This window comes from Megalobrama amblycephala, linkage group LG5, assembly GCF_018812025.1.
Source record: "Megalobrama amblycephala isolate DHTTF-2021 linkage group LG5, ASM1881202v1, whole genome shotgun sequence".
NCBI lineage: Eukaryota > Metazoa > Chordata > Actinopteri > Cypriniformes > Xenocyprididae > Megalobrama > Megalobrama amblycephala.
Genome location: NC_063048.1, coordinates 33,841,642 through 33,963,537, shown reverse-complemented (window position 1 = coordinate 33,963,537; position 121,896 = coordinate 33,841,642). Strand labels below are relative to the sequence as shown.

The following is a 121,896-nucleotide window of genomic DNA, read 5'->3' as shown; positions in this document are numbered from 1 at the left end:
TTTAATTCTAGGGCACCTTTAAAATTATGTGTAGAAGTCGTTGCTTTGTTATGAGAAAGAATATCCGGAAAAATGAATTTCATTGATGTCATTCGGAATAACCAATATAAAGGGACCATTTTGGATCAAGTCATGTGTTCAACGTCATGTGACATCATTCAGACACCTGCAAAGGACCACACTGTTGTGAAGCAAAGTAACTAACTCTCTCTTAATTATTTGAAAAATTCATATTTTCACTTGCTCATACGCATGTCCCGAAACATCAGGTCATTTGGTACAACTGCTATAAAACATGGAAAATGTTGTAATATTTTAAAAACTTGTACTAAATATAAAATGTTTGATTGTCCTTTTGTTAGCTAGCTAGATATCAACCTGTTTGCATTGAAATGATTTGAAATTGTTTGAAAATATCGTCATTCGGTATAACCAAAAGTGTCATTCGGTAAAACCGAAATTTTTGTTAAACTGAATGACTTTTTCAGTGACAAATTTTGTCTATCTTGTAAAAAACGACAAAAGCATTATAAAAACCACATAATCTTATTGTTAACACTTAATAAAACTTAAAAATTAATTATATCTCCATTATGTTTTATATTTATTATGTATATATATGTTGAGGCACGCCTCATGTTTGCCCAAGACCACCTGGATGATCTATGCTTGTGGGGAAAAGTTCTGTGGACAGTTAAGACAAAACTTTTTGGCTACAATGAAACACTTAGTTTAAAGGAAAAAAGGATACTGAAAACCAACACCATAACCTTTCTCAGCTGTGAAGCACGGTGGAGGGAGTTTATCGCTGCTTTGCTGCCTCAAGCGCCTGGACAGTTTAAAATCTTTTAAGTAAGAATAAATTCAAAAGTTTATCAAGACATTTTACAGGAGAATGTCAGGATATCAGCTTTAGAGGATGTGTAACATTGGGGTGTAACACCGGTGGACACATATTACTTCGTGCTGCGGTCAGTGATTATGCTTAGGCAAGGGTGTAACTTTGGTTTGCAAAGGGGGGGGGGACACACACCCTCTAGGGGGGTCCGGGGGCATGCCCCCCCGTAAGAAAATTTTGTACATTTTAAAGATAAATTCATTAATCTGGTGAACTTTGAGAGTTCAAAATAAAGAGCTCCCACCCATGTTCAGTATCCAAATTGAGCAAAGAAAAAGTCTGTGCATTGGGTTTTACCTGAATCCACTGTTAAAAATAAATAATCCATCCGCCAAACACGGATGAAAGATAGTTCATAAGTAGTCAAACATGTAGAGTACACATTTAAACCATTAAAAATATGTAGCAAAAGAGGTTACCTTTGTTGAATTAATTTATTAGCAGGAGGGGCCTGTATCTATACATGCATCTGTATTTGTGCAACTAATGGTCACTCTTTGACAATCCAGAAAACAACAAATGAATACAAATATATAAGCTGACCAATAAATAAATAAATAAACTAGGCGAGTATATAATTCAGCAGCAAACTTTGCACAGTAATTTTATAAAATCCAAATGTTAACAAAAAGTTTAAAATTACTATTTGTATTCTTATAAAATGAAGAAAAAAATAGATTAGATTTATATTTATATGTATAGAATTATATGTATTTATATTAATGTAGGATTAAAATACATTTATTTTTAAATGTATTGTGCAGCTTTTTAATGGGGCAACAAGATATGATTAGATACGACAGAACAAAATATGCTATTAATAATCTTTCAGTGTGCAAAACCATAATAATACGAAACGCTTCAAAACAGCAATAAACTCCAGCAAGATCAAGTTAGTTTATGCCAATCCACAGCCCTTTATCTACATATCAAGTATTATAATGGGAATATATCATATTGGAGAGTTTTACCGTGCTGACTGTCGTTACCGAAAGCGACGCGCTGTTTGAGTGCTGAACAGAGAATGATTGACAGCTGAAGCGGAGGGAAGACGAGTTTACGTGAACTTAAGTTAACGATGTACATATTCTTCTGTCCCTCACATGAAGCTATGGAATGGCTTCAGATGACTTTGAATGCACGAAAACTTAATTGGTGCTAGTCTACCTCTTTAGCTCAATCACTCACAATTTTGCTGTATAAAAGAGCGCAATTATCTGACGTTATTTAAATATCACGACAAGCCTAATTTGCGTTTCATTTTGAGACTGTGGCGGGACAAATTAGAATGTGGCGGGCCGCCACAGTCTATAGTTAATGTAGGTAGCCTATCACAATGGTGTATGTTAACGTTAGCTCAGTCAAGGTTAACATCAACAGGTGTAGACAGAAAATATGATTATCCTGACCTGAGCTAATTTACTGAATCAACCAACTCACATCTCCTTTCTTTAATTTCATGAAGTCATCTGTTGCCGTTTCTGGCGTTTTATCGCTGACTGTGCCGCAACGGCCATACCTGCTCATTCAGAACCTTCACTGAGCTATTTTTAGAGTGTGCACGCAACGTTCTAGGACGCGAACGCGCGCATCTCAGGCTCTCTGTGTTCTGCTCCTCCATGACGGTGTGCGGTTAAAAAATCATAAACTAATTTGAAAGTGGGGGGGACACAAACGGGATTTTGAAAAGTGGGGGGGACATGTCCCCCCTGTCCCCAGTGGAAATTACGCCCTTGTGCTTAGCACTCACCAACCCTGGAGGAGGATGCTCGGCACTTCGTCTTGTGTGTTTGTGTGTGCGTGCGCGCGCGCGTGTGTGCAACGCTCTTTCTGCTCCGCCCCTTTAACTCTATTATTACTAAACACACAGCGCCATCTGTCGCTACAGAGAGAATGTGCAGGTGCATCAAGTTTCAACAGCAAAAGTGTTTACATTTGAAAGGCTAAATAGTCAAATTGAAATTTGTAATGCAAGTTTATTTTAATGCAAGACAAAATAATAAATCACACGTAGTAGAAAATTAAAGAAATTAAATAAATATAAAGCAGATATACTCAGTGTACTCATTTTAAAAAAAGCTTAGATTTTTAAAAATATATTTTAAAAAAATGTAAATATTCATATACAAATGAAGGGGTTTTGAATATGAAACAGGGAATATTTTTAATTTATTGAATATTGAAAATATTGTCAAATTATGTAATCACACTGCAGGACTGTTTTCTACTTATACAGTAAAATGTAACCTAAAATGATCATGATGTTAATAACAAACAAAAAAATGTTTTTAGACAACTACCCATGTGATTTTTCTTTAGTAGGCTGTCCAAGCACACTCATTACTTGCATTTGATACTTTGACAAAATTGAATGTTTTCTCACAGCCAGTGAAAGTTTAAACTAAGAAAAAATAAATTGTATACAAGTATATGTGGTATATAAACAGTAAATTAGAAATAATGTAAGCAACATTACTTAATTAATAACCTGTTGCTTACATTAAACATTTAATGTAAGCAACAGGTTATAGCAAAAGAGGGATCAACCATTCATGAACTGTGTTTACTAGAACATGGCATGTAATGTGCTTATTTTGTGTCTGTCTGATCATTTCAATTTACAGAATATCAGCACATCCTGAATCTTCAGTGTTTATTTACAGTCAATTCAAGTGATGCATTACATATTTTAGTTGGGAAGAGATTGATTTCCTTACTGATTTTTTCTCAGGCTCACATCTTCAGTGTGTTATAATGTTATACATAATAAAATGTCATCAGAAAATATTTACATCTTAAAAGAACTGACACCCATCACTATTTTACTGAAATTTGCTTCTATTTTTCACTTGTTGATGTTGTAGCTATATGTAAACCTGCATTACAAAAATATAAATCTCCTTCAGGTTGAGAAACCATCACTGAGATGAATGGGAATGCAAAAGTTAAGATGGTCAAACTATTTAAATGCATTTGTTAATATGATACACAGCATTTGTAATCATCTTTCAGTTTTTAAATCCTGTACATTTAGGTTAGTGCGAGCTCTGGTGGTTACTAAAGTCACGAGCCACAAGATCTCCTTTTGTGTTCCACTGAAGTCAGTCGTTTGATGATGTAATTACACGTTTTAGGAATCTGTTCCTTTAAATGAGATTTTGATGCATTATTATATATAGAGAGAGTCATATATGCATCTAATACCTTGAAAGGATCATCATCACTGAAATCCAGGGAAATTTTGAGGTCAATGTCTTTTTCTTTTCTCAACACTGAGAAGTAGGAGATGAGCAACGGTCTGGTATCTATCTATATAGTCTCTCGCCACACTTTTCAGCACTGATTTATTTATTGGATCACAGCCTGAAATGAGTCCATATATTATTCACACTGAATTGACAGAGAAACAACAGGTTCTCACCTTTCATCTTGTGGAGAAAGCCATCTTTTCTGCCCCAGATTCATTGAGCAATGCTCCTACAAATGCGCATCAAAACATCTGTAACCAAGTTCTTTAGTTCATGGCCTCAGTAAATGGTTCTTTGGTTCTTGTCAAGAACATGGTTCTTGTACATGGTTCTCTGCATAATAGAATTATTAAGGAAATATTCTTTCCTTCACGGCCTTGTTTTCATAGCAGATATGGTCTCTACCCCCGCTGTGATGAACAAACTCCTTTTCCTTGACATGTTTAATAACTTTTTTATTTGTGTCTTAGAAATTAACTTTAAAAAATGAACCAACCCTGAGAAATATTTACTAGAACAACTTCATGGGATCATAACTTCAAAATGGTACAGTAAAAATGTCTGACAATTGGCATGGTGATGATGATAGACAAGAACACCTTTAACGCGCACTCAAAGACAGCTGAGATATAGCGCCTCCGAATGGGCCGGCAAAGCAATTGCTCAAACTGTAGCCTACTGTCATATGTCAAATTCATGGGACCGTAACTTCAAAATGGCACAGTATAAACGTCTGAATATTTACATGGTGATAACCAATGACACGAAAGCCGAAGACAGCCGAAATATACACTCTAAAACAAGAAGAAAAGAAAAGAAACCGCATAGGCGACTCTGTGTGTATTATTGACCCATATAAAACGTTCAATATTAAAAAATAAATAGGCCTAAATAAATAACAGAAACGTTACATTTAAACGAGCCAAAAATTATTTTTCCACAAGATCAATACGCCCTTACTTGTGGCAGAGAAATGCAATATTTCTTCATTCATTTCTAACAGCGTTAATTGCGAGCAGCGCCACAGCGTGCTTAAGGAAGCGTCACGTCAATTAAAGGGGAGGCTCACGCGTCAATAAGCAACAAACGAATAAGTAGCTGGATTCAGCATCGTCGCATACGACTCATTGTGTAATAATAAGACAAGTTCAACGGTTCATAAAAATAAATAGTGCAGTAAAAAGTGCTGAAGATTTGGATTTCGGCCGAGAAACTGCACAGCGAAATGGGCTGATGGCCAAGTAGCTACTCGGTATAGTCCCATATTTGTTAAACCCATTCTTCGTATTTAACGCACACTTGAATGTGAAATGCAATATTTCTTCATTAATTTCTAACAGCGCTTATTGCGAGAAACGCCACACAGTGCTTAAGGAAGCGTCGCGTCATTTAAAGGGAAGGCTCACGCGTCAATAAGCAATAGAGACGTTCGAATCATTTCCGCGAATAGGTTCTTTCCAACAGTTCATTCGAACCGGTTCAAAAGTTCAGTGGTTCTTTTTGCGTCATGGCGTCCTACATAATATATCGGCGTGTAGTATTATATGCTCTAAAACGTTCCAGAAAAGCGATAGGTAGCACGGTTGTTAATTGTGGTTCTCAGTTCAATTAGTCAGTCCAGTTCGTGAATGAATCGATCAAACACCGGTTGTATGAACTGGCTCAACAGATTCACTGAAAGGATACGACTCAAAAGAACGCTAGGTTAACGAATCGGACGTCACTAAACAGAACAGGCGCATCGTGTGATTCTTTCGTATTTAATTTCTTGAACGGTACTTTCTTTTTCACGGGATGACTGTCAGAGAAGAGTCAAATTTGGAGTAGAATTATTTCTAACAGAACTGCATATCAAACCGGCTGTCTTTTGTTTGGTAAGTCTTGTTCTCTTGAACTGTGTAACGTAGTACTACAGTGCGTCAAGTGATGATATGTTGGAGTTGCAGGTTTTAAACTCTGCATATGTCGATATCTTGCAACTTTATACACAAGAATATATACTGTATCGACTCGTATTATTTTCACAACGTTGTGGTCAGTGCATATCATGTACACGTTCTCGTGGGGAGTTTGCATGAATGATTTTGTGGTTACACAATAGTACACATTGTTTCACCGGCTGTGTAAAAGTGCGTGAATCGATTCCGACGAATCTCATTTGAGAAGGAAAATGCATACAGACTGAAATAATGTGTAATTGCATACAATTCCCTTGGGTTAGTCTAGACTGATTATCTAGAGACCAGTGGTTCCCAAACTGGTGTACGCATATACCCCTTGGGGGTACGTGAGGTGACAGAGGGGGTACGCGAACAAAAATAGTTCTGCCGTTCGTTTAATTGTACCCCGCTTTAAAATAACATTACAACCGAGCATGTATTTCTAACAGGCAAAATGCCGTAGAAGGTCAAATACATGGCATCCAATCAAATTACCTCATCTTTTGCGGTAAAAACCTAACTGCATCCACACAAGCGGCGTGCATGATAGGTTGCGTGCAGAGATAGCTGCCTATGACGTTCACGATAATGTACCTTTGAAAAAAATGGAGATTTAGCACTTACTAGCATGAAGAACAATAAGACTGTGCAGAGAGATCGATTTAAGACTCAAACTCTCTTTGATACAAAAACATACTCTTTGAGTTCTTGTTTTTAATGTTGATAATATGTTTGTTATACGAGCAAGAATGCAATTTTCCCAAATATCCACATTCACAAATGTGACATTGATTTTATACAACAGTTCAACAAATAAAAGGGTAATATAAGGTGATGTACATTTTAATCACAGTATTGTCAGCATTGTTTGCTCTATTTTGCAACGAGATAATGGTTCCAACGAAAGCAACAGCATGTTTCAACACACAGTGATGTTTTCGTGAGTTTTCATGAGAGTCATTAGCTGTGTCTCAATTAAAGTCCCCCTGAAATCAAAATGTAAGTTTTTTTTAGCTTTTAGTATGGATATGTTAGCCTTAATGTTATGAATAAGCTGGTGTGTTCTAAAACAATGACAAAATTTGCATTTAGGAGATATAAGCATTCAAAACTTAGTCTGTCACTTCCGCTAAAATGGATCACACATTTTCATGACATCACGTCGCACTTCAGTTTCTCATCAAATCTTCTGTCCAATCAAATGCTCTCTAGAATCTGAAGTGCCGCCTCCTCCTACACTATCAACAGACATTGAAGCTGTGACTGAAATCGGTCATTTGTTCACACATTTACTAGTTTCTACATGGTGAATGGCACATTTTGCACTATATAGAGAATAGGGAACGATTCAGATAGTCTAAATATGCTTTCCATTGACGCGATTTAAGTCTGTTTTTGCGTTAGTATAAAGTGAACCGCCACAGCGCGAGCACAGTCTGCTCTGGCCCAGGGACACGAGAGCAGAGAGCGGATCATATATGCACGAGTCGGCTCAGACCATGAAAGGTATCGGACTACAGAATGCCATATTTTAATGTGATATAGAAGAGATTAGGAGGATAAATGGTTAGATATTAAAAGGAAACCGGTTTTACCCAGTTTAACGGCTCTGGCTGAGCTGTGATATAAACAAAACGCTATTGGCTATTTTTAATAAGGGGCGGGGCTGTTCGATATATCGCCCTGTCTTTCTGTTTCAGTTGAAATTGCATCAACACACTGAATAATGCTGCGCATTCCAAGACACTTCAGCGGGCCTTTAAAGTCGTCATGAAATCAAAATTGACCCTATATACTTTGTTAGTGCATATTACTAGTCTTGTGTTGAAAAATTAATCCGTGCAAGTTTATACACAGAAAAAAAATTGTTTGTTGTGGTAATCTTTAATCAAAATCTGAAAAGTTACTTCCGGTCTGGAATGGCGTTCCTTCTCTGATGACGTCAGTTTGATGGCTTGGGTTGAAAATGCGTAAACCACTCCCCTCCAACTGTTAGTCTGCTATGAGTGAGAGATGGAGAGGAGGAGCGCTAAGGTAAAATCCTGCCCTCTATTCAATATTCCGTTTCACTTGGAAATGCGTCACAACACTGGAGAAAAGTCGTTTGCAACTTACGGTTCATGGGGACTTTAAAGGCTGCATACGTCATCGAGTCAATCTCATTTAAGAAAAGTAACCATAATAAAATTGACTTTTATTCCTCGTGAGGTGTAAAATACTGTAATTTCTTTATTACTTCGTAATCTAACGGTTACTTTTCTTAAAGGGATAGTACACCCAAAAATAGAAATTATCCAATGATTTACTCACCCTCAAGCCATCCTAGGTTTATATGACTACCTTCTTTAAGACAAACACAATCGGAGATATATTTAAAAATATCCTTAGTCATCCAAGGTTTATAATGGTTGTGAATGGGAACACAAAAAAATGCATCCATCCATAATCAAAGTAATCCATACAGCTCCAAAGGGTTAATATAGGCCTTCTGAAGCGAATCAATGTGTTTTTGTAAGAAAAAAATAATATTTAAAAACTTTATAATTTCAAATAACTACCCTCCGGCGGATGACCGTACACATACTGCGCACATCGATTTGGGCGGAAGAGCAACCTTTGACCCCACGCAATGACGCAATGACGAATGCAGAGGCGCAGAGGAGAGAGCAATACAAAACACCGGTCATGAATTAGAAGTCTAAAATGAGAAATTTTAAAGAGAAATATTGGAGGATTTCGATATAAGAGAAGAAGAGCTGGAGTTTGTTGCACAGCCCTATTTGTTTGAACAGTGAGAGGCGTCTAAGCTCCTACATCCTGCGTCATACATCACTTCGGGTTACTCAAGTCAACTTGCACTTTCTGCATACAGTCATCCACTAGAAGCTAGTTATTTGAATTTATAAAGTTTTAAATATGGATATTTTTCTTGCATAAATGCATCGATTCGCTTCAGAAGGCCTTTATTAACCCTCTGGAGCCATATGGATTACTATGATTATGGATGGATGCATTTTTTTTTTAATTTGGGTTCCCATTCTCAACCATTATAAACCTTGAATGACTAAGGATATTTTTAAATATATCTCTGATTGTGTTTGTCTGAAAGAAGATGGTCATATACACCTAAGATGGCTTGAGAGTGAGTAAATCATGGGATAATTTCATTTTTGGGTGAACTTCCACTGACTTCCATAGTATGGAAAAAAAATACTATGGAAGTCCGTGGGGCCTATTATCTGTTTGGTTACCGACATTCTTCAAAATATCTTCTTTGTGTGAACCATCTCTTAAATGGAAAAGGTGTGACTGCAATCACTGAGGGTCCACAGATGTCATGATCATACATGATGTCATCATATTTTAGTTTTCAGTATTTTCTGTGAAAAGGTAATGCAATATTTAAATAAATATTTTGCATGCCCAGTCAAGAATTGTGAGGATCTGACAGTTGAGTTGCATTGTAATTTGGAGCCTGTTCATGACCGTGATGCTGATGGTGCACTTAACTTTTTGCAGGAAGGACGTTTCTCATCATGGCTGAGCATTTATCCCAGAGTGAACTGGACTACCCTTTCAAGCTCTTGGAATATCTCAATGGATTCCGGATCTCAAAGGTCTGTGGTTTTTGCTGTATCTCTCTAAAACACATTATTTTAATGAGTACTTCTGTGCTCCTTCTTACAGGTACAGGAATCACCTCAAACATCATAAGCAGATCATTTTAATAATGTGTTTACCACACGTGACATTTATTATTGGATTATGAGTAAATGTTTTATGTGAGAGCATCTATTATTTGTAGCAGTCCCCTGTTGTCTCATTTTCCACTTTGGCAGTCAGGGATGATTTTGCCTCTAGCAAGACTTTATTGTACCATCAGATTCTGTAAGATTGTTAAATCCCAGAAAGGATGCTACTTGGAAAGTTGTTAATTATTTTACAATTATTATGTATATAGAATAATCTAAAGAAATTGTAACCAGCTTTATCATCTAAAATATATGAAATATTTCCCTTATGTTTCCTTATAAATAGGATGTAAATTTTGTAAAATTGATAATTATAAGCATGTTTCTTGATCAGAATATTACAATGATATCTGTAATAATTTCTGTGGCTGAAAATTAATTACATTTAACAATATATAAAAATAGACAACAGTTTTTTATATATATATATATATATATATATATATATATATATATATATATATATATATATATATATATATGTAATAATATTTCACAATATTACTTAAAGTACTTAAAATCAAACTGCAAAAGCCATATTCCATCATAGTATATCAATAATCAAAATTTTGGCTTGTTTTTTAGTAAAAATATCTAAACTTTCTTAAAACAGGAAATGTTCATTATTATTATTGTGGAATATAATGGCTTATGCATACATATTTATTTAATTAGAAGATGAAGATTGTGTGCATTTTTTTTTTTTTTTTTTTTTGCATGCATTGCCATATCTTTATAAAGACATGGAAAATGCATAAATACATGAGTAGATCTCACTGCAGTTTTTATTTAATCATCCTGAATCCATTTTCTCATCCAGGCGATATTCTCAGCTTGTGAGTTAGGGGTGTTCGACCTTCTCCTCCAGTCCCAAAAGCCGCTGAGTGCAGCTGAATTGGCACAGAAGCTCAGCACCAGTGAAGATGGTATAGAGAGGTTACTGGATGTGCTGGTCGCCATTGAGATTGTGGATGTGGAAGTGGTACAGAGAACAGGTAAGCTGCTGAATTTTTATTAGTATTCCTCCACAAGTAGATGGAAATAACCTGACTCCTCTATAATGTAAAGGTGATAAATATCAGAACAGGATCTGTTTGCTCATAAAATCATCCATCCATTGTATCTATATTCTGATTTGCCCAGTCTCTAAACCTTTACTCTTGTCTTCTCTCATAGCTTATTACAGCAGTACAGATGTTGCTAATCTATACCTGGCCAAGACCAGCCCCAAATCTCTACATGATTTGATCATGTATTACTCTCAGACCATCTACCCACTCTGGAACAATCTGGTAGATGCTGTTAGGTAGGCATTGCCGTTTTCATCACTGTTTGGAAAAACACTTGTTCCCTGTCTACTTTAAAATCCTTTTTTCATGATACAGTAAATGTGATGATTGGACACATTATATTTGATAATATTTGAATAATCAGAATATCTGAAAACCTCTCAGGGATGGAAAGAACCAGAATGAGAAAACCTTTGGCCTCCCATCTGAAGAGATCTTCTCTGCCATATACAGGTTTGTGTGATCTTTATATATATATATATATATATATATATATATATATATATATATATATATATATATATATATGTTAGCAGTACCATATGGGTAAATGTTTTTTGTTGTCCTTTAGATGTCACTAGATTAAAAGTCCTTTTTCTGACTGCATTGAGGCAGACTTAAGCGATTAGCCGCTGGTGCTGTGTAATTCTAGGTCATGGACTTTAAACTCATTCAAATTTGAGGCTTTATGACAGGCCGTTCCAATGTCTGGAGGGGTAGTGTGTATGTGTGTGTGCAATAGTGTGTATGTGATGCTGAAAGAATGACTTGTGTTATTGTATGTGTAACTGTGTGTTTTGAAATTGTTTGGTTTTTTGTGAGGCTGTGAGTGTGCATGAAGGCATCTCCCAGCCTAGTAATTTGGGTGCATGGGACTGTATATGGAGATATAAATTCATCAACACATATTTTGGTAACACTTTACAATAAGGATCAATTTATTAACAATAGTTAACTACATTAGTTAACTTCAGTTAATAAAAGTTAATTTCAACATTTACGAATACAATTTTAAAATCAAAACTTGTATTTATTGTAACATGAATAAACAGTGAACGACTGTATTTTTATTAAAGGCACACTAACAAAACTGCATGCATTTTGTGGAAGAACATTGTTTTGGTTGTGCTTCGGCTCTGCATGACTGTGTGGATGAATATGGTTATCCTGCTGCTCATAAAACATTCACTGCTAGACTTAAGAGATATAACCAGTTTAGATGGAAAGGATCTCAAACTGTCTAACTGAAGACGTTACTGTAGCTATACCCATTAATAAACATTTGAAAATAAATTCCAGCACAGCGCTACACAACCATAATGAAACCCTTCACAATAGATAATGCTTTACAATGAACTCTGTTAGAGAGATACATATGGCACTTTACCTATTCAATAAAATACCTTACTCACCTGTTGAGTAATAAAAATGCCATCTTCATGTCGCTTTTACAATACATTTTAAATCCCTCAGTTCTCGCCATCTTCGAAAAGCCAAGACAATGTTGATTCTGGTTTTATTAAGGGCTCTGTCGCATTCTCTTTTTGCCAGCAGACTCTCCTCTGTTCAGCTTTTCTTTCTTTTTCCTTTTTTTTTTTTAAATGATTCCTTGGAGATTCGAGATTTAGCGTGCTTCATGTCAGACTTTCTAGTTCGTTGCAACAACAATAATAGGCTTACCATAGTAAATCAGGGTAAGACAAAAACACGTTTTGGAAGAAGGATTTATGATGTTTTGACTCATTATTATTGAAAGTTTGTTAATTTTGAACAAAAAAGGGTTACATAGTGTGTACCTTTAACTAACACTGACAAAAATGTATAAATGTTGTATGTTGGTCATTGTTAGTTTGTTAGCTAATGCATTAACTAATGTTAACAAATGTGATCTTATTGTAAATTGTTACCCATATTTCTGTTTAAAAAATATTACAAGGTGTTGTTTTTGCTTTATTAACTTTACCGATAATTGCATGAAATGCATACCTTTTTTTTTTTTTTTTTTTGGTGCATCTCTTTAAAGTCAGCGTACATGTTGTCTAACAGATGGTATAAGTGTCAATATTAGGGTTTGTTTGTCCTACTTTTCATGTGAATCCATCTGGAAAAGATCCATCTGTTGACACCGGTGTGCTGTTTTGTTTCAGGTCAGAAGAGGAGATGTTGAAGTTCATGGGACTGATGAACTCTACGTGGGTCATTGACGGCCATGACATAGTGACAGCGTTCGATCTTTCTAGCTTCAAGTCCATCATAGATCTAGGAGGTGAGTGTGAATGTATTTTTAGCTTAAGCTCTTTTTCGAGCTAAAAATAATTTTATGAAAAATGCAAGAGGCAGTAGCATTGCAAGTTGTCATTTTGAGACACTTTGCAGGTTGCTCTGGTGCATTAGCACGGGAACTGGCAAAAGAGTATCCTTCCTCCACTGTCACGGTTCTGGATCTCCCAGCTGTGGTCCAGACTGCCCAGCGGCATTTCACCCAGCAAGATGACACCATCTGTTTTCAAGAGGGTGCGTCACGATGCAATTTAACATTGTTAATGGTTGGCTTTTAAAGGATTAGTTCACTTCAGAATTAAAATGTTATGATAATTTATTCTTCCCAATGCCATCCAAGATGTTCATGTCTTTCTTTCTTCAGTCGTAAAGAAATTAAGGATTTTGAGGAAAAGATTCCAGGATTTTTCTCCATTAAGTGGACTTTGGTGGGGAGCAAAGGTTTGAAGGTCCAAACTGCAATTTCATTGCAGCTTCAAATGGCTCTGTATGATCCCAGCCGAAAAATAAGGGTCTAATCTAGTGAAACGTTCAGTCATTTTCTAAAAAAAAAAAAAAAATGTATTTACTTTTTAACCACAAATGCTCATCTTGCGCCAGCTCTGTGATGTGCATTAGACAAGCATTTGTGGTGAAAAAGTATATACATTTTTTATTTTTATTTTTTTTTTTTTAGAAAATGACCGATCAATTCGCTAGATTATACCCTTATTTCTCAGCTGGGATCATGTAGAGCCCTTTGAAGCTGCATTTTTGGTCTTTCAACCTGTTGGTAAGTCCAAGAAAAATCCTGGAATGTTTTCCTTAAAAACCTTAAAGGTGCCCAAGAATGCTTTTTCACAAGATGTAATATAAGTCTAAGGTGTCCCCTGAATGTGTCTGTGAAGTTTCAGCTCAAAATACCCCATAGATTTTTTTTAATTAATTTTTTTAACTGCCTATTTTGGGGCATCATTAACTATGCACTGATTTTTTTCAGTGCGCCGCCCCTTTAATTCACGTGCTCCCTGCCACACGAGCTCTCGATTATATTACAGCACATTTACAAAGTTCACACAGCTAATATAACCCTCAAATGGATCTTTACAAGATGTTCGTCATGCATGCTGTATGCATGCTTCGAATTATGTGAGTAAAGTATTTATTTAGATGTTTATATTTGATTCTCTATGAGTTTGAGGCTGTGCTCCGTGGCTAACGGCTAATGCTACACTGTTGGAGAGATTTATAAAGAATGAAGTTGTGTTTATGAATTATACAGACTGCAAGTGTTTAAAAATGAAAATAGCGACGGCTCTTGTCTCCGTGAATTCAGTAAGAAACGATGGTAACTTTAACCTCATTTAACAGTACATTAGCAACATGCTAACGGAACATTTAGATAGACAATTTACAAATATCACTAAAAATATCAAGATATCATGGATCATGTCAGTTATTATTACTCCGTCTGCCATTTTCGCTGTTGTTCTTGCTTACCTAGTCTGTTGATTCACCTGTGCAGATCCAGACGTTACTGGCTGCCCTTGTCTAATGCCTTTCATAATGGTGGGAACATGGGCTGGCATATGCAAATATTGGGGCGTACACCCCGACTGTTACGTAACAGTCGGTGTTATGTTGAGATCCGCGTGTTTTCCGGAAGTCTTTTAAACAAATGAGATTTACATAAGAAAGAGAAAGCAATGGAGTTTGAAACTCAATGTATGTCTTTTCCATGTACTGAACTCTTGTTATTCAACTATGCCGAGATAAATTCAAATTTTGAATCTAGGGCACCTTTAATTTCTTTTCGACTGACGAAAGAAAGACATGAACATCTTGGATGACATGGGGTGAGTAAATTATCAGGAAATTTGAATTCTGAAGTGAATTAATCCTTTCTAAACCAATTCTCTGTCCTTCTGAACTTCAGCAAGCAGTCTAGTGGCTGTCCTGACAAAATAACTTTTTAAAAGTTTGTTGTGTTATTATAGTCAATGAAAACTAAAATAAAACCCTTTTTCTGAACCAAAAAAAAATAAATAACTAAAAATAGGGAAAAACTGAAGCTAAAAAACAATTGCATGACTCCAAAACTAACTCAAACAAAATGGTCTCAAATTCATCATAAAATCATAAAACTGCCTGCATTAAACATAAAAATGTCACTTGATAGCAGAAACACTGTGCTGTTGAATTTAAGCATTTTAAAATGATACCAGTTATTATTAGTGATCAACCGATGTATCGGTTTACCGATATTTTTCCCGATATTTAAGCATTTTTCCATAATCGGGTATCGGTTTTGTAATATCGGATTCGCCGATTTACGGCGCCATCTTGTGGCCGTTTTGAGATTTCCGCCATTGCAGCCCGGGCGTCTGAGGAGATCAGTCAACAACAACTCAGTGCACAGGTAAAGTATATGTTCTACTTGGTTTGCTTTAATTAATCAACTTTATTTAACATAACAGACATGCACAAATGAGATCTGAGACATTAATTCCTGATATAGTTAATTTATGCAGCTTGTTTCTAAACAATTGAGACGAACTCATTGAGTCACATAGTGTAATTCGTCATGTCCTGCCCCAATAAAGACGTAACTTTACATGAATTAAATAAAACAGACATGAATGAGTGCATGTTGAAAATAAAAGCGCTGAATTTAATTCTCTATCTGTTGTATTTGCTCACCATTAGTCTAGAAGAAAAAGTTCGTTCATATTGCTTAGCAACTGACGGATGATCACGGCCGCTGAATGAAACTTTTGACAAGATTATCTTGTTCAAACACCCTAGATTATATTATCATTTACTACATAACAATTATTTCGCTAATACACATATAAATATAGCCTACCGCTTTGTGGAAATTAATTATTTATTATCTCCATGCGCGATCGCGGTTGATTAAGTTATAGTCAAACAGCACTTTGTCAGTTGGCATTTCATGATTTAACGTTAGATTAAATTTAGATCATAAAATGCCAACTGACAAGTAAGGAGGGAGTGATTTGTTATAAATAAAATGGTTTGTTCAGCTCATTTGTGTTGTAATAATTGTCAAAAACAGAAGTATAACAGTAAATAAATATCGGTTCTGCATATCGGTTATCGGGTAAATAAACATGCAAATAATCGGTATCGGTTATAAAAAATCAATATCGGTCGATCACTAGTTATTATCCCATTAACTAAGAACTAAATCAACTGAAACTAGAAAACCCTTTAAAACAAACAAACAAAACAAAAACTACAGTACCATTTAAATGTTTGGGATCAGTAAGATTTTTTTAAAAAGAAATTAATACTTTTATCCAGCAAGGAATGCGTTAAATTGATCAAAAGCGACAGTAAAGACTTTACATAATTACAAAATATTTTTAACTTTCTATTCATTAAAGAATCATGAAAAAAAAATCATGCAAAATATTATGCAGCACAACTGTTTTCAACATAATAAGAAATGTTTTTTAAGACCAAATCTGCATAGGACACTGAAGCTGAAAATTCAGCCATCACAAGAATAAAGTCAATTTTAAAATATATTTATTTAAAAGTTATTTTATAAATAACTATTATATAAAATTATATAATATTTTATAAAAGTTATTTTAAATTGTAATAATATTTCACAAAATTGCTTTTTTAATCAAATAAATGCAGCCTTGATGAGCATAAGAGACATTTAAAAAAACATTAAAAATCTAACTAACCCCAAATATTAAAAATAAATAAATAAATGATGAAAACAAAATAAAAAATTTGTATTATAACTCTAGTATGACATTTCACATATTTGTTGTTGTGTGCTTGTAGGAGATTTCTTTGAAGGAGAAATCCCTCCTGCAGATTTGTACATTCTGGCCAGGATAATTCATGACTGGAAAGAGGAAAAAAATCTCACACTACTGAGGAAGATTCATACAGCGTGTCATCCAGGTGAGAAAGCATGTTATTAATAGGTCAGTAAATAGTGGCCCTAAAATGATTCTTTTCAGAGCATCTGACTTGCTTTTTATGTATCTAGGTGGAGGCGTTCTGATCGCAGAGGCACTGCTGTTTGAGAACCGCCGGGGGCCAACTACGGTTCAGATGTTTTCTCTGAACATGCTGGTCCAGACAGAAGGGAAGGAGCATCCACCCTCTCATTACACACGTCTACTCACGGATGCAGGATTCAGGGATGTGCAGGTCTGTCGAACTGGAAAATCATATGATGCTATTCTGGCACTCAAATGAATATACACCAAAGCATCGTCTGTAATAATCAGACCCCTTCTGCCTAATCTGCAGACCTGTTGTGATCAGACACGTCAGTAATCATGTTCATGCACATGTCAGACATCTGTCGTTCCACCTTGGCCTCGTTTTGGGTCTCCTGCCTAGTTATAAAGCAGTATTTTCTCCAACACAGAGTGTGAGCCCACTCCTGATCCTTACATTTCCTTCAAAAGACTGTTTTAGTAGCGATTAGATTTAGCTATTTGTGAACCTTTCTCCTGAGGCCTACAGAAGTGGTCTAAGAGGGGGTGGGATGAGGAGCTGTTTTTGATTGGCTACTGATGTGTCAAAAATAAGCTCCTCCCTTCATCCTGTCTAGTGTATCTATGCACTGCCATCTTGACACAAGCTTAAGTGTGACCCCTAGTGGTAATTTTTTTGCATTGACACAATAAAAAAAAATCTTCTAAAAATGTACACACACACATCCAAACAAATAGCATAAGTTGATTTTTATTCCTGACCTCACACAGTTTTGTGTCAAATATTCCAAGACAATTCATTTATCCATCCTTCTACAGGACAAAAAAAAAAAGTGACTTGTTTTGTGAATTGTTTTTAAATCTATTGTTTTTCTAATGAAAACATGCACCACCCTTGATCTTTTGCCACACATTTATATTTCCCAACAGGAAAAAGTCAAATAAAGGAAAATGATGAAAGAAGCTTGTTGTGAAGTGTTTTCATGTGATTTCCAGCTTTTGTATTTTGTACTTTTCCATGTTCATCATGATGCATCTTACCTACTTAAAGGATTAGTCCACTTTTAAATAAAATTTTCCTGATAATTTACTCACCCCCATGTCATCCAAGATGTTCATGTCTTTCTTTCTTCAGTCAAAAAGAAATTAAGGTTTTTGATGAAAACATTCCAGGATTATTCTTCTTACAGTGGACTTCAATGGCCTCCAGACAGTTGAAGGTCAAAATTACAGTTTCAGTGCAGCTTCAAAGGGCTTTAAACGATACCAGATGAGGAATAAGAGTCTTATCTAGCGAAATGATCGGTCATTTTCTGAAAAAAATGCAACTGTATATGCTTTATAAAAACAAATGATTGCCTTGCACGTGCTTCTGCTTTCCGTATTCTTCAAAAAGCTTATGCTGAATGTCCTACGCCTTCCCTATTCTACTTATGGGAAAAACTAAACTGGCGCCGCATTCGTTTCAGTAAATTGAAAACGATTTGAAGAATACGGAAAGCGGAAGCACGTGCAAGGTGATCATTTGTGTTTATAAAGCATATACATTTATATTTTTTTGAAAATGACCGATCGTTCCACTAGATAAGACCCTTATTCCTCATCTGGTATCGTTTAAAGCCTTTTGAAGCTGCACTGAAACTGTAATTTTGACCTTCAACCGTTTGGGCTCCATTGAAGTCCACTATAAGGAGAATAATCCTGGAATGTTTTCATCAGAAACCTTCATTTCTTTTTGACTGAAGAAAGAAGGACATGAGCATCTTGGATGACATGGGGGTGAGTAAATTATCAGGAAAATTTTATTTAAAAGTGAACTAATCCTTGAATAAATTCATAGTTTTGTAATTGTGATTAATTAGATTTGACCGATATTTAAAAAGTATTACATTATTAGACCAACTTTTTTGAATTTTTGAATGACAAAATATTAAATCTTTATTTATTGACACAGGTTTCCTATGGATTCATATTAAATTGTGAATAGTGTTTTTTAACCTGAGCTTTACAAAAATCCCTTCATTGTCTCCAAACAAAACAGATTTGGTTATTATGAAACAGCTGAAATGGAAGTCATGATGATAATCGTGTGTGTGTGTGTGTGTGTGTGTGTGTGTGTGTGTGCGCGCGCGCGCGCGAGTGTGCACCAGCTCCCCCTGCAGGAGCTTGAGGAATACAGCAGTAGAAACGCGCATACGTAACCTGCATGTGTTTGTGTGTGTGGGGTGGAGGAGAGGCGACTACACAAACTCTGAACAAGCGCCACATAGAAACGCCAGCGCAGGATCAAGAATATCTTATTTTGTAGGTACACTACATTTTTTTGGGCTGTGATGTAGTATATATGTTTTACAGGGAGGGACGCGCAAATGTTCTCCAGGATTTCAGCGAGCTCTTCATGCAGATGGTCCGGTGCAAATGTAGCACGTAATTAAAATGGCGCCAAAAGATTAAGTTGAGGTGCAGCAGACGATGCCCTAAATAAATGTTTACATGCATTTGGCCTCCTGATTAATTTCTATAAGTTAATGGTGTGGTTTTCTTTGATATTTGGCAGTTACTTGGAATCGCGTAGCTGCTGGCCGTGCGCGCGCATGTATGTGTGTGTGTCCAAACGTCATATCGTAAGTTAGGCGCGCGCGTCCTGGCCTGACTGTGCGGCTTGTTATTTAGCCTAAAAGTTTTGGTATTGAACCAGCAAATAGCATCAAACGCATGCCCATGTCTTGCAGTTTTAGTTTATAAATGAATTATGAGTAAGTTTCAGAGGGATGTTTGATATTTATCCCGCATGCAACGGTCTGGGTTGGTCCGGATTCATCTCTGCCATGATGTTGGGAAAATAACGGTAGAAAATATTCAACTTTTCTGTAGAATTAGCGTAAGAAGTTAAATCAGCCAAATTTATCTGGTTGTGCAATAAAACTTGGTTTTCTGATCGATCGAATTCAGCGACACATTTGTTTGTTGTTGATACCATAGGTTGGGGTTTAAAGATACCAGCGTTGATCATAAGATCGTATGTGTATTAAACAATGTAAAACTAATTTGTATTCAGTGGAAAAACATAAATAATAATAGTTTTGTTTTCCATTTCTCACTGGCATTAAAACGAACAGCTATGTGACGTCAAGAGGCGTGGCCTGTCAGCAGCGTCACATGGAGCGTTTGCACTGCGTGAACTCAACTGCTGTTTATATGGAGTGAGAGACGTTCTGCCGTATGCAGTTTGGTTAAATTCATGTAAACGCAAGTTTGGCAGATCTAAACCATTTTCAATGTTTTTATAAATGAGTTAGCCGCATGAATATATTCATACGTTAAAACACCATTTCATTTGTTGTTTATGTAGGTTTATGAAAAGTAACTGTGTTGGCTGGTTAGATGTTCAGTCTGTGTCTAAAGTTGGAAAGTGCATGAATATGAAAGGATTTAGTTTATTGGTCAGTGAAACTGGGCTGTTGGTCTGCTGTTGTTGTTTATGACGTTCAGACGTGTGCATTGCACAGAAACGTGACAGACGGTGCATCGGATAGTTTAAAAAAAGGATTGGCTTTTAATTGAATATATAGATAAAGCTGATATAAGTCTAATAGGTCCGTTTTTTTTTTATTTTCGAGTTGCTGTTAGATGTGATTTGACCTCTCTATGCGACATTTGACAAATTACATTTGTTTATTATGTTTTAAACCGATATCTAACGTCATATCAGAGCAGAATAACCTAAATTTTAAGGTGAAGTGTGTAAAATTTAATGTATGCACCCCAGTTTGCCAATTGCAATTGGTCGGTTCAACAGATAGTCCCGCCCTCAGACCCACGGTATTGGTTGAACCGATCATGTTGTTGTCATGTCAAGATGCTCAACCAAAAACAGCAACGGTTGTATAGCGCCACACTGTTAACACTTTATAAAGGAATAAGCTTAAGCACAATAGGCTGAGATGGAGTTACATAAAGTGTGTTTTAACAGCCTTTAATTTGAGTTATGTTTGTTGAGTCTCATTCAACTCTGAATCTGCCTGTCTCTGCTGGCTTCAGTGTGCCAAGTTGTGGCTGGCTGGGGGAAGCACACTCAGCAGTGATCTCTGCAGGATCAGTTTTCAGGAATGTTCTGCTAATGTTTGATCAACCTCTGCAGATTTCTGCATCACTTGAAGGCCACGGCAGCTGATAATGAAGCGAAGCCGTGTCCCAAGCACCAGTGAGGACTCGGACAATGGAAGTAAGTAGTATATTCTAGTACCAACTTGCCTAGAGAAACCTTGGGTGATTTTAATTTCTTATTTTGTGCATCCTCTTTTCCTTTCCTCGCATCTCACACCCTCCCCCACTGGGATGCGAGGGAAGGGTGCAAGAAAAGAAAATGAGGATGGAAGAATTGAAGGAATTCTTATTTGTGTATTGGAATATTCTTTTCAAAGCATCATCAGCTGCACTCAAGGGATCTGCACTTATGTTTTTGAACTATTGTTACTAAAAAATATATAATAAATATTGATTAATAATGCCCTGTTGAAATATGTGAGATTGCAAGGTAAAACATAAAATTATTGTGACAGATGTGAAGGAGGGGTGGGGTATTTATACGTGTGTCAGGTTTTTCATAAGAAACACTTTTGCATAGGATACACCTGTGTACACTCTCAGCTCCTCTAGAAGCTTCCTCACTCCTCGCCTCATGATAGCTTTGATTGGTTTACTTTTTTTGCAGTGTTTATTTTAAATAATTTATCCGTGCTGATCGTTATTTTTCTTTATAATTGATGTGCCCTTGTAATCTTACCAAAACGTCCCCTCCATCTCAACATCGTTTCTCTTATGATGTGTGCGCTGGACAATAGCAACCTGTCAGATGTGACATTGAAGTAATTAGCAAACAACGATGGTCCAATCAATTGCAGATGGACAAAATCAAGTCTACTCTTTTTTTTCTTGTTTAAGAAGCTGTTTCACTTGGAGATATGTCACAATAGAAGAGATATTTTACCATTTAGCCCTTTAGCTATAGCCCCAGCATAATCCCTCTCCTTATGTAAAACTAATACTGCCAGTTGCTGAAATTAAAATGATCATTATTCATAGTTTTCAGTCAAGTGACTGGCATGGAGACCAGGCGGGCAAAACATCCAGAGAAATGCATTACAGGCCTGCCAATTTTCCATCTCAAAAGAAGAAAAACAAAAAGATGTAAATAAAATTCAAGTTATGGGCACCAGTGATCCAAGTGCCTTAATGTACTAAAACAGTGATATTAAAAGTCCAAATACAGTATACACCTTAATGATGATGAATACTATATACATTTTGAACGCAATGTGTTAAATGGTTAAGGGTTTTCTGTGGACAACGCTTAATGAGAATCTGTGTGTTCTGTTTATATTCTGGGTTCTTCTTGTGCTTGCCTGTACATAGTATGTATCATCAATAAGGTGTTTATTGAATTTGGTCTTTTTTAAGGGTTAGTTCACCCCAGAATTAAAACTTCTGTCATTAAAGGGATAGCTCACCCAAAAATGAAAATTATCCCATGATTTACTCACCCTCAATCCATCCTAGGTGTACATGACTATCTTCTTTCAGATGAACACATTCCGAGATGCATTTAAAAATATCCTGGCTCTTCCAAGCTTTGTAATGGTAGTGAACGGGGGGCCTGTTTTGAATCCCAAAATACATCCATCTATCATAAATGTAATCCATAAGGCTCTGGGGGTTAATAAAGGCTTTCTGAAGCAAAACGATGGGTTTTTGTGAGGAAAAATATCCATATTTAAAACTTTACAAATTAAAATAACTAGCCAGATGAGCGTACGCATACTCCTCTCTCTTATACCGAAATCCTCTGACATTTCTCTTTAAAGTTTCTTGTTTTAGACTTCTCTGTACTCTGAGATTCCACGTTTGTCATCCGTCGGGTTAGGGGCTAGTCGATGCAAATCGATGCATATGGCTGCCTGCTGGAAACTGGTTATTATGTTTAATAAAGTTTTAAATATGGATATTTTTTCTTACAAAAACCCATTTCTTCACTTCAGAAGGCCTTTATTAACCCCCCTGGAGCCGTATAGATTATATTTATGATGGATGGATGCTTTTTTTTTTTTTTTTTTTTTTTTTTTTTTGAGCCTTCAAAACAGGCACCCCATTCAATACCATTATTATAAAGCTGGTCGACCCAGAATATTTCTAAATATATCTCTGATTGTGTTAGTCTAAAAGAAGATAGACATATACACCTTCATGTAGGATGGCTTGAGGGTGAGAAAATCATGGGATAATTTTCATTTTTGGTTGAACTATCTCTTTAAGTACTCTCCCTCATGTCGTTCCAAACCCTTAAGACTTTCGTTCATCTTCGAAACACATGAAGATCTTTTTGATGAAATCTGACAGCATTCTGTCCTTCCATAGACTGCCTTTGCAACTTGATCTTTGATTCTTCAAAAAGTTCATAAAGAGATTGTAAAACGAATCCATATGAATTGAGCGGTTTAGTCTAAATTTTCTCAAGTGACTCGATTGCTTTTCATGATGAACAGATTTAATTTGGGCTTTTACTGACATATAAACGTTGATCAGTGAACACAACAGAAGCTCGACCAAACATGAATGATGCACGAGAACAAACCTCTTCCGGAAGCTCAAATGTGCTGCATAACCAATGAGGTTCATTCTGTCTCTTTCAGGTATCTCCACGTCCTGGTCTCAGCACTCCAATTCCAAGCACAGGAAACAGAATGGAAAGAGACCCTCAGAGGTATGCAGGACTGTCTCGCACTCAAATACTGCCTCATAAACGACCCTAACAGATAAAGAGGAGAATGTTGTAGAGATTTGTTGCTCAGTCACAACACAAATCTTTTCATGCAACACCTCTTTTCTCTCTCCTCCAGGTGTTCAGGACAGACCTGATCACCGCTATGAAACTGCACGATTCTTACCAGCTGAATCCAGAGGATTATTATGAGCTGGCTGATCCCTGGCGACAGGAATGGGAGAAAGGGGTTCAAGTCCCCGTCAGTCCTGAGTCCATACCGCAGTGTTCAGTGCGGTATGAGGTTTTTTTTTTTCTTTTCTTTTACCTGTCAAACTATTCTTATTTAGTTGTTGCCATTAAGTCTAAATCTATTAATTAAAAAAAAATGAAATCTAATTATGTGTGTAATGTTTTTCTTTTTTTTAACCACAGCACTGTAGCTGAGAAAAGCCCTGCTCCTCTATTCATCAGGCCGAAGAAGCTGATTCGCTCATCTGAGTCATCGATGCTGGGGTACGTGGGTATTCAGACGCTAGCTGATGGCATGTGTCGTTATGACTTGAATGAGGAGGATGTAGCTTGGCTGCAGATCGCTAATGAGGAGTTCAGTAAGATGGGTGAGCATATCCAGTCTGGAGTTTTCATTTTACCCATTATGCACTCAAATTTCTTGCACGCCGTGGAAACAAATGTCAAGTCAGGCTAACTGATTTGCCTGTAGGCATGCAACTCCTGGATGAGCTGACAATGGAGCGTGTCATGGAGGAGTTTGAGCGCCGTTGTTATGACAACATGAACCACGCCATGGAAACAGAGGAGGGGCTTGGCATCGAGTATGATGAGGACGTGGTGTGTGACGTCTGTCAGTCCCCTGATGGCGAGGACGGCAACGAAATGGTGTTCTGTGACAAGTGCAACATCTGTGTTCATCAGGTGTGTGTGTTTGTGCACCTGAGTGTTTGAAAGCATGTGCAAGCACATATGAATTACATAACAATGTTCCTCCCCACAGGCGTGTTACGGGATACTGAAAGTTCCCGAGGGCAGCTGGCTTTGCCGTACCTGTGCGCTGGGCATCTTTCCAAAATGCCATCTCTGTCCTAAAAAAGGCGGAGCGATGAAACCCACCCGCAGTGGGACCAAGTGGGTCCACGTCAGCTGTGCTCTCTGGATACCAGAAGTAAGGACATGCACAAATTAAGATTTAAAGTGCTTGTGTTAATGACCCAGAAGAGTAGAATGTGAGCTCAGACTTGACTTTGTTGTGTGCTCTTTATCTGTAGGTAAGCATTGGTAACCCTGAGAAGATGGAGCCTATCACTAATGTGTCTCAAATACCCAGCAACAGATGGGCTCTAATATGTTGTCTGTGTAAAGAGAAAACAGGAGCTTGTATTCAGGTACAGAGTGCTGATTTTATCTCTTTTTATGCTATTCATGCAGATGTTCAGAACCTGCCAGAAGGTCCAAAGTGCATTTTAAACCTGAATATCTTCTCACCAAAATCTTAATTTGAGTGCTGGAAAATTAAAATATCATTTGATAACATCAATAATTGAAAGTTAAAGCGCTAAGTAATTTTTATTTTAATAAAAAGTTTACACAGGATTATTTATGTATTGTTAATTTTATTTTTATATTTTGAATTTTCATTTTAGTTTTAGTAATTTTGTAATGCTTTTGTCATTTTCGTGCTTTTTATATTTCTATTGAGCTTTAATTTTATTTTATTTCAGTTTTAGCTTTAGTTTATTTTAGTATTTCAACTTAATTTATTTCAGCATTTCTAATTTATCTATCAATTAATAACATCAATAATTGAAAGTTAAAGCGCTAAGTAATTTTTATTTTAATAAAAAGTTTACACATAAAAAAATTAATTGTACTTTTGTTAAATCTTTGAAATTATGTACATTCATGTGAGATGTGGTTATATCAGTATCCTAATAAAAGCTGTTTAATTTAACATGGAGTGAGTCACCTGATAGGGGCCGAAATGTTGAGATCACATGACCAGATGAATATTACTCAGTTGTTGGACACTTTCACTTGCAGAATAAATTAATAATGGTTGACTGCAGTGTTATTTTAGGATTATTTATGTATTTATAGTATTTGGTATTGTTCATTTTATTTTTATATTTTGAATTTTCATTTTAGTTTTAGTAATTTTGTAATGCTTTTGTCATTTTCATACTTTTTATATTTCTATTGAGCTTTAATTTTATTTTATTTCAGTTTTAGCTTTAGTTATTTTTGTATTTCAACTTAATTTATTTCAGCATTTCTAATGTATCTATTTAAGCTCATCATCGAATATTTATATTTTATTACAGCTTTATTTCAGTTAACAAAAACAATAACTGGTCAATATCACATTCTGCAGTGGCTTTGGTGACTTAAAAAATTTTATTTTTACAAGATGTTATATCCTTGCAACTAGATGTCATTTTCAATTTACTATGACTGCCATGTTGGCCAGCACAACATGAACAAAAAATACTGAACATGGCTTTAAATGTAGAATTTTGTTAAGTTATCAGAAATCTTTTCTTCTGCTTCACATTCCTCCCAACTTCTGCGGTTTAATCCTGACATCTTCTCTTTCCAAATCCCCCTAGTGTTCTGCCAAAAGTTGCCGTGTGGCGTTCCATGTGACCTGCGGTCTGCATTGTGGGTTGAAGATGAACACGATCCTCACGGAGGCAGATGAAGTCAAGTTCAAATCCTTTTGTCCCAAGCACTCAGGCATGGACTGGAATGAGGAAGAGGGGGATGATGACAGACCAGTGAAGGTCCAGACCAGCGAAGAAAGAGGGAGAAATAGGGGAGCAGACATCTCGTCCTCTTCACAGCCCAGACTCGCTCAAAACCCTGAAGAGACCAGACTCAGTGAGCGTAAGCTTCGAGTCCAACAGCTCGAGGACGAATTCTATCGCTTTGTTGCCGCTGATGAAGTTGCCGAGCACCTGCAGTTACCCCTGGAGATGGTGGACTTCTTGTTCCAATACTGGAAGTTGAAAAGGAAGGTGAACTTTAACCAGCCGCTTATTATGCCGAAGAAAGAGGAAGAAGATAGCCTTGCCCGGCGCGAACAGGAAGTGCTTTTGCGGAGACTTCGCCTCTTCACGCATTTACGGCAGGATCTAGAGAGGGTACGTTTTGCAGAGCCACATTACCACCTCCAAAATGGGCTTAGATCAGTATGAGGGAAGACAGCAGCAGCCAGGACAGTTAGGCTGCATTTACACTGCAAATCTTAATGCACAGATCCAATCTTTTGACCATATCCGATTTTGGCCATATCCATGGCCAATTTTTTTTGGCCAGTGTGTTTACATTCACTTTAGACGCGACTGGTATCCGATATCTGTGTTTACGTTAATTCCCGCCCAAAATGATTGTCATTCATAGCTTAATTATGCACATGTTAGACCCTCAGGTTTGAATGGCCGTGCTATTAAAATTATTTATATATTTCACGTCCGAGTGGCCATGATTACCTGCCAGAATGGATAAGTTAACAGCTGTCAGTGTCATGGATGTTTTGCAGCGCGAAATCTAACTGAACGGATATAGACCTGAAAATAAAGGTAATTTGTGTTTGTTATTTTATCTACGATCGTTATATCTATAATTCTGAAGTGAAATAAAGTAGCAGGTACGGTTATATTTATATGAATGATAAAGAGAGAGCGAGGTAGGGAGGGAAAGAGAGCGTGCGCGAGAGTAGCATACCCAGTGAAGCTTTTAGTTCATTAAGAAAAACAAACAAAAAACAACACGGTGGGCTCTTTTAAATTAACCGGGCAGAGGTTGAAATTCAGCTGCTGTGTGTGTGTGCGCCCAGCGGGTGCAATTTCTTTCTAGAAAAAATATAGACATAAAATTCCCACCTCAATAATGAAGCTGCAGATTTTTAGTGTGACTGCATACAGGCACGTCTGCTTCATAATACAACATGAAAGTTACCTTTTAGTAAGCAAACGTGTCGCCCTCGCCGTGTGGTGGCTTGGAGTTCCAAGGGGAATCGGATATGCGTGTTTAGACGTAGGTCGCATGTCCATAGATTTAAAACCACATTTGGAAGTGGCTCATATCGGATTTTTGTGTTTACACGTGTGCAGCTAATTCCGATCTGTGTCAGATGTGAGCAAAAAGTCTGTGCCAGTGTAAACGCAGCCTTAGACAGCAGGATCTGATCTCTGCCCTTCCTTGATGATTTCAATTACAGTTAGTGAGTTGCAGATATTTCAGTGTAGTTCATATTTTATCAAGTTATTAAATTAGTTTTATCACTAACATTTTACATTATTTCTGTCCTTGTTTCATTCTGTCACACCACAGTCATTATCACACCTGTATCTTTACCTTTAGACAATAAAAATAGTATACGCAAATGGAGAAATTACACAATAACCCCTATTTTTAAATGGATGGGGTAAAACAACAGTAGAAGTGGAAGCATTTTAATTATTTGTCTGAAAGTAAGATACCAGAAGGAAATGTGCAATAACTGTGAACTCCAACCACAAGAACTATTCCCGGAAGAAAGATTTAGACAAATAATAAACCATTTTTACAGAGCAGTTGATGTCAGTGCTTTTGAGCACATGCTTCACCATTTTGCTTTGAAACCCTCTGAAATGTTGGCCGCTTGTTGTTGTTTTTTCAACTATAAATGTTTTCGATAGAGCTTACCTTCAACTCAGAACATTCTTTAATGTGGCATTTACCCATAAGCCTCTGGTTTCTTATGAGGAGAGCATGTCTTCCATGTAAGGAAACTGACTCCTCACACCCTCATGTCTTTGCAAACCCATTCATGTAAATTTCTCATCATTTTTGTCCATCCACTGATGTCCATGCTTTAATGCATTAAAAAGTTACATCATAAAAGTAATCCAAATGAATCAAGTGGTTTAACACAAGAGATGCAGTTGCTTTACATGATGAACAGATTTCATTTAGGCTTTTGTTCATAATGTAAATAAATATAGATCAAAGCAGTGGTTCCCAACCACTTTCCTGGAGGCCCCCCAACACTGCATATTTTGTATCTCCTTTGGTCTTGGAGTCTCTACTAATAAGCTGATGATCTGAATCAGGTGTGTTTGATTTGATTAAGGAGACATGGAAAACGTGCAGTGTTGGGGGGCCTCCAGGAATGTGGTTGGGAACCCCTGGATCAAAGCACATACATAAGCCACTTTTCCACTGGAACTTTTCCCCCTAGACCTGTTGCTGTCTGCGTTTCTATTACGGGCTATAGTACCTTGAAGATTAAGAATGATGACGTAGAACTGTGTGCAAATTTCCAGTTCCCGCTGGATTTCATCCACCGCATACATAATCTTAATAAAGACTGAACCTTGTTGTCGGTACATCGGTCGACCTAGCAGAATAGCAGACAACTCTTACTGCACGCACCGCAATAGACTTTTAAAAATGGTGGTTGAAATAAAATGCTGTGTGAACTCAACCAGTCAGCATGTTCAGCACCCAAGTCTCATCCCCGAAAGTTACGGAACTTTGAAAAAGTACTACCTCGTGAGCAGGGACTTTCTGAGGGGGAAATTTTTACCCGTAATTTCATTTAGACCCTGGTCCCTGCGGTCGAAACACACCAAGTGCCACCCCAAAGTCCTTAGTTCCCGGGGAAGGTTCCTGTGGTGAAAATGCATGTATAGAGCACATCGAATATGGAAGCTCATCTATGCTTGCTTGACACGTGAGAAAAAAACCTCATAGGTTCTCTCGTGTCAAGAAGAAAATCAGAAATATCTTTATTTGTGCTTTTAAGATGAATGAAAAATTAATGGATTTGGAATGAAATGGTGGGCAAATGATGACAATTTAAATTTTTGGGTGAACTGTCCCTTTTAAAAAACTTTTTAGGTTTTTTTTTTAGTTTTTTTTTTTTTTTGTAGATTTCATATGTCTTATGTATATATATGTGTTCAGGTGCGTAATTTGACGTACATGGTCAGCCGTCGGGAGAGGATTAAACGGACCTTATGCCGAGTGCAGGAACAGATCTTTCATCACCACGTCAGGCTGCTTGAGCAGGGACGGATCGCAGGTTAGTATGATGCTTACTGCACTCACTTGAGGAGGATCCGTCATATTGTTTTTTTTCTCCTTTTTAACCATTACCTCTTCCTTTTTCTCTCCTGGTCAGGTATATCCTCTACTAGACGTTTGGAGGAGGCCATGTTTTACTTTCGAACAGCGCCACCCGTGCCTGCGTCCCCCCAACCTCTAAAGGGTCACTGTGGGCAGAACAGCACCCTGGGCTCCACTGAGAAGGGGAGCAACCCTTATAGAGTCTCAAGGCATATCGAAGCAGACAAGCCTGCTAAGATGCCCAGACTGAACAGCCTGGTCAGTTCTGGGGTCATTGATTCAGGCTCTGGAGCTTGTAAAATTCAGAGAAATGAGACGGCGGAGTCGGCTACAGCGAAACGTTCGGAGGGCAGGCCGAGAGGTGGTGAATCTCATAGAAGAGATGAGGAGGGCGAGTGCCCCCTGGAGGACAGGAGGAGGAACAAGCTGTGGGAACAGGTGTCCATCAAAGACAAACTGAGACAGTCGAAGCCTATTGAGGACACGCTGAAGAATAAGACTGAGCACGACAACATGGATGAAAGATTGTTGCTGTCTCACAGCAAAACCACTTCTAGTTCTGTAGTCACTGCTCCGACCACGTATAACGGATCACCGAGGAAGGCGAACGCAAGCCAACATCAGGGAAAATTAGTGCCAAATGGAACAACTAAGCGGCATCTGAAAAACTGGGGCAGTTTCAGAATCCCCAAACGGAGTGAGAGAACATCAGCAGGGAAAGATGTGCAGGACAGAAACGACACGGTGGACCAAAATTCTTCCTTAAAAGCTTTTAATACAAGTCCCGCCGCCGCCGCCTCCTCCTCCCCTCAAATTAGGACCCGGCTGCGGACAGGAAGTGAGAATCGAAGCCACGTGGAAGAGTCTGATCTTGGCCAGTCAGAGCAGGGCAAGAGGTGTCACACCCATAGACTTCGAAGCCCTATAACTAGACGTTACGGTTCGGACGTGATCCAACGTGGAGTACTCGCATCATAAAATGTGTCCAAAAATATTATTTTTGTCCTCTTCATTTGCTTTTCAATGAAAGGTGAACAGGTGGAATATTTATTTTTCTATTCTGTAATTTTCTGATGTTGCTGAAACTATTTTTTGTGTGTATGTTAAAAAACAAATGCGGAGAGTTTTCAAAGACCAAACGATTGGCTGATGAAGAAGAAAAATATCTTTGTAATAATGAATTAAACAAATCAGGTGAAATTAACTGGCACAATTCATAGATGAGTTATGAGCACTTGTGAGGATGGTACCAGCGCGAAACTAAGCCAGTACAGCCCAACTGTCTTAAGTCCCACAGAATTACTGCACTTAACTGAGCACTTAACTGTTTAAAAAAAATAACTGACCACAACAGTCTAACCAGTGTCCAAAATTTAGGAAAGACTTTATAATTTATTTCTCAGTATTTAGCTAACTTAAAAGGCCATCATGTTGTGTATGTGATATGTGCCATACTTAACCTGTGGCACCTTTTCCTTCTCAGGTAAAATCTGCTTATATTTGTACTTAATTTATAGTGTTATGTCTTTCTTTTTTCAGACAAACTGAGTGTGTAACAGGTCAATGCCTTATATGTACTCTTCTTTCCAGAAAAATACAAATAAAAAAACAACTCTTTCTGTTAACCATATTCTTCAGCAATAGATGGACACTGTAGATCCAGACAGACAGATCCACAATCAGTATGATGAAATTGACACGTATAATGTATGCTATTGACAGCTCTGTTCAGGAAGGCTTTTAACAGTCATTTACTTCCAGTATCCATTACTTTGAATTTACTTTTGCACTTGATATTAAACAATAACACAAGACACTATCATAGTTCTAATGAAGACACTTGTGTTGAAAGAACTGATCTTCTTGACATGGTTGCCTTGGAGCAGTACTCAAAGTATGTGTTCTTGCATCTTTTCTTTATAGCTGTAAATGTCTCTTCTCATGCAAAATGTGAGTTGATCTCCTTGAGAAAAGGTTTATTTGTGCCTGAGTGTTTTCGTTAAGATGTTGCACTAGAACATTAGCCAGAGAGCTTGATATAACTGTGTTCACAGAAAAAAAAAAGTTTCTACATGTTTATATAATCGAGCGCTGCTGTATTTTTCTTTGTTTTTCTTTTATTCTTATGCAATACTTTAGTTTTGTTGCAGATTGTGAATAAATTTTCTTGAGGTTACTTCTGGAAATGTCTAGATCTGAAGTTTTCTGCATTCCTGTACTTCAGGGCTCCAGACTAAGGAAAAATGACCTCTTAGACATTGTGACCCCAGCAATTAAACCTATTAAAGAATCGATAAAGATAGTTGCTCAGCAGTGGTTTAGTTTAGTTCCCTTTTAATGCTGTCATTGTAGTGATTCTATATTTGCTATAGGGGGCAGTTGTAGCCTAATGGTTAGAGAGTCAGACTGATAACCTGAAGGTTGCGGGTTCTATTCTCAAATAGGTTTGCAGTGTGTGTGTTCACTACTCACTGCTCCTAATTTTTGTGCACTATATTCATATGGTTCCTGGCTCATTTCAAATCTGTTATAATAAATGATTAATTTTTCAGTGATGTAATCAGTTGCAAACTCCATAATGATTCTAAATGATCCACTGATTCTGATTCAAACAGCTAACTCACAAACATGTTTGAATCTTTTCAACTGACTCCTTGAAAAGAATAAGCCAATAAATTATTGACAAATCAATCATCACAGCTGTTTAATGCGGGAAACACTGGCATTTTTAAAGATGTAATTACCACCAGCATACAAGATAATGCTCTAATGCCTTCTGGTCTTGAACCCTAAAATAGCACTAGTACTATCAAGGTGATGGGTTCAAGCTTCACAGATTGTGTGAACACAAAATATATAGGAGACCGGGGGCAATTGTAACGGGTCAATTGACCCTTCGCAAAGACTAAAATAAGACAAGACGTGTCACTCGTATTGTTTTGAATGGGAGGAAGTGTAACGCGCAAAATGGCGGAATAAGTCCCGCCTTCTAAATAAGAGCCAATCACCGACTGGTAAAGTCATCGCGTCACACAGCGGCCGTTAGAATCACCGCGCATTTAGGTCTGCGCATGCGCATTAGCTTGATCCAGCCTGAAAAATACAGTTTTTTTGTCATGATTTGAGCGTTTAGAAACTAAATTTATGAGCCGGTTGTTGTTAGATTTCATTGGTGATTTCAAATATGAAATTTAATCGTAAGGTTGGCGAACAGTTTTGGAGAATTTGATTTTTCCCCCCATTCAAAGAGGTTGCATGATGCCCAGGATGCCCGAGAGGAAATGACTTGTCTTAAAGGGACTTTGCCCTTCGCCGGGAGTTTGATTGACAAGCGAGCTAACCAATCATAACGCCGAATCCGCCATTTTGTCCGACAAAGCAGTCAGGAGTTAGAAGATTGGACTTCCACATTTGAAACAACATTCCTTCTGATGTTCATTCATAGTAGGCTATGAAGAAATGATCGGTTCATGAGCCGCTTGAGCTGAGGCACTACAGCAATCTGTCACGACACATTAAAGAGCCACAAAATAGTTTTTATTGTTCGAATTTCTTAAAAAAATACTCAATTTGAAAGCTGGGGCTTTAATATCATAAGTAACCTGCTCTGTCTTGTCTGTCGACTTGTTGTCAGTGTCCTCTTTGCTCCGCTATTTTTCACTCTGTGTGGCATGACAAAGCAACAGTAACTAAGGGGGGCGGGTCTTTGCGAAGGGTCAATTATAACAGCTCAAATTACACCAATCAGAAATGAGACAGAACCATGAAACTCATTTTGCATGTGCTCTGTGGAGATCCCTCTCTGCATGCCAAAGGACAAGCTTCTAAAACATACTTAGTAAAGTTTTTCTGCAAAGACTCATTTTTAAGGTATAAAAGTATTTTTTTTTTTTCATCTACAGTATTTTCCTCATACTGTCTCAACCATTAATGCATATGAATTTAAATCTGTCTTGTTTTGATGACCATTCTGTTGTCTAACATTTGATATCTTTGTCAAACATAAGCTTCGTTGTTTCTAGCTAGCAGGGTAGCTTGTCACGGGGTGGTACAGTCGGGGGCAATTGTGTTACAATTGTGTTACAAATCACGAAAAGTGTTTTTGCCTCTCAATCTGGGGATCCATTTTACTGAGTAGGCCCTGTACACTCTCTGTTTACAGCATGCCTAGGTTCAGACCAATGAAAACAGCAAGGGGAGTTAATTAATTGTTCTGGATAATATGGATGTAATGGATATTAAATAGTCTTAACTATATCCATATTCTTTGGAGTTTATTATGGTCATTGGTATTTATATGAAGGTATTACGTGTTGTTACAATTGCCCCCATATGCTGTTACAATCGCAATCATGTGGGGGCAAATGTAACATTTGACTTCTAATGTTTCAATCAATATTGTGACAACAATTGTGACTGTTAACAAGTAGAACACAGATACAAGTTACTGACATAAAAATTATATCCAAATATTTCAAAAGGTTTTTGAGTAATGACGACATTTGCCCCCGGTCTACCTTGAATGCAATCTAAACAGCTTTGGATCAGCGTCTGCAAAGTGCATAAATGTAAGGTTTGAATATTACAGCATAGTAAAATAGTATAATGTTTGAACAATCTTATATCAGAGACTTTACTATTAGAGTGCAAATGTCCTGGTAATACATTGATGTAGCATCCTTAACATCTCTAACTGGCTCCCACAATTTCATTTTTAATGAAAACCGTTTTAGCTCAAGGCAGAAACCTACATTGTTTTAACCTACATTTCATTGCCAAATCCAGTGCTAAAAATAAAAAGTATAATCACATCACATCAGACACTTGTCTGTAGTTTTCTTCAAGTTCTTCATTATCATATATACAGGCTCTTTTCAATCTTTAAGGTCCTCAAAGTTTCATAAGATCCTAAACGGGCAGTGAATGGTGTGTGCTCAGATATGACCAGGCCTCTTCCATTGGTTCTTTGTTCATTTTGGTATGTTAATATCTTTGCACATGTAAGTCCAGAGATTTCCGCTATGTGTTATCTACTGATGGCATGTCATGTACTGTCACAATTGTTGAGCCACTGTTGGTGCTGAAATGCTCTCCATTACTCCTCTCCATGTTTCCCACTTCGACCCGAGGAATGCGGAACCCATTCTCTGAGGACGTGTTGGACTGCACAAAGCTTCCAGAGACTGAGCTCCCAGCCACGTTGCTCATGGCCAGGTTTGTATTTGTAGTAGTTGAGGACGCTTTCTTTCGTGGTTTGCTGGAGCCTCCTGCCAGCATCCTGTTTGCATGAGTCCTCCTGTCAGAGAAATTATTATAAAAATGGATTGATACATAGAAGTATGTTTTTCAAAAAGAATAAAATTTGATGAGTAAAATGTAAGGATGGGTACCATATTGGTATTGGTCGAAATTGGAGTTTTTTTTATTATTATTTATCAATATTTCAAAACGCAAATAACTTAAAGGATTAGTCCACTTTTAAATACACTTTTCCTGATAAATTTACTCACCCCCATGTCATCCAAGATGTTCATGTCTTTCTTTCGTCAGTCGAAAAGAAATGAAGGTTTTTGAGGAAAACATTCCAGGATTATTCTCCTTACAGTGGATTTCAATGGCTACCAACAGGTTGAAGGTCAAAATTACAGTTTCAGTGCAGCTTCAAGGGCTTTAAACGATACCAGATGAGTAATAAGGGTCTTATCTAGCGAATCGATCGGTCATTTTCGAAAAAAATACAACCGTTTATGCTTTATAAACAAAATATCACCTTGAACGTACTTTCCGCTTCCGCATTCTTCATAACGCTTACGCTGAATGTCCTACGCCTTCCCTATTCAAGTTACGAAAAAAATCAAAACTGGTGCCGCGTTCGTTCCGTAAGTAGAATAGGGAAGACGTAGAACATTCAGCGTAAGCGTTATGAAGAATGCGGAAGTGGAAAGTACGTTCAAGGCAATATTTTGTTTATAAAGCATAAACGGTTGTATTTTTTTCGAAAATGACAGATCGATTCGCTAGATAAGACCCTTATTACTCATCTGGTATCGTTTAAAGCCCTTGAAGCTGCACTGAAACTATAATTTTGACCTTCAATCTGTTGGTAGCCATTGAAATCCACTGTAAGGAGAATAATCCTGGAATGTTTTCCTCAAAAACCTTAATTTCTTTTCGACTGACGAAAGAAAGACATGAACATATTGGATGACATGGGGGTGAGTAAATTTATCAGGAAAAGTGTATTTAAAAGTGGACTAATCCTTTAAGTCTTTCGCCTGACAGAATTTTCCCTCATTTATGAGAAAACGCTTCCCTGCCATTAACGGGATTTTCCAGCTTTCTGTGTTTTCACTGTTATACTGTAGGGGGCGCTATTATGTATCTTCAAATCTGAAAGAATACAGAATCTCAAACACAGGAAAAAAAGAAGCAGAGAAAAGCAATAAAAGCATTGCTTATGCACGTTGTAGTCTTTGACAAAAACACGTTTTCCTCAGCTTTTTGTTTAAAATGATGTTTTTATTTTTATGAAAATTTCGATTTTTTTTAAGCAGAGGCTCTGTTCTTTCTGTTGATATATTGCATGTTCAGAAATTCATACAACAAAATATTCTGGGGGCCATGAATGTTTTGTGAAATGATAAAAGAAATAAAATAAAAAAATAAATGTTAGCGGTGACTGGCAACCTTTTTAAAAAAACGCTGATGGGGAAAGAGTTAATAATGCTGCTAAATGTAATATTTAGCAAATTTGCATTTTTCGTTGTAGCATTTAAAATATTTTAGTTTTTAGTCTTTTTATTTTAGCTTATTTATTTAGACAAAATAGTATGGAATTTTGGCCATTTATTTTGTTACTGGGCACAATAACAAAAAATTATCTACTTATCGATATCTGTCAATTTTTTTGTTTTTAATATTGATGATCCCTAAAATAATAAACCATATAAATCAATTTAGTTCTCTTAATTAAACAGATCTGAAGTCTTTCATAACCTGTTCCTTTCGGCCCTGAGAACGTTTTAAGAGTGTCTTTGTCTAACAATGGTTTTGCGTCATATCTACTTTTAGGCCTCATTAAAAGGTCTGCCTAAAATTGTCCTGCTATTGTTTGGTAGACAAGGTGTTCTGTTCGCTTTGTGGTATGCAACTCATTCATTATGGTTCACATCAAAATGTTGCCATACCTGTTGTACGTCTTGAGGACTATAAGCAAAAATGTGAGAATGATGATTATACCAATGACGATAACAGCTATCATGGCTCCTGAGCCTGTGAACACAACAAACAGGGAATGTTTTATTAGACATATTGTGAACATTAAGAGTTGGGAGGACCACATATTTCCTTCCAGTCATTCAACGAAAACCTCAAAATGAATAAAGCCAAAACTGCAAGAAATAAATGTAAGCACATCAATAAAGACATTTAGAGAAGTGCCTTCATTTGATTGCAAAATGAGGAAAATGATAGTAGAATACTGAATGTGAATATTTAAAAAAATGTTGCAGAACAAGTTCCAGGACATGAGGCGTTCACAATGTTCATGCTTGTAGATTTCTCAATCTCAGTGAGAAGAGCGTGTGCAACGTCAAATTGCACATTCCAAATCTATTTATCCCTTCTGTCAGAAGTAGCACAAGTGGAGTACATCAAAAATAGAATAGTGCAGTGGTTCTCAAACCTGTCCTGGAGTACCACCACCCCTGCACATTTTGTGTGTCTCCCTATATCTGACACCCCCATTTTAGGTCTTGCAGTAATGAGCTCATAAGTTGAATCGGCTGTGATAGATGAGGGAGACATACAGAATGTGCAGGGGCGGTGGTACTCCAGGACAGGTTTGAGAACCACTGGAATAGTGCATCCAGTGCAGACAGAATCACTGATTATAATGGTTTCTATTGGCTTTTGATGCAGGTGCATCAGCCGCTTGCATGGGTGTCAGACTTCATCATAGTGTACAGATCTGAAACTTACTCTGCGTGAGGATTTGTTCTCTAGACTTGGTGATGGCTGTGGTGTTCTGTGTTATTGTGGATTGGGTCACGGATGTTGTGGCCGCCCTTTGCATCTTTAGATTTGTCCTGAAAAAATAAGAGGAAGGACATTTTGGTTTATACATTTTAATTTAAAATTCAGAAACGAGGAAGGAGTGATTTGATATTATCATTTTACTTTAACAACAACAACATTTCACAATGTTTTCTTCCTGTGCAGCGCCTTCAGCTCTGGTTGTTTGCCTTCAATAAAACAAAGCATTAATTAGTCCAAATTGCTTTGGGGACTTTAATCACACTGAATACATGATTCATTGTGTTTAGTGAACTACTAATTAGTTTAGAAACCTATTTGTTCATTAAAGTCTCAAAACGGTCATATTGTTTTATGCTTTTTTAGATGTTCTGCTAATTCTACATGGCCTCCAAGATTTCATTTGATTGGATTTCACATCAGGTCCCTGTTTATGTAGGCACTTGACAGAGTGATTATGTGTTTAAATGGTTTAAGTTAATCTGTTGAAGAAAGACAGAGAGGTATATATCATTATCCCATATATCTGTCAGCAATAAACACCTCAAACCCATCAACTTCCTTTTTTTTTTTAAATCGCTTAACGCAGCACCGTCTGTCCAGCTTCATCAGTCCATTCAGCATGTTTCTGGGGATGAATTAGAGCCATTTTCCAAATCAGCACAAATGTGATTTACTTCAAGGGTTTGTACTCGGTGAACTCTCAGTTATGGTGCATCGCAGACGTACTGAACTGCACCGCAACCTCAAAATTATACAGCTGCTGTTGGTTTTAGATTTAATTGACTGTGGAGTATCCTCGACGATACAATCAGAGCTGCTTCAAAAGAAAATGGCATTGGCTATAAAAAGCTGAATAACCCAGCACACACATAAATCCATCCCTTTCCCCCAAATCACTCATCCAAGTGCATTCATACAGTGAATCCAGCAGACTCTCTCACTCCTACATGCTCACACACTTTCCAGCACAGGTAAAGTCTATCCTTCACCTGCTGATTATATTCAAATAGACCGGCAACTACAAAACATGCAAAACCTTCAGTTTCATAACGGCTATTACACATTCTGACGGCGTGGGCTTCACAGCAGCATTCAGGCCAGAGGAACAAGGTCGTCTTAGTCTAAATTAGCAAATCAGTAAAAAAAAATATATGTTTATCTGTTGTCTAATTCTGTGCCACTTTTAACTGTAATGGACTTTTGAGTGAATTAGAACCAAAACCCCACTTTATTTTGAATTCATTTGGCTGTTCTGATTAAGATTTTAGTAAGATATGATATTAGGCATTTTTTTATCAGGTATCCGATGAGAATGGATATTGTTCATGCTCATTTCCTCTCTTTTTACATTTAGATTAACACTTTTAAAGAAAGGGGTCCTTGATTATGATTTCACTTTTTAACTTTAGTTAATGTGTAATGTTGCTGTTTGAGCATAAACAACATCTGCAAAGTTACGACACTCAAAGTTCAATGCAAAGGGAGATATTTTCTTTTATAGAAATCGTTTTTTAAGGACTACAACAAATGGCTGGTAAGGACTATATCGAGCTTCTTCCTGGGTTGGTGACATCACAAACCCCAAAATTTACATAAACCCTACCCCCGGGAACACACGACAAAGGGGGTGAGGCCATGTTGGGCTGCTTTAGAGAAGAGGAAGAGTTGTTGTAGTAGAGTGTGGTTGCCAATGCCGTCTTTTTACGCCTGACTGCTTCACAAACAAGGGTCAATTCAAAAGTTTAACATGACGATGAGTTGATTCAACTCCACCGCAACTACATAAATTTATCCACTAACCATTCAGAAAGGTCCAGTTTCATTCTAAAAGTTGTAACTTCTTCCTGAGTCTCTCCATCAGTGTCCGACTCCGGTTTGAACAATGTAAGGCTGAACACTGTTACTGACTATCGCCATTTTGGCTGCGTGAGATTGTCCAGCTTTGTTGTTGTTGCGCGAGCTGTTAAAGGAGTAGTCCACTTTTAAATACACTTTTCCTGATAAATTTACTCACCCCCATGTCATCCAAGATGTTCATGTCTTTCTCTCATCAGGCGAAAAGAAATTAAGGTTTTTGATGAAAACATTCCAGGATTATTCTCCTTTATAGTGTATTTCAATGGCTACCAACAGGTTGAAGGTCCATATTACAGTTTCAGTGCAGCTTCAAGGGCTTTAAACGATTCCAGATGAGTAATAAGGGTCTTATCTAGCAAAACGATCGGTCATTTTCGAAAAAAATACAACCGTTTATGCTTTATAAACAAAATATAACCTTGAACGTACTTTCCGCTTCCGCATTCTTCATAACGCTTACGCTGAATGTCCTACGCCTTCCCTATTCAACTTACGGAAAAAAACGAAACTGGCGCCGCATTCGTTCCGTAACTTGAATAGGGAAGGCGTAGGACATTCAGCGTAAACGTTATGAAGAATGCGGAAGCGGAAAGTACGTTCAAGGCGATATTTTGTTTATAAAGCATAAACGGTTTTATTTTTTTCGAAAATGACCGATCGTTTCGCTAGATAAGACCCTTATTACTCATCTGGTATCGTTTAAAGCCCTTTGAAGCTGCACTGAAACTATAATATGGACCTTCAATCTGTTGGTAGCCATTGAAATACACTGTAAGGAGAATAATCCTGGAATGTTTTCATCAAAAACCTTCATTTCTTTTCGACTGACGAAAGAAAGACATGAACATCTTGGATGACATGGGGGTGAGTAAATTTATCAGGAAAAGTGTATTTAAAAGTGGACTTATCCTTTAAAGCTTTTCTAAAACCAGGCCGAGAGCAGCAGCTCATTTGCGTTTAAAGGGACACACAAAAACAGCGTGTTTTTGCTCACACCCAAGAGGCAAATTTGACAAGCTATAATACATATGTGGAGTATATATCTCAAAATGAATATCTATTTTTCATATGGTATATTATAATGTTGTGAATTCACCTGTAGCATTTAGACAAAATGCAAAAAATAAAAGTTTTAGTATTATATGGACATAATAATCAATAAATTAATTTTAATATGGGTAATTCTTCGTCACTGTATGACGTTATTTATCAACAGATGTATTATTTATCACCTCAAGGAAGTGGAAGTAAACAGAATAATCTAGATCTGAGATGAGAATAGAAATTTTTAGAGGCACCTAATAACCTGCTTTTAGTTACACAGTTGCCAAGCTCATCCTCCTATTTTCAGAGCCTCACTTCGTAAAACAGCCTCTTCTGTACCAGACAGGCCATAACATTCGAGGCTGGCTCTTATGAGTACTTCTGACAGAAGCAATCAGAGCTGATGGAAAGAAAAATACAGCGCCTGTACCACCAAAGAACAGCAAATAGTTGTAAATTCTGTTGCCTGAGCTACAAGGTGAATCACAGGACATCAGTATGGAGCTTGGTTTCACACCACCATAAAACAGACCATAATACACTCTGAGGTTTGAAGTGTCAGCCTGTGCCACTTGATTTAATTTACAGCCACTTTAAACTCTCAGAGATGAACAGAGCAGCTGGAACAGAACAAGACAAACCTTGAATCTTGCCAGAGCCACATTTCTGCTAAATTCAACTCAACAGTTTAAATATTGGCTGAACAAACCAGAACTTCTGGATCAAGAAGCTAATAATTAAATTAAAAATTAAACAAGCTTATTCTCAAATCAGAAAAAAATAAATAAATAAAGTAGACAGTGTGACAAAGTATTGTTTCATAAAATGTTGAAATTTAAATAAAAGACCTAAAATAAAGTTGTTATATTAATTTAAAAAAAGTAATTATACATATTGCATTAATTATTTTTATCAATAGTAGTTTAAAAAAATATTATGAGTGTATAAATCAAAACACCCTTTTTATCTCAGGTTTAAAACTGTGGGGAAACCAGCAACTCTATCTATATCTAATCTCTCTATATCTTCCCTTGAAGTGCTTTTTAATTACTTGTTGTCAGCAAAAGGTGTGGTTATAACTCGTTCCAAAAGTTTAAGTCTCTGCCTAACCTATTTCTTATAATTGGCTATATAATTGTAGATTTACATGTATTTATTTGTTCATTTTAAATAAGCTGTTATGATTTCTTCTGACTAAAAAGCTTAACCTCGTCTTTGTCCAATTCTATTAACTAAATGAGTTAAACCGTAGGTCAAATTTATAAAGGTATGCATGTCACTGTCAGTTGATTTGGTGTAACAATCAATTATACACACAATAGAATATAAATGTGATCAATTTGGGGAGTCAATATTTAACCAGTAAAAAAATGATTAGATCACAGGTGCGTTCTCACGTATGTCTGGTCTCCAGTGCACGTCACAGCCCTGACTACAGCCTTTACACACAAGATCAGTCCTCAGTTCCCCTGACTTAACAATGGCCCATTCATCACTTCTGTTACAGGTATGTGTCCGCCTGAAGACGGATTCTTAAACATATCCCCAACTCCTTACTCACTAAAACAAAAAACAACTACTTCAAAATACATAGCAGAACATTTGAACTGAATCTAAATGAAGCCTGACTGTTTACAGGAACCTTCTGTATTGTTCCAGAACACACAATAAGTATTGACTGACCTGCCAGCGCTTTGTGTGCAATGTCAGTCTAAGGTTGCAATCACATCAAAAGCAAGTCAAAAAGAAACTTTAAAAAGTGATTGTGTGTTTATCAGATTCTCAGAGGATGTACAGAACAGCACATCCTCTTGGTCCTCTCAAAAAAGGGAAAAACAACACTATGATAGTTCCTATACCAGAAATAGTTCAATATCTTTATCATATGACCAGATGTTAGTCACAAACACAAAGGAAGAAGACATCAGGCCTTCAAATATTATACATCATAACATTGTATACTACTATTAGATTCTCAGAGTATTAGGGCTAAAACCTCAAGTGCATCATGTGGTAACTTGTTATTAAAAAGTTTTACATAATTACAAAGAATTGAATGTAAAATTTTGAAGTAAAAAGACTGAAATAGAAATACCTTTTTTGACAGTGCATGACTAAATTCACCTGAATATATTGCGTAACACTAACAAAAATCATTTTTAAGGATCAGATCAGGTAGAAATCTCACTTTAAGGTAACAACAGCAAAAGTTTACGTTTTAGCGTATCTGCCATGAAACATGATCTGACCTACTGAGATGAGTTTGTTTACTTTAGCTGACTGGTTTGCTACTATTTTCGCTGTACAACAGAGAGACAAAGTAAGTTGAATAACAGCCACTTATTCAACTCGCTTTGAATATACACAATCTGTCCATCTCAATAACTTTCCTACACACACCTGAGGCATGCAGCCAGAGACTCTGCGAGGTCCCAAGATGATAGGAGACAAATCACACAAAAAAATTGAATGTAAAAAAAGTGATAATAGGAAAAAATTCACTTGCAATTTGGCTTACCTGTACGATCAGTTCCCTGTCGTGGAGCTTCTCTCTCCACAGAATCAATCCTTCCACTCCCCCTCCTTTAATCGCCTGAAGTGAGCATAGTCCACACGCTCCTTCCCTCGCACACACTGCCGCTGGCACAGAAAAGCAAAATGGAAAACCCTGTCTGAAGTTAGTTTGAACAGGTGAAATGAGTGAACTTCAGGTGTGATTGAAAAGTGAAGAAGTGTGGGATGGTTTCAGCCTTTGGCAGAGAGGTCGACACGACGTGCCATATCAGAGCTCTCTGGACTGAAAGCGGTAGCTGGTTTTTCAGGTCTGGCCTGGCCCCCAAGGCGTGCCACATTCACAACACATGCTCCGTTCTCAGTCATTACTCACCTTTAATTAAACACACACACACACACACACACAGACAGGATTTCTCATTGAATTTCTCTGCGACTGAGAAAATCATTATAGGATTGTATTAACACTCCTGCTGTCCCCATGCAAATCAAGGGCCACAGAGAGAGCTGATGTGGTTTACAGATGATGTCTTATCAGCCTTATTCAAATATTCAATCAGATTCCCTTCAAGTACATCCTTAACAAACACTCAATTGCAATCAGCTGATTTGAGCAGCTACCAGAACATCAAGAGTTGTTTTGATTCTCATGGTTTTCATTTTAAAGTTAATATGCATGCAATATCCTGTTTTTATGCATCACTTAAGCCAATTAACATATTCTAAGGATCAGAAATTTCGAAAGTTATGCGTTTATGAACTGTATAATTAATTCATTAGCATTTACATTTAAGCGTAATTTACTAATATTAATATTACTAGAACAGCATAATAAAGCATCTGTGTTAAGATGAGTCATACTTTGGTGTTTTGTAACTCTTTCTTTTTGAAAGCAACTCCCAGAAAAGGGTATATTTCATCCCTTTATCCCAATACACACTCACACACACCTGTTTTGTAACAGAAATGCGTCAATAAAAGAAAGGGGGCGTTTGTTCTTTTTCAAGGGGATTCCTTCCTCTAGGGATCCCATGACAGAGTTTCACTTATGGGTTTTCCAGCCAGCCAGCCAGGGCCATATGCCACAGCGGGAATCAAGTTACCTGTAAAGAGAAAAAAAGTGTTTTTTTCCCCCTTTTTTTTCTCGGTGAGAGCCACTTTCTGGCATTCCTCTTTTAGATACAGTGTTTGATATGAAATTACAGATATTAATGTACATTCGCACATTCTATTCATATACAGTTCTTTTGTCTCCGTCCCTCTACCTCGTCTCTTTTTTGTGAAGTGTAACTAAACTTCTTGGTCCCCGATAGTGTTTGTCCCAGTGGGAAAATGTTGCTCTTGTGTTTGGCGGTTTGCACTCTTTTTCTTTTCACTGTGGGAAACTTTTGTCAGATGGCATCATTATATAACAAGAACACTTTTAAAGGTCCTGCTCAGCTTTCACAAACAACTGGAGGAGAGTGGAGACTTACAGAAAGGGACTCCATTGTCCTCGGCCTCGATCTAGTTCAAACAAAACAAAACTCTATAATGGCCACCGCTGACAGCTTCTTGCATCATCTGATTTGATTGATTAATTGGTATTTTACAAAGGTTGAGTCATGGGATGGGTTGTTCCTCATTTTGCAAAAATAAACAATGACTCTGATGGGACTATTTTACAGATATGTTGGCTTTTAAAGGAAATTTTAAACTTCGGCTTGTTAAAAAAGCAAATGTGCAGGTAATTCTAGGGAGCAACCTGTCGAGTTCATCTCGCAAAACAAACTGTAATTTGATGCCAATAGTAGTTACCTTAACGTCAGTTATCTAAAAGATTTTTTAACAAAAACACTGACATTTTTATGACATATTTATGATATGTACATTTATAATAAAGTGATAGCCTACATAACGATAGCAGCCTACTTGTCATGCTTTATCGCCTTCCCCTGAAAACTGTGAGCATCATATTTTTATAGGCCTACCTCCTCTGCTGATCATACGACTCGTGCGTTACCTAGACTGTGGCGACACGTACACGCTACACTGTAAACCCGAACAAGTTGGGCTAACTCAAAAAATTTGAGGTAATAAGTTACATCAAATTTTTAGAGTTATGATGTTCCCAATTTTAAGTAAGCAGAACTATCAAGTTTTGAGTTTGTATGTTGAAACTGAGTTTCTATGTATGCTCATGCTTGTTAATTGCTCCTAACTTGAAGTACTGAGTTAGCTAACTCTTACATTTTGATAGCAATTAACATAAAACATTTAGTTAATAAACTTTTTTTATTCTGAGTTCTTGCCAATCAAACAAGTTATTTACTTTACACCGTAAATCATAAGAAAATATAAAAAATGCCAGCTTAATTTGTTAACATACTGAACAAGTGCAACTTAAAAAATGTTACTTACCTGTTCTCATACCAAGCCGCATGTGCTACTTGTCACCATGATGGTAACTCTCCAAAAACCCACATTAACAGAAACTCCTCTAAATTAGCATAACAAAACATTAATCACTACTAAATCATCCTTGCCTTTAAACTTGTGCAAAAAACATTATATAACATTTAATTTTAGCATTTACTCTCCCTTTCGAGTGCCATGGGAAAAGCATGCTGGGAAATAGAAATCCCTGTCCATTTTCAGTTAAACCTAAGTTTGTCTAAATTAAAATAAATGAGTTCATACAATTCAAAACAATGAAACAGTTCAGTTTACTTGAAATATGTCAGTGCTGTGAACTCAAAAGAAAAAGAAAGTTCTAAATACTCATAGCAGTTAATTTGTTAAATTTAAGTTTGCCCTACTCAAACCAATTAAGTATTTTGAGCATTAGGGTTTACAGTGTATATCTAATTATTATAACATTTGAACCCCTGATGAAAACTATATTCTTGTATGATATAAAGAATATGCCAAGAACCTTTTTCTGACGCCATGTTTTTTTTTTTCAATAATCCCATAACCATTATTCTCACCCTGAGGTTCCTTCAAAAGACTTGCATGCTTATATAAAAAACAACTATTAATAATTTAGTCAATTAACTTCACTTGTTCTTCAAAGTCACTTGCATACACCTTCTTCTTTATGCGTCGATAAGATAAGAGCTAAAGTCAGGATGTTTCCATTGGTCACCAGCAAACACATGACGACCACATGTACACACTGCACTGCAATCTGTCATTACACATCCGGCCCGAAGATTAGACTGTTTACATAGTTTAAGCTGCCTTTGTTTGTCCATATATCACATTGTGGCTACCCTTTTCTTTTCTCATAGACTGACTTGCATGCAAAAACTTCCCCCAAATGTGTTTGGATATTCACCAACAAAACTCACGTCAGACCCATTGTGGATTACAGACCATCCTGTTAAATTTGCTCTAATAAATGCTAGATCTTTGTGCAACAAACAATTTCTTTTCAGTTACTTTTTAACTTCTTATGCTCTGGATTTTTTTATTTGTGACAGAGACCTGGCTTACCCCTGATTATCCTACTGCCCTAAAGGAACTTACTCCTCATTACAATCAGTAATTAGCAATCCACACATCTACCCAATCAGCATGAGTGGAGGCCTATATATATATATATATATATATATATATATATATATATATATATATATATAGTGGGTACGGAAAGTATTCGGACCCCCTTACATTTTTCACTCTTTGTTATATTGCAGCCATTTGCTAAAATCATTTAAGTTAATTTTTTTCCCCTCATTAATGTACACACAGCACCCCATATTGACAGAAAAACACAGAATTGTTGACATTTTTGCAGATTTATTAAAAAAGAAAAACTGAAATATCACATGGTCCTAAGTATTCAGACCCTTTGCTCAGTATTTAGTAGAAGCACCCTTTTGATCTAATACAGCCATGAGTCTTTTTGGGAAAGATGCAACAAGTTTTTCACACCTGGATTTGGGGATCCTCTGCTATTCCTCCTTGCAGATCCTCTCCAGTTCTGTCAGATTGGATGGTAAACGTTGGTGGACAGCCATTTTTAGGTCTCTCCAGAGATGCTCAATTGGGTTTAAGTCAGGGCTCTGGCTGGGCCATTCAAGAACAGTCACGGAGTTGTTGTGAAGCCACTCCTTCGTTATTTTAGCTGTGTGCTTAGGGTCATTGTCTTGTTGGAAGGTAAACCTTCGGCCCAGTCTGAGGTCCTGAGCACTCTGGAGAAAGTTTTTGTCCAGGACATCCCTGTACTTGGCCGTATTCATCTTTCCCTCGATTGCAACAAGTCGTCCTGTCCCTGCAGCTGAAAAACACCCTAACAGCATGATGCTGCCACCACCACGCTTCACTGTTGGGACTGTATTGGACAGGTGATGAGCAGTGCCTGGTTTTCTCCACACATACCGCTTAGAATTAAGGCCAAAAAGTTCTATCTTGGTCTCATCAGACCAGAGAATCTTATTTCTCACCATCTTAGCAAACTTCATGCGGGCTTTCATGTGTCTTGCACTGAGGAGAGGCTTCCGTCGGGCCATTCTGCCATAAAGCCCCGACTGGTGGAGGGCTGCAGTGATGGTTGACTTTCTACAACTTTCTCCCATCTCCTGACTGCATCTCTGGAGCTCAGCCACACTTCTTTACCTCTCTCACCAAGGCTCTTCTCCCCCGATAGCTCAGTTTGGCCGGACGGCCAGCTCTAGGAAGGGTTCTGGTCGTCCCAAACGTCTTCCATTTAAGGATTATGGAGGCCACTGTGCTCTTAGGAACCTTAAGTGCAGCAGAAATTTTTTTGTAACCTTGGCCAGATCTGTGCCTTGCCACAATTCTGTCTCTGAGCTCCTCAGGCAGTTCCTTTGACCTCATGATTCTCATTTGCTCTGACATGCACTGTGAGCTGTAAGGTCTTATATAGACAGGTGTGTGGCTTTCCTAATCAAGTCCAATCAGTATAATCAAACACAGCTGGACTCAAATGAAGGTGTAGAACCATCTCAAGGATGATCAGAAGAAATGGACAGCACCTGAGTTAAATATATGAGTGTCACAGCAAAGGGTCTGAATACTTAGGACCATGTGATATTTCAGTTTTTCTTTTTTAATAAATCTGCAAAAATGTCAGCAATTCTGTGTTTTTCTTTCAATATGGGGTGCTGTGTGTACATTAATGAGGAAAAAATGAACTTAAATGATTTTAGCAAATGGCTGCAATATAACAAAGAGTGAAAAATTTAAGGGGATCTGAATACTTTCTGTACCCACTGTATATATACACAGTCGACTCATCTATTTTCCTCGAAGGTTTTCAGCATTTGGCACTGCCTTAAGTTCCCAACATGTCCGAAATTGAGCTCTTCCCATCCGATGAAGAATCTTTCGTCTTTGAGCCCAGCCCATTTAATCATTCCTGCCATAGAGAAATGGACAATAATGCCCGTCAAGCATTAAGATTGTGTTTCTTTCACTGAACTTGCTTTCACTGCCACAGCAGTGTCATCTCCTCCACTCCCACAGGAGCTCCGTCCAGCTGGCTTTCACTGCCACAGCAGTGCTATCAACCCCACTCCCGCTGTAGCTCGCCCATGTGCAACAGTCCCCAGCCATCAACCGAAGAGGCAGTTGGGGGTTATCAGCATCATTTTCTGGCTGCTGTCCCTCATTGGTTTGCAACTTTTTGGGGGAGCACTCTGGGTTTGGGCCAAAATACTGAGCTCGGAGCCCTCTCCTTGGACAGCACGCCAAATACTCCTTGATTCTTTCTGAGGATTTGTAAGTATGACCTTGTAAAACGTTTTATTAACAAAGTTCGGGAGGAACACGTTTAAATGATCTATCCAATCAAAGCTACTGGCTGTGATTCACAAGCTCTCTATTATTTCCCTCAATTAATTCCCAACAGGACCTGTTAGAACGTGTATAATTAGTATCTTTATATCAGTATTTGTATCCCAGGAGACTGGGCTGGGATCTCCTCATTGACAGATAGAAACAAAAATCAGGTGTGTCCTATTCTCCCCTAGTGAGGTTGAGAGGAGCCTCCTTTTATTGTCAGTAATAAAAGTGGATAGTGGAAAGTAGGCTAATTCTGTAACAGTTAAACTTATTGCTTTGGTTGAAACAGACAATAAGGAAAACTAAGATATTTAAAAAGCCTGGCTTACACCGCTTACACAGGAGCTCCGTTTCTCCATCCAACTTGCTTCCACTGCCATAGCAGTGTTATCTCCTCCACTCCCGCAGGAGCTCCTTTTCTTTGTCCAACTTACTTCCACTGCCGCATCAGTGTCATCTGCTCTGCTCTCACAAGAGCTCTGTCTAGCTGGCTTTCACTGCTGCAGCAGTGTTATCTCCTCTGCTCCCACAGGAGCTCCATTTCTCCGTCCAACTGGCTTCCACTGCCGCAGCGTATCTCCTCTGCTCCCACAGGAGCTCTGTTTCTCCATCCAACTTGTTTCCTCTGGCGCAGCAGTGTTATCTCCTCCACTCCCGCAGGGGCTCCGTTTCCTCTTCCAACTTGCTTCCACTGCCGCAGCAGTGTCATCTCCTTCACTCCCACAGGAGCTCCGTCTGGTGCAGCAGTGTTATCTCCTCCACTCCCGCAGGGGCTCTGTTTCTCCGTCCAACTTGCTTCCACTGCCGCAGCAGTGTCATCTCCTTCACTCCAGCAGGGGCTCCGTTTCCTCTTCCAACTTGCTTCCACTGCCACAGCAGTGTCATCTCCTTCACTCCCACAGGAGCTCTGTCTGGTGCAGCAGTGTTATCTCCTCCACTCCCGCAGGGGCTCCGTTTCCTCTTCCAACTTGCTTCCACTGCCACAGCAGTGTCATCTCCTTCACTCCCACAGGAGCTCCGTCTGGTGCAGCAGTGTCATCTCCTTCACTCCCGCAGGGGCTCCGTTTCCTCTTCCAACTTGCTTCCACTGCCACAGCAGTGTCATCTCCTTCACTCCCACAGGAGCTCCGTCTGGTGCAGCAGTGTTATCTCCTCCACTCCCGCAGGGGCTCCGTTTCTCCGTCCAACTTGCTTCCACTGCCACAGCAGTGTCATCTCCTTCGCTCCCACAGGAGCTCCGTTTCTCCGTCCTACTGGCTTTTACTGCTGCAGCAGTGTTATCTCCTCCACTCCCACAGTACCTCCATTTCTAACCTCGCTTTCACTGCCGCAGCAGTGCTATCTCCTCCGCTGCCGCAGTTGCTCGCCATGTGCAACAGTCCCCAGCCAACTACCAACGAGGCTTACCCATCTGATGCTATAACCATCAAACTCCTGTCCGATAATGCAAAAAGCCCTTCCGGTCCAGTGACTAACCTTCTCCCTACGATTGGCACACCATCAGCTTCTTTACTCTATCTGATGATTTGTTAGTATGAACTTGTGAAATGATGTTTTATTAACAAAGTTCGGGAGGAACATGTTCAAATGATCTATCCAATCAACACATCATTCCAATCAGCAATCAACACGTCTACCCAATCAGCATGAGTGAAGGCCTATATATATATTTATATATAAGCAGTCAACTTAACCTATGTTCCTCGGCAGTTTTCAGCATCCCTCCACCACCTCATCTCCTCACTCTAGGCTGGTTCCTACCACAGCCAGGAATACAGGGGGAGTACTCTAGGTTAAGGTCAAAATACTGAGCTTGGAGCCCTCCCCATGGACAGCACACCAAATACGCATACTCCTTTACTCTATTTGATGATGTGTAAGTGTGAACTGTAGTTCATGGAGGTGGATTAGCAACAATTTTCAAGAACTGTTTTTAAGTATAATCTTAAAAAAAAGTGTAAACTCCTGCCTGTTGATAGTTTTCTAAGCTTTGAGGTGCAGCTTTTCAAGGTTGATCTTCCTAGCTCCCTGCTTTGTGCCCTGGTTTACAAACCACCTAAACTCAATAAGAACTTTATCCCAGAATTTTCTGATTTTCTGGCTTCTCTTGTGTCAGACTTCTGATCCTGGGTGACTTTAATGTTCATGTCTGTTGCCAGTCAAAATGTCAGAAAAGGGAACCCCTGGTTAAAGAATTTTTATGTCTTATGGACTCTTTTAACTTTGTAAAATTGGTTTCAGTAGGGTCATACTTTGGAATTAGTGTTTTCTTTCTTTTTCTTTTCTTAATTTTTGTTTGATTAATCTTGAAATATGTGATGCTGCTATTTCTGATCATTGTCCAGTTGTTTTTGACTGTGTTGTTGTGTACTCTGTTCAAATCCTATCACTCACCAAGTTAGATGTTTTAATTCCTCTACTTCCAGGTCTTTCAATGATTTGTATTTATCGACCGAAATCCCAAATGCCATGAAAGTCCTATCCTCTTGTGTCAATTAAGATGAATCTTTTTATCAGTACCTGCACTTCTACCTTGGACTCATTTGCCTCCTTAGGTTACAGAAATCCAAGGTGAGGAATAAAGTTCAGTATGGGCTAGATGGGCCTACTCGCGCCCCCAGACAGGTGCGCTGAGTGCAGATGGAAAAAAGATAAACTTTAGATATCATATGAATGGGATATCATCTTCAGGGAGTGTCTTAAACAACATAAGAGCGCTATTAAGAAATCACAGTTGAAATACAAGTCAGATTTATTTGCACAAAATGCACAAAGGCATTTCTGAATCCCACTCCTAGTGCCCCATTAGAGATTTCTACGGACCTGTGTGATCAGTTTTTAAATAATTTTATCATAAGTTCTTTTCCTCTACAAACACCTTCTCAACAAAGCTGCACCTGTCTTCTTCACAGCTCTATGATAATGTTTCTAATATGAACCCCTCATTTTGTCCTTCTGATGTACTGCCTGTGTATGTGTGGATGGAGAATGTTTTCATATGTATCCAGATTAATGTAGACATAGAGTTCAAATACTTTTGGGTCTACTTTGTGATAAGATTTATACATGAATAAGTCTTTAATATACATTTTACAGATTACAGTAAAAGTGACCCAATCTTCAGTATACATGATCAGATCCTCTGTATTGCTGTACTTTTCAGTGGTTATGAGCAGATTTTCAGTATGCAGATGTAACAAATTCAGGTAGATCTAGTTATATCAGTACATCTTGTCCAATGTGATTCACAAGCTCCTTATTACTTCCCTCAATGAATAATTCCCAACAGTACATGTGAAAACGTGTATAATTAGTATCTTTGTATCAGTATTTGTATCCCAGGAGACTGGGCTGGGATCTCCTCATTGACAGGTAGAAACAAAAATCAGGTGTGTCCTATTCTCCCCTAGTGAGGTTGAGAGGAGCCTCCTTTTATTGTCAGTTAATACAAGTGGATAGTGGAAAGTAGGCTAATTCTGTAACAGTTCATCTTGTTGTTTTGGTTGAAACAGACAAAAAGGAAAACTGAGATAAAAGCCTGGCACAAATCTGAATTTGAAATTGTTTTTACATTAATGATTTCACACAGACTATATCTATTCAGAATTGAACTCAAAGCTTTTGCCCATTCATGACCGCTTCTTTAAAAACAGATGGAATGAGGAAGAGAAGGACACACACAACTTTGTAAATATATCCTGGTGGGGACTTCCTATTCACTTTTAATATATGATGCCTATAAACGTTATTCACCCTTAAACAGTATTGAATCATGGTGGACTTTAGATGCACACTTTTTTGTTACCTTTTGAGGTACTTGACTACTTATGTGAAATAAACACATTACAGCACTTTTTTAAGAATCAGTTCTTTATATATATATATATATATATATATATATATATATATATATATATATATATATATATATATATCTTTATTTATATATTTATATGCCAATGAGAAACAAATAATCATATTTACACAAACATAAGCAAGCTAAGAATCAGAGAACACCTCTGCAAAAGAAAAGAAAAAAGAAGAAAAAAAAACATACCATACAGGACATGGACATATAACTGTAAATTATTGCTTCATGTTCACAGGTTATGAACTACAGTTACAGTACTAGACAATATCTATATCCAAACAGAACAGCAACAGTGATAGAGCTGACCATCTGTAGACTTCCTTAAAAAAAGACGAACAAGATTATTTTACTGTTACGAAGCAACAATAGCCTTAAAGACAGTAAAAATATCAATACATTATGCTGCCAATGACAGGCTTATCTGTAACAGCTCAGTACAAATTTGCTTCATACACTTCGCTTTACTTCTTCCTTTTGCCTTAAAGGTGAACACGCACAAAACTCAAAGAATCCAAAACATTACTTCATGCTGGTTATCAATAACACTTTGTTCACCCATGTTCTCGCCCCTGTAGTGCCCGAACACCCGAAAAAACAACAGTTACAAACAGGCAGGAGAAAAGGGCTGCATTCAGAGAGAAATACAAGCGGGAAAGACTGCATCTATGGATAAGTCACATCATGCAGAATTACCAAAAAAAAAAAAAAAGGACTCCTTCGTCATTGAAAGATTGACACTTGAACACTTGAAATCTTTTGTCTTACAAGCAAGGGAGCAAAGGCAATTTAGAAAGTCACATGAATATCAGAGTTATTTTTTTGCATGATTTCTTTTTTATGTGATTTACACATTGCCATAATCACTTTTCAAAATATGATTATCATTCAATATTTAACTGGATTTTTTTCTTTGACTGAAATATGATGTTTAATAAGGCTAATTTGACCGCCATCATTACATGACTCTCTGCAATCCTCAATCTGATTGGTCAATCGCTGCATTCAGCTTCACTGACTGCATATTATTTCTACAACATGTATTTTAAAATTACATTATTCATCAATTTATAACCATTTTGGTATGAATTAACACAGTGAAGATTTATAAAAAAACAAAAAAACAAAAATAAAAAAACGAGACAATGAAAATAGAAATGTATTCACCCTCATGTTGTTCCAAAGTTGCATTACTTTATTTTGATGAAATTAGATATTTTGAGAAATGCGGTTTTTTTGTTCAAACAATGGAAGTCAATGGGCACTAGAAATGTTTGGTTACCAACATACTTTCTACTCTGGAACATTTAATTTTGAAGAAAGCTTACAGGTTTGGAACAACATGAATGATGACAGAACTATCCCTTTTAGATTTAATCTGTCAATGCAAAATACACAACACTTAACATTGATATGACAGTAGTAAAGCATTCATACAGTAGTTCTGGGCCAAGTTACAGATTTTTACCTTGAAACTTAAGCACAAGTCAGTGTAGATTCAGTAAACATATGCAGAGACACCAAGCATTGTCAGTGCGAAACAATGCAAACGATACTGAAGTTGTAGTGAGAAGAAGCCAAAGCATAAATGTGCTAAACAAAGATGGGGTGAAACTACGACCCATAACATGTGCTTTTTTTCTAATTGTTTGAGTGCTGCGCTATACAAGTACAAAATGTCGAACTTTACACCTGACAACTGTTTCTTTACTTTCCAAGGCCATCCCTCTGAAAGACAGCAGTCAGATATGCTCAAAGTTGCTTTAACAGAGTATAAAATACACCAGTTAGCATGCAAAAATGTGCGGTATCAAATACACAGTAAGAATAATACACATCTAACTTAGTGAACGAACATGTTTAACATCCTCTCGTCTGCGCCAACATGACTGAAACACTTCAACCGTCACCTTCGCTCTTATCGCTTCATCCCATTCTAGCATGGTTTGAACAGGCATAAATACGAACGCAATCCCAGCGAGCCGCGCCACCGCTATAGGTGCGCCAACCTGACCGATATGGAGATAAACACAGGCTTTTTTTTCTTTGATGATCAATCAAAGTGACAAACAGTAACAAAGTTTACATGTAACCTATTTCTACGACTGTTAATTACAATTACTGCTCTTTAATGCTACAGGACAAAGACTCTAAATGAGGGAATGAAAGTGCTATGATTGTGGGGGGGGATTGTCGCAAGCTCCCCCTGTCTGTCCCGTGAGGCAGCGGTGAGACAGTGTGTTCAGTCCACGAGTCCAGTTCAGAACACCACAAGTCACCTGTGCACTGAGCACCCCTCCAAATCCATCCATGTCTTAGTTTAGCTTTTTTTGTTATTGAAATAAAGCGTGCCTTTCTCTGGATGAGAGAAAGAGACACAGAGAGAGAGAAAAACGTGTGCAGTGTGCTGAAGGTTTTAGTTGTAGACTTTTGGGGGACCGTCGGGACGTCTGGTCTGGACTATCTTGCCTTTTGGCCGGGCTTCTTCCTCTTCCTCAGTTTCACTCTCACACACGTGGACCACCACGCTAGGAGTGGACTCTGTACCCGCATGCAGCTCGTACTTCTCACCTAGAGAGATAGATAAAAAGACAATAAGATAAAATTTTCCTTGACCTTTTTTAAATAAACTTATATGCTGTAAGTTTTAAAGTCAAGACATCCTTCCCAGCCCAAAAAAGATGTGTCCAAATGTTGATGAAATACATTCTGTGGGTAGGACATTTTAAACTGCCATCAAAACTAGACGACAAATACATTGCCGGACATACTACATCCATCATGTTTGCATTGTCATTGATCTAAATGTTGACCTATGACGTAAAGACTATTGCAATGATTGCAAAAATATATTTCTCAGCTATTGTTAAACAAGAACAACTTAACCATGATGAAAACCTTTCTTAGCATGGCTTGAGCAAACTGTACAGCTAATGTAAATGAAGTAAAATATACCCTAAAGCCATAAGTACAGTGCCCTCCACAATTATTGGCACCCTTAGTAATTATGAGCAAAAGCAGCTGTGAAAATAAATCTGCATTGTTTATCCTTTTGATCTTTCATTCAAAAAATTCACAAAATTATAACCTTTCATTTAAGAAAATAATTGAAAGTGGGGGGGAAACTCACATTATGAAATAAATGTTTTTCTCCAAAACACGTTGGCCACAATTATTGGCACCCTTTTATTCAAAACTTTTTGCAACCTCCTTTTGCCAAGATAACAGCTCTGAGTCTTCACCTATAATGCCTGATGAGTTTGGAGAACACCTGACAAGAGATCAGAGACCATTCCTTCATGCTGAATCTCTACAGCTTCCCAACTCCATGTTGGTGCTGCTTCTCTTCAGTTCACTCCACTCATTTTCTTTAGGGTTCAGGTCAGAGGACTGAGATGGCCATGGCAGAAGCTTCATTTTGTGCTCAGTGACCCATTTTTGTGTTGGATTTGATGTTTGTTTTGGATCATTGTCCTGATAGAAGATCCAACCACAGCCCATTATTGGATTTCTAGCAGAAGTGGTCAGGTTTTGATTTTTTATCTGTTGGTATTTGATAGAATCCATGATACCATGTATCTGAACAAGATGTCCAAGACTTCCAGCAGAAAAATAGGCCCACAACATTAAAGATCCAGCAGTATATTTAACCGTGGACATGGGGTACTTTTTATCCATGTGTGCACCAAACCCATCTGGTGGGTTTGCTGCCAAAAAGCTCTTTTTTTAGTTTCGTCTGACCATAGAAGCCGGTCCCGTTTGAAGTTCCAGTCTTGTCTGACAACTGAATATGCTGGAGATTGTTTCTGGATGAGAGCAGAGGATTTTTCTTGAAACCCTCCTGAACAACTTGTGGGGATGTAGGTGCAGTTTGATATTTTTTTAGGCTTTCTGAGATTCAAGACTCAACTAATGTCTGCAATTCTCCAGCTGTGATCCTTGGAGAGTCTTTGTCCACTCAAACTTTCCTCCTCACCGCGCATTAGGACAATTTAGACACACGTCCTCTTCCAGGCAGATTTGTAACATCTTTAGTTGATTGGAACTTCTTAATTATTGCCCTGATAGTGGAAATGGGGATTTTCAATGCTTTAGCTATTTTCTTACAGCCACTTTCTATTTTGTGAAGCTCAACAATCTTTTGTTGCACATCAGAACTATATTCTTTGGTTTTACTCATTGTGATGAATGATTAAGGGAATTTGGCCTTTGTGTTTCCTCATGTTTATATTCCTGTGGAAGAGGAAGTCTCGGCTGGACAATTTCATGTTCATGATCACCCTGGTGTGCTAAAAAAATGTAAATATGAATGGGAATATACTTCAGAGATATTTTACTCATAAGAATTTCTATGGGTGCCAATAATTGTGGCCAACATGTATTGGAGAAAAACATTTATTTCATAATTCGAGTTTCCCCCCACTTTCAACTGTTTTCCTTCAATGAAAGGTTAGAATTTTGTGAATTTTTTGAATGAAAGATCAAAAGGATAAACAATGCAGATTTATTTTCACATCCACCTTTGCTCATATTTACTAAGGGTGCCAATAATTGTGGAGGGCACTGTACCTCTTATATGAATAAAATGTCCGGTGATTAATAATAATAAATGAAATTATTTTAATGAATTGTCCTGTGATTGATGATAATAATGATAATAATAAACAAAATTATTTTAATGAATAAAATGTCCTGTGATTAATGATAATAATAATAATAATAAACTAAATTAATTTAATGAATAAAATGTCCTGTGATGGTGCAATTCTAAGGTTAATTTACCATATTATTATTATTATTATTATTATATTTATAACACTAAAATATTTTGCCTCTAGTTCAACTCTTCTAAGAATATATATTATTAATAATAACACCATATCTATTATTATTTATTATATATTATTATTATACTAAATTATTTCTCCTCTAGTTCTCTATATAATACTATAGACTATATAATATTATTATATTTATTATCAGTGTTGTTATTAATATTATTAATCATAAAATAATGATAACTATATTACATTTATTTATAATTAACAAGTAATTTATTAATTTATACTAAATGACTATTTTTGCCTCTAGTTCAACATGGCGCTTCTGTAAGATTATAAAATCTATTGCTCTTCTCAGAACAGCCACTGGGACAGACTTTTTACCTCCTTAGTGATCTGATCCTTTTTTATGTTTAATAAACATGCCACAGAGTATGTTTGATCTTACAGACTTGATTCTATAACGACAACTCAAATATGAGTTTTGAAGAGTGGAACAGTCCAGTATTTTGCCATATCATCAACATTATCATTATTAACATTATTTTATTATTTCACCAATAAAAGATGTTAGATTTGAAAGCCATTAAAAGATTAGAACCCTTAGTATACAGATATATTTTACATCCCCAAGATTAAGTAATAGAAGCACCACTGAGGACACACTAAGCACACAAACACTGAGAAACAGAATAAGGGTTGCTATAGTAACGAGCCTGACCCATAAGAGGTTATAGGAGGTTTGCCATGGCAGGGAGTCAGTGTGTGTCATGATATGCACCAGCAGGGGGCGCAGACACAGCACACATGATGCTGATCATGAGGAGGGGAACATCTCAAACTGTTTAACAGTCCATTTCTATTCAGTGTTGCCACATTTGTCCTGTTCAAGTTCAGTTTTTCTTTAAACACATTAGCTGTTCACCAACCGCACATTAACACCAGTGATAACCAAAATGATCTCTCACAATACAGCATGCTTTTAATGTATTTTTTAGCCTTAGATTTTAATTTTTACAACTACCTTAAACTTTTTGGTCAGGGTTTTTTCAAAGTTCTTGACAAACTTTATCTAGCTGCTATTGCATTTGATCAGGGGTTGTCAACCTTTTCCAGCTCAGGAAACCCCTTATATAAAGTGCTTTATTTTCTCAATAACACTGTATACATAACTTGAATGAAAACATTAATAAACATTACATACAACCAATGCTTACCTACAATATCATTCAGAAGTGCTTAATACTTTTATTCAGCATTAAATTGAGCAAATTGTTCAATTTGAACAAATTGAATAAATTGTTACAATTTTTTTATTTCAAATAAATGCATTTAATATATAGGCTATTACATTTTATATATTACTACTTATAACATTTTATATATATTAAAATAGAAAACAGTTCTTTTAAATTGTAATAATATTTCACTATATTACTGTTTAAATACAGCCTTGGTTAGCATAAGAGACTTACTTCAAAAACATTAACAAATATTTACCAACCCCAAACTTTTGAATGGTACTTTAGCTTCTCAGTTAACCTTTGCATGTCTACATGTCCTGGATTCATTGTGCCTCTGCAGTGCCTGACAGAAATGTACTTTTATGGTTTATACACTCAGAGGCAAAAAAAAAAAAAAAAAAAAGAGTTTTTTTTGACCCCCCCCCCCCAAAAAAAAAAGAAAAAAAAAAAAAACTATAGAAGAAATTGACAACATTTGGATATAAATTCTACAATATATTTTTTAAAAAATTACTATCGATATATTAAAAAGGGGGGGTGTAATGCTATTTCATGCATTCTGACTTATTTACACTGACGGAGTATTTCTGTGCCAAAACTACTTCCGGTTTTGGAGAGTTTTTTTCGAGTATGTCCTGTATGACGTCAAAAGAGAGAGGAATTTCTTGTATAGGCACTTCTCCCTGATAAGCGTGCGCATACACATCACCCAGAGTTAGAGCATGTCCATCAACGCTTTTCGTTCGGGATACGGAAGCTGAGAGATTTTTCAACAATGGCTGTGTCCCAATTCAGGGCCTGCACCCTTTGAAGGCTGCATACATCATCGAGGCAGTCTCATTTAAGAAAAATAAGTGTTAGATTGCAACGTAAGAAAGAAATTACAGTATTTTACACCTCACAATGAATATCAGTCAACTTTAATACGGTTACTTTTCTTGTGTCATCAAGAAATATGACATCAAATATGACATCCTTGATGAAGTATTCAGCCTTCAAATGCGACCTCCGGAGGACGCAGCCTCCGAAATGAGACGCAGCTCCTGTAAACAAAGGAGTGTGTTTTTGGTTCTGAGGGAAAGATTACCTTTTTCAGCTTCCCAAAGAACCCAGTGTTAAGGGAACAGTGGATGAAGTTTGTTTTTCCGGAGCAGCAACGGAGTTGTGCACGTATGTTTGTTTGTTCCCGGTGATGAATGCTTTGTAAACAAGTCCCAGACAGTTCGGCGCTGGAGTTGCAGATCGCGGGTGGTGAGTAAAGCTGCATCAGATGTCTGTGTTTTGTTGGCAATCGGCATGCAAGTGCATAAAATGTAAACATGAATGTTTTTGTTCCCTTTTTATTTTTAATGATTTCGCAGCTCGCAGATGATCTCTACGCAAAAGCTGGGCGTGCTGGTGACTCTTAAGTTCTTAAGCTCCGTCCACGGCACTGACGGCAGGCACGCCTCCAGGAGCTCGGCTTTTTTCGGAAAGACTCGGTTTAGCGTATCTATCTTTTATAAATATGATAAAACTAAAGACTTTTCAGAGATATGAAGGATGCATTGTTACTCTAGATGTTTTAGTTAGTGAGGGCACAGACATTTGGTCCAGATGTTTGCACACACTAGACACATCTTGTTTGTATGTGTAGGAGTATGTGGCATATGCGTGCATGATTGTGTGTGTGTGTGTGTGTGTTGTTTGTACCTGGTCCCAGTTTGGCCACAGCACACAGCAGGTCGTAGTTGATCACAGGTGTGGCATCTTCACTCTGACTCCATCCCACAGGTGGGGATGAAGGTGGAGAGATGAGGAACTGCTTGACAGGTTGAGGCGGGGCAAGGTATGTCTTGTCCACATCATCCCCTGAATTCTGCACCTGTGGTCAGACAGAAAAAAGAGGGGGTGGTAACCCAGCTAACATGGAACATTATTAGAACGTGCTAACAAGGTTCTCTCAAGTTATGAAGAAACATTAATAGAATGTTCGTTCAAAGTTATCTGGTCTTTAATAATGTTCTCACAAATTTAGCACAAAAACATTATGTATACATCGTTCAAGGAACTTTTTTTCTGAAATGTTTTAGTTTGTCTAACGTTTTTTAAATGTTAGTACTTGTTTCAGAATGTTCAGAAAACATTCAAAAGTAACGTTCCCGTAATGTTTCTGAATGATCAAATGGAGTGTTCCCTTAACGTTCATATAACCAAGAAAAACATTTTTAAAAAACAGAACATTTTGAACGTTCAGAGAACTTTCAGAAATAGCATTTTCATAACTTAACAGGAACATTAACAAAACGTTCTTAGATCATATTTGTGAGCTGAAAAAGCATAAAACAAGACTAAACAATAAGAATAAACTACTCGTGCGCTCCTTTTAAACCAAATATAGCACAGATCAGGCCCAGATCGCATTGATTTGAAGGAATACTCTCCCCATAGTTACATCTTTCTGAAGGAAACAGGCTATTCTATTACTGTTCAAAGACACACAATGTCCTAGATCAAATCCGCACTCCCACACAGCAGCACAAAATGCACAGCACCATTGTGAGGAGTGTGTCCATTCTTTATGTGTTCAAAGTAAAACACGTGGAGCACATTTACTACATAATGATTCTAGAAATATAACTGTGTCTGTCTGATTTCAGATAATTAATGGCAATGATAATTAGTCGCACACGAATGTGTGTGAGTTAGTGTGCTGAGAACTGTGTGTTCCTTAACTATCCCCAGCTGACAGACCTTTGAGAGAGGAGAAATGAAAATCTAAACTCTCCTGTTCTCTCCTCTGGTCTCCTGCTAATATTACACTGACAGTCCCGAGATCTTAGCTCAAGTTGCTTTCTATTAGTCTTCTATAATTTTCCAAGACAATGTGTTAAATGAATCACCTTATGTTACTGTGGTGGGTACAAACTTGCTATGATCTCTCTCCTTTAAATCTTTTGCAGTGACAAACTAAACCTAGATGAAGGAACATGGGATGTTTATCTGTTTTTTCTCTTTATTTGATTTGTTTTTGTCTTCACAAAAATTATATTTTAATATATATTATTAAAAAAATAAAAACAGTTCATGTAAACTGTAATAATATTTCAAAATATTACTGTTTTGCTCAATTTTGGATCAAATAAATGCAGCCTTAGAACAAGAGACTTTAAAAATATTAAAATCTTACTGACCCCAAACTTTTGAGTATTGGTCAGTTTGAAAAAATAGCTTCAGAAGGCTTTGAATATGTAAAAAAGTTGTATGGACTAATTTTATGGCTGTTCTCTATGGCTACCATATGGATCCACTATGGATACCAGCATACGGGTTTGGAACGGCGGTGAATAAATGATAACAGAATTTTCATTTCTGGATGAACAATCCCTATACTGCAGAATGAAACGTAACAAATAATAACACACTGACCTGTGCGAAGTAGAGTTTTAGTTTAATGCCATTGAAATCAGATTCGTGGAGTTCGATGCGTGCGCGTGCAGCAGCCTCTGGAGTGGTGAAGCTGATCCGAACTCTTCTGAAACTCTTGAACATCTGGAAGGACGTCTGCTCATCATAGATCCTGAACAGAGCCTCAAACCGCTCCTGAGGAGAATTAAGAAACAAAACAATTCATAACTGCTTGAATTTTGCATTAAAGATGCCCTAGAACTTTTTTTTAAAAGATGTAATATAAGTCTAAGGTGTCCCCTGAATGTGTCTGTGAAGTTTCAGCTCAAAATACCCCATAGATTTTTTTTTAATAAATTTTTTTAACTGCCTATTTTGGGGCATAATTAGAAATGAGCCGACTCAGGGTGTGTGGCCCTTTAAATCTGGTGCTCCGCGCCCCAAGAGCTCGTGCTTGCCTTAAACAACATAAAAAAAGTTCACACAGCTAATATAACCCTCAAAATGGATCTTTACAAAGTGTTCGTCATGCAGCATGTCTAATCGCATAAGTACAGTGTTTATTTTGATGTTTACATTTGATTCTGAATGAGTTTGAGGCTATGCTCCGTGGCTAACGGCTAATGCTACACTGTTGGAGAGATTTATAAAGAATGAAGGTGTGTTTATGGATTATACAGACTGCAAGTGTTTAAAAATGAAAATAGCGACGGGTCTCTTGTCTCCGCGAATACAGTAAGAAACGATGGTAACTTTAACCACATTTTACAATTTACAAATATCACTAAAAATATCATGATATCATGAATCATGTCAGTTATTATTGCTCCATCTGCCATTTTTTGCTATTGTCCTTGCTTGCTTACCTAGTCTGTTGATTCAGCTCTGTACAGATCCAGATGTTCTGCCCTTGTCTAATGCCTTTCATAATGTTGGGAACATGGGCTGGCATTATGCAAATATTGGGGGCGTACACCCCGACTGTTACGTAACAGTCGGTGTTATGTTGAGATTCGCCTGTTCTTCGGAGGTCTTTTAAACAAATTAGATTTATATAAGAAGGAAGAAACAATGGAGTTTGAGACTCACTGTATGTCATTTCCATGTACTGAACTCTTGTTAATTAACTATGCCGAGGTAAATTAAATTTTTGAATCTAAGGCACCTTTAAATAACTTAATGTCTATTGAAAACATACTGCAGTGTGTAATTTCATGATTCTGCTGATGTTTTTAGCAATTGTGTCATTATAAAACTAGTGTCATGCTCTCCTGGTGTCCTAAAAGCATGGCACAGGACCCAGAACTGCTGAATGGAACAGTTTCAAATAGAAGGGAGCGTGTAAAATATCAAGTGTGACTTTTAATGTGCTGATGGAGCAAGTAAAGGGAGAACGCTGACAAGATTAAAAAAAAAAGTTACAAGAACAAGCTCTAGATTTACCCCACACAACGTACATGTGCTCTACACCAATGACCCATGATTAAGCTAATTACCTATTGTTGAACATATAAATGTTATACGTTCTGATATGAATTTGTTGTCTGGAGCCCCTGTACCAAATTGCAAAATCCAATATTCAAATTGATACCACATTCATAATAAACAGCAGCAAAATGGTTTGAGTTACAGCTCTATATTTTTACTCTCTTTCGTTTTCTTTCTATGAATAGAAAGATTCGCATAACAATAATTGTTGCTTCCCACATGCAAAATGTTTGCGTTTGCATTGCATATCAGTGTTTCTGTCCCCACACATGGCGAGAGTTTGTTTTGAACTCAGACACTGTGTAACAAGAAGAGATGCGTCAATCACTAATTCATGCGCAGTGTCGAGCGTTTCCTGCAAGTGGTGTAGACTTACACACTACCCGGGTGGAAGGAGTGGACATCCGCCTTCATGACACGAAAGCTCTTTGTGTGTGTAAGGGAGAGCGTGTGTGGCATGTAAAATAAACTGCATGTTTACCCTGCTGAAAACGCCAGCTGAAACACCATGAATTTACAAGTCGGTTAGACCTGGTATGGCCAAGCTGTTGCAAAACTCAGCTCATGATCTTGGATGTTTTATTGGTTAAGCTAAGTAGTCAAATTTTATGGTGTTCTTTTTTATATTTTTGACAGCCCCTGGTCACTATAACTCAGAAAGAAATCATTATTCAGGTTTGGAACGACATGAGCGTGAATAAAAGATGACAGTATTGTAATTTCTTTCAGTTCGTGAAGATTGAAACATAAAAAAGATTAATGTGCTGACCTGTGCAAAGTGAAGTTTCAGTTTAGTGCCATTTAAATCAGATTCGTGGAGGTGGGGATACATACTATGACAACCATAAATGAACTGTAAAATGTGAATGCATAAATAATAAAATAAAATATTTATACTGATAAAATGAAGTAATGATGCTAGGGGTGCACAATATTAAACTTCTGGCAAATGCAGATAAGAAGACAATTATTTCCATGTTATGGCTGATATTAAAATTATATACTATTTTGACTAAATGAATTAAAAATAAAACACTAAAAGCTAAAATCAGTCATTTTAAATACTACGAGTGAATTTAGGAATCACAACATTATAATGTACAGTTACAGTATGAAAAATGGCTATACATTTAGCAATTTACAAAAAATATATATATATACATTTAACAGTGTTAATTCAATTTTAAGCAATTCATTGTTTTTTAAAATGTGATTTATTTGGCATGGCATCGATATGTTGTGCATCCCTTATGTAATGTAATAAAAAAAAAAAGAAAAAGAAAATATATAATATACAGTACAGTCCAAAAGTTTGGAACCACTAAGATTTTTAATGTTTTTAAAAGAAGTTTCGTCTGCTCACCAAGGCTACATTTATTTAATTAAAAATACAGTAAAAAACAGTAATATTGTGAAATATTATTACAATTTAAAATAACTGTGTACTATTTAAATATATTTGACAAAGTAATTTATTCCTGTGATGCAAAGCTGAATTTTCAGCATCGTTACTCCAGTCTTCAGTGTCACATGATCCTTCAGAAATCATTCTAATATGATGATTTGCTGCTCAGTAAACATTTATGATTATTTTCAATGTTGAAAATAGTTGTGTACTTTTTTTTCAGGATTCCTTGATGAATAGAAAGTTCAAAAGAACAGCATTTATCTGAAATACAAAGCTTCTGTAGCATTATACACTACCGTTCAAAAGTTTGGGGTCAGTAAGAATTTTTATTTTTATTTTTTTGAAAAGAAATTAAAGAAATAAATACTTTTATTCAGCAAGTAAAGACATTTATAATGTTACAAAAGATTAGATTTCAGATAAACACTGTTCTTTTGAACTTTCTATTCATCAAATAATCCTGAAAAAAAATATTGTACACAAATATTTTGTACAATTGTACACATTAAATGTTTCTTGAGCAGCAGATCAGCATATTAGAATGATTTCTGAAGGATCATGTGACACTGAAGACTGGAGTAATGATGCTGAAAATTCAGCTTTGCATCACAGGAATAAATTACTTTGTGAAATATATTCAAATAGAAAACAGTTATTTTAAATTGTAATAATATTTCACAATATTACTGTTTTTACTGTATTTTTAATTAAATAAATGTAGCCTTGGTGAGCAGACGAAACTTCATCTAAAGAAGACAGCTGAGGTTTTCTCTCACAATGTGTTGCTGGTTAATGGACAGACACTACAGCGAAACTTCGAGATTGCATCCAGTGAACAAAAGCTTGTAATTTACCCTGATATCAACATGCCACGGGCAGTAAACAGGGAGTTTCAAAGGAGCATCAAAGATAAGTGTTCAGGACACCGGTGTGATGTAAGGCCCATGTAACTCCATTATGCAACAGCACAGGTGTGTATGTGTGTGTTGGCTCACTTCACACCTGTGCCAATCACATGTATTTACACACCTTTTACCTGCCTGGAAAGCATAAACAGGTGGCGACACATGAGATCACTGTGGTCAGCTTTGATGGAGGGCATAGAGAAACATTTACCCAGGGGTGTTAAACATACGGCCCACAAATGTGTCCTATCTGGCTCGGGGGAAGATTTGAACTATAATAAAAAAAATAGAGATGCACGACTAGTCCACTGGCCATAAATCCAAAATCATCTTTTTTAGTTTTATTTTGGTCAATCTTTACTCCGGGCTTGTAAACAAACTGCTTTGTAATAATTTACCCAAATTTCATTTGTGTGGAAATATTTACGAAGTCTGTAAACAGGACGTTAACACAGGCAGACGCTGAATATGGACACAAAGAGAACAGACGCACCAGCAGAGAAAATACTGTACCATGCACAAGCTCACTTTTTGTGAATAGGAAGAATAATATAAATATTGAATTGGGGTTGATATGAATGTATCTCTGAAGGGAACTGGCTTCAGAAAAGTTTTGATGGATTTTCCTCTTATCTCCGTATAAAGCAGTAGCCTATTTATTGATGCAGCTCTGCTTTGTATAGCGGTAACCATGGAAACTGTTGTTCCATAAGCGCCACCTACTGTCAGAAAGTTAATTTGCATTTTCATTCAGTCCGTCTGCAGATTTTGTTTTGTGCATGTATCTTATGTTGCATAATTTCACAAAGTTAAAGTCAGACCATGCTGCTTTTGCTGTTAATCTTGATATTATACAATAATTTAAAAACAATTGCTAATGAACATGTGCATAACATCTTTGTTGGGATTGTGATAAAAATGCAGTTTTTACCTCTAATATCAAAGAGCTACACATATTTTTTAAACAAATAAACAAAAAATGTGCTTAAAAAAAACAAAAACAAAAATTGCAACCAGTATCAGAATCGACCAATTTGCTTCTAAAAAATATTGGAATTGGTCATGAAAAATTAAAATAGGTGCATCAGTAATAAAAAAAAAATTAAAAAAAATAAAAATAAATAAAGCATTTTAAAAATCTAATAGTCTTTTTGTAGTAAAAACAAATGCAGTTTTAAAGATTAGTGTACTAGTTTTCTTGCAAATTAATTTGTTGTTTATATGGTTAATATTAATATTAATGCAACTATAATGAACCTAAAATGAGTTTTTAGGTTCCCTGATTTACCAATACTGATGAAAAACTTTAGTCAGAAAAAAATAAAATAAAAAATTTACTAGACATTCACACCCAGACAGTGTGGTCAGAAAACGTGAGAGTTGCATACTAAAAAGGTAAATCATTAGAAATTTTAACTCATGATAAAAAAAAAGCTTTTTTAGCTTTTTTAATGTAGCCAGTAAAAAGAAAACAAAAACTTTCGATTAATTCACAGTAACCTCTAGTCATTTTTGATGGATTCTGTGGAAAGTTTTAAGAGATAGTACTGTTCCTGTGTGGAAAACATGTCTGCTAGTGAGGTCAAGCATTAAAATCCTCCAGAACTGCCCATGTGTGAACTCCGTAAAAAGCATTTGATAGAGATGGAATGTATGAGATTTAAACAGACTCAGAAAGAAATTCCCAAACAAAAAGAGTCAGACAAAGAGTCATAGAAAGATTCACATAGAGAGATTTAGAGAGGTGACACTCTAAATAAAAGATCCTCTAAAAGCCTCTTAGAAATACAAAGAAGTGCCAGACAACCTCACAGAGAATTAGACTAAGAATCATTTGAGAGAGTCGGTAAGAATCAGATTGAGGAGAATCATGGCAAATGTTCAATTTGTTTGGTGCATCTGACTCAAATCCATTTAGTTTTTGTTTACTGTAGTCTTAAGATAGTAAGAGTAGTACTATCTTAAGACTACTGTAACACATCTGTTTTTCTATGCCCTATTATGCTATTTTCCTACAACAGGTTTACATGCATCCAAGGTAAACAAAACATTCATTTTCTTATTATATACATTGCACTTCATTTCTCTGAGAGTCTGAAAATGACTCGTTTGAACATTCAGTCTCTCTAAACTCCGCTTTTCTGAGACCTACCCTGCTCTGATTGGTCAGATGGCCCAGTCTGTTGTGATTGGTTGACTGCTTACAGCGTGTGTCTGAAACAAAACAGCCATTACCATAGCTGAATTTCAGCTCCAGAGGCTTCCTAAAGCTCAGCGATTGAACACACTGTAAAGACAGTAATGATAGCGTCAGTTTTACCATATCAATTCGAGCGCGAGTCCGATGATGAAACAAGAACTAGATATTCAACCCGAGCTTCCATCGCAAGGATGACTTGAGCAGGACATTTCTTAGTGGTAAGTTTTTACTGTTTGCTGTACATAATGAGATGTCGCAACTGTAAGTCATCTACATCAGCATTAAAAAGTGTATGTCCATCAACAAGCTGATGTGTATTTTTCTAATTTATTGAGGTGCACATGTGGGAACTGTATCATTAACTGTATCAATAACAGTGAATACGTTATCCGATGACTGATGTAACAAAGTTTGTAAAACAAATCTTGCTCTATCCTTCATCATTACTCTAAGTATAAGAACAACAGACAATATACATTAATGGACACAATTTTATGTAATAGTGGGCCACAGCTGATTAGCAAAACTATTTCAGTAATAAAGTGAGTTAGCCAGTTAGCTGAAGACCTACAGCTGCACTAGGTGTACAAAATATAAAACCCAAAACGACGTATTTTGAGCACTCGGTACATCAATAATTAATCATTCTTACAGGTTGTGCTTCAGAGTAGAAAGTTTGTCCAAATAAACTGGGTACTGTCCCATCTTTAATGGATAAGCCTGTGTTGACCTCGCTGAGATTTCAGAAGCAATCGTTACTGTGGTAATTTTAACCACTGACTCTTCACATCCTCATCCTTTGGAAGTTTATACAAAGAGAAGTTGCCTTTCCAACACAGAAAACAGTGTCTTCTTGACATGTACACAACACGAACCAACTACAGTGTTTGTAGGCATGTCAAAGTAGACATTTTTTGCAGGCAGCCAGTGAAGACCATAGGCTGGCATTATGTAAATTTGTTACATTGTTATATATGAATGTTACGGAAGTAAGACTGGAATTACTGAGGCTCATTTCAGCAGTTCAGATATTATCCCTTTGACACCATTCAATCTATATCTCATATACCATTTATTTGCTCTGATTTTTTTTTCATATCAGAAGCAGCATTATTTCAGCCACTGTGGAAGTGGATTCAAAACGTAATGAAAGTTTAAAAAAAAAAGAAAAAAAAAAAAAATTCACATTGTTTTTCTCTAATGAACAGTAATAATTATATTTAATATTTTTTTAAATACTCTTTGCCTATGCACCAATTTAACAGTACATGATAAACAGCAATATTTAACAACATGGAATTTTAACAGATTAATACATTATATAGAAAATACCACACAATTTAAGAGACTTCACATCAGCAATGTAAAATTATTCTGAATATATCATGAATATTTGATCACTAGTCCTAGTACACTGCCATTCTCAATGTACTTATCTTCTTGTCCTCAAACTACTGCCTCTTCAGAAAGTGACTTAAGGACAAGCTCCACACATGCACTCGTTACCCGAAAGCCATTAAAAACTGAGTATGTCCCAGAATCTGGGGCATATGGTGCACTGGGACACTGGCATCATTTTGGGTTGAGAATAGAACCATAAATAATTAAGAAGTTTAATCCGTTAAACGAGTGGGAGATGTTTTTAATTACCCTGCTGATGTTACACAACGAGCCCTTGGGTAATACATGCTAGAGCAGGATTCAAAGAAATACTGTATCACAACTAAATTTAAATATAGACACAAACACAATCACTAAACTTGACAAACGCACACATTTTATTACATGCCCCCATAAAGCCCATATCACATCTGGTTTCCCTATAATTCATTTTCTCATTGTTTGGCCTGTCAGTGAATAATGAGTGAACCTTTGCTGCCTTAAATCAACACTTTGTTCAAAACGGATTTTGGAAACAGGAGGACCAACCCTGAAAACCAAATCTAAATGTTATCATAATGTCACACAGGAGTCATTTAGCCAAGCAGCCGTTCTGTGCGTGAGGTGCCAACTTGCGAGGCACAAAACAGTTTTGAACAAAAGAAGCTGATCCCTGACCTTCTGTGAAAGGAAATCTCTGTAAGAGGCAGAAGCGATTCATCACATGTGCCGTAAATGCAGAGGACTCTGTGTTTTCCCTCACTCTTATCAGCACAGAGTTAAACAACAACAAATGCTGTCACACTGATTAGCTCTGGTGGAATTGGTTCCATCACTCAGGTCTGTTGTGGTTTTTATACAAGAATCAATGGTAGGGAACAAATCCAATTGACAGGCCTGGTGAAAAAGCCCCGGGGGATTTTCCAGAGCTCAGAGATAGGCGGTGATATTCATCCCAGAATTCCATGCTGTTATGGGAATTTATGAGATACGGAAGAGACTGAACAGATATATAAGCTTACTTGTTTTTATTACGCCTACTGATTTTTTTTTGTGTGTGCTTGTTTACTTGATTACTACTAAACTAACTTACATTATTTTTAAAAAAAAACAAAGCAACAGCTCTGGTATGGTACTAAGTCATAATGGTACCATTATATATATATATATATATATATATATATATATATATATATATATATATATATATATATATATAGGGGCGATATTGGGGGGGGGGATTTAGTCAACTAAAATCTAATTTAGTTAAATTGTAATGCATTAAGCATTTCTCTAACAATACACAGATCCTATACACTGATATACTTCTGATATTCCCCAAACTGTTTATGTTCACCCAACTGTACTTTGCTCTCCAAAGCGGACGGTTTTTGACCGTTAAAGTGCAAAAAGACACGAAAGAGCAAAATTCAGTACTTTTCTTCTAGTAGGTTTTTGGAATTGAAATGTGTTTTATTTTTATTTCATTTTATATGTTGTATGTTATATGTGTTATGTCTTGATGTGGCAGCAGTTTCCCTAATCTAAAACAAATTTCTCCTAAGGGAGACAATAAATGCTACCTTGACCTTGACCTTGACCTTTCAGGGATTGACACACTTATCATTGAGGTACTATTATAGTTTTCGTTTAAAAAATTATATTAGATTTGATTTTTAGTTTTTCTGCTTTCATTGTAATTTTAGTTAATTTTTAGTCATTTTCTGTGTTTGTCTTTTAGTTTTTGCTTTTAAATGTCTATAAGTTTTTATTTATGTTTATTTTAATACCTCAGGTTAAGCTAAAGCTTAGAAACTATGAAATAAAATAAGTTTACATTTTTTATATTTATTTTTTATTTCAGTTAATGTTTATTTAAAGTAATGAAGATTTCTTTGGTTTTAGGATTAGTTAACTATAATAACCCTTACCTATACTTCTAAAATATATTGAATAATGTGTCAAATAATGTTCTTAGTCTTTCCTTCCTGTGACAGAAGATACAGTAGTTTACTATGAATTAAATAGAAATTAAATTAAATACAGTTCATTGTTTAAACAAAATAACAATAATGACCAGGAAAAAAATAATAATTATAAACCATCCCGAAATACACCGTGACTCTTATTCTGAAATGTCTGCAGTCTGCACTGTAGCAGGCTGCTCATGAGGGTGATAAAATATGCATTCTTACAACAGTCTAAAACATTCTACCATATAAACATTGTGTAGTAAACATTGTCGTAATTCATCAATATTAGCTTATAAGTAATCGCATGGCATAAATATGCACTATTCATTAATTGCGAAGCAGTCTGAAGTGCTGCTGCGCGAGACTGTAGCGCCGCTTTTTCCCGCGGTTAGATCAGCACGTTACACTTCAATTGTGCGCATCTTCCACACAGGACAGCAGTCCTGACTGGATATCTTCCCAAATCGTCCCTCTTTTTCATTTTCGGCTCGTTTTTATTCGTTGACGCATTTTTATTTAGTCATCGTCTCGTTTTCGTCCGTGAAAAAATGTCGCTGACGAAAATTATGACGAAAATTATTCGTCAACGAAATTAACACAGGTGGTGGGAACCCGGCCTCACTCAACTTGTTTAACACAAAATACTTCTCGAGTCACAAAAAAATACTATTTTTTTTCTCACTATGGGCCACAAGAGAAATACTAAGAAAATAAATTAATCTCTCATTGTCTCTAAGAGATGCCGGATGCCAAAAGCTCAGTCAGTTGTTACTTTCAGTTTCTGTAGTGAATAATTGACTGGAGTTCAAGACTTCTTCACCCGCATAACTCTCACGCAAAGTTTGCACTTTGTTTGTGTGATATCCAGTGTTGGGCACGTTACTTTAAAAAAGTAATTAGTTATAGTTACTAGTTACTTTTCACAAATAGTAACGGAGTTAGTAACTGAGTTACATCATTAGAAAAGTAACTAATTACCAGGGAAAGTAACTATTGCGTTACGTAAAAAAAAAATTAAATATGTCAAATAACTTGAATGCCCCCAATATTAAATATAAGTCTAAGAATAAATTATTCTTGATCTGACTCGTGACTCATGATCCGCTTTTGCTTATGAAATTTCTCTGTACTGTACAATACATGTTGGTATAGCCATTAAAGAAAATGTAGTTTCATATTTATGTTTAAATAGACCTATGTTATGTTGTAAATTAATTTACTTAATTATGAAAAGTGAACAGCATGAGTAAGATGCATCATAAGATGCGCAATATATCGGGAGGCATGGAGTGGGTCAGACATGATTTTGACCACTTCATTAAGTTTTGTTTCGAAGAAAGCCTTTCTTTGAAGTGAATTTCGTTTTGTAAAAATTTTATCTAATTTTAATCAATGTTTCATAACAAATGTATTATATTATACATATTACATTTATGATCCCGGTACAAGTTTCAGATATGTGCCACCTTACTGAATAAGTCTTTAATTCTCTGACCACAAGTTATATAATTCACTGCAGTTGTCACATCAGTGGATGTTTATATCCACAAAGGGACTGAGAATCCAGGAAGGTTGTTTGAAGTGCTAAGAGGACTAGAATGTGCAGGCTGTGTCGGCTGGTAACCCGAGCCACAGGAAAACGGACACAAGTGGGTGGCCAGCAGCCTTTTGTCTAACGTCATCATTACCTACGAATGCCTTTAACCTTTCAGAGTGACATCTGAGCTCTGCCTATGCTCTTGGGTTACAGATGTAGCTAACCTTTCTCCTCCATCCATCTTGCTGTTTCATCCATCTATCAGTCCATCTAAGATGAGTGAAGAGAGAGAGAAAGAGTGAGAGAGAGACATACACTTCTAGCATGGCTGTTGCAGCTAGGGCTATCTCAGGCTGCAGGCTTTAGCCTCTTCAACTGCCAAACCTCAGATCCTATTACCCACCTGAGTAGAACCTGATCCAGGAATGCTTCAGTCCTATGCTACCTTCAGTTTTACCTGTCACTCTGTTAGCTAACAGGCTGTTTGTTGTAACATCTACTCTAGACTGAGATACTTGATGGGTCTGTTATAATCATTTTATTACTAATTTGAGAATACTAGCAAATGATTTTAGTTTGAACTCGTTTTAAAGTGAATTGTGAGTAAATATTGTGACCTTTTTATTCCCCTTAAATAAATACATTTATGTGTATGCACTGTGATCATGATTATACAAATTTAAAAAAATATTCATTCATAAATACTAAAGGTCAAAGTATTTGATATATAAAAAAAAAAAAAAAAAAACATTTTTGACCTTGATACACACTTATTTACATTGTTTTATGCTTTTCCCCTCCATGTTGGTCATTTGATGGACAAAGGTTTTTCAAATATTAATAATATTTTAACAAATTTTTTCACTTAAAAAAATTTTCACTTAAATTCAACTTTTTTAATTTCAGTTTTTAGGGTGTGTTCACACTTGGCAGGTTTGATTAGATTACAATGAACTCTGGTGTGATTGCATGGTTAAGGCCTTCACACACCGGGACAAATATCGCACGCGTTAATCGCCAGCGTTTTTCGAGACCTTTTTGTGTTCACACCCAAGTGCTTTTCACTGGCGATGCGCAGAGTGAACGTGCAAATTCACTCCCTGACAGTATATGGCGCTTGTGCTTAACGGTAGTGCAAACAAACATACACTCTAAAAACTAATTCAGGGGACCTTTAGTCATTACTTAAATATATATATTGTTGTGAAATAAAAAATCAAGTTCTGAAATACTGTTAGACTTTTTACTTGTAATTGTTATTTTATTGAGCTTGGATGACACACAAATTATGCCTATTGATTCGATATACTATCATGACTTGTCATAGTTTAACATTTTCAGTTAATCAAAAATGTATTTAATTTTAAGTTCTGTTAATGTAAAATACATTCTGATGACGTGTAAATGTGTTTCATTGTTTTGAGTTGTATGACCACTTTTTTTACTGGGCTGGGATTTATATTTCCCATCATGCTTTGCCCATGGCACTTGAAAGAGAGAGTAAATGCTAAAATTAAGTGTTATATAATGTTTTTTTGCACAAGATTAATAGTAAGGGAGATTTAGCAGTAATTAGGGTTTTGTTATGCTAATTTAGAAGACTTAATGTGTTAATGTGGGTTTTTGGAGAGTTACCATCATGGTGACAAGCGGTGCTTGGTAAGATCATGTTACTTAGAAATGCAGTTTTATTGTGTTCAAAAAGCTTCTTCACCTTACTTAAAACAATATGTTGGATCAACTTAAATAGTTGCATTCATGTTGACAATTATTAAGTTCATGTTACTTAGAAATGTGCTTTTATTGTGGCAAAAAAACGTCTTCACCCTATTTAAAACATTATGTTGGATCAACTCAAAATATTGCTTTGAATTAATGTAATTCTCCCAATTGGCTTAAGTTAAAAATTCTAGTGGAAAACTTTAACATTTTTTTTTTTTGTTGAACCAATGTTTTATTTTTTAGAGTGTATTTAAGATATTAATAAAGTTAAAGATGATAAAAATGCAGATATAAAATGGCATATATGGCATACATATGACATATGAGAGATTGTTGTCAGAAATGGTACTGCAAATAAGTCACAAATGATGCTTTTACGCCTGGCGTTTTTCGCGTCAGTGTGCACACTCACATTGGCGCCCTTTGTTTAGTCACAAGGCGTTAAACGTCAGCGATAATCGCGCGCAATATTTGTCCCGGCCTTTACACTGTAAAAAATAATTGTTGTTGAACTTAAAAAAGTATGTTACCTGGTTGCCTTAAAATTTTGTGTTCATTGAAATTAAAAATTTAAGTTAATGCAATGAAGGCGATTGGTTTAATCAACAGAAACTCAAAATATTATGTTATCTGAATCCCGTTAATTATCTAAGTTGATTTGACAAAAGAAAAAATTTTGTGATAAAAAAATCGTGAAAATAATTTTTACAGTGTAGTGCAGTTCATCTGAATAAGTGAGAACGCTGCCATCCGAACCCTGATGTGCACCAAGCAGACCGCCAAACAAACTCTGGTGCAGTTCGACTGAAATAGGAATGCAACACGGACCAAAGACATCTAAACGAACCAAAATCAGAACATGATATTATAAGATGCAACCCTAAAAAGGACAGAATGCTCAAGCAAACCTGGCTTTTCTCATCATAGAAGCTACCTTGCAGTTTGGTATAGGTATCAGAAATGCTGTCTCCTTGCAGAAGATCTTGCACAAATCATTTTTGTGTGACAGAAGAATTCCTGGTGCTGTTTTGACTCCTTTACACATTTTATTAGCTCTTCAGCTGGTTCTCAGCTAGTAAAAATACAATCATATGTATGCACAAGGCTACAACAAGCACATTTAGCCCACTACACAGTTCATAAGTTCTGTCTCAAAATATTTTGAATTATTCAATTTTTTTTTTTTTTGGTATCTTTGGGTTCAGAGCAAACCACAGCTATCATTTTCTTTTTTGGTCCAGAGTCTGGAGAACCTAGAGAAACTACAAGTGAGAACACAACCTTAAAGAGCCTTTTTTTCTTTATAAAATCAGGACAGATGTATCACCCCAATATTTTTTACTCCCCCCTTAAAAAATATCAAAATGAATTTAAATTCAGAAATAAACAACATGCTCATTACAGAAGAGGTGTATTCGAGGCGCTGTATGTCTGAATTATGTTTCTTCTAAATAAATTGATAGATGGGGCAAAAAAATGAGCTTCATGTGTGACACATTTATTAGCCCTCGGCCTGCTCTCTAGATATCAGACAGATATCATCTGCTGCTTGTGACTGGACCAATTATTCCAGCTAAAATAACTTTTTAATTCAAAGATGAAAAGGCTCATCAGCTGAAAGACTGACCTTTGTTACCTGTTATTTGGGATTTACAGCATGCTAATTGCAAGAAAACTCTCTCATGAGAGCCACTGGGGTTAAACGCTTTGCTCAAGGGCACATGGAGTAGAACTGTCACTCCAGAACTCTTAATTTCTATTGTCACTTCTGCTTGGGACCATACCCAGTTCACTGACCATCATACATCACATCGAGATCAGCTAAAAGTAGTAAAAACATAAAGGGCATTGAATGGTGGATAGATCTGACAGCTGCTGTGCACACTGACCCTAATGATCATGCCTGAAGAGACATTCACTACTGCTTATGGAAATCAGCGTGAAGTAAAATACAAACATACAAAAAAATCAGACCCTTTCAAACTTTAAGAGTCATGCGTTGTCGATCATCTCAGCATTGCCATCAATGTGTTAACTATTTAGGTGTATGTGTGTGCTTATGCGTGAATGTCAGAGTCCTGCCCATAACCTTCAGATTGAATGTGCTGATGTCTGCATATTTTCCATAGTACTTCATTTTCCATTGAACACACACGCACACTATAGGCCACACCTGTTCCAGTGAGCACGCTCAGATCCCAGTTGCTCCACTAACTAGCCTGACCAATGTTGATGAAAGGATAGTTAACAGACTCACTGTTTATGTGTGAACCATTATATCTAATCTATCCTAATTCAGAATCAAACGCTACATGTATCCAAAACGCAATCAAACACTCATTCCTTCTTGTGTGTGTGTGTGTGTGTGTGTGTGTGTGTGTGTGTATATATATATATATATATATATATATATATATATATAGCCATCCAGTGAGAAAATCAGAGCAAAGTAAATGAATAAACCTTAAGCGGCAGATAAAAAAGAAAAAAGAAAAACAAGCTGTTGTGCAGAGATCAGTGTAATCAGTGACTGAAGCCCACGTGTAGGATCTTATAATCTCCTGTGTCCTCAAACCGAGCCAAAAACCCAGATTAGAACCAATATGCACACATACTGACACACACATTTTCAGACACTCATTTTGTAAATCTTAAGTTGTCTTTCTTTCTCTCCTGTCGTTACTCGCTCAGGGCAGGACACTGCAGGCAAAGCAGAGCTATACTGCAGTCTGCAGTAGCCGCACAGAAACACCTGTCTGTCTGACTGCCTGCCCCTCTATCTGCAGTTTATGGCACAGAAACATTGACCAGACATGGAAAACACATAAACTAACTAGATTGACACTTTGACACCAAATTCTTACTGGCATTTTTTTTTTTTTAGTATCAGAATATTTTTTTGCCACCCATCTGAGCGATTGTCACAAACACAATACATGCAATTAATTCTATGCAAAAACAAGTTTTGCAAGTATTTGTTTGCTTTTCTTTAAAGGTGTAACATAAAAATATTTTTTTCTTTTCCCATTTGGCATGTACAAGAAAATATGAACTCTAGGATTCCTGACCTAAAAATGCCTTTTCAACGTTGCACACTGCAGAAAACTGCACTGGCTCATGCTGGAATGCATGAAAATGTGTGTCTGGGTGCCCTACTTCTGGACAAATTCCAAATTAAGAATTCTAAATGCCATCTTTATTCCATTTAAAATAAAGTTCTGTTACCAATTACAAGGTAAACTAAGCTTTATCGATTATCGCAGTCTGATGGGTAGATGTGTGCAGTCCAATACCTGACATACCTGCAGCATTCTAAAGGGCAAAGATGAGTTGGCTATGTGCATGCATCTACAGCAGAACTCATGTGTACTGAGTACATTAACTGTATGAATCAATTCTCAGATTTCTTAAAGGTATTGTTCACACACACACACACACACACACACACACATACACACAAAATTAAAATGGAGGCATAATGTCATAGACTGACAGTCTTTTGGGCATGCAATGTTAAGTGAATGGTGCACTTATTCTGCCCCACAGAAGAAACAAATACAGGGTCTGAAACAACATGAAGGGGAGTAAATGATTGCAGAATTGTTATTTATGGGAGAACTATCCCTTTAAGCATGCAACTTAAAGTGTGCACACCGGCTGCTTCATCCCATATAAACGGGTGGCGCAGCCCGTCTGAAGCTGCTCTGCAGCGAGGTCGTTCGGAGCACTGACGCCATCGGTGCGCATGCAGCAGAATGTTAATGTGAACTGCGGATTCATTGACAAAAATTCCAGCGATGAGAAACAATGAACTGGCGGCGTGCAACGTCACACAGACAGCGCTCATGCAGTGAACGCTCCTCGCGCACAGACAGACTGTTGATAAACAGCGTGCATTTATTATTTTCTTCTTTTTAAATTTCTTTATAGATAAACTTGCAGTACCTGCATTTTGTCGGACGTAAACACCTCAGTGTCTACATCGCAGGCGATGAGCGTCAACATCTCCAGTTTCATGTTTATCGATGGCATTCCCTCTTTTGCTGCTTGTAAACAGATAAATAAAGAAATGTGGTCTTTTACTCCCTTTTCTCTCTCGCTCGCCTTTTCTTTTGTATCTGTGCGGCTCTCTGAGGCTTAAAGTCTTTTGTGTGTTGGTGAGGTACTGACTCAAACTCTCCGGCTGAATGAGATGATGCTCTGTGAGCGCATGAAGGCTCCTCAGGTTCATCTGTATTGACCAATCAGAGCGCTCGGCTGCTACATTGACGTCATTGCCTTCTTCGTTTGATTCTCTATTCAGATGTGCACGCGCTCCTCAATGAAACGAATGCAGAACGCCGCATACGGTTCGGTTTTGCCAACAAACGATTCCGTCAGTCACTGTTGTCCCGCTCCTTTGATTTACTAACATTGCGGGCAATAGTTCCAGCTGACAACTAAAGTTGTAGTAAAAAAGGTAAGAAACCTCATAAATTCCTTCTATATAAATCACCTCAGATAGGCTACTGCCATTGGACCACAAAGAGTTAAATAAATAACTAACAGGATGTAGGTAGTCGACACACCTATTTAAGGCTTGAAATCCCTTAAAGAAAGATCAAAACAAAAGAATGCGGGGTTTTGAAGTTTAAATCAGCTTTAAATGTTTTTATGTGATATATCTAGTATTAAAGGATTAGTTCACTTTCAAATTAAAATTTCCTGATAATTTAGCCTACTCACCCCCATGTCATCCAAGACGTTCATGTCTTTCTTTCTTCAGTCGAAAAGAATTAAGGTTTTTGATGAAAACATTCCAGGATTTTTCTCCATATAGTGGCCCTCATGGAGCCCAAATGGTTGAAGGTCAAAATTACAGTTTCAGTGCAGCTTCAAAGCGTTCTATACGATTCCAGACGAGAAATAGGGGGCTTATCTAGAGAAACCATCGCTCATTTTCTATTTAACAATAATATTTAACCATAAATGCTCATCTTGAACTAGCTCTCTTCTTCTTCTCTATTAGAATTCCGGCAGTGTAGATGCTGCTAAGTGTATTACTCCCCTCCTCAGGTCAAAGTTTGAACTAATTGTTATATACTTGCACTAGCATATTGTATATGACAATTTAGTTTAAACTTTGACCTGAGGAGGGCAGTAATACACTTAGCAGCGTCTACACTGCTGGAATTCTAATAGAGAAGAAGAAGAGTTCAAAATGAGCATTTATGGTTAAAACGTATAAAAAATGTTTTGAAAATGAGTCATGGTTTCTCTAGATAAGACCCTTATTCCTCATCTGGGATCGCTGTAAACTGTAATTTTGACCTTCAACCATTTGGGCTCCATTGAAGTCCACTATATGGAGAAAAATCCTGGAATGTTTTCATCAAAATTTCTTAATTTCTTTTCGACTGAAGAAAGAAAGACATGAACATCTTGGATGACATGGGGGTGAGTAAATTATCAGGAAATTTTAATTTGAAAGTGAACTAATCCTTTAATATAGTAGGCTACTCAGCATAAATTAGTACCACCCCTCTGAACATATTTCTTAATGATGATAACAATTACAATCAATAAAAAGATGGAAAAAAATGAAATTTATGCATATACTTAATAAAAACAGAGAAAAATATGCCATTAATATCTGTAAAATAAGTAAACTGGACAATTTTGCCTAAATGAAGGGTTGCAAAAATGACCACCCTTGATTAAATTCAACAAACATATTCTAGTATAGGCTATGTCCTCCATAAATTTTTAAGTATACTGCTCTGACCCTTCGTGGCACTGATTGAGTGTACAAATTCATAACAAATTTTCACATCTATTCTGTTAGGATCTGTGGATTTTGTTTAACTCCTTGAGTGCCCTGATGTTTGATGGGGAGTGTTGCTCAACTTGTCTCTACAAAATTCCCCACAGCTGCACAATGGTCTAAAGGTCGAGTGAAATACTTGTCCACTGAGGAATTTTCACCTTGAAAAAAGATTTTCACCAGAAAATTGATGAGACACCTATTTGTATTAAAAATTTCAAAATAATTCTTCTGAAATCTGAATACAAGTTTATACTTTGTATAAAAAATACTTTGTAAGGCTTATGCATACAACTTAATTCATCATGATTACTATTGTAATGTAGGTTAATTATGTTGTGTTATATAATATTGTTTTTATTTTCACTAACTGTAAATGATTCAACAGTGTTTTCATTAACAGTATGTATTTCAAAGCAGTAAAAATAACGACTTAAAGGTGCAATATGTAAGACTTTCTGTCCACTAGAGGTCACTAGAGGTCTATTCAAAACAAAGGCGTAGCTTGATGACGCCAAGTTTGAGCGCGGGGACATGTCTTAGGACATGTGGTCTTTAGATCACAGCCGGTGGAAAATAATCGGGATAGGACTCGGGCAGAAATCATGTTCATGGATGCGATTATTAACGTTACTGTACTATGAAGCAGAGCAGGACCGAGTGTTTTGGGAGCTGAACGAGGCTGCTGGAGCGATTGCGCAATACACGCCTCACGAGCAGAGGAACTTTTATTATGCCGCAGTCGCCGGCGCTGCTTCCGCTTTTCTGGTCATGAGTATGAGGTAACACAGCTCTGTTTATTATATTAGATACATTTGAGAGTGTTGAAAATGATGTTATAATGTTACTCTGTGCATTTGCTCAGCAGCTGTTGTGAGACACTTGTTGCACACTGCAGTAAGATAGACTGATATTAGAATATCATGTTAAATGCTGGATGGCTTGTGTTGATAAATGGCATGCAATTAATTTTAAAATGTATGATGGAGAAAATGCTGTATTACTGTTACTAAAAATAAAGCTGCTTCTGATTATGCTAAGTTAGCTACTTCACAAAATACTGTTTTTCTCTGAGGCATGGTAAAACATGGTACTTGCAAAAAAAAAAAAAAAAACTCAAGAAAATTAGATTTAAACAATAAGACTAAACGTGTTGAGCTATATAACAATAATTAGTTTTCTGTCTATAAATATATCAAAACAGTTGTTCCCTTGCCTATTAAAACATGTAATATATTAAAGCTTCTTTGGTGTTTCCATGGTTTATACAAAATAAAACCAGAAACTGAGGGTAACATGGGTATGATGCAATTGACAGGCGACTCCTCACACGTCCCGGAGCCTTGGATAAAATTGCAATTTTCTCACAATTTACAAATAGTTGCAAACATTTGGGATGTTGTAAGTACTCAAGTGAACAAAATATATAACACTGTCCTAGTGGTTTTTGGATATTACATATTGCACCTTTAAACGTTGGTTAAATGAACAATTGCATATGCATCATATGCAAACTATCATGCTAGTAAAAAGTTGATGGCAATTTATAAGTCTATTTATAAATGTCTAAAATGTTATAAATGAGTATATTAAAAATGTTTATTAATCTAAATGAATTCAAAATGTAGAAAAATCATTTGGAATTAATGAATGAAGACTTGTTTTGTCCAGAGTTTTTGAACGAATCTCTTGAATGAATGATGCATTGACAGATCAAATACATTTTAACCAAGTTTGCCGCACAAGTGCTGAAAAGTGAAGGTAAAAGTTTTTTTCTAAAGATGGTTTCTGTCAGTTTAGGTAGTTCTCATCATGCAGATGTATGTTTAAGTGTTCGTTTTCCCAGTAAGTTTGGTATTAGTTAGTTGATGCTATAAAAACAGTCTGTAATGTCATGATTGACAGCTGTGCTTGTGATTAGGCATGTTCGGCTTAAAGGATTAGTTCACTGTAAAATGAAAATTACCCCAAGATTTACTCACCCTCAAGCCATCCCAGGTCTATATGACTTTATTCTTCCTGGTCAACACAATCGGAGTTATATTAAAAATATCCTGATGCATCCAGGCTTTATAATGGCAGTGAACGGGACGAGTTTGAAGCTCAAGAAAGTGCATCCATCCATCATTAACGTACTCCACAATAAAGACCTTCTGAAGCGAAATATCCAACAAGTTATAAAGTAAAATAGCTTCTGCCAGACTGCCTTCAATATTCAACTTGCGAAAAATGTAACTGATGTCGCGTCAGTTAATCTTTTTTCTTAAGTTGAATACGAAAGGCATAGGATGTAGCGTAAGCATTTTCAACTGCCAGAGGCGTTACACTTTCTTCGTAAGTTGAATACGGAACGTGGTCTGGTGGAAGTTAGATATTTTACTTTATAACTTGCTAAATATGGATATTTTTCTTACACAAATGCATTGCTTCACTTCAGAAGGCCTTTATTAACCCCCTGGAGCCGTGTGGAGTACGTTTATGATGGATGGATGCACTTTCTTGAGCTTCAAACTCGTTGGTCCCATGCACTGTCATTATAAAGCCTGGATGCGTCAGGATATTTATGAATGCCACGAATTGTCATGTGAACAAGCAAATCCACAAAGAAAGAATAATAAAAAAAAATGTTGTAGGGCGAATTCAGGTCATCTCAATAGCAAAAGGTGTCCCAATCACCATGAATTGACCCTATGCTAAATAGATAGTTTTAATTTGGTAAATGATTTCAATGTCTAAGTCAAAGTGTCATCTAAAATTTAAGCAGCTCATAAGTAAAAATAAAACTTGTTATGGCCTTAAATTGAAAAAAATCTAATTTAATATTTTTCAAGACTTTAAGGGTGCGTTCACACTTGTAGTTCGGTTCGTTTGGTTCATTTGGTCCGGACCAAATAAGAAAAAAAAAACATTTAGTCCTGGTCCGATTAGCGTTCACATTGGCAATTTTATCACCAAACCTTAAGGCATAGGGATGCATTCACAACATGATTGGTCGGATTTTATGACGTATTGCCTATTTTGAGACGGAACTTACTGAACATCCAAAACAATGCTGTTTTCTGAGGTAAATGCGCTCGTTATGTGTGCGTAGTGGTGCGTAGCCTGCATGTGATGGTATTTTGGCCAGCTGGGAACTCGTGAAGAGCTTATAAAATGTGTAAAGTAGTCAAAACAGCGGCGGGAATCCATCCGTCACACACACAAACAATCTGCTGCGTGGAGACGAGCTTCTGATGCCTGTGATGGGCAAACTCGCGACTATGACGAGAAAAACCGACATGCGTGAGGATTATGTCCTTTTTAGGGTCTCCTCTTCCTGTTTTTGGTTCGTTTACATGTCTTTGGTCCGTGTTGCGTTCATATATCATTCGAACCGCACCAGAGTTCGTTTAGAAGCAGACCGAGACCCATCTTTTCAGCGGCCTCTGTCCGCTTGTTTGGTGCGCACCAGGGTTCGGATGGCACCGTTCACACATGCTCAAATGTACCGCACTAACCGAGCAATCGCACCAGGGTTCGTTTTAATCGAACCAAACATGACAAGTGTGAACGCACCCTAAGGATCCAAGGCTGAGTTCTTGCCTAGAGCATAACCATACCGGCAATCCAAACTGTATGCTAATTGTCAATTATATTTGATGGAAGTCCTGAAAGAAATCCCAATTTGGCAGTGTCCAGGATTTAAAAGTGTCCAGAAAGTTTTTGTTGAAGTATAATGGGTGCTAATAAAACAAAACAAAATGTTGATCAAGACATAAAAAAACAGGCATGGCAATACCTTAGTGGTAAAACATCAGCGATGTTGTCTGGGTAAATTTGTTGCCCATTCTCAATGGGAAAGAGACCAAGCAACATCGCTCAGCAAAACTGCCTGGCAACAAGTTGCCCGTGTATCATCACCTTATAAGCAAAATCCTTAAAAATAGTGCCCAATGTTCTGTTAATATGAAGGAATTTTCACATTACCCATATTTTGAATGACATTGCATTTTGTTGTGTTTTAGGGTTAAAAGAAATGTCCATAAACTTAAAGAAAAGATAGTTCACACAAAAAAAGAAAATTCTGTCATAATTTGCTCATCCACATGACATACAAACCTGTATGAAGGAAGATTCTAGATGACAATCTGTGAAAGAGACAGTGCTTAGCAGGGTGCTTAACACACACACAGACACACATGCACACAGCACTGGAGAGACACTGCACCATCATGACTTACAAATGTGTAAGTGTAAAGACTGCCAGTCTACCTCGCTCATGTGTTGCTGTACCAGCCCCTGGCACCACTGCAGCTATCACAAACTAGGGCAAGCTATTTATATCACAGAGAGGAGAATGAGAGAGAGAGATTTAGAGGAAGAGGAAAGAGAGAGTTCAGGTGCAGGAGAGTGCAGGCATTAGGAGGAGTAGAAGGTGATGCAGCAGATATGGGATGCAGGAGAGACAGCGAGTCAGATAGTTAATAAGACAGACAGGCTGAGTGAAAAAAAGTGAAATATAATTTCATTTCAGCAACAAAGTATCAGATCAGTTTGTAGAGTATTTTCAGTCCACTGTAGAAGAACAGAAGAATAGTATTGTGTTTCTATCAATCAAGTTAGATCTATTGCGGTTTCAGTGTTTTTCTCTCTCAAACTTGTTTACACACAACACCAAAATGTCTCCTATGTAAATTAACCATATCCTGACCTGAATAACAACAGCACAATATTCTTACTTTTTTTTTTTTTTTTATCAACGGGTCAGCAGCAGGACCACGGACTGCTCACTAAAATGAGCAGTGCAGTATATCTATGATCCTTATTATATAATAAATAATGTGCGGATGTGTCATTTAAGGAAGTGGTTTTGCTTCAGGACCCAGATTTTACACTGGACATCAATTGGTGACCCAACACAGTAGCAAAACTGTTCACTGTACTAAATTAACAAAAATGTTGTTAAAATGCAATGTGAAGCGCAAAGGCCCAACAATATGTAAAACTATTTACATGATATAAGAAGAACAAGAAAAACAGGAAACATGCATAACAAAAGCAGACGTGTGATTTCAAACACATGGAACACACAATGGGCAAAGCTAAACAGATACGATTTTGGTTAATTGCACTTGTTATTTGCATTAAGTGATGTTTTTTCTCTGGAAATTTTATCAACAAAAGACTTTTCATATTATACCATCAAATCATACAGTAGTGGCCAAAAGTAATGTCCTTATGGGAATATTTGTTTTTAATGACACTAAACTTGGTTAAGGTATTTATCTGACAAAATTATTTGGCAAAAAAAGGCAAACTATAACTACTACTTTATTTTACTATGCACAGATAAACAAAAATCTCGCAGGAAAAAGCATACATTGACTACACGAATTATCAGTTTTAATATTTCATTGGTTCTCTATTTTTTTTTTCTTTCTTTTTTTTTCTTTTTTTTTTTGCATGTTCATAATTGCCTGGCCAAAAATTACGTCTTCACAATTTGTTTCATTGTGTTATCAAGCACAATTATGCAATATTATTACAAACACTGCATCTGAAAACATAGGCAGCTGATATAGAATGCTTTTGCGCACAAAGGTACCTCATGAAACTGATTTCAGACTGAATTCTGAGGCAGCTTAACGGTTTAATGATCTACAGCAAAACAGAGCGAGCCTTGGTGAGAAATAAACAAACATTTAAATACATTTCTCGCTAGAAATGACATTAGAAGTGGAAAACGTTGATCAACATTGACCTTGATGCCTTCTTACCTTGGAATATATCTTCTGCTGGAGGAAATTTTTAATAATATTTAAATAAAGGGTTAAGATGTCAGTTTTCCTTGGCGGACATCACTTTTGGGCACCATCATATCACAATATCATATCATGTTATATTACAAACCCGATTCCAAAAAAGTTGGGACACTACAAATTGTGAATAAAAACAGAATGCAATGATGTGGAAGTTTCAAATTTCAATATTTTATTCAGAAAACAACATATATGACATATCAAATGTTTAAACTGAGAAAATGTATCATTTTAAGGGAAAAATAAGTTGATTTTAAATTTCATGGCAACAACACATCTCAAAAAAGTTGGGACAAGGCCATGTTTACCACTGTGTGGCATCCCCTCTTCTTTTTATAACGGTCTGCAAACGTCTGGGGACTGAGGAGACAAGTTGCTCAAGTTTAGGAATAGGAATGTTGTCCCATTCTTGTCTAATACAGGCTTCTAGTTGCTCAACGGTCTTAGGTCTTCTTTGTCGCATCTTCCTCTTTATGATGCGCCAAATGTTTTCTATGGGTGAAAGATCTGGACTGCAGGCTGGCCATTTCAGTACCCGGATCCTTCTTCTATGCAGCCATGATGTTGTAATTGATGCAGTATGTGGTCTGGCATCGTCATGTTGGAAAATGCAAGGTCTTCCCTGAAAGAGACGACGTCTGGATGAGAGCATATGTTGTTCTAGAACTTGGATATACCTTTCAGCATTGATGGTGCCTTTCCAGATGTGTAAGCTGCCCATGCCACACACACTCATGCAACCCCATACCATCAGAGATGCAGGCTTCTGAACTGAGCGCTGATAACAACTTGGGTTGTCCTTGTCCTCTTTAGTCCGGATGACATGGAGTCCCAGTTTTCCAAAAAGAACTTCAAATTTTGATTCGTCTGACCACAGAACAGTTTTCCACTTTGCCACAGTCCATTTTAAATGAGCCTTGGCCCAGAGAAAACGCCTGCGCTTCTGGATCATGTTTAGATATGGCTTCTTTTTTGACATATAGAGTTTTAGCCAGCAACGGTGAATGGCACGGTGGATTGTGTTCACCGACAATGTTTTCTGGAAGTATTCTTGAGCCCATGTTGTGATTTCCATTACAGTAGCATTCCTGTATGTGATGCAGTGCCATCTAAGGGCCCGAAGATCACGGGCATCCAGTATGGTTTTCTGGCCTTGACCCTTACGCGCAGAGATTGTTCCAGATTCTCTGAATCTTTGGATGATATTATGCACTGTAGATGATGATAACTTCAAACTCTTTGCAATTTTTCTCTGAGAAACTCCTTTCTGATATTGCTCCACTATTTTTCGCCGCAGCATTGGGGGAATTGGTGATCCTCTGCCCATCTTGACTTCTGAGAGACACTGCCACTCTGAGAGGCTCTTTTTATACCCAATCATGTTGCCAATTGACCTAATAAGTTGCAAATTGGTCCTCCAGCTGTTCCTTATATGTACATTTAACTTTTCCGGCCTCTTATTGCTACCTGTCCCAACTTCTTTGGAATGTGTAGCTCTCATGAAATCCAAAATGAGCCAATATTTGGCATGACATTTCAAAATGTCTCACTTTCAACATTTGATATGTTATCTATATTATATTATGAATAAAATATAAGTTTATGAGGTTTGTAAATTATTGCATTCTTTTTTTATTCACAATTTGTACAGTGTCCCAACTTTTTTGGAATCGGGTTTGTATATCATATCTGATATTTAGGTCATATCATCATGACTGGTGATACCTAGCGACAAGAATATTTTTGGTGCGCCAAAAAAACAAAATAACGACTTATTTAGTGATGGGCGATTTCAAAACACTGCTTCATGAAGATTCGGAGCACAAATGAATCAGTGTATCGACTATTGAATCATGATTCAGATCGCGTGTCAAACTGCCAACGGCTGAAATCACGTGACTTTGGCGCTCCGAACAGCAGATTCGATAAACTGATTCATTTGTGCTCCGATGCTTCCTGAAACAGTGTTTTGAAATCGGCCATCACTATATAAGTCGTTATTTTGTTTTTTTTGGCGCTCCAAAAATATTCTTGGTGCTTTATAATATTAATATTGAACCACTGTACTCACATGAACTGATTTAAATATGTTTTTAGTACCTTTAGGGATCTTGAGAGAGGAAGTGTCATTGCTCCCTTTGTAGGCCTCACGGAGCCATCGGATTTCAACTGAAATATCTTAATTTGTGTTCCGAAGATGAACAAAGGTCTTACGGGTGTGGAACGGCATGAGGGTGAGTAATAAATGACAGAATTTTCATTTTTGGGTGAACTAACCCTTTAAGAATTTTACTTGTTTGTTACAAAAAAGAAAAAATCTAGAAAAAGATTCCTAAAAAAAGTATCACAGTTTCCAGCAGTACACTGTTTTCAACATTAATAATAAGAGTGGTAATATTATTGATTTTTCTGTATTTTTCTTCAAATAAATGTAGCCTTAAGGAGCATAAGAGACTTTTTTCAGACTCAGAGCCATTAAACATCTTTCAGACCCCAAACTTTTGAATAGTAGTATATATAATTTATATAATTTTTCTGTTAATTATATATATTTAGCATTGGTAAGTAGCAGGGTAATGAAATGTATAGTTAGTTTAGTTTATTATCCTTTCAGAAAATCTTTTTGTATCTGTGGCACCCTTCAGTCATCAACAACAGCAACTATCAAATACAAGCAAACATCAACACATTACAACACATTACAAATACAACCAACATTGAACACTAACTAATGTATAATCACAAACCCCAGCCAGGGTGATGTTGTATGACTGCTGAATGTAAATTATCCTTTACATATCATGCATTTTCGATCAAATCCATCATTCCCAACAGCCTGATCTCTTGGGTGAGTTTATAAAGGGATTATTTACAGACTGTAATTTAAGCATACATGGCTCAGATCCACTGTTTTGACTCCCATCTGAAGAGTCTCAGTGGTGGGGAAGGCAGGCAGAGAGGACTTTGACCCTGATACAGCCCAGTGAACAGAGAGGGGAGGGGGGGTCGCGAGTTGAGTCGAGGCACGTGCCACTAAAGCAGGTCAACAGTCTTAATGAAACAACAAGGCCAGGCTGCCAGACACAACCAAATGAAAGACTTATGAAGTGTGTATTTATGTGTGTGTGTGTCTGTGTGAGGGAAAAACACGGAGTGGGTGTCTATGAGAGCTCTAGTTTCTAACACAGAAATAAAGGCCAGCTGTTTGCCCACAAAGATGCTCCCAGCTCTACTAAAACACAAATCACACTCAGTGTAATTCAAGAGCAAAAAATAAAGAGCATTTCTGTGTTTTTCAGACAGAGTGAGAAAGCACACAGAGTCCTCGGGGTGTGTACAATAAATTCACTTCAACTGTGTGGTGTTTTGACAGGAGAAAAGTGTGATTTAGAATAGATGTCTCAAGATTAATGTTATAAAGTGTTTGTCAAAATACCATTTCACTGTCACTCAGAGGCACAACCGTACATTCATGGCTGCTCGGAATAACCAAGCTCATTATCACATACAATCTACAGGGCAGTACACAGGGTCACAGAGTGAAATGCGTTACGGGTAACCTCTAGCCCTCACTGTTTTATCCATCTTTTTTAACCTGAGGATAATGACCCAAATATACTATTCAAACACACAAATACACAAAATGCACCAGTGTTCACAGTCATAAAACACATACACACAATAACAGAGATGTTAGCCATGCTCTTATTGGTATTGATAGCAAACACCCGGCAATGCTGTCCAAGCCTCAGCTGTACTCTACTCATTAAAAGGTCATGAATGCATAGTATACTGTAGCAACATTACTTGCCTGTTGAACTTGCAAAGCGACCATGACATAAGAAATTGAATTTGAAATCAAAACACATATGGCAGTAGTTGTTGAATTAAACCAGTGAAAAAGGCCATTTATTGAATGTTAGTGTATGATTCCTGTTTGATTATTTCTTGACAACCAAATCCTAACAAGCAGGGGGGTCTTGTTGGAGTGACTTGTCAACACTGGAAGAAATGAACCTACCTATTATGTAATCGCCATGGACCGATGGTAGTTGGAAGGCGGTAGCTTGCCAAAGCAAACTTTCCTAAGTGGTGCTCACTGCAGAATCAAATGACATCCAGCTCCACCTCTCTGGATGTCATGGGTTGAGCTTGACCTAGCCCAGCACTACCTCTGTGGATCTAAAGGGTTGAGGGATAGAGTTATGGATAGGGTTAGGGTGTGGTTGGACCTTCTCCTCCCATTACACCCATATTACATTTAGAGAGGGGAAGCTAGACGTCTAGAGAAGAGGAGCTGGACATCATGCTCCACCCATGGCTCTGCAGTAAGCAGCCTCTCAACTTTCCGGATGAGTCTGCACAGGGGTGCGTTTCCCGAAAGCATCGTTGACCAACTATGGTCACAAGTTCCGTAGTTACCAACTTAATTCAATGATTTGGCGATTCCCAAAACCAAAGTTCTAACAAAGATTTGCAAACAGCATTGCAAACTTGCATGGTTGGAACTACAGATCTCAAGCTCTGGAATTAAATAGATTGTACTCTTGGGCACAAAAACATTTAGTACATTCTATTTATTTCATTCTATTTAAATATATACATTTTAATCTATACATCTCAGTGTGTCAAAATAAATCAGCGCCATTTTTGGAGAGTGCGCATGTGCGAATGACATATGAGGGAACCAGCGATGAATCAAACATTAAATAAAGCAAAACGACAGGAAACAAAATCAGTGAAGTAGTCAGTGGGTGCCATGTTTGTTACAGCAGCATCACAGAGATCTCAAATAGATTAATTAGCAGAAGATATTACTCCTCCACCTGCGTGTGACGTCTTTAACGACAGTCCCAAGGTGCGTTCATGCCATGTCATAATTACCATAATGATTCTGATCTGTAAAAAGCCTTCACGTGCTTGTAGAACTTGTACAACGTGAACACTCGCAAGAGCTACGACTTGTACCACGTGGCCACTGTACCACCTGACCACTGCAGTCTAAAGGGTTAAAGGGTACATTAAAGTACAGCAAGAGCGAATCGGCAGCATACGGAGCTTTATTTGCTGTAATTACGAAATGGCTTGAACGCAGCACTAGATTGTTGAACCAACATGGTTCAAACGACAGAGGAGCGACCATGTTACTACGGTTTCAGGAAACAGTCATGACTAGTTGGTTAGTTTCTCTAATGACACATTGTACTATGATAGTTAATCAGCGAGTTACATCGTTGTACCCCGTACCCCTGGCTGGTAGTTTTGAAATTCTGAAACGAACACCAAACAAACTTTGTTTTGGCCTGATTTTGTTCGAACTGACATTACACCAGTTTGTTCTTTGATTTCGCTTTAAGCATATCAGGGGCTTTACCTAAATAGAATATTTTGGTTATAGGTTTATTTACACCATCATTCAGTTTGGGGTCACACTGTAAAAAAAATCAAAAGTTGAGAAAACTTAAAAGTTTAAGACAACAAACTTCAGCAGATTTTTGAGTTTTCTCAACTTGTTGTATTCAGTTTATACAACAAAAAGTTGAGAAAACTCAAAAATGTCCTACAAAAACAAGTTGAGAAAACTTAAAAATCTGAAGTTTGTTGCATTAAACTTACATTTTCTCAACTTTTGATTTTTACAGTGCAGTAAGATGTTTAAATAAATTAATAATTTAATCAAAATGAATAAACATTAAGACTTATACATTGTCAATTCTATTTCAAATAAATGTAGTTCTTTTGAATATGCCAATATGCCATTTTCAAAGTCTAAGTGTGAACATGGGCTAGACAAGAAATAATAGAAAATAATACTTTTATAAACAAGGATGCATTAAATTGATCAAAAATGACAGTAAAGGCATTTATAATGTTACAAAAGATTTCTATTTCATAATGCTGTTCTATTAAGCTTTCTATTCATCAAAAAATCCTGAAAAAATGTATCAAGGTTTCCAAAAAAAAAAATAAAATATGCCAAAGTCAAATATAAAGCAGTTTAAATAATAAATACATTTCCAGAATGTTCTGGGAACCAAGCATTGTTAGCTAAATTCCTGGATTTCTGATGTCAGAAACCTAAAATAATTAACTATCACTGCACAAAACGAAGGCTGGGCAAGTAAACTACTGGTCTTGAAGAGAGCAGGAGGAAGGAAGAAAAATATTATTATTTTTGAACCCTAGAAGAACTAATGATAAGAGTAAAATGTGGAAAGGTCAACCAAATCTTCTTCTATGTCAGAAAACAAGTCCCCCGAACATGACCTTCATATCTTGCACAGCACAAACTATCTTTGAACACGTCACAATGTAATGCAGAAGCTTTGCAATGAGGCAGTTATTGAAGGAAGGGGTTAACCAGCTATACCGGGAAAAAAAACCCTTGACTAACATTATAAATGGACCTCAGGGGGAAAAAAAATTATGCTTAAAAATGGGTTTTAGTTCTACTGCTTATTGTATTCACAAAAACAAGATGTCCATTTGTGTTCCCAACACTTGAAAAACGTATTTGGGTTTAATGTTTTCAGAGAAGCACAAGAGGTTTTCAGAAGAATAAGGTACGCTTTCAGCCAGTGACCTGAGTGACTCTGTTTCTCTTTTTCCCTCTCTTCTGAGAAATCACATCTCCGCTTATCTCCTCTACCACAGAAGAAATAAAAGCTCTTCTCAGTCCCTGCCACTCCTCAGGTAAGAGGTTACAGCTTCAACGAGCAGCAAAAATATTCCATGAATTCTGAGGCATAGCAGTGTGAATGTGAGATGTTGTCCTCGGGGCCTTAAAGTGCTGGCTTCTGAATGTAGGTTAAGATGTACTACTCACAAGACCTCCATTAGCTTTGAACATGCCCAATTTGGAAAACTAGAGTTTGCTGAAAAAGATAAAGAGATCTTGCAAGCACTCAAAGCCTGAGGAACCACTGTGTTGTGTGGAACAGAAAGCCTTTTATCCCAACAATGCCTCATCCCAAGCTCACATAGAGCATTAAAGGAATAGTTCACACACAAAAAATTAGTGTTGTTCCAAACCTGTATAAATTACTTTCTTCTATGTAGCACAAAATAAGTTTTTGTCCAATTTTTCAGATGACTAAATGATGACAAAATTCATTTCAAAGTTCATTTTGGGGTGAACTATCCCAAAATTAATTTTGAGATAGTTGAAAATTCAGCTCATAAACTATTAAAATGGGAAAAGAAAGAGATTTTTTTGTTTAATTTGTTCTCACCCTCTGCCTGTCCTCCTCAAACACGGCCTCATGCACACTGCAGGCAAACAGAGCTGTGGGTAGATCACTCAAGTCCATCATCTCTTCGGAGTCTTCTTCAGTCTCTCCGAACGCCATCTCTTCTTCATCATCCTCTTCGGGATCGCTGCTGTGACCCTCAGAGCTGTTGCTCCACAATTTCCCAACCTCACGCATCATTCCCCTGCCCCACCAGGAGAGGGCGTTAGCACAAAGGGCACAATTCAGTTGACATGTTGAGGCATTCAAGGATATAAAAACTAGTTTGCTTTTTGGTATAGGTAATACAGTTAGAAAAAAAAGAGAGGAAAAGTAGTCTTCGTGCACTATATTTCATGACTTGAAATGGTGATCTGTGAGTTAGCCAGCTTCTTCATCAATACACTTGCAATGTTTTCTGTAGGCTGTCTTGAAAAATGAATGTGCTTCAATTTTCATCCTCCTGAGACACAGCAATGCAGTTTTTTCCTCTGTAGAGGACATTATATTTCAGCAAATTTCTTTGACACCATATCACAGATTCGGGGCTTTTCAGAAATTTCCAAATCTTTGGAGGTTTAACCATGACAACTCCCTCTCCTTGGTCTTTAAATATGACAGACAATTCACTGAATGACTAAATTCAGCACTCTTATGGGAATATGATAACATTTTGTAATTATCATTTAATATTGACTACTTTTCAAAGTCGAAAATGAACATCTCATGACAACTTTAGTGGGGTTTTAAAGCAGAATATGACTTTCTGTTATGAGACATGCATCAATTTCATAAATGTCCACTGTAGAGGACACCAGGACTTACTGTGTGCTTATCAGACATTTTAGGGAGACATTATAAGTGAATAGGGAAGAAATCATATATCAATATTTCTATGCAAAATAAGATATTATGAAAATGTTGCCATGCTTTTACTCATTATTATAGCTACTTCTTTTTTTCATTAAGAACAATGAATAGAGACAATGAATAGATACATTGTATATAATGGGAAACCCCATCTTTGTCCATGTTTACACACATACTGTGTAAAGTAAAATAGTATAACAAATCATTCTCTAATATCTTTCACACCTTAATTGAGAATCTTGTGCATAGTTTGGTTCACGTGGAAGTTTCCGGGACCTGTCGAAGTCCTTAAAGGGATAGTTCACCCAAAAATGAAAATAATGTCATTAGTCCCCCTCATGCCGTTCCACACCCGTAAGACCTTCGTTCATCTTCGGAACACAAATTAAGATATTTTTGTTGAAATCCGATGGCTCAGTGAGGCCTGCATAGCCAGCAATGACATTTCCCCTCTCAAAATCCATTAATGTACTAAAAACATATTTAAATAATTTCATGTGAGTACAGTGGTTCAATATTAATATTATAAAGCGACGAGAATATTTTTGGTGCACTAAAAAAACAAAATAACGACTTATGACTTACTTCATGAAGCTTCGGATCGTTATGAATCAGCATGTCGAATCATGATTCAGATCGCATGTCAAACCGCCAAACTACTGAAATCACGTGACTTTGGCACTCCGAACGCTGATTCGACACGCTGATTCATAACGCTCCGAAGCTTCCTGAAGCAGTGTTTTGAAATCGGCCATCACTATATAAGTCGTTATTTTGTTTTTTTGGTGCTCCAAAAATATTCTCGTCGCTTTATAATATTAATATTGAACCACTGTACTCACATAAACTGATTTAAACATGTTTTTAGTACATTAATGGATGAGAGAGGAAATTGTCATTGCTGGCTATGTAGGCCTCACTGAGCCAACGTTCTTCAACAAAAATATCTAAATTTGCGTTCTGAAGATAAACGAGGGTCTTACGGGTGTGGAACGGCATGAGGGTGAGTAATAAATGACATTATTTTCATTTTTGGGTGAACTAACCCTTTAAAACCCTGTTTTGGTTATAGAGCGTTGTTCCCCTTTTTCATATTAACTGAGACCTCTTGTCCTCTAAAAAGGACATATCATTTCCCCCCCCCCACGGCATTTGTTTCTTATCCTCCAAACATGTAATGATGTCAACCTTAACGTACAAAACTTTTTTGTCTGTGGGTCTCAGGAGGATTTACCATAGGGATTTACACGCATGTTATAGCGCCATCTTGTGCCACTTTCACGACTGCATTGTGTATAATAAGGGTGTAATCTTATTAAACGCGTGTCTCTAATATAATACTATAAAGTATGTGTTTGCTAACCTGATGAGAATGCAAACATGCGTGTTGCTGGTTGTATATTCATGGCGATAAAAAGAAATTACCCATAATTCAGAGAATTTTCGGAGAAAAACATCGCTGCAGCACTACATTTCGTAACAAACCGATTAGCATTAAACTATCAAGATGGAACTGACAACATAAATGTCATAAAGTGTTCAACGTCGGTGTTATTCTATTAATGCTGCCACTTTCATTTGATGTAAATGTCAAAACAAAATCGCAAAATACCTACATCAGAGACAAATCTAATGGCATGATGATACTGTAAGTTTTATAGATCACTTACCGGTTATCTTTGCAACTGATTCAATATCGATGTCTGAGCGAGAGGCCATCCACTTTAAGATCCGAAGCACATAAACATGAATGCAATAAGGGAATATTGCTAAATGTCAATTAGAAATACGTCTTTTCAACATAAACAGTATATTCATCGTATGCTATCAAAACGACGAGTGACAGTGAGGAATGACCAATGACATTCAGGTTTATCTCATGATCAGCCAATGGGATTCGAGTATACGGGAGATTGAGAGACAGAATTGATGACGTGTGACAGAGGACTCAACCCTAAATGGGCGCCCTGCTTGGTGTATGACATCAGAATTCATTATGAATTTGACACATATTTTTATTTTCACCTTATGAATTAACTATATTAAATATATGTAATTAACAACTGTCCTCCTATGTAGTGCATTGACCAGCATATAGCAGCAGTATATCAATAACAGATAAATTACTGTCAAAATAGCCATTACAATATGTGTACAATATGAGGAAGTGTTTTCAACAACTGTCGAGGCTACTAATAATTAACTTGACAGCCTGTTGTAAATCTTGACTTGCACAAGCACATTTTGTGCCTGTACTAAGCAGCATCAGGCATCCAATAATGTATTAAAGTGTCAGCTTGTTATATATCATACTCATATATCTCTAGGTCTCTTAATGTTTATCAATAAATGCTTGTCAACTGGGTCTTTCCCAAAAGATCTTAAAAATGCTGTGGTGACACCATATCTAAAGAAACCCAATCTTGATTCTGCTGTTTTTTCAAATTTTCGTCCTATTTCAAATTTGCCTTTTATTTCTAAGATAATTGAAAAAAATGTACTAACTCAACTGCAAATGTATTTAACTATGAACTCTGTACAGGAAACATTTCAGTCTGGTTTTAAAGCATTACATAGTACTGAATCTGCTTTGTTGAGAGTTTCAAGTGACATTTTTATGGAAACTGATTCTGGAAGACCTGTGGCTTTAGTCTTATTAGATCTTAGTTCTGCTTTTGATTTAGTGGATCACGAGATACTTTTTATGCGACTTGAGAAAGCTGTGGGCATTCGTGGCACTGTTTTACAATGGTTCCGCTCTTATCTCACAAATAGATGGTTCAATGTTCGCATTGGTCAGTACTCTTCCTCTGCCATACCACTTAACTCTGGAGTTCCTCAAGGATCAATCCTTGGACCAGTTTTGTTTACTTTATATATGCTTCCACTTGCCTCTATTTTCAATAAGTATGGAGTGTCTTTTCATTTATATGCTGATGACACTCAGCTCTATTTCCCATTAAAACATAATGATCGAAGCAGCCTAAAACCACTTCTGGCTTGCCTGAAGGAACTTAAGCTTTGGCTTTCCAATAATTTTTTTAACTTAAATGAAAATAAAACAGAAATAATCTTGTTCGGACCTACAGAAAACAGCGTTGTTAATGTTGATTGTGGCTCTCTCACTCCTTATGAAACCCTTTGTGCCAGGAATTTGGGTGTTCTTTTCGACCACAACCTAAAATTCGATAAACAGATTAGTGCTGTGGTAAAATCCAGTTTTTTCCATCTCCGACAGCTTTCAAAAGTTAAATCATTTTTATCTAAAGGTGATTTTCAAACATTGATCCATGCTGTTGTTATATCACGTTTAGACTACTGTAATTCTCTTTATTATGGGGTCTCCCAATCATCTCTTTCTCGATTACAGTTGGTTCAAAACTCAGCAGCTAGACTTCTCACTAAGACGCGCAAGCATGAGTCTGTTACTCCCATCTTATCAGCCTTACACTGGCTCCCTATCAAATTTAGAGTCGATTTTAAAATCTTACTTTATGTTTATAAAGCTCTTAATAATCTGGCCCCTGAGTACTTGACCAGTTTACTTTCTCGCCACTCCCCGTCAAGAACCTTAAGATCATGTGACCAGAGCTTACTTGTTGTACCACGAACTCGACTTAAAAAACGAGGTGATCGGGCCTTTGCAGTTGTGGGACCCAAATTATGGAATAGCCTACCTTTATATATCAGGCTAGCCCCTTCTGTTGACACATTTAAGTCATCCTTGAAAACATTTCTCTTTTCCTTAGCCTTTCCTTAGCTTTTATGAATATTTTGCTTTTTATATTATTTTTATGTTTGTGACATGTACAGCACTTTGGTCAGCATCAGCTGTTTTTAAATGTGCTTTATAAATAAAGATTGAATTGAATTGAATTGAATTGAATATATGGTTCCTCAAAACGGGTCTCAGTACATGGACAATTATTAGTGAAAGAACACTCTTAACTTACACAAAGGTAGTTTTATAAAATCTAATTTAAGTCAGTCCTTAAAATACTAACCCTAACCCTAATCCTAATCTGATTTCACTTTTATACAGCAGTCCACAACAATATAACTGAGATTCAATGTTTTAATACATTAGTTATGTAAAACCGCAATAAACCACATATATACTCCAGTGTTAAATACAGATAAATGAACAGGCAGTGTTAAAAAGCTGCATATTATTGGTTCAACAGGATTTGTATGCTGACTGAAGCTTGGTCTTTTTTTCTTTATTTTGGTTAAAGACATTATGATTGTCATTGTGGAATGGTTGTAAAAGTATAAACAACATTAGATTAAAAATTAAAAAAAAATGAACATTAAATTTACATGATCTCAACACAGTAGTAATTGCACTTAAACATAACTCAGTGTATTGATGTGACAGTTAGGTTTCCCATTATCGTTCAATAAAAAGTCAGCCAATGGTTTAATCAATACAGCATTAATGATTACTTGTGTTAAATGGTAAAAAAAGAGCCACACACCAAAACAACGATAACATATTTTACCTCATTAGTCTAAGCAATGGTATTTATGACAAAATATTCACCAGTGTTTCTTAAAGTTTTACAGAAGGCATCTGTACAGTACATTTCAAACACCAGCAGTGTTCTGATATTCGATGTATAATGTATATAAACATGCAGATTTGTACAGAAAGTCTATTTTGTATGCTTCAGACAGGCACAGGGAATAAATAATAGGCACCACACAGCTTTAGGCCCGAAAATGGACAATGAGACACGTATGAGCTTGTGCATACAGGATATTAAGCCAGTACCAAACATATATTTGTATATAACTAGCTGGGAATTGTGCAATCTACATTAGTCTTTGGCTAATAAAGCTGGACCAGCTGCAGCTGGTGCAAAGCAGTAGATAGAATCTTCTGAGGTATATTTAGGTTAGTAATATGAGCTTTGATAAGTCATCAGAATGTCAGTCAGCACATTTAAAGCATGATTACAGATATGAGTATCATACAAAGATAACATGCCAATATTTCTCAAGATAAAATCAACGCCACCAATGAAAGTCATTATTTGCATTCTAACATGTGTTATAGCTTGCTTTCCTGGCTCAGGATGAGATGAGAGAAAACAGAAGTTCTAGAATGGTCCAGTATTCTAGAACTGTGTTCTGTGAGTGCTGTCAATAAGCAAAACAGTAATGCTTAAAGAAAGTAGCATTTCTCATCTGAAATCAGTCTTAATTTCACCTCAGGCACTTATCCGCTCAGTCTTTCTTCAGCTCTGATGATTGGTACGGGCTAACGGGACTGGGAGAGGCTGACCGCTCTTGGTTCACTGGGAGTGTCACAGGACCTACACTGTCGTTGTTCTGCAGTGCTCCGTAGGAAAACGAGCCGTTATAGTCAGGCTGCACAGCCCAGCCTTTGTTGTGAATGGTTGGAATACCTGTGTTGACACATGCAGTGTTTAATCTGATACGATGATTGGTTGTTTGGCTTGATGATAAAAATTATAAATCAGCAATCTCTAAATAAGATATGAGCTAGTCTTTTTATCTTGTGCCAGATTCCAAGCAAATCTTCCCACCAGCTTCCTTTACAAATCTTAATAAAAAAAGTCATTTAAAAAAAATGTATACATACCTTTTGCCATGTCCATAGTAACATATGGCTCAAAGGCTTTGACCTTCCTCTTGCTTTTAGTGATCAGGAACACTCCAAGAAAGCACATAGAACATCTGTGGAAAATTACAAAGAACAAAGACACATTTGAACAAATCCAAGATAGTCGGTTAGTCACTGCTACTGCTGAGAAAACAAATGTATGTGGAATTTCATGGCCAGACAGTTTTCTTCCTGACACAGATGTGTTACAGTGTATCGCATAGTACTATAGTGAGTATTTTCCACCTTGATCTGACTGAATGTAAAATTTAGGGCTGTCAATTAATATAAATATTTAATGTAAATATTTAATTTTTTGTAGTTAATGCATTAAAACATTCAATTCCTCTTACTAAGAAAAAAAAATAGTAAGCTTTTTTCTGAAATTCAGCAATTCTGTGAATGGTATACACACTAGTTCAAACGTTTGGGGTAAGAATTTTTTTAATTTTTTTTAAAGAAATTAAGCGAGGACGCATTAAATTAATCGAAAATGACAGTAAAGATATTTATAATTGTTAACAAAAAAAAAAAATCAATTTCAAATAAATGCTGTTCTTTTGAACTTTCTATTCATAAAGCGTATCCTTAAAAAAATAATTTTCATGGTCTCCACAAAAATATTAAGCAATACAACTGTTTTCAACATTGATGATATGAAATTACATTTTAATGTATATTAAAATAAAAAAACATTTTAAATTGTAATAATATTTCACAATATTTAGGGCCAGGAAATCAGTTTTTTTTTTTTCTTCATTTAATTTTTTTGGACTCCATTTTAATGGTTAAATTAAATTTTAGTAATCAAAAAGCAAGTCTAATTAATTGAAATCCTGAATATGCACTATTCATTCAGACAGACACAAGCAGAACATGCAGGCACAGCGTCATTCCGCATTATACAGTAAATTACGCTTTTATGACTGGATTCCATGATTCTGTTTGTTTTCTCCACATCGCAGAAATCATTGTTTTACTTTATTGTATATACTTTTGTATATACTTTTGAATCAAATAAATGCAGCCTAGGTAAGCAGAAGAGACTTCTTTCAAAAAAAAAAAAAAATCTTACTGACCCCAAACATTTGAACGGTAGTGTATGTACTTAAAATGCATAATAAAACCTACCCCAACAGAAACATGCATATGTGCAGAACGTCTTCATGGTTAAACTCCTGATAAAATATGGCTCCTGTTTCAGAACAAACAGAGTGGGAATGAGAATGAGACTGCTAACACTATGCTGAAATGAAGATAAACTTGTCATCTAAATTGACTGAGAAAGAAATGTGTGAGACCTACCTGACACAATTGCAAATGTTGTGGAGAAAATGTAATTCACACAGGCGATAAGACAGGAATCATACAGATGAGATGCCTGTGCTAAAAATCTGATAAAGAAAGTCAAGTCATATAAAAACATTTGCCACTCCAAGATCGCTGACTCGCAACAGAACATCCACACAACAAAAAACAGAACTTACGATGCTTGAAAGACGACAGAGGCCACCATGCAGACGAACATGACGTAGAATATGGGATACGACAGCTGTAGAGGACCCAAGATGCTAAGCACAATCATCCCTGAAACCGCCTTCACTGTGATTACAGTCACCGAACCTAAAAGGCAAAGCGCCATAATTTTGGTCATTGGTATATTTATGTTTCATGGACACATTGGGCTCTGCAAACAATAGATGTTATTGTCCTACCAAGTAGTGCCACCAGTAGCAAAATTAGGACAAGGTAGTTTGCATTCCGACGTTTGTAGAAATACAGCACCAGACAGAACGTGATGATCCCCAGAAGCTGGAAAAACACAAACCGCATTTAATGCAAATCATCAACACTTGAAAAGGGCCTGCAGGTGTTTTCACTCTTCAACAAAACCTCTCTTTCAACTTAAACCTGTTTATTAATAGAAATGTGCACTGTAAATCAAAACTATTGTAAATATACAACAATGTAAATGTAAACTAAAAAAAAAAAAAAAAAAAGAGTTTAATATTTGGCATGTGCAATTTGAAAACAAAAGCATTTGCACTGTAGAAAAAGTGCTTAAATAGCAAAAAACACTCAAATATTATAATAATAATTAGATAACTTTCTAAAAGATGAGGGTGTGTATTACCAAGTATAAGAGGACGGGCCAGCCAATAACATGTTTTACTATGTTCTCCGCATTCAGCTTTTCATGGGAGTTCGGCCCAAACGTCACAAAGAGGTAAGTGCCACCCGCCGTCAAGACACAGCCCAGGAAAGTCAAGATGTAGCGCTCTACAAACACGTGAACGTGAGAAATAATTTCTGAAATGTCTGAACAATTACACTGCATAGGGACTACATTTAATTTTTTGCATTAATAATACAATTTAATAAGTAGTTATTTGTTGCTTAGCAACGCATGGCCTCGATCTTTTAAAAACATAGCTGGAAGAAATCCAGCTGGCACATCAAAGCCAGCATTACACAACTAAATGCAATCAACACGATTTATCAGTATTTCGTTTTTTATATATATATATATATATATATATATATATATATATATATATATATATATATATATATATATTTAGTGAGAAAGATGAGCAGAACTCACTCAAGAATTCCTGTGCCTTCCACTTTTCCCGCAAAAACAGGAATCCTAAGATGGAGCTTGCTATGAAGAACAAAACAGAAACCACTTGTAATCTTAAGAGCAGGGTTATTATAGTTAGCTAAAATAAAAACCATAAAAAACAGTTGTTACTTGAAATAAAATAAACAAAATTACAAAAATGAAATGAAAATTCAAAATATTAATAAAATGATACTTATAATATTACTAATATGAAATATTATCTTAATGATACTAAAATAACACTCCTTCAGAGCTATATTACACTAAATTAAATGTTTTTGTCAAATAACATCAGACAAGAAGCATTGTGAATGCAACATAACAGTAATAATACCTACTTATGACAGATACGGCATTAAGTGGAGCTATGAGAGAGAGCGGAGCAAATGCATAAGACACAAACAGGGCGCCCTCCCCCAGAACCATCAGCATCAGGCCAGACCACCAGGTCTTAGTGTAGTAGTATTGCCTCAGGTCTTTATTTCCCGCCAATGTCACATGACTTTGTTTCTGCAAGAGAAAACACCAGTCATTATGTGTGTTTGTCTATTACACCTTTTTAAACCCACTCTCTTAGATACTGTACCAAACAACAGCTGGGTTATAAAACAAGATGTTGAAAAAAAGCAAATAATAGCAGATGACTTTCACAGGGTGTAACCTGAACACACCCTGACCCTGAATCACAATGCAACTATAAATGTAGGCTGCAAATACACACTTACCTGAATGCTGACTGCGATGCTGACTAACAGGTTTCCAAAGATAGCTAACAATGTACCAATGAGGTTTTCCTGTGTATAAATCACAAAGATATGTCCTGTTAAAATGTACTAACATATATATATATATATTGCATGGTAAAAAAACATCTAGTCTTAAAATTAGATAAACTCAGTTGAACAACATTTATTTAACAAAAACTAGCCAAAATGATGAAGCCATGTGCGACAAACTAAGTACACACTTACTGCTTCCATAGGAATTAAGAGGCTAAGTAGCAGTCAGGCGCTGCTAAACAAATGCCATTGATTAATTGACCATCAGCAAGCGTGGCCAACTCTATAAAAGCAGATGTATTGTCAGTTTGCTGGTCTGGAGCCTTCAGGTGTGTGTTAACGAAGGTGGACAGACATCAGCAATGGTCTTAGAAAAGCAATTTGCTGCCCATCAATCTAGGAAGGGTTACAAGGCCATTTCTAAACATATTTCTAAATTTGAAGTCCATCATTCTACAAGGAGAAAGATTATTCACAAGTGGAAAACATTCAAGACTGTTGCCAGTCTTCCCAGGCGTGGACGTCTCGGCAAATTCACCCCAAGGTCAGACCGTGCAATGCTCAAAGAAACTGCAAAAAATAAACACAAACAAATCTACCGCAGAATGGCTGAAAAAGAAAAGAATCAAGGTGTTGCAATGGCCCAGTCAAACCTCAAGTCAGACCTCAACCTGATTGAAAACCTGATTGGGATCTTAAGTGAGCTGTGCATAAACAGACTTGGGTAAAGTTGGTTTTATATTCGCACAATCGGACATCCGTATTCAATAGCCTTGTTAACCACACTTTGATCGACTATGAAAAATGTTGTAAAGTTGACAATCGTTGGTTTTCAATATCATGTCGCTGCTTAAAATTCGCAAACATTAATTTATTGCACATTTATTGGAAAGTCTGAATTTATCTGAAGTCCGAATGTGCGAATATAAAACCAACTTTACCCAAGTCATAAACAGATGCCCACAAACCTCCCAGCAAGCAATTTTGACGTCTAAAAAAAAAAAAGTCTAATAGCCGTTCAAACACAGCCCTGACATACAGGCTAGAACAAGGCAAAATGTGGGTTGTCGGAAAAAATTTAAAAGACCAAATGAAATCAGACACTTTGTAATCACTGTTGAATTTGCACACATGATGGAATATCATACATCTCGCAAGTTATTTTGGCAAAAACAACATGTAACCAAATTCAAGGTTATTTTGACTAGAAGTGTTACTCAAAGCTGGATTATATCTGCGGGTTCAATTCTCAATACAGGCAGGAAAATGTAGGTAGGGGAGTGAATGAACAGTGCTCTCTTCTTCCACCCTCAATACCTCCAATCTCTCCCTGAGCGCCACAGCACTGCTCCGGGTGTGTGTGTGTGTGTGTGTACTCAATGGACTAACTTGGATGGGTTAAATCCAGAGGACAAATTTAGAGTATGGGTTACAATACTTGGCCTTCACGTCACTGATAGCTGCCAAAAATTCCTCCACATGGTGTGAGAGACTGATAAAGTCATATAGAAAATGATTACTCCCATGTTATTGCTGCTAAAGGTGGTTCTACAAGCAGTTAAATCAAAGGGCGTACTTAGATTGTCACACATGGGTTGTCCATTTTGGCTTTATTTTTGTTAAATAAATAATGACACGGAGTAATGTCAAGTGTTGTTGTTCATCTGATCTGTTGTATTTACCTTATTTTGAGACCTACAAAAACCAGATAAGTTCATTTTTCCTTATACGTAATCTAGTCGTGTGTATATATATGGCATTAGGCTATATCAGTATTAACCTAACAGTCAGTTTAGTATAACATAATCGCTATTTCAAGATCAGCTTTTGTAAACATGAAGTTTCGTTATGCATTTCTAGTTTTATTGTTATTGCAAACATTGAAGCATAGACTCACGGTGTAAGAGTCTTCCGTCACACTGTTCTCTCGTGCCATCCTCACGCTGCTCATCCTTACTTCAGATGACATTCTTCCGTTATACACGCATCACCGAGCCCGTCTCGCAGCTCGGTCCAGTCGTGACTTGGACGAAAGTCAGTTTTACTTTCCTCTGTTTGGGCTGAAGTTTACGTGGAACGCCATTTTCGAAACGCTGTTTCTTCCGGGTACACCTGTCAAGTGACGTTGTACGCAGGTTCTGTGTGACGTAAAATTTGAGGGATGTGATGAAGCACGCATTCTAAGCACACACACACACACACACACACACACACACACACACACACACACACACACACACACACACACACACACACACACACACACACACACACATATATATATATATATATATATATATATATATATATATATATATATATATATATATATATATATATATATATATATATATATATATATATATATATATATATCTGAGGGGGGATTGTGTCTGGGGGGATCGTGCACAATAACATTTTTCTCGTTTAACTGCTTTGACCCATAGACTGCTTTGACCGCGTTTAGTTTGATGTTGACAGTATGGAGGCTGTGGACCATTTTTTTACAGTCTATGCTGTGGACTGGAGCAGTTAAAAGACACTTTTAAAAATAAATGTGAAAATTGGAATTAAATCTTTTTCTAATACTCTAATTTTTTACAGAAAACTACGCTGTTTACTTAGGGTAAATAATAAGATAAATAATTTATTAATATTTTAATAAATCACTTAAGTAACGTTACAATGTCAAAATAAAAGCCAATTATTTAATTTGGAAAACAACATTCTGACTTTATGAAAAAAATCATGTTTACTATTTTCCTCAGACAGTAGTATAAAGTGGTCTGTAGGCTATACATGAAAATATATGGATATCTTTACGTAAATATACGTAGGCCACCTTTATAATTTAGTTAAAATTATAAAAATATATAAAATGTAGTTATTTTAATTTATAATTCATCATGTCCCATCATGTCCTTGGCTTTCAAGAGTTGGATACTCACTCGTCAATATCGAAAGTAGTATGTGGTGTGGCCACAAGCTGCTTTTGTAATACAGACATCTCAACCTCATGGATTGAGACAGATTTGCCAGTTCTTGCTGTTAATATGTTACTCCACTCTTTCACCAAGGCATTTACAAGTTCTCAAACGTCTGTGGGGACATATGGTTACGTGGTTTGACACTGCAAGAACGAACAGCTGTCCTTCCTGTCTCCCTGTACCTGTTTATTGGACTCACAGTTAACTTTGTCCACATGCCTCCTTTAGCAGGATGGCATGTTCATTCTGGTGACCAGAGATCCTGGGCCTCTTCTCCATGGTGTTTTTCAGAGTCAGCAGAACTGAAGTAAGTCTATTTAGTGTCCTAAGTTATTGTAACTACCACCTGTAAACTTTTTTTTCTTGATGATGAGTTTATATCTGTTTTGGACAGTAGATGGCACCAGTGTACCTTCTTAAAGTAGGTACTCAAACGTCAATATCAGCCTGGTCATGGTTTGGCTCTGCTATTGTACCACACAAAGACATGTTTGACATGATTTTTGGAAACACTGTTATATTTCCAGAAAGCAACTTGGAGTTAAGATCAGACTTTCCGAAGACCTACACTCAGACTTAACTAATACCACATCTGGTATTAGTAACCACCATAGACAATAGTGTATTTTTAATATCTTTCAATAAAATTTCACATTTGGTTCCCCCAATTTTTAATATTTGATTACATCTTTATACCAGATCCCCTAAGATCCAGACCAAGACCTGTTATTCCACAAACTAGGCTTTATATTCTAATGAAATTAAATGCTGACTTTATAATAGTAGCCAAGTAGCAGTTCAAAGCCAGTGAGGTCCTGTTAATTTCCTGCAGTGCTGAGGATTTTGTACCAACCTGTGGTTGAGGAAATGATCATCTGTAGTTTATTAGAAATTGAGTAATAACCCACCACAGCAACATGTTTATATGAGACCAAGACCACAAGATTCTGTTTGAAAGCAGCACCTTGAGTCACCTTGAGATGTTTCAACACTGATATTTAGCAATTTTTTCCATTATCATATCCCAGAGCTATGAGGCTCTAACAGGCTGCTAATCATCAATTACATCTTGGCACAACTGAAATGATGCATATTAATGTTGTTTTAGGGTTCTCTCACTCCTTTAGGCAAAATAGGTGTATTCTAATTTTTTTTCACCTGCTAGTGACAGATAAAACACTGTAGACAATGAGTAAAGACGATTCTATGACCTTTCACCATTTTGTGGAGGATAAAAGAATCTATAGCCATTCCATTTTTGTAGAGAGGAGGTACACCCATGTCGTAATAGTTACAGATGTGAGAAATGTGTCATCGTTGCACGCATATTCAGATGGCAATGGGTGTGGAAGGCCTGTGGAAGGCAAACCTTTAGATCATCAAGTGTACCGGGACTGTTATTATTTCCTGATCAGTAGTACGCCAATGTCAGACATCATTTTAATTATAAAAACATTTAATTGATTTTGGCTTGGAAATAGAATGGAATTCATTTTTCCTCACAATAATTTGAATACAATTACAAAATATGTTTTTTTAAAAATATATAGATATATATTTAGATTACAAAAAATTACCTTTAAAAAATAGGAACAGAAACATCTCTGGCGAGCAGAAAGGTAACATATTTCTTCTTATTTTCCATAGAATGCATATATGGTGATTTGACTTGAGGCAAGATCTGAAATCACATTTTTAGTTGGCAAGTTTTATAATAAGCACAAAAAAATTAAAATACATTGGAGAAATGCCACAGTATGCATCAGATGGTTCAGAGCATCAGGCTTCCCTTCTGTGATGTTTTCAACATTAATTATGAATGATTAATGCTTTATCTCTGTGGTTGTGGTGAAATACGCCCTAGCACTGACACCCTTGGAAGAAAAGGAACATTCTTTCCCTTAAAGTTCTGTCCTCAGGAGGAAACAGCACCCCTGATGGAATGATGGAATGTACTTTAAGATTAACATCTTTAGTAAAGCTTCTTAAATCATTTTTTAGAGAAAAATGTCACAAAAAGCATTTGCTTGTGGTCTTGAGCGTTTCAGTTGTTTTGACTTTGGTGACAGGTGTTTTTGTGAAAATTGTGAAGACATTGTTTAGTTGTGTATGATTTGTCATGTGTTTTTTTTTTTTTTTCATTCTTTTAAGCTTATATAGTAATATACCTAAAAATTGATTATTGATCAAAAAATCTGTGCTGCAGGAAATGGCCTTTCAAAAAAGACTAAGATGCAGACGTTCAAGGAAGGTGCATGAGATCAAGCTAAAAAGGAAAATGACTCCCAGGACAATTGTTTGAGGTAATGCCTTTTTTTCTTTTTTACGTATATGGGAAATACCAGAAAATGATTTGTTTTTTACTTCCTGAAACTCTATCATTCTACATGTTACTACTGTAATTTATGGCTTAAGCCTTTATAATTATTGTTGACTCATGAATTATTTTATTAAATACTGTGAGATGCACTGCCTTAGTGTAATAATTCTTCCGTTATCTTCATTTTAATTTATGTAATCATTTGTTTATTAATCATTAAATTTATTAATACTTCTGTTTAGTGCATTTACAATGACATTTAGCAGACGCTTTTATCCAAAGTGATTTGAGGAGCATCACAACAATATTTTTTAAAGTAAAAAAAGTAAAAGTAAAAACTAGCGTCTAGCCACTTAAAATGAATATTTTAACTAAACCAGTCAAATGCTGTAGCGAAGGCTCATACTGTCCCTCTTCTGATGTTGCACTCGTAGATTCTCTAAAATAAATTATTTTAAACATTCCTAAAACTGCAGCATCTTTCTGTTATGTTTGTTTTAGTTTTTATGAAGCACATTAAGATCATACCAGTTAAAAGTTTTTGGACGGTAAGATTTTTTAAATGTTTTTAAAAGAAGTCTCTTCTGCTCACCAAGGCTTCATTTATTTGATCCAAAATACAGCAAAAACAGTAAAATTATTAAATATTTTTACAATTTAAAATAACTGTTTTCTATTTGAATATATTTTAAAATGCAATTTATTTCTGTGTCGGCAAAGCTGAATTTTCAGCATCATTGCAGTCTTCAGAGTCACGTGATCCTTCAGAAATGATTTGATTTGCTGATCAAGAAACATTTATTATTATTATTTATCAATGTTGAAAACAGTTGTGTACAATTTTTATTCAGGATTATTTGATTAACAGAAAGAACAGCACTTATCTGAAATAGAAGGCTTTTGCAACATTATAAATAATTTAAAGTTTTTTAAAAACAAAAAACAAAAAAAAAAACCTTGCTGGTTAGAGAGTTGGACTTGCAACTCGAAGGTCGCGGGTTCGAGTCTCAGTACCGGCAGGAAATGTAGGTGAGGGAGTGAATGAACAGTGCTTTCTTCCACAGCTGCCCATTGCATAAATTCTGAGTATAGGACACATACTTGGCGTCACGTCACTTTCGAAAGCAAGAACTATGTGTGTACTAATTCAGAGATAGAATTCTAGTTATGTTAGTATATGTGCACTATTGCTATATTTTTAATTGGCTTACTCAAATATTTGAGTTACTTTAACTTGTTTTGTCTGCTCAGTTTTATTTGTCCTCGTATCAAATGTAGTTTAAATACTTACATTTTTTTATTTACATATACTTGATTCATAAGGTATATTTCATTTATTTCACAACTTTAAAATTTACTAAGTGTTTAAATATTTATTTAAAAATGTTAAGTGATCACTGAAATTATGCAATATCTATATCTCTTTTGCTTCATAATTTTTGCTTCATGATATAATCTATGAGTGTGCAGGTCATTCCTTTCCATGCATTTACAGACTGCAGCTTTAAAGCTTCAGAAAAGATGCAACAGCACTAAGTATCATTAAACTGGTCTAAATGTCTGTGGTTTATTCCAAGTCTTCTGAAGCCATATGATGGCAATGGCTTTCAGTGAGTAATGACTTAAATGGCTTTAAAAAAAACAAAACAATCAGTACAATTCTTCATAATTTTCCTTTTGTGTTCCACAGAAGAAAGAAAGTAATAATGGTTTGGAACAAGATAAGGGCGAGAATGTAATATTTAGTGCGGTTTGTTTGTGTCAGTGCATCTGATAAGGAAGAAAAAAAATCTGGTCTTTCACTAGATACTTTTTTCTCACCTACATTTCTCAACATTTGATTATACCTAAAAAAAATAAAAAATAAAATAAAATCTTCGAAACATCTGTTTTATCAGACATTTCTTGGTATTGAAACTTGCTAGACTACTTGCAATTGCTATTCTTAATGAAAAGTGTGTTTTTTTTACCCCCTTTATTTCTGATTGTTGCTATTGAATTTTTCACAGACTCACAGCAAAGATACAGTAATCAGCAAAGTAACTGATGCAAAACATTGCTTGAATTTCTAAACTGGACAATTATTTGACGGCACAGATTACGATTCTTTTTATGACTTCATGACATGACCTTTTGATCCTTCTTATGCTTTCATGATACTCGTGTGTGTGTGTGTGTGTGTGTGTGCTCAGGGGGTTATTCAAAATAGCTGACAGACCAGTTGTCTGCATTTCCTCCCTCTAAGTCAGGCGTTTCTACAGCTCTACCTGTATTCATGCTACCTGCAGGCTCATACTTTAATGGCACTTTAGTTTTCCTTTATAACCTCTCTCCTTTGAAATGAAATATTTTCTTCATGTTGCACTGACTGATTTGACTCCAATTTCACTCCCTAAAGCTTATGAAAAGCTAAAGGACCTCAAATAGAAGTAAAATCATGCAATAATTAATAATTCTTTTGGAATAATTTGAACTTTTTTTCCTCGAGTAGGAGCTGCATTGTGAGCCATGTGAACTTCTCTGTTAAAATAATTACATTTAAAAAATTGAATTTAAAAATAATTTTCCTATAATAAATACATTTTATTCTTTACTTTATATGATTCTGGAAACTTCAGTTTGTAGTCTGTGTGACACACCTTGATTTAGACACCCACACTAAACATTATTTATTCAATATAGATAATTCTTTGTCGTAGACACTATGGGGCCATGAAAAATGAGTTGATCACAGTTGAGTGGCTCTACATACACCTTCGGACTCTCACCTCCAGACTTAAAATTTATCTTCTCTTTTAATGTCACTTCTTTTTCTTGTCATATGGGGGTGGCTGTCTTTAAAATCACCTCCAGCACAAAAACGTTAGTTACAGACCAAAGGCAATGAAAACCTGACGAATGGGTTTTGAAATAGCGAATAAACTCTGTCCTGTTTCTTGAAGAATGCATGAACGTTAGAGATTGCAGCAGCAATGAAGTAGGTAGCCACTCTATTTTTGGCCTTTCCATTTTTTTCCGGAAGTTTGTTTCTTTTTTTTCCTTTTTTTTTTTTTGCAATGGAATGAAGGTTCGTTAGAGGGTTGTGGTAAGGCAGGCTTTTCCTAAAACTTCCACAGGTTTAGACTTGTCTTGGTACGCATGAGGTATTTAAACATTGATCCAAAAGACAACAATGACAATGACACCTCAGTCCAAATGTTGAGCGCAGCCATGAGGGAGAAATGAAGCATAACGCTGCTGTGACTCGTTTAATCAGAATGACAGCCATTAGAGGATAACAGGGTGTGACCATACCTTCATCATGTGTCATAACATTTGCCTTAGAAAGACTAATTAAAATGTTCTCATAGCAAGATTGTAAAAGCCAAAATAATTAGGTAATGGATACACAAATGCAATGTTGAAATTGAGAGCAGCAGTATGACTGTTCGTATGCTGTGATCCAATTGTTTCTTTTCATTTTTACGTAGATGTATGCTGCATGCCAAAGCAGATATCAAATATAATAGTGTCTGCTGAAACATAATGTGCATAGTGATTGATTCCCTGATTCCCCTATTGTGTCATATCGTTAGCCTCATAGCATAATTGTCCAGATCATATTTCAAAGGCAGATATCACAATTTGGCCAAAAAATGACTTAGGCAATTATGCTATGAGGCTAACGATATGGGCCTATGGAGCCTATGGGCCTATTATGGCCATCATTGCAGCTGATGCATGTTAGTTAAAGGTATTATGGTATGGTAAAGGTATAATGCGATTTCCTGTATTTCTAATTGTTTTGGATGTTTTTCATTGTCAGAATACTCATGAATGATTTTAAGATATTTATGACCTGCAGTGTTTTGGGCCACACTTTATAATGAAATCATTCATAGAATTTACCAATGGCTAAATTTGTAACGGTTAAATTTAAAATAAAGAGAGATAGGATCTGCTGTATCATTCATTTGTGCATATATATATATATATATATATATATATATATATTAGTGCAATCTGCTATCTGCAAATCATCTATTGTTTAAAAAATATTATAGGGCTGGCTTAAAAATGAACCCAAAATGGTTGACAGTTAAAAATCAGACACATAATTATAAAGCTCTAAAAAATGCTGGGTTAAAAACAACCCAAGTTGGGTTGAAAATGGACAAACCCAGCGATTGGGTTGTTTTAACTCAGCGATAGCATTTTTACAGTGTAGAGGCAGCAGTAATAATCAAAAGGTAACAATTAAATAATTAACATTTATTAAATTGCTTATTAATAAATGTTCATTATTTAATTGTTATTTATTACATTTATTAATTTAATTTACATAATTTTGGTTCATTTTAATCAAGCAATCTAGTAATTTTTAAACAATAGTTGGGTTAAATAAAACTACCCATCAGGTTAGGTCAAACATTTAACCCAATCGCTGGGTTTGTTCATTTTTAACCCAACTTGGGTTATTTTTTTTAACCCAGCATTTTTTAGAGTGTAAGAAAAATAGATACATCCTATAGATACCTACAGATAAATTTGCCATTATTACTTTTTTTTTGTAATTGACTTTATTCTGCATTTCATTATTTCATTATTATACCATTTTGAATTTCATGCATGGATTTAATCTTTAAATCTACATGATTACATATCATATGCATTCTAAAAGATGGCTGTTAAAAACAGCCCAAGTTGGGCTGAAAATGGACAAACCCAGCGATTGGGTTGTTTTAACCCAGCGTTTGGGTAAATGTTTGCCCAACGTGCTGGGCCGTTTTATTTAACCCAACTATTGTTTAAAAATTACTATATGGCTGGCTCAAAATGAACCCAAAATAGGTTGGAAATTAAGAATCTGACACATAATTAGTAGAGGCAACAATAATAATCAAAAGGTGAACATTTATTAATGAGCAATTTAATAAATGTTTATTGTTTAATTATTAATTTCATAAACATATTAAAAAGCATAGTTCATTTATTAAACATATTAAGAAATGTTAGTTTCCAACATATGTTGGGTTCATTTTAAGCAAGCAATACAGTCATTTTTAAACAATAGTTGAGTTAAATAAAACCGCCCAGCAGGTTGGGCAAACATTTAACCTAACAGCTGGTCAAAACCATTTTAAACCCAATTTGGGTTGTTTTTAACCCAGCATTTTTTAAAGTGTGTACATGTAAATGTGTGTTTGTGTGCACATGATGATTTCTAGGTTTGCATATAGTTCACAAGTATATGCTTAAAAAGCTATAAAATAAAGTATAACATGAAATAAAGTATGTTATGTATTATATAAATTAATTAAAAAAAAAAAAAAAAAAAAAAAAAATTCAGGGGTAGGATTTAGTCTATGGCATGTCCTAATTGTGAGTAGCTAAGTAAACGTGTGTGTGTTTGACAACTTTTCTTGTAAAGTTGTCACTTGTCTCGGTCAGTGTTAATGCAATAATGGTTTGTTTGTGCAGACTTGTGCTAACCGTCTTTGTGTGTTGAAGAGAGGTTAATCCAGATGAAGAGATGGACATATAGACAGACGCAGAGACGCAGGGGAATAGGAGCTCTCCACGATGAGCCCTGACTTTTCAAAAGCCATCACGTCTGAACAAAAGGTCCCGTTTCATTTTCTTTCTGTTTGTTTGTCTCTTCCTTCATTTTTTCAGCACCTTGTAATCATAGCCTTTGTTAGCATTCGGTTCAGGTTGAACCTGTTGTGTTACTGTGGGCACTTTTTGCTTCTCTACCTCCTCCGCTTTATACACGTTTGCCCCTTTCTCTCCTGTGCCCCATCCTTTCAGCTGCAGGCGTGTTTTACAGTGTACTAAAGACATAATGACACGTACCATTTGTCTTAGACGAGTCGCTTCTCTGTTCTTCAGCAGGTGTTTTGCTGTTAAAGCTCAGCAGGTGTATTCTGCATTCTTTCACACCATGACTCATCTTCACTGGTTAATCCACGGATCTTCTCTAGATTATAATCTTCTTCCTGATTTCCTTGCATGGGATTAAATACAGTAGTATACAGAGGAGGTCACTAATTATGATGCATTAAAAGAGAGGAAGTCATTAATTATGATGCATTAAAAGAAACAGTTTTAAAAAATAGTTTTAGGCGGTCCTAATCTAATTTATAAATTAGAATTAATATAAAGTTTGTGGATTTTGAGAAATAAGAAACAAAGAAACATAAAATGATCAATAAATATTTAAGATTTTGCACTATATAGGCCACTGCACTGTAAAAAATTATTGTTGGATTAACTTAAAGTAAAATTTTGAGTTCACTGAAAATAAAAATTTGAGTTAATACAATGAAGGAGATTGGTTGAATCAAAAGAAACTCAAAATAGTATGTTATCTGAACCACATAAATGATCTAAGCTGATTTAACAACAACAACAACAACAAAAATGAAAATATTTTTTTGCAGTGTGATCAAATAAGTAAATCTGTGACCTTGATCGTGTAAAGTCAAAGCAAAAAGAAGAAATACCAAATACTAATAAATCCTGAAATTCAGGTAAAATTCATATCATAGTTTCACTGAATCGATCATTTGAAATAAATTACATATTATAATCATATATTATTTATTTATGTATTTATAAATAAATAAAATGTGACTTACAGGCATTTTCACTTTGGACTACAGGGCTTATATATAATGGATTTATAAAAAATAAAAATAAAAAATATTTGTCTTCCGGGTTATAATTTGAGTTGTGGTCAGCATGGTAAATAACATAACCTGTGTCATCCAAATCAGCAAAATTCTCTTGTTTGATTTCTTATTTTAAATGTGAAAACAAAACAAAAATGATCATGTCTGATCAGACAGGGAGGAATACAACTTTCCTCATTGACACCTGCTGAACTTGCACAAAATGCTTCAAATTAAATAGTGGGGGAGTTGGAGGAAATGTTAGCTAACTGTTCATTTTTTATTTTATTAACAAAATAAATACATGCATAAAGTGTGAACTCAAATTTTGAGTAATGGGGTAGATTGTAACAACAGCACTCTTAGTACCACGGTTTAGATGTTATTTTCATTTAATATTTTGAATTTGTTTCATTTTTTATTTTTATTTTAAAGTTCTAGTAATTTTGTTGTGCGTTTTTTTTTATTTGTATCAGTTATGTGTGTGTGTGTGTGTGGGGGGGGGGTTAAATATAGTTTTTATTAATTATTTTTCATTTTTAGTTATTTTAGTACATCAAGTTAATACGGAAGAGGATTAGGGCCAAGCAATAATAAAAAAATAAAACCATCTCGAGATTAAAGTTGTTAAATTCCGAAAAAAAAACGAGAAAAAGGTCGAGATAAAATGTTGAGAATAAACTCATTAAATTACGAGAAAAAACTCGTTAAATTTCAAGAAAAAAGACGAGATAAAATGTTGAGAATAAACTCGTTAAATTACGAGAAAAAAACTCGTTAAATTTCAAGAAAAAAGTCGAGATAAAATGTTGAGAATAAACTCGTTAAATTACGAGAAGAAAGTCGAGATAAAATGTTGAGAATAAACTCGTTAAATTACGAGAAAAAACGTTAAACGTCAAGAAAAAAGTCGAGATAAAATGTTAAGAATAAACTCGTTAAATTTCAAGAAAAAAGTCAAGATAAAATGTTGAGAATAAACTCGTTAAATTACGAGAAAAAACTTGTTAACCTTCAAGAAAAAAGTCGAGATAAAATGTTGAGAATAAACTCGTTAAATTACGAGAAGAAAGTCGAGATAAAATGTTGAGAATAAACTCGTTAAATTACGAGAAAAAATGTTAAACGTCAAGAAAAAAGTCAAGATAAAATGTTGAGAATAAACTCGTTAAATTACGAGAAAAAACTTGTTAACCTTCAAGAAAAAAGTCGAGATAAAATGTTGAGAATAAACTCGTTAAATTACGAGAAGAAAGTTGAGATAAAATGTTGAGAATAAACTCGTTAAATTACGAGAAGAAAGTCGAGATAAAATGTTGAGAATAAACTTGTTAAATTACGAGAAAAAACGTTAAACGTCAAGAAAAAAGTCGAGATAAAATGTTGAGAATAAACTCGTTAAATTACGAGAAAAAAGTCGAGATAAAATGTTGAGAATAAACTCGTTAAATTACGAGAAAAAACTCGTTAAACTTCAAGAAAAAAGTCGAGATAAAATGTTGAGAATAAACTTGTTAAATTACGAGAAAAACTCGTTAAACTTCAAGAAAAAAGTCGAGATAAAATGTTGAGAATAAACTCGTTAAATTACGAGAAAAAAACTCGTTCAATTTCAAGAAAAAAATCGAGATAAAATGTTGAGAATAAACTCGTTAAATTACGAGAAAAAAACTCGTTAAACTTCAAGAAAAAAATCGAGATAAAATGTTGAGAATAAACTCGTTAAATTACGAGAAAAAACTTGTTAACCTTCAAGAAAAAAGTCGAGATAAAATGTTGAGAATAAACTCGTTAAATTACGAGAAGAAAGTCGAGATAAAATGTTGAGAATAAACTCGTTAAATTACGAGAAAAAATGTTAAACGTCAAGAAAAAAGTCGAGATAAAATGTTGAGAATAAACTCGTTAAATTACGAGAAAAAACTTGTTAACCTTCAAGAAAAAAGTCGAGATAAAATGTTGAGAATAAACTCGTTAAATTACGAGAAGAAAGTTGAGATAAAATGTTGAGAATAAACTCGTTAAATTACGAGAAGAAAGTCGAGATAAAATGTTGAGAATAAACTCGTTAAATTACGAGAAAAAACGTTAAACGTCAAGAAAAAAGTCGAGATAAAATGTTGAGAATAAACTCGTTAAATTACGAGAAGAAAGTCGAGATAAAATGTTGAGAATAAACTTGTTAAATTACGAGAAAAAACGTTAAACGTCAAGAAAAAAGTCGAGATAAAATGTTGAGAATAAACTCGTTAAATTACGAGAAAAAAGTCGAGATAAAATGTTGAGAATAAACTCGTTAAATTACGAGAAAAAACTCGTTAAACTTCAAGAAAAAAGTCGAGATAAAATGTTGAGAATAAACTCGTTAAATTACGAGAAAAAAGTCGAGATAAAATGTTGAGAATAAACTCGTTAAATTACGAGAAAAAAACTTGTTCAATTTCAAGAAAAAAATCGAGATAAAATGTTGAGAATAAACTCGTTAAATTACGAGAAAAAAACTCGTTAAATTTCGAGTTTACCTCGTAATTTAATGAGTTTATTCTCAACATTTTATTTCGACTTTTTTTATGTTTCATCTTATATTTCAAGGACGTTTAATGTAACATCTAATGTAAGTTCTGTAGTAATCTGAGCTATACAAATTAATTCTGTTTTAATTTATGTAAATAGAGTTGAGACTTGTGATGAAAATCCAGAACTCTTCCTCTCACTCTCTCTCTCTCCTGTGTCTTGCATTCTCTTCAACAAGACAGGACTTGTAGAGTGAAACTGGGTGATTTTGTGTTGCACATGTGAGAGGTGTGTGTGCTCTCTAAAGTTAGAACAAAAGTATTTGCAAATTTTATCTGAGCGGTAGGAGGTGGTGAGGGGATTATTTTTTCTGTGTGGGTAGATTTTTAAGGATGTTGTATGTGTGTGTGTGAAGAGGGGCACATGTGCGTGTGACAGAGGTGTTGAAGGGTAGCAGCAGGGCGATGGTTTGGACATGTTTCCAAGGTTATTTACAATAAGCATGTGTGCTTGCATTTGCATGCGGGGTCTTGACATGTTTCGTTTCTATTGCTGTTCCCAATGTGGTAACGAATCCTGGAAAGCACAGAAACCTCACAATCCCACGGGAACATCTTAACTCATCCAGGGAAAAGTAAAAGAGAGAGAGACCCAGATGCCTATCACTGTGAACTGCTCTCTGCCTCCCTCTTTTATTTGGTGTAATGATGGATAGTTTCTCATTCATTCATACCACTTTTCTTGCCAGTTCCCAGTGAGAATCCCACAGACCATCACAAGAGCTTAGAGACTGTCTGGATTTCTATTACTCCTCACCAAATCTGCTGACAGAAATCAAACACTGACCCTAGCACAAACTTAACATGAGGCAAGAATCTGACAGGAGAACAGCTTGTGTGTGTGTGTGTGAGACTCTTTAAATCATTTATTTTCAAAAGATTTAGTTTCAAGAAATGACTAGTTGATGACAAGTCAGATCTGGACTGATTTCTTCAAACTTCATCTGTTAAAACAATCACATTTACTGGTAAAAGATTTGTTCATGGCCTTGACTAGCCTAGAAGTGAATTTTGTTATAATGTATAATAGCATTTTTTACTTTTGAGAAAAAAAAATACATCAAACTGGTACAGAAAACAATAGACAATATTTTCTGTACCACTTTGGTGTAATAAAGCTGCCCTCTGATTATGTACAAAAAACAAATCTTAAAATGTATGCCATTTCTGGTGTTCTTTTTTATTATTGTTTTTGTAAAATTGTTTTGAATTGTTCTATAAAATGCTCGGGATCAATGATTCTTTCTTATATAAACACTTCAGATTGTGTACATTCATACCAGTTAAATGAAAAATACTTGTAAACTTTAAAAATTAACTGATTTTAAATGAATAACTTGTAAATAAATTACAAAGGGAGTTTGGGTAGCCTAAAATATAGAAATTCTGGCAAGTTTAGCATTTCAACACTCTTAAAAACTAGAAGAAATACACAATAAAGAGTTCAAGGCTATGATAATATATTCTCTAAATCTAAAATGAATGATTGCTTTAAAAAAAAAAAAAAAAAAGCAAACCCTTTTTTTTCTTTATTTAAAATCATCCTAAAATTTCCCCTAATTGTATTATCACATAATTACAGATTTATTAAAACCATTTTCATATTAACCAAACTGATCAACTCATTCTTTTACATAAAGGTACAAATTTGCTTTTCTGATGTGTTTCATCTTTGATGGTACAAGAACCTGCTACTGACACTATGTGACACATTTCTGTTCTTCTGTTACAACGTTTATGTACAGACAAAATCGCTGGAAGGAAATATGAGACAATTGTATCTTACAGGTATGACAGTTTGTGTCTTAATACTCAGTGTCCTTCAGTTACGACAGTCACAGTGTAGCCTGAGGAGAAATGTGAAGAAGATTGACTGTAAGAAGCTTCAGATTTAGAGATTTAGTGTGTATGTGTTCAGGTATTCCCTCTGTTACTGGGACAAAATGTCCCCAAAAAGATGGCAATATCTGAAATCCTTGTCCTTTTGGGAATATTTTTTTGGTCCCCATGAGGAAAATGGTTCACAAATCATACTAAGTAATGTTTTTAAAAAATGTCAAAATGCAGAAAGTTTCCTGTGATAGGTAGGGTTAGAGTTGGGGGATAGAATATCAGTACAGGTACAGGTACAGTAAAAAAAAATCCAAATGTCTATGGAAAGTCCGCATAAAATATGAAAACCCACTGTGTGTGTGTGTGTGTGTGTGTGTGTGTGTGTGTGTGTGTGTGTGTGTGTGTGTGTGAATGAAACTAGGATTAGATCTGACTGATATTACAAGCCACACCTCTACCATCTATTTTACCATTACAATATGTGTGTGTGTGTGTCCTGATCTCTCATGAATGATGTGGTGATCTGAGGTTTTGACTCCAAGACATACATTTTCAGCACATCTTGAGTAACATCTGGCAGTTTCATTATGTCATACAGCATTTGATTTTGTACTAAGAGGAAATGCGCAATCACAATTGAGCTGAATCTTTCAGGTCACCGAATCATTCATCCTCTCAAACACATCACATGGCATTTCATTATAGTTATGTTCTACATTTTAGATTAAATAGAAGACCTTTTTCACCAAACAAGAGAGCATTTTTCAACAAAATCAGAGCAAAGCCAAATGAGATTTCACATTTACAAATGACAATTTACAAATGAGAATAGTGCCACTGTATTTCAATAGAGTAAATGCAGCTTCTGCTGTTTGGATTACATTTATATTGTAATGTTTCTCATTTAATAGGTAAAACAAGCAGTATTAGTTTATATTTTGCTAGTACATATCAGCGTGTGATGAGAGAGATGCAATGCATAAACAGGTGCACGCAATTCTGTTCTCACAGCTTTAAACTGATTTGTTCAGCTCTTCACACCCTGTAAATACACTGTAACACTGTTTGCAAACCGTAAACACTAACACTCTGATTATGATTATATATTTAACTTAGGTAATGATACATTTACATTTAATAACTGTGCAGACGCTTTTATCCAAAGCTTTACAACATTTTTTTTTTAGTTATGACAACTTTGAGTGAATTTACGCTCAACCAACAAGCATTGAGTTAGAGGAACTTTATCATTTGTAGCATAAACGCAAATTTTAAGTTGATTGCTCAAAAAAATAAGTTGCTCCAACTGCCAGAGTTGTAACCCTGGAACCAATTCATCTTCTCTATTTCAGTTCAAATCAACAGCAATCATAGCACTTGCTAGCATAACTTACTTAACATGTATATTGAATGAACAAGTAAGACATTACTTGTCACTGGCATTGCCTAATTGTAAAATCTACTGCCTAATTTCCAAAGTTGTCAAGACAATTTCATTAAGTTATTACAATGTAATTTTTAAAAAAAGACAATTAACAATTAACAGAAATTTGAGTTTAAATTACAGACAAAGTAATGATCAACATTATGTCAAGAGAACTTTTCAAAATAATACT

At 36.3% G+C, this 121,896-nt stretch overlaps 5 protein-coding genes and 1 long non-coding RNA gene across 16 annotated transcripts; 3 read left to right on the top strand and 3 right to left on the bottom strand.

The window, feature by feature from the left end:
* Window positions 1-5,593: 5,593 nt before the first annotated feature.
* asmt2 (acetylserotonin O-methyltransferase 2) lies at window positions 5,594-18,122 on the top strand. The gene is made up of 9 exons (XM_048191946.1): window positions 5,594-6,020; window positions 9,606-9,703; window positions 10,659-10,833; window positions 11,015-11,144; window positions 11,293-11,361; window positions 13,056-13,174; window positions 13,285-13,422; window positions 16,993-17,115; window positions 17,204-18,122. Exons 2-9 carry the CDS (start codon window positions 9,623-9,625, stop codon window positions 17,413-17,415), a joined length of 1,047 nt encoding a protein of 348 aa, XP_048047903.1. The 5' UTR covers window positions 5,594-6,020; window positions 9,606-9,622; the 3' UTR covers window positions 17,416-18,122.
* Window positions 18,123-19,316: 1,194 nt separating this feature from the next.
* Window positions 19,317-32,227, top strand: jade1 (jade family PHD finger 1). 5 transcript variants are annotated; one of them, XM_048191941.1, is made up of 11 exons: window positions 19,317-19,463; window positions 21,301-21,384; window positions 23,849-23,919; window positions 24,056-24,213; window positions 24,352-24,536; window positions 24,641-24,852; window positions 24,932-25,099; window positions 25,203-25,319; window positions 26,541-27,074; window positions 29,884-30,001; window positions 30,101-32,227. In XM_048191941.1, the coding sequence occupies exons 2-11, from the start codon at window positions 21,336-21,338 to the stop codon at window positions 31,021-31,023; spliced, it is 2,535 nt and encodes an 844-aa protein (XP_048047898.1). In that variant the 5' UTR covers window positions 19,317-19,463; window positions 21,301-21,335; the 3' UTR covers window positions 31,024-32,227. The 5 variants fall into 5 exon arrangements, with proteins under 5 accessions (XP_048047898.1, XP_048047902.1, XP_048047899.1 ...); XM_048191945.1 differs by having other exon boundaries at window positions 19,349-19,467; XM_048191942.1 differs by lacking the exon at window positions 19,317-19,463 and adding an exon at window positions 19,761-20,007.
* Window positions 32,228-34,648: 2,421 nt separating this feature from the next.
* Window positions 34,649-43,807, bottom strand: LOC125269150 (non-compact myelin associated protein). 2 transcript variants are annotated; one of them, XM_048191940.1, is made up of 4 exons: window positions 43,502-43,807; window positions 38,026-38,132; window positions 37,233-37,317; window positions 34,649-35,341 (listed from the first exon to the last, which is right to left on the bottom strand). In XM_048191940.1, the coding sequence occupies exons 2-4, from the start codon at window positions 38,117-38,119 to the stop codon at window positions 35,065-35,067; spliced, it is 456 nt and encodes a 151-aa protein (XP_048047897.1). In that variant the 5' UTR covers window positions 38,120-38,132; window positions 43,502-43,807; the 3' UTR covers window positions 34,649-35,064. The 2 variants fall into 2 exon arrangements, with proteins under 2 accessions (XP_048047897.1, XP_048047896.1); XM_048191939.1 differs by lacking the exon at window positions 43,502-43,807 and adding an exon at window positions 40,097-40,121.
* Window positions 43,808-53,209: 9,402 nt separating this feature from the next.
* Window positions 53,210-96,706, bottom strand: rcan3 (regulator of calcineurin 3). Of its 6 annotated transcripts, none has more exons than XM_048191932.1 (5): window positions 96,551-96,706; window positions 94,014-94,215; window positions 62,589-62,762; window positions 60,873-61,044; window positions 53,210-55,726 (listed from the first exon to the last, which is right to left on the bottom strand). In XM_048191932.1, exons 2-5 carry the CDS (start codon window positions 94,209-94,211, stop codon window positions 55,572-55,574), a joined length of 699 nt encoding a protein of 232 aa, XP_048047889.1. In that variant the 5' UTR covers window positions 94,212-94,215; window positions 96,551-96,706; the 3' UTR covers window positions 53,210-55,571. The 6 variants fall into 6 exon arrangements, with proteins under 6 accessions (XP_048047889.1, XP_048047893.1, XP_048047892.1 ...); XM_048191936.1 differs by lacking the exon at window positions 96,551-96,706 and adding an exon at window positions 73,683-73,728 and having other exon boundaries at window positions 94,014-94,186; XM_048191935.1 differs by lacking the exon at window positions 96,551-96,706 and adding an exon at window positions 79,126-79,223 and having other exon boundaries at window positions 94,014-94,141.
* A 2,373-nt stretch (window positions 96,707-99,079) lies between these two features.
* nipal3 (NIPA like domain containing 3) lies at window positions 99,080-106,048 on the bottom strand. Its single transcript, XM_048191931.1, has 11 exons — window positions 105,812-106,048; window positions 103,861-103,929; window positions 103,474-103,645; window positions 103,115-103,174; window positions 102,644-102,789; window positions 102,225-102,321; window positions 101,997-102,132; window positions 101,815-101,903; window positions 101,641-101,704; window positions 100,489-100,583; window positions 99,080-100,291 (listed from the first exon to the last, which is right to left on the bottom strand). The coding sequence occupies exons 1-11, from the start codon at window positions 105,881-105,883 to the stop codon at window positions 100,110-100,112; spliced, it is 1,182 nt and encodes a 393-aa protein (XP_048047888.1). The 5' UTR covers window positions 105,884-106,048; the 3' UTR covers window positions 99,080-100,109.
* Window positions 106,049-106,354: 306 nt separating this feature from the next.
* LOC125269149 lies at window positions 106,355-116,373 on the top strand. Its single transcript, XR_007185042.1, has 3 exons — window positions 106,355-107,208; window positions 109,108-109,204; window positions 114,682-116,373. It is a non-coding gene; the product is annotated as an uncharacterized LOC125269149 (long non-coding RNA).
* Window positions 116,374-121,896: the final 5,523 nt, after the last annotated feature.

Coding starts and splice junctions, on each gene's coding strand:
- asmt2 (XM_048191946.1), top strand. CDS start 9,623: ATGGCTGAGCATTTATCCCAGAGTGAACTGGACTACCCTTTCAAGCTC. Junction 9,704..10,658: donor ATGGATTCCGGATCTCAAAG/GTCTGTGGTTTT, acceptor TTTCTCATCCAG/GCGATATTCTCAGCTTGTGA. Junction 11,362..13,055: donor ATCTTCTCTGCCATATACAG/GTTTGTGTGATC, acceptor GTTTTGTTTCAG/GTCAGAAGAGGAGATGTTGA.
- jade1 (XM_048191941.1), top strand. CDS start 21,336: ATGAAGCGAAGCCGTGTCCCAAGCACCAGTGAGGACTCGGACAATGGA. Junction 21,385..23,848: donor TGAGGACTCGGACAATGGAA/GTAAGTAGTATA, acceptor TGTCTCTTTCAG/GTATCTCCACGTCCTGGTCT. Junction 27,075..29,883: donor TACGGCAGGATCTAGAGAGG/GTACGTTTTGCA, acceptor ATATGTGTTCAG/GTGCGTAATTTGACGTACAT.
- LOC125269150 (XM_048191939.1), bottom strand. Junction 37,318..38,025: donor AGAACAAATCCTCACGCAGA/GTAAGTTTCAGA, acceptor TTGTGTTCACAG/GCTCAGGAGCCATGATAGCT. Junction 35,342..37,232: donor GTCCTCAAGACGTACAACAG/GTATGGCAACAT, acceptor TTTCTCTGACAG/GAGGACTCATGCAAACAGGA.
- rcan3 (XM_048191932.1), bottom strand. CDS start 94,211: ATGATGCGTGAGGTTGGGAAATTGTGGAGCAACAGCTCTGAGGGTCAC. Junction 61,045..62,588: donor TAAAACTCTACTTCGCACAG/GTCAGTGTGTTA, acceptor GTCTGACCACAG/GTGCAGAATTCAGGGGATGA. Junction 55,727..60,872: donor TGTGGCCAAACTGGGACCAG/GTACAAACAACA, acceptor CTATCTCTCTAG/GTGAGAAGTACGAGCTGCAT.
- nipal3 (XM_048191931.1), bottom strand. CDS start 105,883: ATGTCATCTGAAGTAAGGATGAGCAGCGTGAGGATGGCACGAGAGAAC. Junction 102,322..102,643: donor GGCCCGTCCTCTTATACTTG/GTAATACACACC, acceptor GTGTTTTTCCAG/CTTCTGGGGATCATCACGTT. Junction 101,705..101,814: donor AACATTTGCAATTGTGTCAG/GTAGGTCTCACA, acceptor GTTCTGAAACAG/GAGCCATATTTTATCAGGAG.